Source organism: Pieris napi, chromosome 3 (genome assembly GCF_905475465.1).
Source record: "Pieris napi chromosome 3, ilPieNapi1.2, whole genome shotgun sequence".
In the NCBI taxonomy this organism is placed as follows: Eukaryota; Metazoa; Arthropoda; class Insecta; order Lepidoptera; family Pieridae; genus Pieris; species Pieris napi.
Genome location: NC_062236.1, coordinates 5,012,054 through 5,132,090, shown reverse-complemented (window position 1 = coordinate 5,132,090; position 120,037 = coordinate 5,012,054). Strand labels below are relative to the sequence as shown.

The window sequence follows — 120,037 nt, the reverse complement described above, 5'->3', positions numbered from 1 at the left end:
TACCGCCAATATATCTATCAAATCTCACCGCCGTGACACCGGCTTGAGACGGATGCATTTCAAATATATTTTGCAGGCAAATGTTTATCAAAGGAATATTAAATAGACTATTGTTCCTAACCGTCTTTAACCGTTACAGACAAAAGACACTATTTTATCATGCGTATTCTTTCATATTTAGAAAACGAACATCTTCGATAACAATATTTTTGAATTTTCTAAGATATATTGTTCATATCATCAGTATGTTAAGATAAAATAGGAAATGACTGTTACATTAAAATGTGTGTAGTGCCCTGATATCCTCATGGATATTTTCTCTTATATAGATATATAATCATAATTTCCATTGAAAGCCATTATTGTATCAATAATTTACTGAACAACAAAGCGATCCAAATAATACACAAAGTTATTATTGTTTAAGGTCATTTAGAAATTAATCTGCGATTAACATAGATATTGTAATTTTCATCGTAATAAAAAATTGATACATTAATGTTATTGTGAAATAAATAATCTTTTAAGCCATCCGATTGTTATCGTGGTTTTGTCGTCTATATTCCCCTAATTGTTCTTGCTTTGTTTATTAATACATAACACAAGTAAGAGAAACATCATAAACAACTCGACAACTACTTGCCACCTGATTGAATTCTATTGCTATCCTGTCAATAACCGTCGCCTTAAAAAGATATTGATAATAATTATGAAAAATAATCACACAGACTAAAACTTATGGTACAGTTACTGGACCATCAAAGACATAAATCGAATGCGCGTTTGCACGTTTCGACTTGATGGTCACGATGCAGCTAATATTCAATATCAAAACGGGCCACATAATTTGGACACGTGCTTTGATTGATCTTAGAATATTATTATAGATCTTAGAATATAATTAGGGCTGATCAACTGTCCTCCTATGACAGTTGATCAGCCCTAGTTTTTTTAAAATATTTATTAGTTCAGTTTTTAGTATTCTATACGTTATGGTCTAATTATATTCCAAATATTACGAATATGGTTAGGATACTTTTTATGCCGCTTGTAACGTTATTTTGTTTTAAAAAAACATTGTATGCTGCCAAGTTTTTCTTGAATACAATTCAATAAACGTTACAAAATCATAGAGCATAAATATGAGTTCATAAGAGTGCTATCTACACTTTTGGCACGTTTTTGTGCTCCGTAAACATTTTCACTCAGTTACATCGAAGAAAAATGGTTTTCAGACAACAAGAACCGACCTCGGAAACGAGTTCACTCATACATTTTGCAATCGGCACTGGTATTCCCCTTTTAAAGTGAATAAAATCACTGAGATTTTATTCGTGTTTCCATTTGTTTATCTGAACTATGAATATTTTGATGCTTGTGGTTTTACATAGATATCAAATACAGGCATTTTTTTTTATATTTAAAAATTCGAAGAATGAGAGAAGAAACGTATATTTATGTAAGTGTTCTGAAGAGTTGTTTGAATTGATCCCTCCTGCCTTGTTACATCACCGTACGAGCCGTATTAACTCAAAATTTCATCCGCATCATCTTGATGGATTTAAGTTTTCCACGGTCCACTTTACAAGACATTTTTTTTGCGAACTGTTATATCGACTTCCAGTTGGGGGTCTTCCCTTGGAGATACGACCTCCAACTGTTTAAAAAAAGGCATACTCATCCCTCAAAGGCCGGCAACGCACCTACTAAAATGGGTGTCCATGGGTGCTCTTTTTGGGCGTCGTTAGGCTTGTTTGCCGCCCTGTGTAAAAAAATATAGTAAAATGAAGAAAACGAATTTCAGGATGATTTGGTGTAGCTGTGTGCTGTAATATAGAAGTCAACGGTATTATCATAATAACAACTTATAACCAAACCAATTAAAATCAGTAAAAGAATAAAAAATCCTTCATTCGTACCTACTTGTGAAATTGAGAAGAATCCAAATACATCAAATAAATCGTTTCGTCAAATTAATTATTACTCAAATATAGTAAAGAAGATACCATCACTATTTCGAAAGATAAAGACAAATTAATACGAATAATATTAGGTATATTAAGCAAATAATTTGTCCAAATCGTATGTATCTTATGTAAAGCATTTTAATCCATTTGATTTAGGATTCAATCTGCCTCAGATATTATGCTAAGCCAGTTACGTAGCATAAACACATTGCATTGAGCACACGATACTAGAATATTCATTTACGCTAGGCAAATGCCTAACAGACTATATGTAATTATAGTAATAATTATTTAATTAAAAATATCTCACATACTGTATGTAATAATTTAAAAAACTATGTTTGTCTATAGTTTATTTTATTAAATACAGATAAAAATACAAGTCTACAGAAGCGAAAATATATCATGAAAATCTGAATAGTGGAGACACAGCTGCCAAATTTGAATTTAGAATTTCGTTTTACTTTTGTCGTTACTCTATTTTACGTTTAGTTGTATTTTATGTTATAGTTATTTGTAATGAGAGGTTCAAAAGTTTGCAAATTTAATTAATTAAATGGTTGTTTTAGTTTAGTGTTTAATTTACTCGTAGTTCTAGTTGTAATTGCATTGTCTTGTTGCAGAATAATACTTTATGTTATCTCTATTATCTATGGCTGTGCAGGAGTGTGCCTGAATAGAATAGAGGAACAAGCAAGTTGTTAATCATACATAATTGGAAAATGACAATTAGTAGGCTACATTGGTTTAGATTGTAATAAATAGACATATATATATATATATATAAATATATAGAATATTTTATTTTTATCCTGGTGAAGAACTTCCGATGTACAATGCAATGAAAAACCCTGTAAGATTGACATAGCTGGATTAATATATACTTTTCTTACTTTACGTATAAACACATCGGCTTTAAAAAAATGTGTTTGATAATATCAATATATCAATGAGAAGTCCTGTATCAATTTCAGGAAGATTAAAACTGTTTCGAGTTAGAAGGCACCTTTTTTACCCTGAGGAAATGCTGTTCCGCTTACCCTACACGATTGCAGGTGAAGAGGGTTATGTGGCATTCAATCACTGAAAGCTACTAAAACCTGACGATGCCATCTCGTCGGCGAAGCTTTGTCGCCGCACCCCGTCCAGGGACTGTCGCGTCTCACGCAACTAGGTCTCAATCTTATAAAACAACCTACACTTATAAAAATATTAAATAAAATACAGTACTGTAGTTGTCTTACGTTTCACGACAGTTACGTGTAAATTTACTACCTAGATAAATAAATCTTATTAAATGATTAGGTAAATATATAATAAATTATGTTATTTATGTAGCTTGAGCATGTAATACGTAATACTACTACTGTAATTTATTGAGTTATTAATTATATTAACCGTTCTGTTATTCTTGCCGTGTAGATACCATAGAGTTTCAGTCAACATTTAGTGCAATAATAAAATGTTGTTTGAAGCCCCGTAGTGCTCAATGGAGGCAAGACTTTGTTTTTATTTTCTTATTAAGATGTCATGTGGAACATAGTGTAATAGTTGCAGCTCGTCACAAACTTTGTTTAAAACAAAAAACTTGGCGATTAAAAAGAGTGGCGGAGAGTTTATTACCATTTCTTCTCGTCCGTTCTACGCCCTTGATTTGAGAACTGGCAGTAAATCTAAAATTAGAAGCATTTAATATGTATTTATTTATTGACATTTATAAGTGTACATTGTGTTACCTAAATGAATAAATGATTTTGACTTTGCCTTTGGAACTTTGAGCATACACGTGTTTTTATTTGTTTCATTTATAATATATTTTATAGCATTGTTTTCTGTGCCTATTCTCATTCACCAACGTTTGTAGAACTCATTTTCGAACTGGTTCTAACAACAATTACAAGAATAATATAAATGCTTTTCCCAAAAAACTACATTTTAAAATCCGTGTACTTTTGTAATTTATAGTTATTTCATTCAAGTATAAATTGGATTAATGTTTGTATTACGAAAAATGTACGCGAATATTAACAAAACGGATATTAATGATAAAAGGATTGTTCATTTTCATTTAAAGCTGTTCGCTTTGGTCGCTGCATATATTTATAACGGAATATATAAATAACGTTGGAAAGGCCTGTGGTCAAATTGTGTACTAGAAACAGTTTCGCCGCTTTGATTCCCATTTTACACATTAATAATGAATAAACCGCATTATCATTTACATTAATGACTACATAATTATTCCACTTAGAAACTCTAGTCCAAAATAAAGTCGACACGACTCTGGAGCCAACGGGTGGGCCAATGAGTATGATATGCATACGTAAAGATAAGACAAAAAGCTCTGAGTTGCGAAAACCACACACACAGACACACAAATACAGCATATACAACATTCTCACCAACATAGGTAGCAATCACAAAGTTGTAACTTAAAACTATACGGTCATGACGTCTTAGAAAAGATTCTTCTGCGTCACGGAAGAGTAATTAAAGATCTTCAATTTAGTTAAGGTCAGTTCGACATATATTAATACATAATAAAGTATAACTATTGGAGTAACGAGAACATAATTATAACATTTTATTAACCACATTATTTTAAATACAATTGCAATTTGTCAGTTTCAACTCCCAATACAATAATATATTATAACAACTGTGGGGCCGTTCAAGTAGTACGTAAGCAGATTTACTGCAATTTTTCCCCTCCCCCCCCCCCCCCTCTCTCTCTTGTCAGAAAAGTAAGCAAAAATAATAGTACCTAAACGTTTTCATTTTTTGTAGGAATCCTCGAAAATGCATTTCGTTTTCAAGCATAGACAATGTGTGGGTAATATGTGTAAAAAAGTAAATAATTACTGTTGACGTAATCACCAAATAAGAAAATCAAAGACCCGCCGGCCCCTATAGTGCTTAATAATACGTAATAGTTGAACCGCCCCTGTGTTAACGACTCACCATTTTGCAACAAATTAGCGAATAAAAATGTTATGTATAAAGCTTCCAATTGCTGAGCATTAAAAACAATTTTAAAGGCCTGCCTTTATAAATATGCAAATCGCCGGTCGATTTGACGCGTCACGGCGGCAACCGTAACTACCAGTCAATAAATTAAATTCCTGAAAAAGTTACCTGAATAATGGATTTATGAAAAATGCTTGTGAATTTTTGCTTCAATTATAGGAATTGTTTTAGTTACAAATCCTAACAGATAGGGCACTTGGAAAGAATGCTAGTACAACCAAAAAATGAGCACTGAACCTGATATCCAAGAAATTTAGAACTTTATTATACAAAATAAAAAAGGATATTAAGTTAAAAAGAAAGTGCATTAGCCCCTACACATTCCCTGTGTCGTGGGCAGCTAGTCTCTTCCTTTTGACATGCTGACGTAATAATTTCTACATAACACTTACATTTTATATTTAAAGGTTGACAAGAAGTGTGGCAAGTGGATTTTTTTCCGCTGAAAGAACCATTGACCAAAGACGCAATTTGCAGGCAGACTACATCCACAAAAAATTTAATGGTTGCCTAAATTCTTCTCGCTGTAAATCTCGGCTGTAAAAAAGCTCGGATGTAAAAAAACGGTTAAAGAACTGGCATCAGAATATACCTTACGCAGAGTTGGAGATACTACTAAGACCTAACATGTAGTAGATTCATACACATTACATTCACTCATATGCACCTACACAGTACACACTCACTCATGCACTCACACGAACTACGCGTCGCGTATGCTATTAAAAATTAGGAGAAGGAATTTGTTCTAAACAACTTTAAAAAAAATTTTAATTAATATACGAGATAACTTTTTTGGAAGAGCTGGGAAATTCACAGCATTTATTTTTTATTTAAAAGGGTTCCCAATTCTTCTCTATGTAAAGAATATCTACTTATATTTTATTCATAAACACATTTATATTACTTTATTAAACGGCTCAAGCGGCTACAGGCTTATAGTCGTAAATAAAAATTAATATGCGTTATTACCAAGTTCACTATGATATCGCGGACACCACTACACAATAGCCGCTTAATCCGAGTTGAAGAGACGGCATTGTTCGACTTCAATATTTTTGTATATCAAACAAATATTAATAAATATAAAACTGATCGCAAAAGTATAAGAACAAATCGTTTCAAATCAATCCATGCGACAGGCACTTTTTTCTTAAACACTGGCAATTCGTCGAACAAAAAGGCAGGGTCGAGATCTTGTTAAGAGTTTTACATTGTTTGTAACTTACACAAAGCGTTTATGGATTTGCGAACAGATTTCTCTTTCTTCGATTCTTGAATTAAAAAGAACTTTCCTCCATTATTTAATATTTTTTCTTTGTCAGCTAACTTGAAATAAGAACTGCGTCAAGAATTAATTTTAATTTCATGAACTCACGTCTATGAGAACAGGTGATTTCAATAGTTATTAATTTCGTGTGGTTTTAATTGACGTTTTAGGATATTTGTGTTCCATTGATACAATATTGCTAACATCTAAAGCTATTGTTCTGAATTAGTGACTTTAGGTGTATTAATTACATTTTTTTTAGTTTTTTTACATACAATGAAATCCGGTTATATACAATAAAGTATACTTAAACTTCTATATTTTATATACTAATAAACAGTATACATATAACATTCCATAAGGTATTAAAAATTCCCTCCGACCGCTATCTGGTAGTTTATAATTACAGCTAAACGTAAACAGACGTCATAATAAAACCTTACGATATCAAAGTTTAAAAACTTACATTGCAATGAACTCCATGAAACTCCAGTACAACTTTGCTCTACTTCGTACATAATGATGTTATAAGGATCAGGAATTGCTAGAAGCAATGGAATATATGAGAGACTCAAGAGACAATTATCAAATACCATTAGAGAGTTTATGCAAGCAACGAAACTCTGAACGATAGCTTTCAGCAATTCTCTTCATGTAAATTGTCATAACAGCTGCAGCTCACATACCTAATTGAAAATTTGAGTACGTAGCCAAACATCGTAACTTTGGGTACAAAGTTCATAGATAGTTGAACTTTCTTTGGAACTTTCATACGATGATAATATAAACATTTTCACGTATACATCAGAATATTTAATATTCTGTAAATAGTCAATTTGGTATGTTTGGTAGATCTTATCGGGTATGTATGTCAGCGAAAAGATAATTACATGTATTTAGCTTTTTATAATTGCTCAATTTACGTCTAAACACAATTTATTTTTTAAGTTCGGTATCGTCAGGTGAGACTTTTGTAAAAACAAGCTAATTTAACTGCGTTTCTCATATAAAAAAAGCGAAAAAAAATGCAATCTGAAGCCAGGACACCTACTTTATGGCCACAAGATTTATTAATATATTTAAAAATTACTAAATAAATTCGGCTAGTGAAATAGCAATCGTTTCTAGGTTTGAAATCCATTGAGTTAAGTCCGGCTCCATTTAGCGATCGGCCAGCACAGCTCTCGCTTGATACAAGCGCACCGCACCCTAAATGGAAGCTTAGCCGTTGATTCCAAATGCTTGGTGTATTGCTGGAATTCAACAGTACTCACTCTGAATTTACGGATCGTTAACGAGTGACTTCTAATTCTCCAAACTCGGAAATGAAATTAAAGAGGAATGCGTAGCCATTTCAAATATTGATCTAAAATTGTGTTATATTTCTATTCATCATTGTTTATTTTTATAATGATATTGCTTATTACAACTGTACATTTTTCTATTTGATTTGCTAAATCCATAAATATCGAATGTAATCTATGTGATAGTTAACATACACGTATTTGTATTGTATAAATTGTGAATTACTTCTTTGACATGGCGCAGATTTGTGATTGTAAAACGTCACGTGGCCAGAAATAAATAACCGACTCTAAAACGTACTATGATAGATACATTATTTAACACTTCAATCCACAGATGCAGAGGTAATATATTCCTGTTTTTTTATTCTAACCTAATGAAACAACCTAATGACAAAGTTAAAATTATTCTTTCATGCAAATGGTTAAGTTGATATCAGAAAGCATAACTTAAGTATTCCTTAACTATTCATTTTCCGAGAAGTAACAATAATTGAATTTTAAGTTCCCCTTTAATTCCAAAGCGCAATTCATGAGTAACATAATTTATACAACTGTAGGGTGTATTAAGTATTTTTCCTTATTTTTTGTACTTTAGTGGCAATGTGAGAAAACTATAATAAATAAAAAATATTTTGTCGACATTTTACTTGACATTTTATGGTTTCGTATTTTTAATTAAGTTCAAAGACTATTTAAAATTAAAGTTCTATTCTCGTGAAAGTCGCCCACGATGAAGAAATATTATTTCACGTATGAAATTTTGCAATGTTGTTTCTTAATGAGAAGGCTATTAAATATCTGATACGCATACTAAAATAAACTTTCTGCTGCTTGGGATTATATTTATATGATATATACAGTGATAATGTGTTATCTCTATACTAAATAGATAAAATATGTGGATCAGTTAAATGTATATAAATCTACATTATATTATAATATTTTAAAACGCCTGGTAGGACTCCTTTTAGTAAAACCAAGTAAAAATATTGATTTCGTTTATACAGATAGGATTGAAGGTGATATTAGGCTTTATTTTTGAGATACTAACCATATTCTATTATTTATTGTTTATTGCTTTGTCATGTTGAAAAACCTACCTTGTATATCGTTGTTCCCTATATTTTTATAATAAATAAAACATGGAAAACATTCAATTAAAGAACATTCTATATAACCTTGTCCTTTCAAAACATTTTTCCAACAAGTACCGAGTGTGTAATTATTTATCGAACGTTGCAAATTGCTACCCATTTGCTAACTAAATTAACTATTCCGTTTCTTTCACAAGGAATACGGTTATGTTGCACTCGCAATTTTTCTATGTTTCCATTTTATGGCTCGTGAAATGATTTCGATGCCAAATTCAAATAAAAAATTATACGCTATTTCTTATTGTCATTTGTTTCTATTCTAACTTTCTTCTAGCTAATTTTAACTTTGCGTCCATCATAAAGTTCTGAATGATTTTATTTTTAAAGAGGTTTTACTAAATGTAGGAACTTTATAATCTATTATGCGATAATTGTATATACCCATAATAGCCAGTGCTAGTATTCGATTCCTGGTGAATTTATAGTCGTTTAAAATTTTGCCACACCAAAAGATCTATGTAACGAATGTAATTATATCTGTCCCTAGTTATATTTGAGAGTACAAATAGTAGATACTCAACTGAGCTCTGTTTAAGGCATTTTTGCCGTGCACCACCAGTGTATATTAATTATAGTTATATTTGGTTCGATATCCTTTTTGATAAGCATTTTTGTTAGTTGCGTATTCTTTGGGACATAAACTAAGGATCGTAGAATTTAATTTTATGCTACCTAACCTGGACTGGCAATTATGTTTTTTTTTAGTTTTTTTTAAAGAACAGGCTTTCAGGCAGGAGGCTCATCTGATGTTACGTGACCCTACTTTATTATTATATATCCCTATATCATATATATATATATATATATAGATGGATGAGCCTCCTGCCCGTTTGCCTGTTCTTTAAAAAAAAACTAAAAAAAATCCATAATTAATAATAAGTTCCTGATGAGGTGAAGAGAGCCGGAAGACTAAGAACGACGGGAAGGAGGATTACTGCCATTGTGGGTAAGTGAAAACAGACACAGAAGTATGTCTATCATCTACGCGATTATTATCACACATGACATTATCTTCACTAGCAAATTATAGATTTAGACTTTTGAAGCGAATTTAAACTTCGAACATGCTTGTGATGAGTATAACAGTGACAAGGGTCAACGTGACCCTGATATCAATCTAATTCCCAAACCCCGTACGTCAACCGTCTATTACATATGGGAAAATGTGATATGTTATTACATAGCATTTACAAGTATCATGTATAACATATATATAATGTATATAGAAATATACTTCTTTTTATTTAAATAAAAAATTGGTGATAAGGTAATCAACCTCCACTATTCACAAAATGTAAACCAGTATGATTGTACTGTGTAAATTACTCTTTCTTCTCATTCTGTCGAATAGTGTTTACGCTGTGATATGAGAAGAAACAAATGAGTAATTAGTGAAAACTGTGAGGATAGAATGAAGTCCAGAATGAAGTTGTGTATATGAACGTAATAAACTCTTAAAGTACAGTGCGGACTTTTGAACAGTTTTCACTAATAGATATTGTGATTCTTTGGAAGATTTAAGTATATACGTCATGGAAATTAACTAAAATATAACCATTACTACATGGCATCAAAATACACGAAATCGATGCGCGCGGTGGCAGAGGCTAATCTATGATATTTTATGTACTCATATATACATAACGCTGACAAGCTTTGGCTTTGTATGTTGTTATATTTTATATTTCTTCATTCTTCACTTTAATGACAGTCGATTCGTAACTACCATAATGCTACTAATCAGCTATTGTGCGCAATATTAATTGAAAGAAAGAAAAAAAAGCTTTATTATACACAATATACAAGATATTTAGATAAAGTAAAGTGCACTGACCCCACACACTAGGATTCCCTGTGTTGTGGGCAGCCAGTCTCATCCTTTTGACATGTAAACAGTATTTTAAAAATTATATTAATGATTTCTACACATTTATATTGTAGAATATTTTCAGTGTCAGAATAGGACAGGTTAACAAGATATTGTTTGACATGTTGAGATGATTTTTGAAATGTTAGTGATAATTTTGTTTTTAATGAAGTGGTTAAAGATGAAAGGGCCTCGGAAGGAGAAAAAGCGAGAAAAATTGGAGTCAGTATGTGTGAAGTGAGTTTAATGAGTTAATAAAAGACTTAAAATCTTTATTTACAAATTAAACTTGCATCCCACAATTAAAACATATATTTTTAACTCTTAACCTTTGCGTTTTGTTAATATTGCCGTCGATGACCTATACAATGGATACAATATAGTATTTGGGTGGGGTTACTGGAGCAACAAAAACATTTTATAAGAAGAAACAATATAAATCTCTTCGCCTTACCCGCCATTACAAAAACCGCCCGACAAATAGTTGGGACTTTTCGTTCAATTACCTAAATCGTATTTTATCGACGAGCTCACTCTAACGAATTACCCTTTAAAGTTACCTAATGACGCGAGAATTTGATACAACCTTCGGTTGATATTGAAATATTTATCAGGCTTTTATTTCACACCTTAAACTCATAAATAATCAACAAAAAAAATCAACGTGACAATACGTTCTTTGTTTTATATTTAAACTCTTTGGTCGATTTAAAATTTATCTTATGTATAAAAACGTTCCTTTTTCTCTTTTTTGTTATTTTTTTCCTTACAAATTTTAAATACCTTATAAACTAAAGAATTTAAAATGTGTAACGCCTAAAGCATGCCGGTTTCCTCTCGATCTTTCCTTATCCTTTATCGTAGGAACGAGTATGTGGTAAATAAATAAAATAAAGTCTATTAGTGCACCTACGACCTCGGGGAAGGGAGTCGCAATAGTAACTTGTTTTGAATGTCAGAAATTTATGGATAGACATACATATAAGATGGTTGGCTATTCATCCACTTTCAACAATATTACGTATATATACAAGTCAAACTGATCCTGATGAACCGATTATTTTACTTTCGGCTTAAAAGCGTTTCCGATCTACTCAATTTCTATTTGTTGAAACTAGTGCTAACTTAATGTGCCACAATATAATTTAATTATGTCGGCCGCAATACTAGCTTCGTTAGTTATCAACACGACTTTGTACTTGAAACTTAGAAACAATTCGTCTACAACTGCTCATTTGCTCAGTTCCTGTGTCGCGGCGGTTCTATTACCAGCGAAATGATAAAATGGAAAAGAAAGGCCACTAAAATGGGTGTTCATGGTTTTTTTTTAATTGAATCTCGCTGTTGGCCTTAAGGGCCTTTACAGCTTAGCTCGGGCTGTTTTGGCGAGCGTAGCTCGGCCTGAATGGGAGAATGTCCATGGGTTGCGATGACTTTGTCGGCGTCCCGAACGCTCGTTTCTAACCTATATAAAAAAAATGTCTTCATAGATAGAACGCTGATAAAAAGTCTCACATGTAGAAAATCGATGCACAAAAGTCTTATGCACTATTGGACTTCTTAATTTTAGTGCCACATAATTTATGGTACGAAAACTAATTATTGTGATTACGCGGAAAACCTTATCTTGGCCATAGGCAGCAAGTAGACTCAGCCTTCAGACTGACACACGCCGTCGATTTTTCTGTCTTGGACGAGCTAGTTTCCTTTTCCGCATAAACATATTGTTACGAAGACAATATATTCAATATATTCGTTGCACGCCTGACCTCAAGTCCAGTTACATGCCTAGCCACTAGCGGGGCTAACAAAGCGAGCGTCTTTAGAGATACTTAATTTGATATTTTCATTTCGTAAACACAGGAATAGTACAAATCGTATCTTTTACGGTCCTTAATTTTGATCTATGTTCGAGTATAGACAAACCTGTGGATTAGTCTGTTTGTGTGTTCAATTAACACTGTCTCTTAACAATTCGAAATCGTAGTGTCAAGCAAACAGAATCTACTTTGCACACAAAAATGAAGTTGAAGAAATTTGAGGCTAAGCACCTGTATTGTAAAGTTTGCATCATATTAATATATGAAATAGGAAATCATGCGAAAGAAGTTATGGAAAAACTTGTAGCAAACTATTTAAATAAGATACGGTGATTACCCGCATTTGTTAAAATGTATTCTACTATAAATACTTTAAAAATATTTTTTTAAGCCATTTCTTATAGTTTATTATTAGCGACAATATACTTTATTACTATGTTTACAACATTCTAGAAGAACAAGATGTTAATACATTTTTATATTTATGTCATACATCGTAATAATTTCCAAATAATGTTGACAAGAAATACTGAGGTATGTATAAAAATTAATAAAAAATGTGATGTATTTTAGCATTTATTATTATGTTTACAAACAATAAAAACTATATTTCTACGTATATGTTTTAATTATCTATTACGAACAATCTTATACATTTTAACGATTTTGACTATAAAAAGTTTCTGTAGTCAAACAGCTATATGTCGTTGTTTTGTGACTGCGTAGCTTCTTTGTTTTGTTATTTTCCTTAAACTAAATATCAATTTTAATAGTAGAGATTCCAGTTTTTCTAGTACAGTTCCAGTCAGTCATGACAAATTTAATTAATATTATAATGTTTTTATAATAATAGGAATATTATTTTTTCTTTTATATGTATATAATATATATTACGATATTCGATTTATATTTTTAATATTTTACAAATCAATATTATTATACAAATAACACCTGTCGAATGGTTTATTCGAGCAGAAAATTATGAAATCTTATTGAGTATTATATAAACCATCCTTTTAACGTTTGAACCAAATTAATTTATAAAATACACCGGCAAACGCACCTCCTATAAGTGGACCAACCCAGTACACCCAGTGCGTATTCCAATTGTTAGTCCATACGGAGGGACCTAATGATCTCGCTGGATTCATACTTGCACCTGTCAAAGGTCCTCCAGCAATTGAAAACGCAGCAATGGTCAAGCCAAATTTCAAGGAATTCGCCTCATCTTTATCCACATTTACCGGATCCCATACGGCACAGTTAATGAAACCCAAAGCCGATGATAAAATTATCTCAACGATAAGTGCCTGGTACGGATTCATGTCTACACGAGGCTGAGTGGTACAGATTGCTCCCGGTATTAAATCAAAGGGCGATACTATAATTAATAGCCCGTACCCTACGATCGCACCGACACATTGAGCAATAACGTATCCGATTCCGAGGCCAATAGACGTTTTACCCCAAATCACGGATGTTAGGGTAACCGATGGATTCATATGCGCTCCAGATATGTGGCCGAAAGCAGTGATATTGAATAGAACTATCAGTCCGAATCCAATAGACACATAGAGCGGCGACTGAGTTGCTAATCCGTCTAGGGGGATGCATGTCATACAGCCAAGGAAAACGAGTAAAAACGTTGATACGAACTCGGCAAGAATTGGCTTCCATTGCACGTTCCACCACTTCACTTCTGAGGAATCGTTAAGTTTTTCGTCTGTAATATTGCCAACGGCAGTAATAACATGTGTTCCGTAAGTCATTGTTCGTTGACACTTGTAATTATAATATGAATACGTTTTATCCTTTGTAATTTAATATGTACATAGTTGTTTCATGTTTAAGGCACTTCACGGTAATTAAGTAACAATATTAATAATATTATTTTTCCTCATGCACGCGTCCGCCTCTTAGCGCGAAACGTTAAAATAGACACTACTATAGCCTTTCAAAGTACTAGAAATAAAAAAGATATTATACAGATATAACATCTGTTATCAACACAAACTGTTGGAGGTATGCATTGTTTGACAAAATAATTTATTACCTGTACAATAATTTGTTTGGATATAAATAATTTATCTATAATGAATAAGTATTTAAAATGCTACGAATCATAACAATTACCATTACACACGCGTAACATTAAATAGAGAGAACTCTGATTTATTATTCGATGATATTATATTTATTATTCATAAATATTTACTAATATATACAAGTAAGACATTACACATTTATTTAAATAATTCAATAAAGAAGAAAGAAAAATGTGACACTTCTACATTATATCTAATCCATTTTTGTTTAAAATATTTATTTTTAAAAAGGTATTTCTTATTCTAGAGATTTTTCAGATGAACTTGACTTTTCTGTTATATTATTAACGTGTACAAAGTACTTGGTGTTACGATTTTTTTTATATATTTTAATAACACCAATAAAATTTATCAAATTTAAATAATGTAATAAAAATATTAGCTACGCGATAAAGTTTTATAATGTTTTAAGGAATGTAATCATTTACATTTATACACGCACAAAAGTTTTTCTGATAGACTTAACAAGGATCAAATTTCTTTATATAAATTATTATAACTACTAAATAGGTACTCGTATATGAGATAAAAATGATAAAGTTTGGTGGTATTGATAATGTATATTAGCATTTTATTGTCATGCCCATCACTATTATCAAAGTGATAAGAATTTGTTTTTGTCAAAAAGATTAGGGACATTTAAGTAGTGACGTAAATGTAGAGAATAGTATGCGCTGTGCACCGCTGGGGGATTTTAAAACTTCTTAGATGAATACATAGTGATGTTATTCATGTACATGTAATATTATATAAAAAAGGGTGCGTGCGTTATACTTCTTTGGCATTATTAATAATACATACGGATAGTTAACCTCAATTGTATTGAAGAACTTAGGAAGGTTGATGAGCACAGTTTTTTCACAAATATTTTCTAATATTAATTAGTATTGATTTAAATATTCAATTTAAATCAATTCTGGTTATAATTCAGACGCACATATAAAATTCGCACTTGTAATGAAAACACGTGTTTTAAATGTAGAAACTCAAGGCATGTGGATAAATATTATATATATAAATACACAGTGAACAGAGGCGGCGTACGTGCCAACATGCGCCACTAACTTCATACTGATAATTTTGTGTAACGGTGCGCGCGCATCGTAAAATTTCACTCTCATCAATTTTTCATAACGCGCCTAAAGCAACATCAAAATCAACTTCAAAAAGCAAACATATTGTAAAGAATAAATCTAATTTGTGAAGTGGTTGAAAGGTCCACACCTTAGGTTAAAGAGGGTTAAATCAGTAATGTTTACTCGGTGTCTTCAATCATAGTCATGTCCATGAAAAAACCAAACAACTACATATATTATGTATACATATAAACGTGTACTGCATTTCAAATCTATTTGATTAGTATTCGGAGATATAAAACCCGAATTTGATGGATGAAGATTTCACACTCTCAGGTGATCCGTCACCCGCCTATAGGCAGATAGTTTCGCCTATTTCGTTTTTATTATTTATCAACGCCAAAATCTTTCCGTGCCTTTAAAAATAATAATCATTGGAATCGATCCACAGATACTGATCTCTCGGTATTAATATTTTTTCCTGAAATGTATTAGAACAATAAACGGCGAACGAATTATATGAAAAGTTTTTAATTTAATCTAAGCCTAATTGTATTACTGGTTACCTAGCTAATTAAAGGAAATCTACAAAAACTATTTCACACTAATTGCATTACGAGCGAAGGGATCTAACAAAACTCGCATTATCTATAATCGAAGTCAAGAGAACTTGGTTTGATTAATAGTGAACCGAGGTTCTATGCGGTTTCTCATTTATTCTGCTAGTCAATTTCCTCAGAAAAGCTCTGGAATAATGTGTCTTTTTAAACAAATAGGTAAGGTAAATTTACTTCTAAAAAACAAACAAACTCCACTTTAAAATGCAATGCGGTTAGTTCGGATAGCAAATTTTTCGTTATTCAAAAAATGGAAAAAATCAGCTTCGTGAAGTAAATCTCTTACCCATCGTATTTATTTAAAGTAGAAGTTATTAATTGTAGTAGCCCCATGCTTGGTTATGGGATTTCAGAATCTTACTTCTTTCCATTTTATTTTTATAAGCTTGATGAAGCATAAATCAAGTATAAACGATTTGTTATTTATGGCAGCTAAACCAATAACTCGCGAGTTCTAAGTTAAAATAACTTCCACTAAGTTCTGTTTATTTTGCTTGTGTACGGAAAAACTTTGAAACGTTGTTAGTCTACAACTAGTAGCAACGTTCAGATGCGAAAAAGTGAACAAGTAGTTTACCTAACGAGTGTAAAAATTTAAAATAAATTCTCTCCACGTACGATACGGGCATCCTGAGCACATATTATGCCCAACTTAAAGTCCAAACTATTAAATGAGCCAGGCCTTTGTGTGCCCAAACATTCTGAAATTTTAGCATGTCTCTGAAAAAAGCCTTTGAGTTACAAAGCACCCTCTAATGCTTTGTATGTTTGAAGGATTATAAACCTGAGTTTCTTGTCTTTTGTTAATGGTTTTCAATAGGAAATTTTGTGATTTTCGCATGTGTTATTTATTAAGGATTTGTGTGACTGAAATATGACGATACCAGTTAAAGATGTCGGAAATGTGAACTGGGAGCTTAAGTGGCATACACCGGTTAAGCCAATAGACTATAGAGCTATATGCTTTTACCCGTAAGAAGGATTGTAAATAAAATATGCTGGTGATTGAATCAGAGTAGGTATGACTCCTACGCGTATTTGCCATTCGACGTAAACTATTAAATAAGTCTTCTTGATGTACATGCAGTTATATTACGGTATTGAGAAATGCTAGTAGTAAATACCGTATAAAAAGTATTAGCTTAAAGTTTAAAATTTATTAACCAATAATTAACTTACAATCTTAAAGCTTACAGGCCTTACAGGCTGGATCTAAATCGCATCTACATACTTTAAACGGTAGTGAACCGTCAAAAGATTTATTGTAATCCCACAAGACTGCAACACTGCCTTCAATCGAAGGATCTTCTGTGTCGTTTGTGAACTCCATTACTTCGCAATATACTTTATCCCCAATGAGCACCGCGGGCACAATTTTCTCTTTACCCCTCAAAGTAATTTTGCATTTCCAAGGTGTAAACGCCATATACAGATAAATCTGTGTAATTTTCACAGCTAATATTTCCTTTGTCCCGCTTTTGATAGTGACTGGCTTTGATTCATCAACTCTGGGGCAAAAATCCGGGCCAGACATGAGAGCTGGGACGTCGCTCGGATAAATTACATTGTCGTTGCCACAAGCTTGCTGGGTACATCGACTTTTTGTCACACACCAGGTGCACGATTTCTTTGTGATGCATGTCGCACAAGATAAGTTTACCCTACAGGCGTCTTTGTTGGAATCTAAAATAATATCTCCGGCCAGACATAAACTTGATAAGGAGAAAAATATTACTACAAGGGTATTGGGTGCCATTTTTCCAAGAGAATATGTCTTTAACGAAAATGTTAGGTCACTTTTCTTAGCTTTATACGATACTTTATAACTCAGTTCAGCTGGAGCAGAAGTGGATATTAATGTGCACTGAAAGATTATCGAAGTAATTTATATTATATGTACAATCGTTATAGCTACAGTGTAACGTGGAAACATAGGAAAGTTCCCCGTAACCTTAGATGACCCGTAACTGTTACGCTTGTTATCTGTTTGACCGTATATAAGGTCATTTTATGTCTTTGCCAGGAATAGATATGATTAAACAATGCACTACTAAGTGAACATCCACCAAGATTGTATGACAAACTAGCTGACCCGGCAAACGTTGCCATGTATATTATTTCTAAGAAACATTTTTTTAGTTCAATAAAAATAACTATCTACTATAATAATAAAAAAAGTGAAAATTAAGGATTGTATGTATTTTTGTATGCTGTATTGTATGCTGTATCATAAAAAAATATCAACAAAAAGATTTGTCTAAAAAATAAAATCAAAAATTTTAGTTGGAAATGGTGTGGCATTTAGGGGGATGAAAAATATGTTAAATGAGGATTTATTAAATTCAACTTTGTTACAAGTAGCGAAAACTAAGTAGCAGTAAAATTTGTTAAAATAAGTTGCAACCAGTCGTAAAATAATTCAGAAAATCACATCTTACATTATCATGATAGCCATCATGTTATTGCCACGGGCAATTGTATCTTCGCAATATAGCACAAAGTCAAGATAATAATATGTTATATGTATAATAAATCTCAGATATTTATATAGTTAATTATTCAATACTGTGTATTTGTTAAAACCATGGAATCCTAGGATTTGGTGTAAAATATCTAAATTCTTTGGAGAGATATTCGACTACAAACCATCACATAACTTGATTTTTGGAGAAATAAATTAATTATTTTTATTTATACATATAACTTATTGTCTTTATACAGAACCCGAATAGGTACGTTTGGCCACAATCCCACTTGATGTTCAGTGTGATGCGGCCTATTATTTCTAAAGTAAAATAAATAGAGTGTCGCCACATATAAAAAATCTAAATATATTGCGCTGCCCTTGCTCTTGACCTCTACTGTCTATATTATACAGGTATAAGTAGGTGATTAGCGTTCTGTGCGTGTCACCGTTTGTGTTTTAAATGCGCTGGTTTCCTGACGATGTCTTCCTTCACCGTATGGGCAGGCATTAATTGTGCACCTAGAAAAACTGCCATTTAACTAAGGATTGGGTTGAAAGTTGCACCTAGCTACTAAGCTTCAAAGTGGCTATAAAGCAAGACTGATTTAGTTTTTATAACGATAGAGGTTAGTTTTGTTTATCGATCTAGGAAAATTAAAGTTCAACCACACTATCTCCTCACATATAACTTGGTACTTAAAAGGGTTAAGTTATTGACATTATAAATGGTAGCGTGATTTGATAAGAAATATTAATAGAATTCCATATGAATAAGTGATGCATATAGGATAATTTTTTTTTTAATAAATCAAATATAAGACGCTTTAATGTAATAATAATTTTAGAATAGAAATTAAAAGAAAATGAAAGACATTTAGTTTCTTACAAGAATGTTATCGGATATGGTTTTATAAAACAGGAATATAATGCGAAAAATGACACCGGAATACTAATTTAATAATACGTTATCGAGATTTTAATGTCCCAAATATTTGATTGAAGCTACGTGATAATTATTGTCATAATTTAATTAATAACTGCAATCATGAGCGTTTCTGTTGCTAATAATTATAATTATTGATTCTAATTATCATAATCCACTTAATGAGACTTACAAAAATAGTTAATACAGTTTTATTGTTGCTGTGTTTGGCACTAGTAGCTCTTGCAGCCGACTCTCAACTTGAGGTACGTGCGTTTAAATCCCGGTATACCAATGCATTTGTTTTCTAGACGCGGAATTAATGCTTACTCGTACGGTAAAAGTAATAATCGCATTGCTAGGAAACTGGCATGGCAGATCACCGCAAATCAACGGCATCTGTCAGGCACATATGATTTACTTTTTTATACAAAAAAGCGATCACAGAAAAAGTAACTCCACTAAATTATTACTTTTCTAATATATTCAATACGCTTATTCTCACATTTTACGTCCATTTGTGTATAAATATCTGTGGAGACCGTAAGCTTTTTTGCCATAATTCATTCTAATTTAAAATAGATAATTATTATCAAATACACAATCTTTCTGAGTTTCGTTTATTTATTTACATTTTGTTGCATTAATAGTACATATACAATCAGATATTAATTAGCCAATGGGTAACCTCTTCCAGGCAACTCTAGTAAATAAAAAGAAAAAAGGAATACTAAGGGAATATAAAGTACATAAGTAAATTAACAAGACTTATAACAATTACAAAACTGAAATCTAATTTTTGCAAATGCAATTTCCATCTTTAAGTCAAACAGTTATCTAAAAAATTATAAATATTTTCGTATTTAATACCTTGAGAATCATAACTACGTCCTTGCCTAAATGCAAGGTGGTTATGCTATTTAGTAAATTATAACTAAAACTTTCAGAACTGCGACAATGTATTACGTCACAGTTGGATCTGAACACTAACAGTAATTACTAAGAACCTACATCCGCCGTTAACTATTTCCTTAGCACAAGCTTGTCGGAAACAATTCTACAAACAAGTAAGAACATACAACACAGCTTGCTATTCTAACATCTTAGGAAAGATGTTAGAATGCTATTCTAACTATCTAGCTATTCTAAAGCTTTTTTCATCATAGATTTTTACAGCTTTAAAACCTGCAATAGAATGTTATTTTGGTCTTTTTCATACTTTCCGTTGTTAAATCGTTACATCACAACCACAGATATATGCATATATATTCGTTATATAGTATATATGTATATATATATATATTTACTGTAGGCCAAATACATTTTTGTCTAATTAAACTGTAATGAAATAATATTTAAAAGGATTTCAGCTTAGTGATTAAGCATGCGACCCCCAACGTTATATTTTTTTTTTGTATGTACAATGAAGGAAAAATTGTGTGAGATAACAGGCATGTTTTAGACTGTTAGGCACAGCAGGCCGATAACTAACGTACCTTTAATGAAAACTATTATCAATGAAACGTGTCCCATACTCTATTCGTTCGTATATACATAATAAAACTAATTCTTAAACAAGATAACAATAAACATGTTGGTAGTCGTTTAAGTTAAATGAGAATATGGCAACGGAAAATCTTCCTACGTATAACCCACGCAATAGGACAGAAATAAAGAGAGCAATCTGTAGACAATTATATTGCTATCTTTGAGGAGAAGCAATACTGATAGTACCGAATTACGCTTTAGCCTTGGAATTTTATTACGAGTTCTTAGATTAAATGTTTATATAAAGGGATATAATTACCAGGTGTTTTAGTATGTGGCATCAGATGACAATTTAGTAATCAGTTGTTATTATCTTGATCTTGATTTATGAGTTTAATTTATATGTAAGGGGCCGTTCAAGTATTACGTAAGCCATGTGGAACCAGCTGCCCACTGAAGTATTTCCGAACTAATTCGACTTAGGGTCTTTCAAGAAAAGAGCGTACCAATTCTTGAAAGGCCGGCAACGCACTTGCGAGCCTTCTGGCATTGTGAATGTCGATGGGCGGCGGTATCACTTAACATCAGGTGAGCCTCCTGCCCGTTTGCCTCCTATTAGATTTAAAAAAAAAGCAATATAGGGGTAGGGGGGTCTTTGATTTTCTTATTTGGTGATTACGTCAATAGTAATTATTTACTTTTTACACATATTACCCACAGATTGTCTGTGCTTAAAAAGGAAATGCATTTTCGAGGATTCCTACAAAAATTTAATGTATTTTGAGAGGTTTACTTACTTTTGCTGACAAGAGGAGCGGGGGAGGGGGATAAATAAATCTGCTTACGTAACACTTGAACGGCCCCTAAGCAGATATTTTTTTATGTAGAAATTAATAAAATAATCAGACAGCTAAAGCATGTTAAATCCTAATCAAATATTATGTTTATACCATTATAGTTACTTATCTATAATGGTATATACATAATATTTATACAGTGAAAGGCACGAGACCCCGAGGCGAATCCCGACTGCCTGGACCGACCAAGTTCAGTATCTTACAGGCCTTAATATTACACAGGCGCTAAGGCATGCCGAAGACAGGAAGATATACAATAACAACACGACCTTCAGTAACGAAGAACGCGACTAAAGAAAAAGAAGTCACGTATCTATCTTTCTGGTTGAAGCAAACATTTAACAAAGGGAACTCTTTAAGAAATAAACCACAAAATTATTTCCTATCGGCCCTCAATTATCTAGGAATAAGAACTCTATAATCTAACCAGTCTAAATAAATAATGATTGAAAATTAGCTAACGTCATATGATACGTCCAACGATGCCCCATGGGACTACGGGTAATAGTTTATAACGAAAGCTAAACAAATAGCTCGCAATCCCACGATAGGGAGAAAACATATTTACCGATGCAGTACAGTAAAAGCAAAGGGAAAAGGATTTTTGCTTTTGTAATTATAAAATATTTACTAATGTATACGTTTATGCAAATACTTTTAAGCTTTGAGTTCCCGTTGGTTCTCTTTAGCAACGCTTTTATCATAAAAAAATTATGTAATTTACACAACACATTATTACAAGTATTTGCGTACTTAGCAGTGTACGTGTAGCTTTTTTATTTGTCTTTCATATGTATGACATGTCGTTGTACGTTAAAGTTTCAGTAAAATTAGAAGCCAATTTTTGAATGCTAAGAACGCCGGCATTTTGTCGTAGTTACCGGTAATAACATGTGAAAAAAAGGGTGCGTGTACTTATGTACGCGCGTAAGAAGTTATACTTCTTTGGCATTATTAAAAATAGTTTTTGATTGCATGCAAATATTTAATTACAATTAAATAATCAAAGACTGGAAAAGGAGTCATTATAGTCAATAAAGTTCAGTTTACATTTGAAAAATTAAATAAATAAATATTTATTATTAATTTATTATTCTCTTACATTAAGTGTAACATAAATTCTATTATTATTCGAATGTTGTTTTTAAATTATGTCCAATGCCGTAGCATCTTCCGTGGGCAACTTCATTCTGTTTATTTTGGTCACGGTGCGCGCGCATCGCAAAATTTCACTCTCATCAATTTTTCATAACGCGCCTAAAGAAGTATAACTTCAAAAATTTATGTAATTTATACAAAACATTATTACAAGTATTTGCGTACTTAGCAGTGTCCGTGCAGCCTTTTTTATTTGTATTTCATATGTATGACGTGTCGACAGTGTACGTTAAAGTTCTAGGAAAATTAGAAGGCAATTTTTGAATGCCGGCATTTTATCGTAGTTACCGGTAATAACACGTGGATACCTGGAAAACAATACATTGTCTAAGGGATGACTTTGACTTGGTTGTACTTAACAGCTGTTTATAAATTATAAAGTCTTGTATTTGTAACTCTAATTTTAGTTTGAAGCTCCATATAAGGCGTGCTCCAGACCCATATCAGCTTTTGTTTCATGGGTTATTTTCAAGGCGTTCTAATTTCTAGCATTCTGTATCTGCTAGCTAATTTTTCTCCTGTAAATGAACCAAGGATATCCAGTTATGCGCTGTGTCGGCAACATGGCAACTTCGTGCAGTACAAATATTGCATAAGATTTTTTATAGATATTTTTTTATAATGGTGTAGAAAATCCTATTATTATTACTTAATTAGAAAGGCTTCTCAGTTCCAGTAACAGTGAACTGCAATACCGTGTTCAGTCCAGAATCGAATTAGAAACGTTAAGTCAGACACCGGCCAGCGTCGATTACACATTCCGTAACCAATTCCGTCGAGAACTGTTTTAATAGTATCTATTTCCCTTTTCCATTTTTATTGTTTCCGTTGCCAAAGTTTAAATATAGATTATTTATTTATTTATTGTCATAGGGAAGACATTTAGATATGATATTTTTCTATAGCAGAGAAAAATTTTACGCTTACATTTAAGCTTTACAACGATTTGTTTTTGGTAAATCGAGTTTCTGTGAGGTGAATTTTTTCGAACAGGATGGCTATTAGTAAGTATTTTTTACTTCGATTCCTCGAGTAAAAAATACTCTAAAAATATATTTGAAAAAAGCAGAGAGATTGTTAAACTATTATGTATGTAATTCATAAACATCTTTTTAACCTAGGCGCAACAGTCAGCAGTGCAGAGGCTGTTTCAGCGCAGAGGAATCAGTCACCCACGTAGTCCTGGAATGCGAGGCTGTGGCTAATAAACGTGCAGAAATCCTCGGAACAGTGAGGTCGCTCCGTGAAGCTCCGTGAAGTACCGAGACTTCTGTGCTTCTGGAAGGAGCTGGGCTGGCTAAATTAGCCAGAACTTTACGTACAACGGACCAATTATGAGTGGGGAAAATGAGTCCACCAACCTATAACCTATGTATGTAATTGTAATACACAAAGTATAAAAGTAAATATATTTTCTTAACCTATACCTTTAAAAGATTTCAGTACCTTTTAATCTTTTTAAAAAGTCCATAAAATAGTTGTAAAATAACGTTATACGTACATAAGAAATGGAGATAGTAGCGAACATTTCGAGTCAACGCTTTGTTCAAAGCAATTATTGCGACTTTCTCGGAGATCTCATTTTGACTTGAGTAATCAGACTTATCTTGAGATTTACTCGTCAGGCTTGTGTTTAAGATTCTTTTGACTTTATGTAAGTCGCTTTGAAAGGTATTTGCACGTACGAGTATAATACTAGACAAAGATAATACGAGATATAGATACGCTACTTTTAATTAAGGATTTGTGTTACATCAATGTCAGATATAAATCCAATTACATAGCAATTATAAACCAATGACAACAGATGTAATGGCAGGCAATGAGATGACTTTCTAAAAGTAGTTCAATCTATAAAATCCTATGGTTGTAACGTTTAAAACACACTTTTATTTGCTGCTGTTTAGAAAAATAGAAGAGATTATTTTCAAATTGGCGAAGATAACCAAAGCAAACAGCCATAACATATTCATTGTAGTATTGTTTATACAGTCGACTCTCGATAATTTGAAACTCAAGGGACCATAGATAAATTTCAAATTATCAAGAGTTCAAAATAACAAGTGTTTGAATAAGCACGAGGGGGAGGGGCGACTGAAGGAAATAAGAATTTGATCAAAATTTGTTACTTATTATTTCTATATACTTATTATGTACTAACAATTATTATTACATATAACAATTATTCACAAATTTTTATTTCAAAAAGAAGTCTGTAATCTTTTTTTGAGTGAGTGACTTCAGTTTATCATTGTCCAAAGAATTTTTGATAGTGGTAAGAGCTGCAAAGTAATCGTCACTTGTGTCGGCAACAATTGACAAGTCTGTGCATGTATGTAAACAAACGACAGGTACGTCCATGATAAACGCTTCAAATTATAGAGAGTAGGGAAGACTGGATTTCAAATTATAGAGAGTAGGGAAGACTGGATTTCAAATTATCGCAGCAAGATAATACTTTTTCAACTTCAAATTACCGAAGGGACCAATTACTATTGATTTTATTCAATTTATCGAGTGTTTTTCAAGGGACCGGATTTTTTTTCAAATTATCGAGAGATTCAAATTAACGAGTGTCAAATTATCGAGAGTCGACTGTACATAAATCGATCAAAAAGAATCCAAGCTTCATTTTGTTATATGTTGTAATTATATGAATAAGTATCTAGTAAATATATTAAAAAATATGTTTAAACGTTTACTTTGTTAGTTTTCGTTTTTACGCTACAATGTACCTACGTGACATATTGTTAAACTTTGTATTCTAAAGCGTATCAAAAGTTTTAAACGAATATTTGCAGTTATTTTAACTTTTTACCTATTACAGCCCTCACGGTGTTTGCATTGAAATACTTTTTGGTAATTAACAAAGTTAGTAAATAAACTAACCGAATTTAACACAAACTAAAATTTCATTTCATTTTTTTTAAATGACATATGCCAACGAATACACCACTATATGGGACCAGCTGCCCACTGAAGTATTACAAAACACAAATTCTTAAAAGGCCGCAACGCATTTTAACGCATGGCTCGCTAGCACATTGAGAGTGGCACATGGGTGGCTATCACTGAACATCAGATGAGCCTCCTACTCGTTTGGCGCCTATTCTATTTAAAAAAAAAGTAGTTTATTCATTCCGTGAACTGAATGTCATGAAATGGTTGACCAATGATGCGAAATTACTAATTAAAAATTGTCTTGCAATTGTTAGAAATATTATCAGTTGGTGAATTTAATAGTATAAATATCAATTTAAAAAAAACACGTTTTGAAAGTAAGTTCCGGGCAAACTCCTTCGGTTGTTTAGAAACCGTAATACGCAAAATTTAGTAGTATCATAAAAATAAACTTTTTACCTTATATACGTATATTATGCAGGAGCGCATTAGCGGACACAAAAACCTTTATAATACAAACTCAGGTGTTCTGTAATATACTAAAACGCCTTAAAAATGTCACGAAATTTCGCTTTGTGTAGTGTTTATTCAGGTCCGCTGGCTGAACTTTTGTAACAGCTTTGTCTAATTATTCCGTGTGTTTACGAAACTTTAATTATTTAAAAAAGAGGATTAACAGCGCCCATGTGGACTGAATTTTGTATATAGAAACTCTTTCAAGCACTGAGAACGACGGTATAATATGTGTATTGTAATGTCTCACACGCTTTTCAAGTATGCGCATTATTACAACAACTATATGGTTTACAAATCCTACATATTTGTCATACGATTTGTGCCGAGTAAAGTTATCAAGTTTCAATCGAGCGAGGTCTATTTATCGACTGAGAATTTATTCAAAAGCTTTGTACCTACCATAAAGGATTTAACACTAGTTTTATCTAGATATTTAAATTAAAAATGTTAAAAATTTACGCGGCAGTACCTACCAGAGGTAATTAAAAGTGTGAGCTCTTAACAATTTCACAGTCATATATTTCATATAGCTTTATTGGTCTAGATAACGTAAGAAGATATCCAAGTATCTCTCTTTTCATTTAGGATATTCCAACCCCAAATGTCATAAAGATGCAATTACACATAACATGAAATACTAGAATCCACTTTTTATATAAAGAATTCCAGTTTAATAGATAGGATTTAACAGAGCGTAAAGCGTTCATGTGCCACCCTCGCGTCGAATTTTTCCAAGTACATATTTCTATCCTGGAGATGACACTTCAATGGGTTTATGTAATAATAGGGATAAAGAACAAAGAAATTTATGCGAAAGGATATATTTTTTGGGTAAATCAGGGCTTTTTATACAGTTCCAGAACCTCAGTTCGATTCTCAAAGGAACAGTAATTAGTTATATTTCAAGGCTCATAATAATTCAAGTGTTAAGTGAAACATATTTACGCCCCATTCCTCACGATGATATATGAAATTCATAATATACTAAGCGCTTTTACTAATATTCTATACAGAATGTTGTTTTTTTTTTTATATACAACGGGGGGCAAACGGGCAGGAGGCTCACCTGATGTTAAATGATACCGCCGCCCATGGACACTCTCAATGCCAGAGGGCTCGCGAGTGCGTTGCCGGCCTTTTAAGAAATGGTACGCTCTTTTCTTGAAGGATGTTTGTGACCAATAAACTCAAAACCTACTGGGCTGATATCGAAAAACTCACAATAACAATGCTACATTATCGCTGAGTAATGTATGCTATACTTATTTCCAAAATCTTTAAAAAATTAATGTACAGCGCTACGAGCTAAAATAGCCTTATTATTTATTATCATTAAGTCATACATCAGAGTAGCTCCAGGTAGTGTTTACACTGGACAGAAATGTATTTGTCAATGATCCATAGACCCATACGGAGTTGTATTATTACTTTGGTTATATGTATAAATGATCTTACAGTTGTTAAAACCGAAACCTTTTGATTTGCACACTCTTTCAAAATGACTCATTGACAAACAATTTTATGTTATAGAGGTTGTGGAAACATTTCTTTAAGTTAATGAGGGGCTGAGGGCCAATTCAGAGATTAATTATTTAAGTTACAGGGGTTGCGTATTTTAAGTTATGGAGGTTTTTTGGCTCTGATGGGAAGGGAACGTATTATTTTTTGAAGTTATAAAGGTTTTTAAGTTACCGAGGTTTGAGTTATCGAGGTTCTACTGTCTTACACCATCAGTTATTCAGTAACCTTTAACAGAAGAAAAATATTTCACCTTTTGTTCCGATTCATTTCATTCCACATTTCTCAGCACCTTCAACTCTAGTTTGACGATAACGCGATTTCAAAAGCCAATAAAACCACGTCGACTTTGAAAGGTATTAAAACACGATTGCAGGAAATACTGAAGCCTGATTTCTTGTATCGGAAACACGTTAAAGGAATAACCAAGTATGAATTTTTAAAATCAACTTACAAGTACATTTTTCAAATTAGACATAGATAATATTAATATTAGGTAGAATTGTGTAACATGGACCACATTTACGTGTATTTAGACAACAAGACAACAATTATACCTCAATAACTAAACTGTTCTTATTAAGACATTATGATAATTAATATGACATTTGCATACAACTTTTTATATGGCTGATTGCGCGGTTTTTGTACCACTTTCTTTGAAAATAAAAGATTTCTATATATATTATTATTAATCTAATCTAATTCGATTTATTAGGATCTGACTTAGTTATTTATAAAATGCGAAAACTTTCAGTAATTTGTTTATTCGGAAGTGAACTTTTAAAAAGTACGGAAATGCGTAGTCCCTCGTACGTGATAGATAAATTATATTGAAAAAGCTACAGTAGCGACACAGATAAATGATAGCATGACAGTTACTTCCTATGCTGAACTTGTGTGTAGAAATCAATTCAGTATCTTTTTTCTGCACAAAATTGTAAAATATTTACCTCTAATGAAATAGACCTCCGTTTTAGGTTCTATGTTTATATTGTTTCACATTTATCCGGCAACGAATTTAACTTTAAAGCAGAATTAGCAACGGAGTGAGCTACATTGTGTTATCCATTCTGGTATAATTTTTCATTTTTCATTCTGGGACGTTTTCTAAATTTAACGCAAAAGTTTTATCGTGTATTTTAAGATACGTTATTTATCCGATATCCGGATATTTTACTTATCCGTAAATTTAGTTATTTCAAGTCTCAATACTTTACTTAATACCATTTCTTAAAGATTCTTAAATATTAGGATCCAATGAGAACAATTTGCTTTAAAAAGTTGTCTCATATCCGAAGGTTAGTGTTCTTACAATGTCACTTCGTAATTTTAGTTACCAATGCGACATTAGCGCATATTTCTAAATTAGAGCCTGAATTGAAAAATGTCAATTACATTTATCCATTTTTAAAATAACATGACAGAAATTAAACAGCAATTTGAGCTACATGAATAGAGGTGTTAAAAATGTGTAGCATTGAGCTGTTGCTTTGTTTTGTTTGTTTGTTTGAGGCTTGTGACGAAATTATAATATTCTCATATATTACGACCTGTTATTTTTAACTAACTTCAAAAAAAGGGGCTTGGCATGATGATCCACTTAGGCTTCCAAGGACTCCTCCTTATTTAATAAATGTTTTTATGTTTGTTCGTAATTTTTTTGGAATCTAAAGCGGGCCATAGACGGACCGCATGTTGCAGTCAAGACCGACTGCAATATGTGGTTTTCTGAGGAACTGCTCGAGCTGTCCTTGTATTGCGAATATGAATTTAGTATGGACACTGCAGATCGCCGTGCGGCGACCGCATATTCGTCTGCAATATGCGGTCCGTCTATGGCCCGCTTAAGTCTACTAAGTTGAGATATTGGTACGTATTTCTGTACCTTGGTGTATTAATGTCGACAGGTATTTGAAGTCAATTAAATTTATTATTGATTATGTACCTCAAACTCTTCAAATTTTCATCAAAATTCATTAAATTCCACCGTGAAATATCACCACGACGTCTGTCGTTCCACAACTGAGCGTTTTTTAGCCACTTTTTAAGTCCGTGGAATAATGTGGGAACGCACATGCGAGCCTTCTGGCCGTGTGAGAGTCCATGGGCGGCGATATCGTGTATTCTGCTCTATACAACACTTAAAAAAAAGTACAAGGTGACTTATAATAGACATGAGATTCAACAACTCGTAACTATAACTGATTGTTCTGTTCGAATAACTTTGCAACAAAGAAAACTTTCGGGCCCAAGATTTAGTAGCTCCTTTCATCAAGTATCAACACAGTGAGCTCGCAACCTACTTTGTAATTGTGGCCCAACTTGTTAGCAAGCTTTATACGACTCTATATTATACTAAGCTCAAAGTGCAAGCTTCTTGAAAATGTTCCTGAATTATTTTGAAAATGTATGTCTTAGGCACTTCACAAAGGAAACCCATTTGAGGACCGCGGTCATAAAATATTCTTTTATCTACACTTATAATATACTTAGAGGAGAGATTTTAGTATATAGAGCGGATATTAGGAAATTACGATCTCTGATCCTATTTCCATGTGGCGATAGTATTTTTAGACAGTGAACGAATATAATTTAATTGTTTGAACTAGAATATAACTATTTTATTTAGGCTTTGCTTTATTGGGTATAATTCTATTCTTCATACTATAAAGCTCTCTTTGTTAGGAAAGATTTCAAGAATTACCGATTTTGAAAACTAATTAAATTAAAAAAAACAAAACACGACTCTTAATATATTTTATTTGACACAGAACACAATGTAAAATGTTGTCGCAATTTTTATTAACACTTATAAATTACAAATGAGAAATAACTAGAAGTTGCTAAATTTTAGTAAGATATACGGCATGCGATACTACGAAACGATGATACAACGACAATCCAATACAAAATGGTTTTACAATGTTCCGTCCGCGGCCTGGCTCTATAAGTATATCGCATACAAAAAAGTATAGCAAACTGCTATAAATGAACGAACACGTAAATTACAAACAGAATATATTTTCAGAACATAATTCCATAATACGATGCAAAAAAATATAGAATAGAATAATAGCCTATTTTGTCACTCCCTTTCATTCTTAGTAATCCATTCTAATTGTTATCTTCCAAGTCCTGCAATTCAAATTAATAACTGTCAATACATATATCTTACGACATTTATATTTCTCCTTTTTTTGTGTTTAGACGCCTTCTTACATAATATGTTTTTTGTTTTAAAAACAATTGCTATAATTTATATTAAAAAGAAATATACATATGTAATACTTACAGTGGGATCGCAATCGGCACAGTGCCAAGAGTATCCGCGCTTTTTAGGGTTCTTGTTCAAGGGCGGCTCCAGACAGGTGAAGTGATACCGCTTCTGACACTCATCACACCTGTACACACAGATACAAATTTTTTACCGAGCTTCATTTGTTTTTTCCCATAGTAACTAAAATACTGTATTAAATTGAGATTTGTTACCACATTTTTTTTAAGATGCACCTTCTTAAGCAATGTACTCAATTGAAGACAATTTGACAGTAGAAACGAACGACTATTCTAGTTTTAAAAAAAAACAAAATTTTATTTAAAAAAAATTGTGGTAATAAAACTAATTTAATTCAGTATTTTAGTTAATGTATTCGCGTGCCAACCTAACCAAAGACATTTTTAACATCTACTACGTGATCACAGGTAGTCAATTAAAATGCAATTTAATCCTGTTGTGTTTTAAATGCTTTATAAAATAGACAATTTTCACAAAATATTATTTCCATTAATTTAATTACATTAAATTGCTTGACTTAACCTACATTGCGTAGATACAATATTTAAGTGTTTATTGGTAATTGTTAGTTTTATAATTTAAAACACTATCCGTTTGGATTATTGTATACAAATTAATTATAACAGCCTTATTTTTCCACAGATATATAATTCTTTACGAACACTAGGCATTTGGAAATAGAACCCGGACGTAAAAATAGAACTAGGCAAAATAAAGCTTTTGTTACAAGGATGAATATTCAACGCAATTCGCTGAAAAATCTGTGTGGGACCCGTCGGTCAAATACGTAAAAATTTCGCCTCGAGAAAAAACCCTTTAAAACAGCCTTTTTCTATTACAAATTATAATTTCGCATTGCATAAGCTAAACCAATGCAGTCTGTTAGGGAAAGTTTAGAGCGCCTCTTATGACCCAATATTATGCCCAACATTGATAACAGTTCCTCGGTATGATAACCAGCGATAATTGCTTCAGGTTGATAATATAAAAGCCTATTAACCTATATTGCAACGAAATAGACAAAAAAGTGTTACACATGTTCTATACAAATTTTTCGCATAAGTAGCGCGAGTTCGTCAAAACTTTATTTTTTTTAATAGTTTCCTTCAATGTTCTTTAGGAATTTTAACTAAACAGCCTTGACATAATACAGGCCTACAAAGCAAATACATAAACATTAAAAGATTATAAATAAAAACAAGTGTTAAGATAAGTAGCAAAGTAACGCGGTTAACGCACGTGACTGTTTCAATATACACATAATAGAATGTCAAAGTGCATAGTGTTGACAAAATTTATTTTCAGTGTCAAATAGAGAAGTGAAGAAGCGGAACAACAAAAATAATATTACAGATGGAAGATGACTGAGAATGAACTGGGTAAAGAGATCAAAGAAACAAGGACATACGCGGACATAATATAGAGCGATACGGCGAAGCGATGGCTGGCAAAAATTTGATATTGACAGCTAAAGATATAAATTTAGACGAGACCATCTTTCGGTAGGGTCGCATCTTAGAATAACAAAATTGTCTATTTTTATATCGTATATTGCATTTGGATAAATAAATGCATATTATTATGTTAACCACGTGTTAAATTGTAAATTTGTTCCAACATTTGAGCAATATCACAAACGATACGTAGAATCGATTTGCTATCGTAAAAGGAAAACAATAGATGTATTAATAGAAAATTTCAAAGCGATTTGCGGGCTTATTTGGAACCAAATAACGTATAAAACTATACAAATTATATGAAAAGTCGAACTGTCTAAATCTGAATTGTAACATAATATACAGCACGACTTTAGTAAAATTCTTGCTAAGGCCTCAGTGCGCACATTTTTATGTGTGTAAATTTAATGTAATAAATTTAGACACCAACCTTACGAGATCCGTGTTATCCCCGGCCTGTTGGCATACGTCGCACTGAGTCAGCGGCGTAAGAGCTGCTGCGGGCACGGGCGCGTTACCGCCGCTCCGACGCACGCGGCTTTCACGAGACCGCTGTTGGACAGGGGTCATGGTTAATAGTAACATATTCAGTAATTAAACTGACATTGAATACATCACACTACAAATGGTGTACCATATCTCAAACTACGGAGCCGATTCTTATGAAACCTGGACGGACTGTTTCGTAAGCTTAAATCTTCACTTTTGACTTTTGATTCCGAGATTTTTTCGGACAAAGATACATATATCATAGTCAAATATTATGAAAACAAACAATATCACATGCCGTACGTCAAACTGAGAACCTCAAAAAATAATTTAAAAATAAAAATACACTTAAGCTCTTGTAAAACAGTTTAAAACAAATTAACAATAATAACCATTAAGAACGTTAAATTAAGAAAAATTGTATAGTTAAATGGCAAGTATTACGTTCCATGTGGATTAACATATTTCTTACTGTTTAAGTTTTTTGAGTCTAATTAATATCAAACTTCTTTAACAGATATAAACACAAATTTATTATATTATTTGCAGTGCGAGTGCGTATCGTATGTAGTTGACTACATCCTCCGCAGAATTAATTAATTTTGAATTTAAAATGCTTGATTTTTTTTTTTTTTAATTATTCAAGTAAACCAAGATTCTTAAACTAAAATATTGGAAAAATACTTTACCATCCATAGAATTTGCAAAATACAGCAAATATTTAATTTCTGAATAATTTACAGTTTTCGGTTTATTGAAATCCCTTTACTTTAGCTTGAGATTCTTTCTTAGAATCATTTAAAATTTAATATGTATTTTTTAGCAATCCGACATTTTACCTACTTCTACTGCAATGCAAATCACTTCAGTAAAGCATTACCTTTGGTTTTGTACTGGCAACACTCGTCGCTCCCACTGTTTCCTCCGGTTTGTTTGGCAGCTTGCATATATTTCAAAATTTCAAATACTACATACATCTTTCAACTTTGCATTCCCTAACTAATTTTTCCCCTCGAGAAAACTCCCTGCGACATTATCTCAAGTCGAATGCTAATGTTTGGAAGGTTTTTGCTATTTATTTGATTAGATGAATGTTTTCAATATATGGAAAACATTTATCACAGCCTAGATTACACTCTATAAATAAAAGGGCTATAAATAGTACATTAACTGAATATTAATTTTTACCGCCGTATTTTAAATGGAACCGTTTAAAAAAACTGTATTTTATTCCATCGTCAAAAGCAAATAATTGGTTAACAAACATGATACGAATTTTTTCCCTTAAATGTATTAAAATAAATTTTAAATTGAACAAAAAAATATATTTTTAAAATCATTTATTTCTTAATCAAATACTATCTTCAGATAAAACTCCACCAGATATAGGAAGCCAACAATTAACTTACAGGTGTCGCTAAAGGATCTGGCAAAACGACTGTAGGCGGTATTGGAGCTTCAGGTGTCTCTGGTTCAGCTTGCTGCAATACATTTATTTTGTTAATATGCGCATACGCATACGCAAACGGTTTTTATTTACAATATTTTTTTAATAGAACAGGGGGCTAACGGGCAGAAGGCTCATCTGATATTAAGTGATATGGCCGCCCATGTACATTCTCAATGCCAGAGGGCTTGCGAGTGCGGTGCCGGCCTTTTAGGAAAATTGGCACGCTTTTTTTCTGAAGGACCCTAAGTGGAATTGAAATGGAAATACTTCAGTGGGCAGCTGGTTCCACATACTGATAGTGGGCGGCAAAAACTGCCTCAATTTTACATTGTATATATATAGGTTCCGTTGACCCACTTCAAAATAAAGAATCTCAACAAACTGCCGTACTTTGTATATATAAAACCAGTGTTCCAACCCACTTCAAAATGCAGAATCTAAAAGAGGGTTATTAGCATTGAATATTTTAATTATTGAAATATTAATCATAATACCTTGGAGTGTTTTTTCACAGGTGGTGGCGGCGGACCATCATTGCTGTCCGTGGGGACGTAGAACATTTGAGTGTCCAAGGAACCATCTGGCTTTGGGATCGGCTTAATCTGAAAACAAATTATTATTAATATATTTAACATATACTGTTATATAAACAACAGTTTGAGGCATATTCTATAACAAGATTTTTTGGCCGGAAATAAATGATTAAATATAATACGAGTATGTACGATGATGGTTTTTTGGCTTTAATGTTGAAGTTCGCCTAAAGGTATACCAACCACAACTAAATAAACAAACATATATACACGTATTAGATAATATGTAGTCTAATTTTATGCCCCAAATCTAAGTCATAAAAACTTCAGAATGCAATTTAGAGTAACTTTAAACCTAGTGTTAAAGCTCGTACACACGGCCCTAAAATCAGAGGCAATATCGGGGAAGTGGTGGGAAGCACCCTAGATCGCTCCCTAGATCACCTCGTGTGTATGCAAATCGTATACTAATTTTATTATCAACCCTAACTCTACTGCCCATTCGAACCACGAGCCGATTTCGTCCCCACCACCACTGTCCCGATAACGACAAAACGTCCTTTCTTTAACTTTTATGTTTTAAAAAAAAATGTTTTACCTGCAAAAAGGTAAATCTAAATATTTACTTACTCAAGTAACCTAATACAAAAATAACAAATATTTAAATATCATGGAACAATATATCGAATTAACTTTAATTACTTTATTTTATTCTTTAGCTGGCATCACTACTAATTCGAGGTTAAGAAAACCTTTAAAAAAAATGTTATCTTAACTTGTGCGTTTTTTACTGTGGATCACCGCACTTAATAAATGAATACATTACATACATACATAACAAATAAAATATGCCCGGCCAAAAAGGTTTGCCATCTCTGACATGTCAAAAAATGATAGCTGTCAGAATTCTACGGAATTAAAAATCTGAGTATAGACTTTTAATTCCCTAGAATATACTTTGAACAATACTTTTGAATGGAACGAAATATTTACCTTAATTGTAATCCTCGGATGCGGTTGTTCAGGATTTTCCATATCTTGAGTCTTCTTCTTCCGCTTGTGTTTATGTGACTTAGAAGGAGAGCGTAAGAGATCTGGCGAATATCTCGACCTGTGCTTTTCCTTTCTCCGTTTCCTATTCGCTTTGAAATTAGCTATATCCGACGATAAATTGGCGAGCGTACTCTCAATAGAACTTTCAATGGCCTTAGAGTCTCTCTCTTTCGAATCGTTGAGTAAAGCTGAGAAAGAGAGATTCTGGTACGTGTCGTCTTTTTTTGGTGGCGGCAAATTCGCTGACTCGTTTGATTGCTCATTGTGGGAATCGTACGGGCTGTCCGCTACGAGTGGCGTGATCGACATTAAGGGCGTGTTCGTTAGTATGGGCGATGTGAAACTACGCTTATGAATTTTCTTGATATCTTCGGAATATTCCTTTTTGGAATTTCTCTTCTTTTTGCTTTTCACTTCTTCGTTTCCATCACTACTGAATTCGAAAGGTTTTATGGTAACTTTAATAGGCGATATATTTTCGGTTTTTGGTTTTTCTTTGTGTTTTTCAGATTTTTGTTTGGGTGATGGTGAACTAGGTTTGGAGTTGGGACTGTGTGGTTCCGTTATAATTGCCCCGTCTTTGCTGTACCGAATACGTGATCTACGAGGTACTTTCTTTTCTAATACCTCAGGTTCCGAATCAGATGTTTTGTCGCATTCTGAGCATTGCCTAAAAGGGTAGATGAAGATTATAATCTAAATATTTATGAAGTTATTAATTATTACTATCAAATTATCTATAATAATAATATGTGATAGGTTTATGAATTTGATAGTTAGCCTCTCGTATGTAACATGTAAGGAAAACATAATATATTTTCCTATACAAACTCTTGTCTATATTGTATTTAATATAAACTCTTTTGTAATGTTGTCTTTGCCGTCTGATCGACGATGTTTAATTTATGTCACTTGACATAATATATGTAAGATTTTTTATTTTTTGTTTTACTTTATAAAACCAAGAATATAGGCATTAAATGTTGTTTCTTTTGTATTCACAGAGAAACGCAGTTACGCCTCATTTATTCCCAGTATAAGCGATTGATACTATTAAATACATATATGTTAGCATCCAAATCTTTACTTATATTTAAAGCATTTAAGACTTTTCTTATATGATCAGCCTCATTATGTTCCAAATAAAATAATATGTCGTTAGTAAGAGAGGAAGGACAACAAGTTTCTGGATGGTGGTCATTGGTGATGTATTATTATGCTAACCATCCATAAAGCTTGCTCTTCTTGGGCGGTCGCTGCAGCGGCGGCCTCAAGCAGTGCAAGTGGTAATGGTGATGGCAGGTATCGCAGGCAGCCATCAGGTGTTGCTCGCTGCTGCGCGCGCACACCGCGCACTCGCGGGCCGCCACGCCTGTGTCGGACATGCAGGAAGCTACGCATTACATACATATTTTAATAAAAAATCGTATCTTTCCCTTTATAAATAAAAAGCCTACATTGCTGACCATTTTCATTCATAGATGACTAAATCTTTTATGTTTGCTGATGCTAGCTTTTTTTTTAAACCAGTCACGTGACTGTATACTATAATGTACGCGAAACAGCTCTCAACTTTTATACGTAAATAAATATTTATAAAATTGTTTAAAAACCTAGTAAAACTCAGTGAAATAATAATTCATTTTCAATTATTTTTTTCTTGCTAAATATTTCATAAACATTATCATCATTATCGTATAATCGAAGAGTATTAAACGTAATTATATAATAAAATAACGATAAAAAATCTAAATAATTAGCTGTTTTATAATATAAAAATATAATATAATAAAGCTTTTATGAGTGAAAGCTATACCTTGTAGCGACGTCGAAAGAACTTTCCCATGGCGAGCGTCCGGATTGTCGCTAAGAGGAAAACCAACGCCCATCTTAAGTGCAGCCGCAGTTGGCACAGACATTGACCTGCTACCCAACCTTGTTTACAGTAAGGAGAATGTCTATGGTCACCCCCTCTTATATTAACCATTCATGCGGAACATTTATTTATTTAACATTGTGCGTAATTTTATTTAAAAGTATATTCTACGGTAAGCGATAAGTTTTTTATTTTATTATATCAGAATTTCACTTATTACATTTAGAATAGTACTTCTAAATAGAATTGCTTTTTGAAGTGAAAACTTCTTTAGCGGCGTTGTACACTTTTTTTGTAATGGGTAATAAATGTTAAACTCGCGTCAGAACACGTGACCTAATCGAAAATTCGTAAGACGGATGGAGACAGCTGTCGCGGCGTATTTAATGTAATATAAATTGTCATGTTTGTGTACTATAGCGCAATAAATAAATATTCTACCACATAAATGATAGTACTTTTATACTGATAATTAAAGCAATTCGTGCAAAAATATTCCCTAACCATTCCAAAATATCAAAAATGCACAACGTTAATATTCAAGTTTTCACTTCTGCCGGCACTCCCGGGGTGCAACCCGTCGTTTTTTTATACCATATAGTAACTAGAATTATATACAATATGCAAAAGTAAATACAAATTACTTGGGCTTACGTAACTATATGGTTACGAAATGTCTAACATAACACACGCACGTATTCATTACGTGTGTTATGTTAGACTATGTGTGTGTGTGAGTGTGTCGGGAGTGAAGAGAATCTCCCGTCTAAGCATTCTAAGCTATCCAAAAAATTTTCAGCAAAACATTATTTTTTTAAAGCCAAAGATGGCGCTTGCCACTAACGGAAATTTGCCACTCTTTTCAAAGTAATGTTTAAATATTATCTCTCTCGCAGTAAACAGTCTAACTATCGTTAATTAATGGAATAGTTTAGTGCGCTCACTCGATACCTTCAACAGTATTCGAAATCTTGACTAAGTTTTTGTACCATGTCCAAGCTATTGAAATTTCTAATCCACTTTTATTCTAAATATTGTCACTTTTTTAGAGTGCCTATAGCAAATCGGTTTACAGAGTAACCCTGCTGGCCTTAATAATCATTTGCATAGACATTTTTAAACATATATCATACCGTTTCTGCAACTGTTGTGGTGTGACCTTAGGCGTGGAGCGATGTATTATAGGCGGAATTAACGGCTTATTTTCCAAGAAACTGGTAGTAGATGGCGGTATCTTTATGTTCGGGCAGATTACTGATAACGAGTCGTATAGCCTTTGCAGGCTTTGACGGGTACTGTAGAGGCTTTCGAGGGTTTCCGTGTTCTCATTTGTTGTCTGGAAATTTAGTGAAATATTTAAAATTTATTTGCTACTCTTTTTTGAATTGGCTCGTATCGATGCCATGCCGGTTTCCTCACGATGTTTTCCTTCACCGTACGAGCGTTAAATGCGCATATAGAAAAAATTCATTGATGCCGGGATTTGAACCTACGACCTTTGGAATAAGCTAAAGCTAACACTGCATAATCTTCATAAATGTAGAAACAGACATTTTTAATAAAATAAAATGTATGACAAGAAATAGCAGTGATAATACTGATTTAACAATTATTTAAAAATATGTTAATTTATTAATTATTTAAAAAAAAATACCTCATCATAATCCGTCCGAAGCGTTTCATTATTAGCGAGAAGCGTTTCGTTCTCCTTCGTGAGCCTCTCCAAAGATCGTCTTAGAGATGATACTCTCGTATTCCTTTCTAAATAGTAGCCGACAAACTCCACAGAAAATGCTGGAGGCACATGCCAGCGACGGGACACATCTTTCAGCGCTGCCATCTAGAAAATAGTTTAAATTAATCTCCAATAGCTATTGAATGTTAGGGTTAGGGTGCGTCCACATCTGGCGAATGCGCCGCGAATGTGCAGCTCGCGAGCAGTTTGCGAGCTACGCACCCTTAGGACTGTATTTTTAATTGGTTTTTAATTTTTTTTTGTTTTTTTTTTTTAAATTATTAATTAACTATTAATTACTTAGTGGTCACGTGGTTACAGCTCCTTACAAACATTGTGTAAAACAAAAATCTTGGCGATTAAAAAGAGTGACGGAGAGATTATCGCCAGTTCTTCTCATCCGATCTATGCCCTTGAGAACTGGCAGTAAATGTAAAATTAGAAGCATTTAATACGTACTTTTTTTTAGCGTTAATAAGTGTACATTGTGTTACCTCGTAGATAGAGTATATAACTAGATGAGATTCTAAAATAACAATAATAACTAAAGAGAGAAGGCATTAACGTGAAATACTTAAGTTTTTCTGTCTCTATTTGCGTATCGGGTTATATTTGTTTACCACCGAGCCCTTGGTGGTAAACAAGTTTTCACCGCCTACTGATAAATCTGTGAAACCCAAGTCAAATCCACATTTTAAGACTTTATCCTAATAAGGGGTGTATTTAAAGTGTCAGTCATGGTGAATTGTTGCATAATAGGCTGTAAAAGCTATAGTGAACGTAAAGAACCAAACATAACCTTTCATCGGTAAGTAGCTTATTTTGTCACGACTTACTGAGTCGTGACAAAATAAGCTTTGTTCAAGAATTATTCATTCGAATATGTATTTTGGTCAAAAATAAGTAATCTTCAATGAATTAAAACTGTAAATACGACATATGTCGATCATTCGCTATCTCACACGCTGTACGCTGATCCCTGGTCTATACCATAGTCCGTCTACGTGTTACCTAAATGAATAAATGATTTTGACTTTTGACAATTCAAGAACGTCACACTTAAATCTAATCTTAGGAGCTGTCAAGGCATTATTTCTATATGAAGTTTGACATATTTGACAGCGCTCAAAACGAGATTGTGACATGAGACACTAATTAGAATATGAACCTAAGTCTCGAATATAACCCTTAGAGCGCAGAATAAGAAACCGCGAGCTAATTATGCGGACTAATATACTTCTTATTTGCTACGTGATTTAATTTATTCATCTTCATCAATGGCTGTACAGTGTACAGCCCCATAATGGCCTTAGCCTCTGCAAATATCTCGTGCTTTTGTCCGTCGAACTTCGAACACCAAGATCTTTCTAACGCATCGGTATTGGGTTTTCTCTTTCCACCAGGTTGTATTTCAGTACCTTTGGATTCTGACATCCCCCATTCGGCGCACATGTGTTGCATTTTATGAATTGGGCAATGATGGCGTCGTCCAGGATGTTATTATGTTCCTCATTGAAGCCCAACTCCAAATAATGTAGTCACACTTAATATTGATTAATAATTTTTTTCAAACTAATTATCCTAATTATTATGAAAAAGTTTTGAATAAATCGAACTAACCTGCGCATCTTGGAACTCGAGAGCATGCGTATCAATGCCCATACATTCGGCTTTGCGTTTGAACTTCCTCATGGCGGATGCACTACTGTACAACATACGAGCCATTTTCTGAGTTGGTACTGAAATATAACATGTATATTTTAATCAACGCAATTGTAGTATCTAGAAACTCTATGCGTTCTTGAAAGTTACACTATGGAATAGTTTATTAAAGATAAGGATTATTGGAAAAAAAATCACCTACAATAAATTTAATAAATTAAATTATTAGGGAAATTTGAACAAAATGATATTGACACCCTATGAACACCTGAAACGCCGGGGGCTAGCGGGTGTGCTGTCGACCTTTGCGTATCATTCCCTGAAAGGTACTAAATTTACATTTAATGTCAGTTAAAAATCAGGGGCGTAAAGAACAGGCAATCTACTATACTAATTTAATTAATAATAATAAATTTATATTACACGTGATAAAAATAACGCTAAATTGTGCATGTTTTAGAGTTCAAAACGTTTCACAACGAAATTTAAAACACGATTATGTTTTAGTTCGTTTAACACACGTACATTTATTGCTTTATAGTTCTTACAATGGACAACAATTATATGTCCAATGGAGAAAAATGTCGCTCTATAATTGATGGTATTTAAAGGACATAAACTATAAAAGCCATAATACTAACCCCAGGGTGGATGTCTATTCTCCTTTTGTTGTGCATACTTCCTTCTATACTTAACGAGTTTTCTTTGAATCCTTAATTTAGCCTCAGTACTCAATTTCTGTTGTAACTCCAACCTCCTAAAAACGGGAGAGTTATATTATTTTAGACTTTCGTTAAAAAGTCGAAGAAACAACACAAATACTAATGCACATAGTCAAAAACTTAATAAATTTTAACTCATAAAACTAAACCTTCCGTCTCCTTCTATCAAATTGTGTTAACACTATGATGAAAAGAGACAGATAAGTACTATTAAGATAAAACGGTGGGATTAGATTGATCGATGTATTTTAATAGAGATAACTTAGACACTATATGAAATCAGATCCTTAGACTCACTCTACTCGATATCGATATTAAACAATTTATCAATTGTTACACTATACATTGATATAATATGTGTTTTAATGTTATTTTTGTTCTGTTACATAATGAAAATATTCAAATATTAAATATACCTTTTCTCAGTTCTCAACTGCAAAGCCAGCCAATTGCGCTTTCTCTTCTTGACCAACGTTTTATCGGAATGTAGACGACAATGTGCGTAGAACGGATCTGCTTGTTCCACTTCTTCTGAATGTGCCTCGGCCAGTAAGCCGGCGCGTTGACCGCTAAAAATTTCACAATGTATACTTTATTTACATCCCAAACAAAATCAGGAAATTAGTATAAAGACAAAGGATGAAAATGTGCGGTAATACTAAGAGCAGCGCCCGTTTTCTGTAACTTCCAATAGCGACTCCGACATTTTTGCATGCAAGTTCGATGTAGTTCTCTCAATATCCGGAGCGCTAATGTCGCAAACTTGGAAACGCGCAGAACAAAACCTCATTTTTGGGATAGGGCTATTGCTATTGGAATAAGAATAGAATTGGTTCGTTCCAGAAACCCCAGACAAATAAATATGGTTTAACGTTAGTCAATAATTTATTTGGGGAAAATAATTGACATGACTTCGATGATTTTAACAATTTAATTACAAAAATTATTGTAAATAATTTCCACACAAAAACAAAATCTGTTGTAAATTGAAAAAAATGAGTGAATCGGGCGGCCTTTTGTTTATAAGCGAAGCATCTCTACTAAGCAATCCCGTAATACACGAGAGCTATAACATATTGTTATTACGCAAAAAACATGTTTCTTAAATAAAAAGCCTTCGTAAAAAATATTTTCACTTACCAAGTGACATGAAAGAATGTCTTACAAAGTCCGGCATCACATTCTACGCACACGCCCGTTCTAGCGAGCGTCGAGTCGTCACATAAGGCGCAACTACGTGCACCCCAACGAGAGTATGCCATTTCAAATAACGTCACCCCAGATAATTTTTCCACCTGAAAATAATATTAGAACTTTAAGTGGTCTTGAACTACCAAAATGAGGCAGTAAATACTTAGGTAAGCAGCTTACTCCACTCCCAACATTAATATTATTTTTTACCACACAAAACAAGCGCAGTTATAATAAATTTTGATTTGATTAAAAATAACATCTTATTTACACACAAAATTGTATACATATAAACAGATTAAATAATACCTCCGAAAATGCTACTCCAGGAACATATAAAGCACACACCAGATGGACCCAGGCACCTACTTCAGTTTCTTTGAATATTCCACCTGAAATATTAGTTTGATGTTTATGTCTTATAGACTACAAGCCCATGGAAAAAAATACCTGTGTGTACCAACGTGAATAACGCTTAGAAGGCTGTTACTATATCAGAAAATAACTCTGAGCACTATGCCGTCATTTCTGAGCAGTACATGTGAGTACGTGAATGAATGGAATTTCTCAGGTACAAATGAGGAATTACGACTAATTATTAATGTACGGCTTTTTTATAGTATATAGATGATTAAATATAAATGTCGAAAAACCTAGTGCCGTACTAAAGTGGTGGTGCCGGAAGTCAGAGCAAATTTTTAATTCGACGATAATTGCAGAAGCAATATAGGTCATTTATTATTGTATGGCATTTGTGTAATTCCTTTTGTACACATATACAGATACTTTACCCGTAAACGCCGTACATATCTCTGATTAGAATATAGGTGATGATGATATAGAACAACATAAAATGAAATGATCTTGAGAGTACTTCACAAATAGATAATATTTTCCAGCATGCCGTATGGGCTAGTCTATTAGTCACTTTACTGAGTACATAATTACAGTCCTCATAAATATATTCAAAACTCAGAAAAAACATTATTAAAATGTAGTGACAAAAATAGATAATTACCTTTATTTGGGCATAGTTCACAACTAGGATCGGTCACTCCAGCTTTACATGCCTCACAAAACCAGGGCTCAGTTGATGCTGAACTCACAGTACTTGATTCACTTGTCACATCGGAAACACCATAGCAACCTATCAATTAATAAATAAATGTCTATTTAAAAAAAATATGTCAAGCTTTAAGGATATAAATATTTTGTTTTAGTATATTATTAAGTAATCATTAAAGCTTTTTAAATATAAACGACATGTATAAATGACATGTAAACTTAAATTAACACCGAAAATAAAGAGTCTTTTCTTATTAAATCAAAGATAGATATATCAAGTAGTAGTAACTATGTCTAATTTCATGACAAAAATAGTCCTATCTTTTACAATAGACCACAAAAGAAGTATCAGTCTCTATAGAGACTCTCTTCTCTTCTATAGAAGAGACCTCATTTATTTTAAAATCTTATCACCTTCATGCACAGTAACACCACAGCCATCACATTCAACTATTTCATTGAAATCATCACTTCTTGACCCCAAGCAACCTGCACATATCATCATGCTGGCCAAATCAGGAATCTGAAAATTGTGTACATCATTATTGACAAATAGGTAAAATAGTGATGCAATTTAAAACATTTATACTAGGTAGAATATAGACTCTAACAGCAATAAACTGCTAAGTCTAGATGCCCTAAGCTATATATACTTATATATAGCTTAGCTATATTATACTTATATATACTTACATTAAATTCTTTCTTAGCTTTCTCAAGCAAATCTGTAACAGAGACTTCTTCACCCAACTTAGGTACTGGGTTTTTAAATTCATTTTCAATATCTGATCCCGATTCTTCATCTGAACTACTACTGTTTGCACCATTTTCTAAAAATATAAACGCCTTGTATTTTTTTTCTGTAACTTACTAATAAAAGGAGAAAAAAGATAATTACTTCTTCCATCGTCGTCAGAGTTTATGGAATAATCGTCGCTGTCCTCAGGGTGGTCTTCTATTCGAAAATCAGAATCATCTGAACTTTCACCTTCCCCAAGATCAAAATCTAACAAGGATTGCGGCTCCGCCGGCTTAACCTTACGTTTTGCAAGAACTCTGCCTTCTGTAAAACAATAAGGACCTTTAAAAATTTTAATGATCATAACTTAACTTTGTAAATTACTGTGATAACTTACGATTATTCATAATGACATATTAATTATTCTAAGTTAATATAGATAATGTACTTATAATCTGATGAAATTCATAATAAATCGATTAATTATATTATTTATAAAAAAATATTTTCTATGATGCTTTCAAGTTTCAAGTTTAATTTGACATTTCTGACAATGACTATTGACATTTGAAAGTTGACACCAAGTCATAGAACTAAAAAAAGGTTTTTAATTTATATTTTCAATCCTTTCAATAATATGTGAAAACATAGAATCCAGGCTTTTTATTGAAATAATATATTGACCGGTTTAACAGAATAATTACTTTTCACTTATGCTTCATGTTGTGTATATGTTTGATTTTATCATTACATGACATACAAACGTATAAACTTGTAATTATAGATATAGGGTAAAAAATATGATAGTCGGACTAATATGGATTTATTTATGGATTAGGAAAATAAAAACAAACCATTTTTATTTAATAACTCATTGCCTTTAAACATAAAGCCGCTGTATACTAGCCTGTATATTTTGTTTGTAATCCATTATTTTGACACAGAATTTATATATTCTAACGGTGTAATCTATAAGTAAAAAGTAAATGGATAACTTAGCACTTGAAATATAATATTTGTACAGTGTGACATAAAAGAGTAAAAATTGATTATTTTTTTATTATTTAAATAATTTATTTTCTTGTTAACACTCAAACAAGTAATTTATCTGTCTATTTTTCTTCCCATTTGTGAAATCGCAAGGTTTTGTAACATAATAAACACGTAGTCTATAGTGAAACTAAAATGCCATTGGTTATGTACTTCAACTTATAGAACTTGTTAAGTAACACAAACCTGGCAGATGCCTTAGCAACAAAGATTAATATAAGTACAGGGGAGCTTGCTAAAGAGGAGCTGTACAAGAAGTAGCACAGATATTATGTTTTAAGTAGAGGTAATAATATAAATTAAAGCCATATATCCATAGATTTATATCGTTTAGGCCCTTACCGCAGTGAGACCGCGCCGTGTTGACGCACAGTCGAAGTGAGTGAGCTCACTAACCAGGGATCAGTGCACCCCTAAACACAGTGTTAGCCGGACGTGTTGTAAAGGACGTTTGCGAGCAGTTTAGTGTCACAAAATGCCATCGTGTGCCTTTCTAAAGTGCAACAACAATTCTAGAAACACAAATAAAGCCAGAGGTGTAACATTTCACTCGTCAAATCGCAATAATTTGATTTAAAAACTTTTATTTTTCCTTCCGCACTGTCTAAAATAACAAATTTAAATGGTGAGTGCACGAAAGAGAAAGTAGTGTTTGCAACTAATGTAGGAGAAAAAGAGATGTCACTATTTTCTCAGTAAGTACAATGCCAGAAACACGATTTTTTAACTACTCGTTAGTGAGCGTGTGTCGGCATTTTGTTAACGCACACATTCAAAATTTAAATGGCGAGTGCACGAAAGAGAAAGTAGTGTTTGCAACTAATGTAGGATAAAAAGAGATGTCACTATTTTCTCAGTAAGTACAATGGCAGAAACACGATTTCCTAACTACTCGTTAGTGTGCGTGTGTCGGCATTTTGTTAACGCACACATGCAAAAACAATGCCACAGTTTTTGGTGTCGGGGCCTATCTACCGATATAAATCCATGCATATATCCAGTCAGAACGACGTTCCGTTTAGCGGTATTTTTAGAAGAAAAGCCTATATGTATTAGCCCCCAAGAAGCTAGTCGAGACGATAGTTAACTTCAGGCCATCATACATCGCTTGCTACTCTATAAAGTATAAATTCAGCCCCACATAGAGCACTGTTCACATCTCTGTGTGGTCTCGATATTCATTATTTTCAAACCAAATTTAATTAAAGCTTAATACGAAGTTCTATTTATCATATACATTACTAGATTAGTACTTATAAAAAAAATTATAAAGATAATGATTATTTCTGATTTACTATTTTTCTATTTTAAAATAATGTTTTTTAAATACTTTGTTAATCTATATTGGAACAATTAAATCTTGTAATTCTTTTAATAGATATTTATGATGTTTATGTGTGTGATGTGTGGATGCGTACGATGCATGTGATCGTGTAAGTGCCATTCATGTTTATGAAGTATGAGCTCTATTGTCTTATTTATTTTACCTGAATAAAAGACCTTTTTAAAAAATATTTATTTACTTAGTCCCATGAATTTACGAAAACGGTAATAATTTTGGAGATTATTTTAAAAGTATATCAAGATCACAAATTTGTGTACTTTTGACTCAATAAAAACAAGTAAAAAAATCTATATTTTTTATATAAATCATAAGAAGGTCTGTTAAAGCATGTAGATTTAAACTTTAGTTTGCCCGATGAGTACGCCAGGACAAAAGTTACTATTTATGCCTATATTTAATATTTTCTTTATAAATATACTTTATATTATTCCTGACGTAATGTTTGTTTGTTTATCTCGCATGATAATTTTAATATTGATGTAAACTTCTTTGTTGTAAACTTCTTACATGATACTATTATAAACTGATGACATTGTCAATCTGTTTAGACACTAACTTTTGTCAATGTATCAAAATGTAACCAAAATATTTTACTGTTAATTTAGCTTATTAAAACCTTATATTCTTTAAAGGTTTTGTCTTATTTCAATTTAATAAGCTAAATAAAAAGCAACATGGATAAATATCTTCGCCCTGAAAGATTTGATATCGACCCGTCAAATAGCTCTGGTACGAAAGCTTGGATACACTGGCATAAGACTTTCGAAAGCTTCATTTTCGTGCAGAAACCGACCGCTCCAGAAACAGATGCACAGTCGGTTCCTCCGCCAGAAAAATGGGACAGTATAAAGTTTCAGCTTTTGATAAATCATATATCACCAAATATCTACACATATATAAGCGAAGCCACGAACTACGAAGAAGCGATCACAATACTGCAAAAACTGTATGTAAAACCAAAAAATCTGATTTTTGCTAGACACATGTTAGCAACAAGGAAACAACGACCAGACGAAAGTATCGACATATATTTACAAGCTTTGAAACTACTTTCTAAAGATTGTGACTTTGCGGCTGTTGATGCAGAATCAAACAAAAACGATAGCGTGCGTGATGCTTTCATATCCGGTATATCATCGCATAAAATCAGACAAAGGCTTTTAGAAAACTTAAATCTAACACTTGATCAAGCTTACAACCAAGCACTCTAGAAACTGCAGAGATCAACTCTCAAAGTTTCCATACTGTGTCTTTAAATGCCGTTGAAGAAGAACCTAAATTAGTCTGTCCCAAATCACAAACTGTGCACGACGAGACCTGCTCTTCTGTTAATAATCCTCGACGACGAAAATGTTTCTTTTGTGGGGGACAAATACATCCTCGTAAAAACTGCCCTGCATTTGAAAAGTCTTGTCAGCTCTGCAACAAGAAGGGGCACTTTGCCACTGTTTGCAGAAGCTCTGCTAAACCTACAAATTGTATGGTAGTAGGTACTGAAAATCTTTCTTGTATCACAGCAGCGGCACCTAATTCATTACGCAAAGCAACTGTACCCGCGTATATTCGAGGAATGAGAGCAGAGGCACTTCTCGACACCGGCAGCTCCATCAGTTTTATAAATGACAGTTTTGCAAGACTATGCGGGTTAAAAAGAAAAACCTGCAATCAGATTATTTCTATGGCCTCTCTTAATCATAATTCACAAGTAGAAGGTCAAACTTTGCAAAGCCTGAAAATTGGAAATCATAAATATGATAATGTGAATCTTCTTATCGTGAAAAATCTTTGTGCTGATATAATTATCGGCCATGACGTCCTCAAAGAACATTCATCGCTAGAGTTCTCTTTCGGTGGGCCAAAACATCCACTTCAAGTATGTAGCCGTAGCCGAAGCATCAGTACCAGCTGTACCGCTTTTTGCAAATGTATCTCCCAACTGCAAACCTATTGCTATTAAGTCTCGAAGGCACAGCAAAGAGGATAGTGAATTTATTAAAGAGGAAATCAGAAACCTTACAGAAGAAGGCGTGATTGAAGAAAGTAAATCACCGTGGAGGGCCCAAGTACTAATAACAAAAACCGAAACTCATAGAAAACGTCTTGTGATTGATTACTCTCAAACAATTAACCGTTACACAGAACTCGACGCGTACCCTTTACCAAACATTGAGGATTTAGTTTCGAAAGTGGCAAAGAATATATTTTTCAGCCTAATAGACTTGAAAAGCGCGTACCATCAAGTACCTATACTACCCGAAGAAAGAAAATTTACCGCTTTTGAAGCGCTCGGAAATTTGTACCAGTTCAGGCGTATCCCTTTTGGAGTAACAAATGGTGTTTCGAGTTTCCAACGAACAATCGATTGGATTATAAGGAAAGAAAAGCTTCAAAACACATATGCGTATCTTGATGATATAACTATTTGTGGCCGTACTCTTCAAGAACACGATCATAACTTAGAAAGTTTTATGAATGCCGCAAAGAAATACGGTTTAACACTAAGTATGCTAAAATGCAAATTTTCTCAAGAGTCAATTAATATTCTAGGCTATAATATTCAAAACCACATAATTAAACCTGACAGTGAGCGACTCAAGCCACTGATTAATTTACCTGCACCAAGCGATTTACCGACCTTAAGAAGGACACTCGGCATGTTCGCACATTATTCTAAATGGATTCCAAACTTTTCTGAACGGATCCACTAATTTGCTAATACGACTACTTTTCCACTCACAAGCGAGCAAATTAAATGTTTTGAAGGCCTGAAAAATGATATCGCAAAGTCTTCTAGACATGCAATTGATGTAAATATACCTTTTACAGTCGAAACTGACGTTTCCGATCATTCCATTGCAGCAGTACTTACGCAAAATTCTAGACCAGTGGCGTTTTTCTCAAGAACTTTGAATTCAAGCGAACAAAACCATTCCGCCATTGAAAAAGAAGCTTACGCCATTGTTGAATCATTGAAGAAATGGAGAAATTTCCTTATCGGTAGACACTTTAAGTTGGTAACTGACCAACGCTCGGTTTCTTTTATGTTTAATATGAAACATACAAGTAAGATAAAGAATGAAAAGATTCAAAGATGATAATTAAGAGAAATTTGATATTATATACAGACCGGGGAAAGAGAACTATGCTGCTGATGCACTATCCCGAGTTTGTGCCACTGTAGAAACACGTACTGCAAAAACTTTTCTCGCTGCATGAGGCTCTTTGTCATCCAGGCATAACGAGAATGTTTCACTGGGTTCGCTCTAAAAACCTTCCCTATTCCATTGAAGAAGTCAGAACAATGACAAAATATTGTCAAACCTGCTCTGAAGTAAAACCTAGGTTCTTCCGAAATACTTTTGATGACCAGAGGAAACTTGTTAAAGCGACGGCTGCTTTTGAACGCCTTAGCTTAGATTTTAAAGGACCCGTTCCAACAAACAATAATAACAAATTCATACTTACCGTGATTGACGAATTTTCACGTTTCCCGTTTGCTTTCCCATGCTCGGATGTGAGCTCGAAAACAGTGATTAAACACCTCAACAACTTGTTTATGATATTCGACATGCCTTCTTACGTTCATTCAGATCGCGGAACAGCATTTCTCTCTGCCGAAGTACAGGAATTTTTACATGTTCGAGGTATTGCCACTAGTAGAACTACAGCTTATAACCCTCAAGGTAATGGTCAAATAGAAAATTTGAATTCTACTCTTTGGAGAACGATTCTTTTGGCGCTGAAGACGAAGAATCTTTCGGTAGAAAATTGGGAGCAAGTATTACCACAAGCCTTACATTCAATTCGATCTTTACTTTGTACAGCCATAAATTGCACTCCACATGAAAGAATGTTTAGACACCCAAGACGATCTACTAACGGCACTTCTGTTCTATCGTGGCTTACAAATTCTGGACAAGTCTTGATGAAGAAATTTAATCGTATAAATAAATATCAGCCATTAGTAGAAGAGGTTGAATTGATACACAGCAATCCTGATTATTCATACATTCGGTTCCCAGATGGCCGAGAAACAACGGTGTCAAATCGTCATTTAGCACCATTGGGTTCAGAAGGGGTAGATCTGCGAATAAATAATGACTATCATAACGTCACAGAACCACATACGGAAACAGAAGACCAAAACTTGGAAATTCCTTCATCTAATGAGACGGGACCTGTGGTACTTGATAATAGCAGAGAGCTAGAGACTGATCTACCATCATCACCAACGCCGGAGTCAACACTTCGTAGATCTAGCACGGAGTTACCATCATCATCACCGCCGGAGCCAACACTTCGTCGATCTGGCCGCGTCCGTAAAATACCAGAATTATTAAAAGATTATATTTTAAAATAGTGCGGGAAAATGATGTAAACTTCTTTGTTGTAAACTTCTTACATGATACTATTATAAACTGATGACATTGTCAATCTGTTTAGACACTAACTTTTGTCAATGTATCAAAATGTAACCAAAATATTTTACTGTTAATTTAGCTTATTAAAACCTTATATTCTTTAAAGGTTTTGTCTTATTTCAAATATTTAATTTATTGTTGCCTCTATAAACAAAATATTATTATTTATAAATCAATAAACTGTGTTGTTACAAAAATGAGCTTTGTTTATTTTCTACAGTTTTAATTATTTTGCACTGTATAAACGTTCTTTTTGGTGTAAGTATACGTTGGTATATCTATGGTCTATCATTTTTATCTATCAAGTTTAAGTGTCAACTATCAATAGTTAAAACTGTGGTTTAATAGAAATTAAAAAAAAATACAGTTGATTTGTTGTTGTTTTACTTTTCTTTTTTCTGAGTGATCGTTAGTAATTTTGAGGTTGAAAAAAACTTTAAAACTCATAATAACTATCTTTAACAGCTAAAACCTAGAACCCATATAATTTCACACTAAACAAATTTTGAAATATATCTTAATATAATATATATACATCATCCAAAATGGTTGGGCTCGACGCTGATATGAATAGAGACGAAGACTGTGACAATATTGGTCTAGGATGTGCTTTAGAGCACTTTTCAGAAGTTGAAGAAGTACTCAATATGATAGACAATGTGAAAAATATATATGACACTCCAGCAATATACGAAGGAGAGTACGATAAACTCTACAATATTCTTAAACAGTATTATGAGCAGCGGCATCTTTTGGATCCTCATTTAGACAAGATATTAGCAAAGTTTATGACTATTATTAAGGATAAAAGTTCTTCACCTGAATTAAAGCATGCGACTTTCAATTACATGTATCAAATAATAAGAGTACGGGGGTATAAAGTGGTTGTAAGACATCTTCCTCATGAGGTGTGTAGTGTGTTGTAGTTTTTCTTTATACTTTTAATATGATAGAACACTAATAGGATTAAATGATACAGATTTAATGTTATCTTGATGTAAATACAATTTTCAGGTAACAGATCTGTTGACTATACTTACATTCCTTGAAGCTCAAAATCCCAATGATAAAGAAACATGGAGAAGCAGATTTGTGCTATTACTGTGGCTTTCAATTGTTGTCATTATTCCTTTCCACATGAGCCGCTTAGACGGGTTTGCTCCAGAACAACCTGGTGTGTATTAATGTTTCCTATCTTTTTCTTACTAACTAAAAGGGCTGCAAAATGAAATTTTATAAAAATAATAATTTAGACCAATCACACATATTATTCTACCATTCTGTTTAGTATAATAGTCTTAATATCTGAAAAGGATTTAATTTAACCAATACAGGGGGTGCAACTTCAAAAATATATAGTATTTTTATCTCTACAATATCAACATATATCAATACAGTGCCAATTTTCTAAACACAATGTTCTCAGTAAGATGCATAAATACATGTGGACATTCGTTTTTAATACAATAGGCTAATAAAATGGTTTAATGCTAAATTTTAGGTGCAGCTTCTTCAAAAAAATTAACTGTAATGGAAAGAATATTTAACATCTGCAAAACTTATGCTTTAAGTAAGGATACTTGTGCTGAAGCTAGTGCGTACTTGGCTTCAAAATTCCTGATAAGGTAAAAATGATTTTATTATTTTAATTATCTCCAATAAATGAACTTAAACAAATGATCCTGCCTATTGACATATATAGTGCCCTTTTATATTTACAACTCATTAATGTGTCTTATAAGCTAACCTGTAGTGTACCTGTAATTTTACTTGATGGAATATTCCCAAGAATGTAAATATTACATGATGAATGTTATAAATGTAGTTAGTTGTATGATAAAATTAAATTGTTTTAACTAATTTTATATTATCTGCAATTATTTTATGGGCATAAAAAATGTTTACCAATAAGTACCTTTTCAATTTCCTATTTAAAAATTTATAGTAGAACCTGAATTTTTGTTTTTTATTAGATCTGATGTTAAGGAATTATACATGAGTCCATTTTTCAATTGGGCCTGTGATATACATTCTAATATTCAAGAGGAGGACACAATCCACTATGGTGTTTTAGCTGCTGTAGCGGCTGTGTTAAAACATGGAAAAAGAGATGATTTGCTTCCATTTGCGGCCAAACTCCTTGAATGGGTCACAAAGCAAAACTATAAGAACCATAAGGCTATGCTTGTGCGAAAGTATGGCGTAAAAATAGTACAGAGAATTGGTACATATAATTTATTTTTATTTATGTGATCTATATGTACTGAAGTCTTTTTGATCGATTAAAGCTTTGCACTTGGCTTGGTCCCGATGACGACCTAGGGTTGGTCCGATCAATCAATAATTGTCAAAACAAATTGATAACTTGTCTTGAATAATCTCAATAAAATAGTCGTAGTGTGTCTACCTATTGTCATAGGACTTAGTAGTAACTGGTCCTGTAATGCATCAAAAAGGCTAAAATTTTTTGTATCTATGTACTAATAAAAGTATTAACATAGAGTACATTAGATGTCTGCTTTTATAATTAATTAAAATTAATCATAATAACCCGATACTGTTTTACCAAACAATCAATAAAACTTAATATATTGAAACACCAAAAAAATCGAAAGTAATGTACGACAATATTTACAGGTTTAACTTTTCTCCGTCCTCGTGTCGCTGCGTGGAGGTATACTCGTGGATCCCGTTCACTGGCGATGACCTTAGGTGGTGTTGCAGCTGCTGGAGATACAGAGCCTATCACTTCACCACCCGATGAAGATGATCAGGATATACCTCAAGAGGTTTGTTTTTAATAATTGTTTGGGACATTACATTTCGATAAAAAATTAATAAAGTTAAAAGTTACGGAAATATATACAAATAATAAATAAGAAAAATATTTTTAAAAATATTAGAATATAATACATTTGTCTAAATCTTTTTGGTTAGTGAAGATTCCCTACTTCACCGTTCTATCGATTTCTATTCGTAATGTTGTATCAAGAATTTAAGAAAGTTTTACACTTAAAGATTATTGTGACTTTATCAAACGTAAACTTCAGGTTGAAGATGTTGTGGAACTTCTTCTTTGTTCCCTACGCGATGATGACACAGTAGTGCGGTGGTCAGCCGCGAAGGGCGTAGGCCGTATTGGGGCGCGTCTACCCGCCTTAGCTGCGGCTGACGTCTGTGAAAGCGTGCTTACATTGTTCGCGGAACACGAAAGGGACACCGCATGGCACGGTGGATGTATGGCGCTTGCTGAATTAGGTGAGGATCCTATAAGTAGATCTAGATTTAACTCCAATAAAATTAGATTGAAAACGTTTTTTTATTCATTACTAACGTCCATTGTAATTATAATTTTTTAAGAAAAAAAAATACCATGATCAAATAGAAACATTATAGAATATTTAAATCTTTAATATTGTCTACTAAACACCTCATTAATTTTTTTCTAATTTGTAGACGCTAAACTAATGCCTCAAGACCAGTGATTCCCAACCTTTTTTGTACTATGCCCCACCCTTCTAAAATTCTTAGGCCCCTCGAATCTAACAAAATATTTAATATTTAAAAAATTTAATTGTTCACTTAAGTAACTCAAATGATAGGGTTTAGGAAGAAATTACTAGGAAATTGTTTACGAGTAAGTAAATTTTAAAAATTCCAAATAATTTTAATAAGTTTTCGTGTAGCCCCCCTTAACAATCAAATTGCCCACCTGTGGGGCGTAGGCACGACGTTGGGAAACAATGCTCTAGACTCTTTCATGGTACTTATATTATGGTGATAAGAACGAAGAAAAATCTCAAATCATATAACAAATAATTCTGAACGTTTCAGCACGACGCGGGCTCTTATCCCCGTCCCAACTATGTGAGGGTGTACGTTGTGCAGTGCGTGCTTTGTCACGTGATGAAGTGCGAGCAGTGGGCGCTCGCGCAGCACGTGACTCGGCGTGTCACGCTGCCTGGGCCTTCGCAAGAGCATATGATGCGCAGGCGTTGGCCCCACACGCGGTGGCCTTGGCTAATGCTCTTATTGCCACTGCCTGCTTTGATAGAGAGGTATTTTTTTTTATAGTAAACGATGAGCCTTAGATACAGTTCAAGAAAAAAAAAAATATTACATAGAAATATATTTAATAACCGTATTATATAACGAACGCACACGTATTTGAGACGCAGAAGTGGGTCTTCTGGCACAAGTAATTTGTCTTTACTTAAAAGGTGTCCACACATTTTCTATGTGTGTTTAGTTACTATATGGTATAAAATAAGAAATATTTTGTTATAATTTGAATTCGTAATGTATGTACTGCCTAAAAACTATCTTAAAATAACCTTTTTCATAATAATGAGAATTAAATTAAAATGAAGCCTTTTGATTTGTTTCAACACCCGTAAATGTTGTAAAGCATATTTTCACGAATCTTCTTTCTATCAAAAGTATTTACGGTAAATGGAATAGATAGAGACATATTAATGTTTTAGTTAATCATTGCAATTAGACTAATTCGGATATTTATAAGACGTTAAAAGAGAGTTAAGATTGTGTTACCATGGTTACCCTATTTTATAGATAAACTGCCGTCGCGCAGCCGCAGCTGCCTACCAAGAGAACGTAGGCCGTCACGGCATGTTCCCTCACGGGATATCTGTACTCACTACAGCGGACTTCCACTCAGTTGGTCCAAGGAGTAACGCCTACTTAAACGTGGCTCCACAAATTGCTGCCTTTCCCGAGTATACACAACCCCTAATTGACCACCTTGTAGACCTTAAGGCGGGACATTGGGACTTCGCTGTTAGGGAGTTGGCCGCTAAAGCGCTGAATAAACTTACCGATAAGGTGAGTGTAAAGCATTGATATACAAAAAACCCAAGATGCACAGTCTCGAATAAAAGTAACGCTCGAAAGTGTCCCGAAACACTATTTCTGTCCCTTTCTATAACAGTATGTCTATAACAGTATATGTTACAAGCATATATTATTGCAAAATCAACCTTACGCGAATTGCATAAAGTTGTTATTACAACGCAGTGTATACGTACTTAAAGCAATAAAATTTTACGACCGACCGTGGTCGGTAGGACAAGCTATTGACTGGAGTCGAACATGACTTTTTTATTTACAACTATTTAACATAATTTTAAATTTATCCGACTTTTCGGGTGCTTTACAGCGTGCGTGGTCACGGTGACTAAAGACAAAAAGTGTTGGATGTTAAATAGTTGTAAATTTATAATAATACATAACTTTAATCCGGTTAAAAAGTTTTTTCTTTAAATTAAAAAAAAAATTAAATTGGCCTGACCTCCTGACCTACACTTTATATAGCGTAAATATATTTGTCAAAAACTACACACAAAAAAGTTAAAAGTACATAAATTTATTTATTAAAAAAAAACACAAATAAATAACATCGACTCCACTTATTAGACGCGAGACTATTTGAAATAAGCGCACAATTTAGAATGTTGCGCTCATTTTTTGAGGACGTTTTTTAAACGTTGAGTGTGCATCTTGGGTTTTTGGTATATCAATGGTGTAAAGATTTTTTTATAAATACCCTCAAAATAACTGTTCTTAATTTTAAAATTTAAACTCATTGGCTGTCATTGGGCGATTGTATATATGTCGCAGCCAACATTATTAATATCACTACACTCTATCATTGTACTTGTTGTTTTTCATGAAACTTTGGAAAACACCATCAAAATTGTGTTTTGCCGACGCCATATTGACAGTTTGAAGAGTTTCTCTCGAAATGAGTGACAGAAAGTGGAATTAAATTTAAATTAACAGTCAATAGGCTAGGCAAGTAATGAAGTGTCATTGATTGCCTAGCTGTTTAATCAACTGGCTGAACATCTTTCAGGCCGTTAGTTGAACGGCGCCGTTTAGTTAAAAGGCTAGGTTATTAATTGAACGGCTAATTAAGCTAGGCTGCGACATATACATTTCTTTTAATAAAGTGAAGTTGACTCAGTTTTTGTATGTATTTATAATATTTCTCATTTCTGTTCAAATATATATTTGTCAACCTTTATGCAACCTCAGTAGTGAACGCACATAGCAAATAAGCGCGATCTTCAAGACCCGGCAAAACAATAATCGTTACGAGTATCAAAAATTCTCATTGAATCACACACATTGTATCCACTTGTCATCTCTAGGGATTAAGGGACTTCAAATAACATATAAGGGATATCACGTGAACAACATTCATTTCAAAAAAATTCACGTTAAATTTAAAACCTCCATTTCATTTTCATTTTAAAATGCATAAGACCTTCATACAAAATGATTTTTATTGTTTTAATTTCAGAATAATTTTCTTTGTCACTTTTTGTCACTTGTGACTTTAGATAAGTTAGGCTTACGTAGTTTTTTATATAGGTTTATTTAGTTATAATTTATTTATTAATACGTAATAATTTCCTCGATTGGATAATCAAGAGCCATGTCTGATGTTAGTATTTATAAACATTTACTCCTAAGACAAATCATACCTTCTAATCATACATTGCTCTTAACTTAATAGATTTTTCAGGCACTAACTTTTGGTGTTTCTGTACATATAATGTACAGCTTACAAATTACAGCAAATTACAGCTGTACATTATAAGGAAACTTAGCGCCAAGCCTAATTGTTTTACGTCAAAAAGTGTTGAGTCTTGTTTCTGATCTCACCCTTACTACCTCGGGGAGAATTGCGCAGTTTACTTCTAGGCTAACACTGTTCTGCTATAAACTAACGCTATAATATACCTACTAAGCCAATAACAATAGCAAACATAATATTAACGATAAATTCCTTTGAAAGTTGAGTTCTATCGCTACAAAAACACGTCTCAAACTATTTTTTTTGCGCGTAAATTTTGTTCTTTATGGACTAAAATCAGCCTTTTTGTTCGTCTAACCTCTATTATAAAATATATAATAAGTAAGCTCTTCAAAGCAAATAAATTATAATCGTAAGCATGCTCGTAAAAATAATTCGTCATCTTCCATTGAGTATGCAAGTGACTTAGGACTTTTAATCTTATTTATAAAAAATATTGATTACAGATTCCAGATTACATGGCCACCATAGTTTTACCCAAGCTAGTACAAAAAACAGAGTCGATGGATTTGAACTTACGTCATGGTGCCATACTCGCTATTGGAGAAATTATCAACGCACTCTCCGAAGCTAAGTTACCTAACGGTAAGTTCCTATATAATAAAATATGGTTCAAGTTTAGCGAATTATAATATTTTATTTAATATATTTACAGTCAGACGAGACACAAATAACACGAGAACTAAAAATACACTCAACCACAACAGCGATTTACGAAATACATAAAATACACATAAAAATAGCAAGAATGTACCGATTAACCCCCGAACCCAATAATCAATCCACATTCTCAGATTGAAAACAATCTAAGATCAGACTGTGACAGTCGATCGATCTCCTATCTGCAAACCAATAACCAAACCCTACGAAGACAATCCATTTTTGGCGACGGATAAAATTCTCTTTGTCGTCCCATTTTAACGAGTTTTCACTCATATTTGATAATCAATGTAAGCCAAATAAAGTAAATAAAACCGTACAAATAACATTAATATATACATGTGTATGTTTAAAACATAACAAACAGTTTTTTTTTATTATTTACAAAAACTGGTGTAAGTTAAAATCTCTTAAAATAATTAACTGTTGAAATCTAGCTTTCGTCAACTGTCATTTTCATACAAAGGTCTATACACAGACACCGATACGACCTCCCATGGATAGCATGTATCGACAGATGGCTATTACATTCCGTCGATTGGTTATTGGCACACTTATTACAACATTTGGATTACTATCTCAGATGGTGGATTATGGATTGCATTATGGGTTCGGGCGTTACTATACTAAAACAATATGAGAAAAAAAAAACCAAAATATTTGTAAGAATATAAACTTCCTAAGTGCCTCGACACAGTTTTCATACTAAAGACACTAATGCGTATTTTTCTATATATCGAACATCATTTGTTTAAATAATAATAATTAAAGTGTTTTTTATCCCACTAAATTATACATAGCATTATAAATTATACATGGTATGCTCCTCTCCTGCGCTGCGCTCATCTCTGCGCTGGATATTAATGATTTAAACATTTTTAAATAGTCTAAAAAGAAGAGAAATAAGTATTTATTTTTAAAATGCAGGTTCTAAAGCGGATTCGTTAATTCCCGAGGAGGTGACCACGTGTATTCGGTCCCTGGTTGGGCGTTTGTCTTCTCGACAGCAGTTTCGAGGATTGGGCGGGGAATTGATGCGACAGGCGTGTTGTCATTGCATCTCCAAGCTTTGTCTTGCGCATGCGCCGGTGTACGAGCTTGATACTATCGGTGAGTGTGTATAAATAATAGACCGTTATGGTCCAATACGGTATAAATAAGAGGTTTGGTTGTTCTTTAGAAGTTTTATTACAATTATAGTTGCCTGGTTTTTTTTTTAATTTTAACAGTTAATCTCTTAGCCGCTTTAATTACTAGATGTATGGCTTACAAAATAAATAAGATTAAAAAAACAGTTAATCTCTTGTCTCGATATTTGTGAGGTATTCCTGTTATTTTGTGTTACCGTGTGGTAATAGACGCCTTGTCGTTTATAATGGACTATAACGACTTCTAAATAAGCAGGTTGTAAAATGTCATTGTGTCAATTGTCAAAGTCAAGTAGTCAGTAGTGCGTAGAATGGGTCGTGACTCGTGAAGTACTTGTGTTGCCGATCGGCGCCTGCGCCGGACGTGCGCACTGACTGTGTTTAAATATTACCACCATCACTAACGTCGTTCGACATTATTACTATTAAGTAATAATGTCGAACTTTGTAATTATTATTCGCGTTGAATCTGCGACATAATATGTTTAAAAATCGGAAAAGCTAAAACCGGTGGATAGGAGTTACTATTAAAGAAATTTTAAAGATTCCTGGGGGCACAGCGTATAAGAAATTTGTAAATTTTCAGACGAATGGCTGAACCTCATAGAAGAATGTCTGCCCCACGAAGTACAAGTGATTCGGGAGAAGGCAATCGAAGCTTTGCCTTTAGTATTCGAAGAGTATTTGCAAAACGACGAGTTCGTTTACGATGGCGTCAATGCGAAGGAGAAACGCGCGCAACTGATGAAGAAGTATTGTCAACAACTGTCCAATACTGGGGTTAATGGACTGTTGTTTAGAATGGGGTATGCCAGGGCTGTAGGTAAGTTATCATTAATTATAATTATATTAATAAATATATCTTCATCGTCGTTCTGATGCATTTTGTATTGGAAGAGTTAAATAAAATTATTGGTCTAACATTGTTATTGCATCAAAATAGAAGCCAGAATTTTTACCGCATCTGAAAGTATACGTTCATACTGTTATTTCCATTTAAAAAGTTTGTAATTTTTAATATAAACAAATATAGTTCAATGATTTAGTATTTATTTGTCAGAACCACCAGCACCCTTTTTAGTGGTAGTGTTATATCCGGATATTTAACCAAATTATTTTAATGCTTAAAATAATAATACTAGTGTTTTTTTATGACGTTCCCATTTGTATTTCATATTTAACATTTTCTTTCTTTTCTCTTTTAAATAAAAATAAAAATGTGGTTATTCATTATAAGCACATACGCATTACAATGTGTAAGATTTGGGAATCCTTTTAAGTAAAAAAATACCTGTGTCAGGGTTCCCAAAAAAGCTATACTTTTAACGTCTCGACACCCCTGCAAGTTTATATATCTCCTCTGTTCTGGTCTAACCATATTATCCTATATAACCTTTACTTAAGTTGACCAAGAATTTAAGACGGCATTGAAATAACAACACAATTTTTCCAGGATCTCTCCCAAAATTCGTTTTATCCGAACACCTACCACTAGTAATCCGTTCCCTCATAGAGTGTACTAAAGTTACCGAAAGTACCGCAAAATGGGCAGAAGCCCGCCGTGATGCTGTAGTGGGTCTCACTGATGTGTGTCAGACTCTGGGAATTGTGGGTGTTCAAGAACACGTATCGGATGTGACGAAGGCTTTATTAGATTGCCTCGCAGAATACACGATTGACATGAGGGGAGATATTGGTGCTTGGGTACGCGAGGCTAGTATGACCGGTAGGTATTACGACTTAAGTGTGTTTAATAAATCTTTTTAAGGGATGGTCGCAAAAATATAACCTACTAGCTGGCCTGGCGAACATCGTACCGCCTAACAGTCGATTCTTTATTTTTTTTAATACTTATTCTGCTATTCGGGACACCGGTCTAGCTAGTAAGATAAAAAAAAGAAAGTTGATAATACAACAAATACATTAGGTCAAAAAAATAAAAATTAACCTTCCCGGAACCCCTCCACTAACACTTGAACTTTATGATATGGTATTAAAGTTCAAATTGCCTTTAAATATTATTACGAATATTTTGTATGGGAATATAGAAAAGTGTTGTTTTACGAGTTTTTCACTCATTTTTTTTTTAATTTTTGTCTCCGTAAGAACCATCCTAGTACTTCAAGGAATATTATAAAAAAAGAATCAGACAAATCGGTCAAATTGTTTTCGTGTTATGTCGTGACAACGGAAAACGGGTTTCATTTTATATATATATAGATGTCGTAGGAATTATTTACAACAGCTTGCCTATATTACACTGATTTAATTCGTACTTACAATTGTTTTATCTTTTTTTGTCTTCCACTAGATGGCGGGCTTTCCGTTTAAGTTAATAAAACGCGAAATTATTAGTATATTATATAGTCATTATTATTTTTTGTATAAGTTTTTAGCTATATCGAAACATTATCTAGACCACCGGAACCTTGAAAATTGATTTTCTTCACTATTTACTGATGATTTATATATTAATAATAATAATATATATTATTTTTTTATTTTCATACTATTTATCTTTACAGACAAGTCATAAGTGTACAAAGTGTTACCAATATGATTAAATGATTTATTTTATTTATTTTATTTATTGTTGTTTTCTGGTTTTCAGGTTTATTATCAATTTGCCGTCAAAGCGCATCAGATGCACCCCACCTCAACAGCCCTGAAGTGATAACCGCAGTGATGTGTGGTGTCGCGCAACAAGCTGTAGAAAAGATCGATAGGACGCGTGCGCACGCTGGAAGGATATTTACTGCGTTGATTTATAAGTAATTATTTAAAAAAAAAATTAATATGTATAAAAAAACAACAGTGGCGCTACAACCTTTTTAGGTCTGGGCCTCAGATTTCTGTATCTGTTTCATGATCACTTGTCAGTCTAATAGGCAAGTAGGTGATCAACCTCTTGTGCCTGACACACACCGCCGACTTGTTGGGTCTAAGGCAAACCGGTTTCGTCACGGTTGAATGAGTACATAAACGGAAAGTCTATTGGTACACGCACAGTAGGGGATCGAACCTCAGTTGCACGCTGATGCCACTAGGCCAACACTGCTAGCATATTAAACATCTACCACTAAAAGCACTATGTAGTAAGTATATTGGCTTCGATATGCCAGTTACTATGTCCTTCATAAACCTGAAACAAAAATCGGTAGAGTTCCTTTGTTCTTCATACTAACTTTTGCGTATAAGATGTACGTAAAACAAAACAAAAATGTATATATTAAAAGTAATAATGAAATAATCTATTGTAATTACAGGGATGCGTTCTAAAACATGCCAATTAATTAGTTTCTATGTTACGATCACACAATGTATATGTAACCGAAATAATAGGTTGGGGAAAAAGTTTCTTCGCATTTTTTAAGAAAATTCAAAACATTTTTAAACATACTTTATTTACATTTAACTAAAGTATGTAGGTACCATTTTGTTCGATAACTTTTTGCCATTATTTAGGCAGGGACATGATCCCATTGCTATAGAAATTTTGGGGCTTCTGATCAAAATACCGCGATAATTGGTTTTGGCAGTCCTCTCGTGATGATAACCTGACACTGCCTAAAGAATTCTGAAGAGACTGAAACAGGTGGAAATCTGAAGGTGCAAGGTCAGGACTACACGTTGGATGCATTATCACCTCCCAGCCAAGCTCTCTCAGTTTTTGCTGAGTGGCCAAAGATGTGTGAGGTCTAGCGTTATCATAATGAAAAACCACACCCCTTCTGGTGATTAATTCCGGCCGCTTTCTCTCAACTTCTTGCTTTAATCTCATCAGTTGTTAGCAGTAGAGTTCAGAATCGATGGTCCTGCCTGGTAGTAACAGCTCATAATGAATAATGCCCTTCCAATCCCACCACACACACAGCATCACCTTGTTGCGAGTTATCCCGGGTTTCGCCACAGTCTGTGAAGCCTGACCGGCCTTTGACCACGACCTTTTTCGCACGTTCTTGTCGTACGTGATCCACTTTTCATCATCAGTTATCAGCTTCTTCAAAAATGGATCGGTTTCATTAAGTCGTAATAAAGAATCAAAAACGTGTAAAACTGTGTACTCAAGTTCATTAAGTTTCTTACAGTGAGCTCGTGAGGTACCCAAGTATTGAGCTTTTTTGTGTACCCAGTTTTTTCAAATGCGCCAAAACTGTTTTGTGGTCAATTCCCCGTTCTTCAGCTACGTCGTAACTACTGATATGCCGATCTTGCTCCACTTTTTCAAAAATTGCATCCATTTTATCTGTCACAGGGCGACCAGAGCGACTTGGATCTTTGACATCAAAATTTCCGGATTGAAAACGCTTAAACCAAATTTGTGCTACTCTCACAGACACTGCCCTAGGTCCATAAACATCGCAAAAAAATTTCGCGGCTTGTGTTGCATTTTGACCTTTTTTGTAGTAAAATTTTAAAATGTATCGAATTTCTTCATTCGATTCACTCATCTTGACGGTACGAAAAATAAATAAAAAACAGTCATTATCCTAATTTGATTTTGGAATTATCTTCTTTAAAATCTCAACTTTCCTTGATAACAAAACCAGCCAGATACATATAGTATAGCCAAAGAGATTTTATTACAAGTTCATACATACTATAATGCGAAAAGACTTTTTCCCCAACCTAATATAACAAAATCCGCTAGTTAGTTAAGTATAAACTTTATAAAGGATTCTAAACGAGAGATAAATTGTATTATTTTACGTCCACATTTTCGCAAATTGATAAAGTTACCGAACTCACGCGTAATATAGTAAGTAAGCGATAACCAAACGGCATGTGCGCTCTGATTGGTTGAATAAGTCACTAATCTAGCCTAACCGTTTAGAATCATGAATAGATATTCGTTAGTTTATACATTTAACACGAGACGTCGCAAATTTATTAAAATGTGGGCGTAAAATAATACAATTTATCTCTCGTTTAGAATCCTAGGAAATTGATGAACTTGCGGATTCCGGTGCCATATATATTTTTAAAATAACAACTGATTGATATGTTTAATAAATCTCATAAATGTATGGTTCCACTCATTCTTTATTTTTCTTTCAGCGATCCGCCAGTCGCAAATATCCCTCAGCACGATGCTTTAAAACGCATATTTCCTTCTGAAGAAGTAGAAGTAAAGCCCCAACGTCAAGAGGAAGAACATAATTTAACTAGCGAGAACTCGAATGTCGTACTTTGGCTGTTCCCGGGACATACGATGCCAAGATTCGTCCAACTATTGAACTATCCGGCATACAGGTATCATGTCATCAAGGGCCTGATTGTGAGCGCTGGAGAATTAACTGAGAGCCTGGTAAGTTCTTAACGTATTTCAAGTAACAATCTCGTCCTTGAGCACTGTCATATATAACATATCAATCAAGTATATATATATATATATATCAATCAAGTAAGCTATAGTAATCAATAAAGCTTTTTATATATTTGACGAATACTTAAATCCTAATCCTTGGGATTGATATGCTCCAGTTCAAACAATTTGTATGACTCAATACTTGGCTATTAAAAAGAGTGGCGAAAGTTTTTTGCCAGTTCTTCTTATCTTATCTTATCTAACTGGTAGTAAATGTAAATTTACAATTAATTTAACTTCTTTTTGACGTTCATAAGTTGATTACCTATATGAATAAAAATATTTTGAGTGTGAGTTTGAACTATAAAAATAACCACTGAAACTTGATTTATGTTTGTGGCTTAGAAAAAAATGCCTTTTTTATTTTTTTCAAAACGCAATACATTTTCTAATTAAACACCAGAAATTTGTAGTCTTTAAGGATAATTAATAAACGGAACAACTACTTTGCCGGGAATTCATTCAGAACCTGACCCATTTAATTGAGGGTTACAACACTAATCTTTGTAATTTCAGGTGAAACACACTACACAGTCCCTATTCTCATACTTGAACTCGCTTCACGACGATCTCGATACGTTGAAGAGCATCTGTGATACTATAATACAAGTGTTCGCTGATAATCTTCACGTGAAACGAATCACTGGACCAATTTTCAATTTCCTCGACAGACTCCTGAGTTCAGGTATCTTAATTATGGCTTATCTTATTCCACTTATATTTGAATTATGCCAGCTTACATACATCAACCAATAGCTAACCACTTAGTTGGTTTCATCATCTGCACTGTTCGACTCTCCGTAATCAAGTTGCCATGATTGGAAAGTAGTCTTTTAATCTTAATCGCGACCTTTACAAGCATCATTTACACTACTGAAAATATTGCCGACGGTACTGCAACAATATTGCCAACGCTACTGCAACAATATTGCCGACGCTACTGCAACAATATTACCGACGCTAGTGCAACAATATTGCCGACGCTTAGTGCAACAATATTGCCGACGCTACTGCAACAATATTGCCGACGCTACTGCAACAATATTGCCGACGCTAGTGCAACAATATTGCCGACGCTTAGTGCAACAATATTGCCGCCGCTAGTGCAACAATATTGCCGCCGCTAGTGCAACAATATTGCCGACGCTAGTGTTGTTGTAGTTGGTAATATTATTTTCCAATTATTCTTTGAATATAGAGTGGCGGTACTAATAAATCCTCTAAATTCTTACTAAAATGAACTACAATGAGTGATTAATTATTGTGATTTATACAAAACATACAAATATTTTTACACTTATTACGTAAAATATGATTTGATGTTTATAATTATTAGATGCGTAATTAGATCAAATGGTTTCAGAACTAGTCCTAAGGAATTTCATTTTTCACCTTATTAAATTGTAAAATAAACGTGACAAAATTATAAATCTTAGTGTGTATGAAAAACATTTTGATATATATTTTTCATTTTTTTCTCGAAAGCCTTATGTGCCTGAAAATTTAATAATTTTTGTCGCACGTTTATTGCACCCTTCATCTACAAGTATAAATAACGAATAAAAATGTTGTTTGCAGGTTCCATATCTCCCATACTCGAAGACAAGGAGTCTACGTTCGCTAAAAATGTATTGAAGCATTTGCAATTGGAGCTTCGAGGAGGCAAAAACATCTACAAATTATTGGATTCTATTAATGTGTTGTGCCAACTTATTCAGGTATGTTTTTGGATTATGGACTTGTTGTAAAGGTAGTTGACGAACTTTTCTAAATCTCATATATTAATAATATGGTTTTATGGGTTTATGGGATTCTATCACAAAGAGTTGAAAAATTTTTTTAATAAATATAAAATATATATATGTATCGGCAATATTATTGCAGAGTAGCGTTGGCAATATTGTTGCAGAAGCGTCGGCAATATTGTTGCAGTAGCATTGGCAATATTTTTAATTATATATTTTTTTATTAATGTATCTTTTTCGTCAGGTGGGAGGTGCTGTATGCGCGAGTTCGCTGGGTATGCTCGTGATATATTTGTGTTACGGCGAACGCTATGTTCGTCGATGTGCGGCTGCCCGCCTATATGAGGCGCTCACACTCTATGGGGACGTCTGTGACCTACCCGGGGAGAACCTTGATCAGGTAATACTTTATAAGTAATTTGACAAGTAAACCAACTCATGGGAACGCCTAGAGTATTAATTCTATGAAATATTGTTTTATCTCTTTCTGTCAAAACTGCGTATACGCTGTGTTGGAAAGAGACAAAGTAGGTACTTATGTTATACGCACCGTAGTGCAATTAGAGATATGTCTCTAAAGGTTTTTAAATGACAACTTTTGTTATTTTAGATAGACAAACTTTGACTTCGAAGTCAATTGTGTCATATTACCCAATTGTCTTTGGTAAATGACGTCAAATGATTTAAGAAATTCCATAAATATTGTAAATTATGTTTGATTTAAACCGTTCGCTTAGACTTCTTGAAGTACTAGGCTTGTACGTTTTTTAATATTTCTCGTACTGTGTTGTATTGCAGTAGTATATTGTTCTTTTAAATATTATTTGGTGAGTCGCAAGACAAGTATAACAAAAACACATATTTTCCGATTTTTTTTTTAATTTACACCAAAATTTCACACTTTCAGGTAATGTCAATTTTGGCGGACACAGACTGGGAAAAGGACGTGAACGAATTGAGGCCCATAAGAAATGAGATTTGCGATCTCATGGGAATAAAAAGACCGGTTATAAAAGCTAAGAAGCCTTAAAACCGGTTCTTACTCCTTGATATTAATTTGCTTATGGCAACTTTGCCAGTTGCTACTATTATTACCGTTTTCTTATCGATTAATAAGATTTGGTCAGGTCTATGTTTTAAATTATCATTTTTGTCTTACTAAGACTAACTGGCCGTATTAACAGTGAACACAGTTAACATATGATGTAATAATTTCTAAATTATTAACTTAAACAACTTATCTTCCATACATTTTAAACTAAAAATAGTCTACCATATAATTGGTTTTCCATAAATGTTGTGCTCTCTGTTTCCCTCACATTATGAAATATATAGCCATCCCGTTTCTGGGGAAATCGATAACAAAACGGAATATATATGTAAGCCTTTAAATAACCCCATGCTAAGCGCATGATAGTGCTTATAATAAATTGCTTCGTACGTTATTCACAATTATGTTACGGATCGTAGCAATATTTTTTTTACTTTTGTTAACAAGTGATTGTTTTATTTAAATGCTATGAAATAATATTCTCATCTCATTAAAGTATTTATTATTACATGTGTTTTATTGGTAACCTAAATATACATTTCACAGCTTAATAAGAATACGAACTCTTAATTATGTTTTACCCAATGATTTGCAAGTCGGCAGGGTCTTGAGGTGCATCGGCAATTAGGTTGGACCAAAATGTTCCATAGTTCTTTAGAATTGTTCCCCTGTAATAAATGTATGATTATTCATTTGGTGTAGTTCTGTTATAAAATCTACATAAATTTTCCAGAAACCGACCAAAATAGGATCGAAGTTATTCATAAAAGATCGAAATCACGTTTTCTAACGGCCAAAACCAATATGCAATCTCAATCCAATTTTAGCTGTCATAGACTGACAATTCAATCCATTTCTAAAGAAAAGCATGCCAATATTCAATACATGGACTGAGATACCAATCTAATTATTCAACCAATCGTTCAGAGGGCGGATAAGAGATTGAAGATTGCCCTCTGTATGAAAATGAATGTTTACTCATGCCAACAACCTATCTGTCCATTTTGACAGTGCTTCGATTGGCCAAATCAATCTCGGATTGCTATCGGTGAAACTCGTATGATTTGGGTTTGGGATTGCGACCTAACTTAATATTCATTGGGAAAATTTATTCATCTTCGTCATCTTCCAGTTCTAGTGATAGTGATTTGGAAGTTTAAATGCAATTATCCGATTGGGATAGTAATTCTGAAGCTGGAAGAAGACAACGTACTTCTGTGCGAAGACATAAGAAGACAAGAATTTATTATATCCAGGGCCTGAATGACGCCGAATTCACATTTAACAAAAGAAGCTTTGGAGACACTTTTACACAAAGTGATGTCTATCATATATGACTTCTTGCAGGTTTCATCTTTTCATCAACTTTTGTAAAAAAAATTTAAATATTAGCTACAACCAAAAATATTTGTTACTATAGATACTACCTACTAACTCCACTTCAAAACCTCAAGACTCCAGCAGAACATCTTTATAACGAATCTCAAATACGAAGCAGAAATGTGGTGGAAAGGACATAATATGGTGTTTGGAAAAAATCGGTTTGTCAAAAAAGGTTTTGCTTCAAGTATCTCGTGTACAAGCCGTGATAGTGGCATGTGCAGTGTTGCACAATATTGCTATTGATATGCGAGATGAACATTTTGAACTACTGCAACAAGTAGATGAACAAGCTGATGATATTGATCAAAGCGCAATTGACAACGTGGGAAATGCAAGTGTGCGAAGTAATCTTATAAGTGATTATTTTGCTTTATTACTATAATATTTTATAAATTACAACATTTTTGAGATAAATTAAATAAAAATTCAATGCTTTTATTTAAATAAAAATACAAATTTTTAATACAATACATCCTCGCTCCAGGCACAAAATCTATTATTTTTCTAATTTATTTAACAATATATTTTTTTCTATGGCCCATAATTATCTTTTATGCTCTCTTTCTTCCTCTTCAAATGCCCATTGCTTTCTCTTATTTAGAAGCTTTTCCTTTCAATTGACTTTCATTTCCTTCGACAGACAACAATATCATGTCTTTGACTTTTTCCTCGATAGAGATCGGGGTAAGAGGAGTAGCAGCACTAGGGCCACCTCCTGTACGATATGTTTCAGCATGTATCAAGGCAGACTTTTTTCTTGTAGCCCTCTTTAAGCTTTAGCACTGCGAAAGTTTACCCCACTTGTGCTATTAAACAGCGCCTCCAGCGTCTTCCAGCACTGCTCTTTCTCCTGCCAGGTGACTGAGTCACTCTTTTTATTTTCTAATATATTTTTATGGTCAGCAACAAGCGAAGTTAGAAGGTCAACTTCTTCCCGGCTGAAATTGACGCTTCTTTCACGTTTTTGCGTAGACATTTTTTTAAGTTAAAGAACCAACCTCGAATCACAAAAACAAGATACACAAACTACTCAGAGAAAATTTATATTTGTAATAATATGTACTAAAATACTCAATAACCTAACAAACAAAAATACCATATGAAAATGACAGCCCGTTTCGTTACAAGTAATATTAAATGACCAACAAAAAGGTTGAGGTTCTATGTTTTTCTATAGAATTCTGTAACTTTATTTGTTCGTAACAAAAAAACAAACAAAACGTTGCATAGCTATTTGCTACTTTATCCATACATTGTGAAACAGACCCTATTAGTCTTACTTATTTTATTTCGTTCCAAAAACAGCAAACTTTTGGTATGCTTGACCACAACATATTGCATTGAACGAAACGCGGTCGAGAGGCAAGGATCACGCAAAAGATTGCTGTCAATCTTTTGTCAAATAAACAATCGGATAGCAGAAATGTTTATTGGCATGCAGATTGGAGATCGGTCTTTAAGGTGGCCATTCACGGTCAATCCATATGGCTTTCGCGCCACTGGCTCGATACTCGACGTCGTGCCGAGCCAAATTGATGCCATTCACGAACGCGCCAGCGAGCCGTTCCATTTGATCATTTTGAGTGTAGGCGTCGATAGCACCGGACGTGTTCATAATGAACTTCAATTCAGAAGATGAGTTTTATTTATCGGCCATAGCGATTTGTATAGTTTTAAAAAAAAGGAAGCCAAAAATAAAGTGGTGTAAGGATTGGTTGCTAAAAAGATCGCGACTCAGTCACATAAATTTAATAAAGGAATTGACTTTGGAGCCAACTGACTGGAGAAATTATATGCGAATAGATGAACCTATCTATTTTAAACTTTTGGAACTGAATAGAATATAGAAAAATAACAATAAATCTATTTTCTCACTATTAAAATCATAATTTGGTCAAATAAAACATAAAATTAGTAAAAAGTATGTATCCTGAAGAGTGCTAGTTGATTAAAAAAATACTGTTTTTATTTTCTATGGTACTCAAAATACTTGTCAATTGAATTAAGCCACTATGGTTCTCATGGCCTGAAATAATAAACAGCAAGGTTATAATTATAAGTACTTTCTTTATTAAACTCTTTCCTGAATGAGGCTCTTAGTTCCTGAAGTTTCTTTTTTATTGTGTCAATATTGGCGTTAGGCGATTTGGTTTTATAAATACTTAGCAAAACCTCTAATGCTGCATCGCGTTTTTGTTTGTTGTGGTAATTTATATCTGTCACATCCCACAAACACGTCAGGTCTCTAATCTTATAAATCAATTGAATAACAAAGTCACGGTTTGAACTCATTGCGAAAACGATTTATATTAACAATGCGTCACGTGTTTCTCGTCCAACGGCTAAACGCAAACTAAAATCAAAATGGCGAGTTTGGCTCGCGAGTAACACCATTCACGAGCGAGCAAACCGTACGGCACGATGGCTCAGACCGACCGGACCGTTGGTTTTCCGCATTCACGAGCGCGCCGCCTGCGTATGCGCGCCGCACCAATTGACTCGGCGCGATGGACTTTCGCGCAGTTGGAATTCCATCGCGCCGAGCCAATCCATTTGGACCGACAGTGTTTTCACATTCATGGACGAGTTTTGGAACGACAGCGTGCCAAATGTATCGATGGATCGCCCGTGAATGGCCACCTTTAGATATGAATCAGTCCAAGATTGGTTATAATCATAGATTGAGGATACATTATTAATTTTGGCCGTAAAACACCAGTAGTTATATCGTTAGATCAGAGTTTCTTAACGCATATTTCTGTCTATCATAGCGATCATATATACAGAAATAAATTGTAGAACACAATAGTATACATCTTAGGTATTTCTTTATTGAATAAACTTGATTACACACCAAATCGGTGTTATCCTAATTCCAGTGTCATTTCGAAAATCAAACTATTTGTCTGTTATGAATACAACTAAACCATAAGTTTTAAATTGGAGCGACGTCGATAATTAATATTTGTGATAGCTTGTCACTACTAATCAGTAATGTTGCTACATTATTGATACTCGACCATAAAATTAATTCATAGAAGCGCACATCACATGAGGTCAACATCTTGGATGTGAAAGGCCGTAGCCATATACAGATAATTTAGTTCTAGAAAACCGTAAATGGCATAATCGTAGATTTAAATAGTTACAGAAGATTTTACTGTAAATAAGATTCGTAAATAGTTTGTAACAGTTGAGCAATGAATAATGTGAGACCATGAACCAAGATTAAAGATCAACGCGAATTATAATATCTATTTTCTACGAGCTTCTACGATTGTTATCGTAGGTATAATATAAAACTGAAATTCAATAAATACACATTCAGAACTATATTTGTAGAAATAATACTTATTCGTTATACTCATTATCTCAACACGATAAGTGTATATTTATACGATAAATTTAATATTGGTTATTATATTTACTTGAAAACTTACGTAAAATACACTCTGCCGTGAGTATGCTGCGGCGAACGCCATACAAGTGTAGCCCTAGATTTGTCTCGTGGATCCGCGTGTGTCACGGACGAGCATTCAGGGTGCACAGTCGTGTTGGGTGTCTTCTCCCAAGCCCCAATCCAGTCGTTTGTTTCCACTGAACGTGCTTGAATGAAGAAACCCTTGAAGGTATCTACTCCTTCAATTGATACTGGAAATCATGTTTTTTATTTAGCATAAGTGCTCGCTAATATTTGTTTGCACATGTCAGAAGTGAAACTTCTTTGTAAATTAATTATTGGGTAATTAAGCTGCCCAAATCCCATAATTTAATTTTGCCAGTCTTTCTATATTAATGAATAAGGCTAATTAAAAACAGAACTAAAATTAGCTGTTGTTATGTTTATAGAAATACCACCATAAATATGGTAACAATTACCAAATAATATAACAAATTCATTAGTATCATAATTGATAACTTATATCCACTTTTTCTAAAATAGCCAACTGGGTCTTAGCAAAAAAGGTCTTGGTTCTTTGCCCTTATAAAAATACAAAACCAACAAAAAATTTTTTAATTTAGTTACTTAATAAATAATAATGATATTGATATATATTAAAAACACCATCGGTGTTCAAGCCTCAATCGCTCTCTCCCTTTTCTTCGACAAAAACGCTGCACATCTTCGTGACGTTCCGTAATAATGTTACCCTCATGCGCCCTAAGAAGTTTCACTTCAAAAACATTGTTAACCAGATATTTAATTGGGAGCCGGTGATTCCTGTTTCACCCTAAAGTAATGACAGCTGTTCAGGAGTTCATTTAAACAGCTGTTGCTGATCTGAACATGTTTTAGTCCTTTCCTGTATCATGAAGACTTATGCCAACGCATTCTATGAATTTACTAGCTAAATCGGCAAACGATTTTTTGCCATAAAAAGAGTATTATAATACTAATGTTTATGTTATTTAAATGAAATGTGTGTTTCTAATGGCAAATTATATCAATTTTGCGGTTGATTTACTTAACCTAACGTTATCCCATAGACAGTAAGAAAACAGCTAACGACCTTATCTCAGACCTACCTACCTATAAAAATGGTCAAGTCGTTTCCGGAGAGTGGATAGAATCACTGACACGAGTTAGAAATTTTATTTATTTAGATATGATGTTTTGAAGTTGATAATTATGTCCCGGTATTAATGAATATATTTTATTACATCAAAACTTTATACAGTACGCGAGATATAGATAAATAGTCATTAGCACTAATTAAGAATTTTAAGAGCATAGGTCAGATGAATGATCATACCGTGGCAGAAGCGACATCATTTTCGTTATGATCAACGTAATATAATGACTTGAACGTGTAAGTACCTAAGCAAGTTTGCCATAAGTGTGTGACCTACAATAACAACGTTCTTGCGTAATATTATCGAGTGGGTTACGGACTCGTACGCAGTTTTATCAATGAAATATTTTTAATGTTAGATAAACTGTCAAGCAATTAAAGCGGAAAACTGATTACTGTTAATAAGAATTATTTAAATAGTGTAGAATTCTTGCGCGAGCGAGTCATCCTATCTACGCAAAATTGTTATTGCGCTGTTAATATTATCAATATCAGTAAACATTTTCGACATTATTTTTCACAATTACTTATTATCAATGATTTATGTTATAATATCATAACACAAACTATGCTACTTGAATTTATTTATCATTTTCAGGATTCTGGAATACATATTATTTTCTAGATTCACTAAGTTAAGGTTTATCTGTTTATTTCTTTGCTCAACAGTATTACTATAGCTACTCACTAAACAATATCCAAAAATTAACATTGTACACAAAAGCCAAAAACGGAATACACATTCAAACATAAACAAAGCACAGTTTCACCTATATATACAAAAAATATAGAATAGTATATAATATGTATTTATAATTAATTCTAAGTTCTAAGATTCATTCATCATTAATATATATTTAATATAAAGGAAGAATAACAAAGCCATTATTAATAAAAGATACCAGAGTTTTTTAAATTATTTTTAAAATTTTTTTAGTGACATTAAATATATCTATTTGCTGGTAATTTGTGTTATAATCTGAAGGTAAATGCAATAATAAAAGAAACGGAATATTAATTACCAGTGATGCGCATTCCAGGACGATAAATAGCTGAAGATGCCACAAATCTGTAGGGTATCGTTGACAATGGCTGTGTCCTATGCTGGCCGTGATTAGGTTGATTTGCACGATCCTTGACGCATGCGTCTATCGGCGCCCCATCAGGGAATCCCCCTACCCTCCAATATAACAAAAATAAAACCACTAGTCTCGATATCATATCGAAATCTTAATTTTTGGTAGCCGCCAAAAGGTCCGACGTTCGACTGTGCACGCGCAGCATTTTGCGTTCACTTTTGTAACTTTGAAAGGATCTAGATTTTGAACAAGTTAAATGATTTGCTTTTACATATGTGACATGACGTGTATCCGCCCCGTTTATGTGTTGGGCAACTTATATCGATTATCTAGTTGCTTTACTTAACGTGTTTCGTATTGCTATAGTTGCAGCAGTCTGTATACTACCTATTAATTCTTTGTATGAACATTTTTTTATAAAATATTTAATAGTGAAAATATATAGAGGAACGAATGAATGAAGAAAAGGAATCTGTAATGCTGCTATAATTCTACTATGCTCTACTAAAACTTCTAATATGAATTCAGTAATGTCGAAATTGGTAGCCGCAAAAACAACAGTGCTGATATTCTATAGAATCGGCAATAGAGTATTAAATCCAGATAAAATAATCTATAATAGTCATTACATATAGTATGGCCAGCTAAAGAATAAAACAAGATGCAAATTAAATACAATACAACAGATGTTAATTAAATAAAAAATAGTCTTCAACATTTTATTATGAGGAAAATATAAATTCTTAATTAGCTCGAATAATGAAATAACAATTAATCATATTCTACAATAACAATTTTTTCGTTTTCTTTCCTATTAGGTGAAAGTAGTTCTGATTTCAGGACGAGGTTGTCGTTAGTTTCCATGTATTGTATTATTTCTTCTAACATATCACTATTTTCGTATTCCTTCAAGTTATCGTTGTCTTCCCCAACATTCTGATATGTACTTTGTTTTGGCTCTTTCTCTACTTTTGCTTTTGTATCATTTTCCATATCTTTAGCTGCCTTAGTTAGATCTTTCACTGAATTGTTGTAAATGCTACTATCAGGTGACGTGCATTTCAACCAATCCGGGCAATTAATGGATACACTTGATGCGTTAGTGAAGTTATAGTCGTTATCCAAATCGGGTCTATCTAGATAATCATATCCACCGTTCACCAGACCATTATCACCAATTGTTTCATAGACTGGGTCCAGAATTTCTGCCAATCGTTCTGTAGCTTGTATTGATATGATTTCGGCGACATGTAGTCTTTGTCTCATGTATGTGTAGGGGTCTTTTTCTTCCATATTAGATGGTAGAGCAGTACTGTAAGTGAATCGGCGTTCGGAGTTAGCATCTATACTTGTGTGGTAGTTCGAACCTCTTACACGCGATACTACAGCACTTTCTGTTTTCTTGTATGTCGCTCTTATAAGTCCGTGAACCTAAAAAAGTAATGTGTTAATAATCAGAATTGCGACGAGAGCAGTGTTAGCTTATTTATTTGCGGTCGTACGTTTGTGCCGTCAAATTTTATTTCTAGGTGCGCAAAACATTCTTGTACGATGAAGGTGTCTTTAGAAGACAATGCAAAGATACAGGCACATCTTAGATAGAAAAATCGAGGAGACAAAACTGGCTCAGACATAGAAGGCTACTATACAAGTAAAATCAGAAAAGAAGCTAAATTAATTTTCATTTACATTTACTACTAGTTCGCAAGGCAAGGGCGTAGAGCAGGCAAGAAGAACTAGCAAGAAACTTTCCGCCACTCTTTTTAATCGCTAAGTTTTGAATCGTACAAATTGATCTGCAGAAAATCAATCCTAAGGATTAGGATCATTCAAATATTTGTCAAATTTATAAAAACCTTTATTGGTTAATTCACGTTTAACGAAAGCTTTGAATTTATTTAGTGATAATTATCTAATTTCGTTTGAGAGTTTGTTATAAAAACGACTACAATTTGGGGAGTGGTTTGTCTTCTGGAGCCTGGCTGGTCGTACGCTTAAATTAGTTCTGTTTCAAGGATTATACTGGTGAAAGTCACCATTTGTTTTTTTGCTTTGCAGTCAAAGAAGCGGATGCTGTAATCCGAGGCCAAGACCTATAAGATTGTTACTCTACTGGATTTAATACCTAAGTAAGATAAACTGAAAATTTGGAAGAATTTACATGACGACATTTTAATTATCACACAGTAATTAATGAATGAGAATAAGTAGAAGAATTTTACCTCTTTGTTAACATAGCAATAGAGTAAAGCCACGATGAATCCTTGCAAGCCTTCTATCGTGTAGGCAATGAAATAGTAAGTTTGTTCCCATACACAGTCATCAGTGCTTGGTCTGACTGCGGTAAATATGAACTGAGTACCAAATAGCGGCATCAGAAAAAGTGTCGCCTTTGCTGTGCTCCTATAATATTATTGAAATAAGCCTTTATTTCGCTTCATAACATAGGATTATGTATCATAAACTGATTAATATTTAGCAATATCGCGATAGAGACTAAGATTGTCGTTTAGGTTTGGATGTTTTTGAATAAATTAAATGTTTTAAAATTTACGAAATATCTCCATGGCTCCATTATCACTCGGCACTCACTAATAATAATAATAATTAGTTTAATAGAGTAATAATAATAATTATTATTAGTTTAACTTGGAGGTTCTTGGTTTTCATCCAAAGAACAGGCTTTGAGTTGAAGGTTACAAACGCTTATTCCATTAGGCGATGTACAAAATGATTCGTTAAACTTCTATACTCCACGTTTTATAAAATATTAATGCAATAATTACTTAAAAAATTAAAAAAAATTAAAAATAATAACTTAAAAAATTTGTGCAATATATTTGACTCACAACTGATTTGCATTTTCCGAATTCCGTATCTTAGTTAGCAATACCCTCAAGACGTCAATAAATAGTACTGTATTCAGAAAAAGGATTAAAATTCTGGGAGCATCAATGATCCACTGGATATGATCGACAGTGTAGACAATCCAACAAGAGTGGTCATTTTGCAGTGCCATTACCACTGACCATGCAGCTACTGGTATTATTGCGATCACTGAAAAAGTAGTTATAATTAAACAAGTTATACGTTTTTAAGAAAGCAACCCTACACTAAAGGCCGGCAACGCATCCTTTAATATGGTATCCGTGGGCTGCGGTAGTCACCTTTATGACCGATATGTGAACTTAGTTTACGTAAATTTAATTTAATTTGATTTTAATTGTACAGAAATAAAATATCCACATAATATGAATTTTTATATTACACTTTCACTTATCAAGTAACTTTTAGTTAAAAAATTGTGAAAATAGATAAGGATACTTACGTAAAAGTATTTAAAAAAGTTTCAGAATACATAATTTAAATATATATTTTACTAAAATTAAAATTATTTATTCTCACCGAAAACCCAACGCCTTTTAAATGTTTTGTCTCTATTTAGTGATAACTAAAAACAATTTCACGCTTATGGCATAAGACTACATATTATTATAATAAAAATATAATGTTTTATATTACATACTAAAGACTTACCTGCTCCGATCCCATATAACCATGCAATTTGCAATTTTCTCCTAAACACGGCAACTATAAGCCGATGCAGATATATGCCCTCCACTAACATACATATAAACACAGCGTTACCCGCTACACGTTCCGCTACAGCCAACGCTCTACACGCTACGCCATTCAGGGACAAAACAGTGTCTCCAGCGGTTGTTAGCTCATCTACATAGACCTTACACCGAAAAAATATTTATAAGCGTTAAGAATGGAGTCACATTAAAGATATTTATATAAAATAACTAGCTGACCCGGCAAACGTTGTATTGCCATGTATATTATTTCTAGGAAATATTTTCTTAGATCAATAAAAATAACTATACCTAATAAAAAATGGGGTTCATCTTAGAGGGGTGAAAATTAAGTGTTGTAAGTATATTTTTATATGCTGTATCATACAAAAATAAAAACAAAAAAAATTGTCTAAAAAGTAAAAAATTTTTTTAGGGGAATGAAAAATACGCAGACCTAACCGATATGCGCACAAAATTAAACGAAAATCGGTCGAGCCATTTCGGAGGTGTTCAATTACAATCACTTGACACGAGAATTTTATATATTAGAAGATAAGATGAACTTGGATATATTTGTATTTCACTTTAGAAAGAAAATACATTTTATAAAACCCACATAATAACTGTTTGTTCGAATGGGTGTCGTTGTTCTACAAAATATTTGATATTGTGGATTTGAAGGCATTAAATCTTGCGTGGTTTTCGTAGTGGCTTCAGTATTAATAAAGAAAACGCACTATTGAGTTTTTCAGATTTATGGACGGCATCACCTTGTATGTATGAATCTTCATGTCCGTTAACTCCTCTTATAAAACAGTAGATATAAGTAAAAAGCAGTGTTGGCCTAGTGGCTTGAGCGTGGGCCTCACCCTGAGGTCATGCGTTTGAATCACAGTCGTGATTATATTGCTATGTGCGCAGTTAACACTCGTTCGTAAGGTGAAATAAAAAAAAAATATCATAAGAACTTATTTTATATGTACTTACCTCACTCCTGCTGACTATGACCAGAACGTTCCGCAACACAATGGCTATCAAAAGATTCCTATGCAACGCCACTCTTGTTATTCTAAGTCTCTTGTAGAAGAAGAAAATAAATATGGCCGGTATACAGCAGGCAATCGAAAACGATAGCATAGCGATATAAAAACGATATCTTCGCAAAAGGCGCGGTGTTATGCTACACGTTGTGTAGTCCGTTTGAAGCTCCCATGTTCCATTTTCAAAGCATCTCTTACTGCTGAAGTCTATAAAATACCAATTGTCTTATTATGAAACGTGAATTAGTGTGTTACCATGGTTACGGTAGCATTAGTCCAACTTTTATTATAGGATTGTGAAAAGTTCGTTGCTGTTGGAAAAGTAAATCATATTAAATGGAAATACAATAAAAAAAATCTATTTGCAGAATCTTAAAAGATATTGTTTTACTTATGTATTAAGCTTATTATATTAAATTGCGGCCCTTGAGGGCCGGGAAACATTTTATAAGGACAATACATACTGAATTATATTGTAGCACAAAATTACATGTAATGTGAAGTTTATAGTATCTTATTAGAATAAACATTAAACACGCGCCATGGCTACTGAACTAATTGTGAAGAACGTTTATATGAAAAATGGAAATACCAAGGCTGCTTTATAGCTCACAGTTCACAATTTAAAAAAAAAAGGTTAAAGCCTAAAGGACTGGCTTCTGAACACCTCTTACGCAGAGTTAGAGATGCTACTAAGATCGAACATGTAGTTGATTCATACACATTACACTCCCTCATTCACTCACGAGTGTTACGCGTCGCATAATTTAAATAGCTTATATTAAATTATGTTCCCAAATCTTACACACTGTAATGCATATTATGACGTCTTGATAAATAAACAATTTTTATTTTATTTCTATGCAATGTCAGCCAGTGTGTTAACTTACGGTTGCAAGATGGACCCGAACTGGAGTAAGCAAATTCAGAGCAAACAGCACTTGCCACTGTACCATTTTGAGCTGAGTCCCAACACGTCCACCCGTCAAAGGTCGTTTCGCAAACATTGTTTTCTGTTTGGATAGGATTAAAATTATTTTTCGGCTTAATTATCTGCACACGAAAATTTAAACAATTAAATAAATAAAATAAATAATAAAAAAAATAAAAAAATAAAGGCGTTCTTACATATAATATTATAGTGATTTATACATACAAGTGAAAACATACGATTTTAAATAGAAATAAATCAGTTTTTACGTATATAGTCGTTACGGATGAAAAGCACTTCAAACGTTGCATTATAAAATTAATGTTTCATAAAGTCTTGATTAGACCGAAATTTAAAAATAAGACTTTTTGTATATGTTTTGACCCTATAAATCTTCTTATATAAAAGTAAATTCAAATTTCATTATAAATGAGATTTTATTTAAATGTATAGTATACCAAAGATAAATTACGAGATAAATAGATAAGCTTATTATTTCTATGCAGTTAGATTAAGTTTTAGAAACACATTTAGAGCGAACTGTCTCTTCGATTTTCGAAATCTAATACTTTTATATTGGAAAGTTAGTTCGCACTAATGCGATACTAAATTTCAGATTCTATACTAATTGAGCAAAGTTTGACCGCGTTAATATTTTTAAATCAAATTAATAGATTCAACTTGCGATGTACTTAAAAAAATTACATGGCAAGAACAGAAATTCGGCGATACTACAGTGCCTTAGCTTCAACGTGCCTGATGGGTACGTCAGAATGCAACATCGTCCGCTATCGTACCTTCTAAAATGGGCACATATGATTCGCTGTATTACAATAGTCAACGAATTACATTGTTCAACGGACCTTTTTATTGTCCATTGAGTGATCACAGAAGTTCTAGTATTTGTTAGTGCATATATAATAATTGGTAATGTTTGACGTGACAACGTCTTATAATTCGATGGAGCCGGCTGGTTACCTCGCTCTGAGGCGATCCTTAAGGCTTGAAGTGCAAGCGAGAGCGCGGAACGAGCGACAAAGAGGCACAATCGGCGTCCGCGTTCGGCAGCGTTCGTTCGTTAAAAAATTTACATAATTGTATTAATTATGCGTACAAATAAATGTAATTTGATCAATTCAATTGTAATTTCCATTTTCCTCCTTCTCTATATCCATACAAAATATCTATCAAACAAATAAAATTTTCTTTTGAAAAATGCAACCAGTATCAGTATTTCCTTATGACGTTGGCACGTTCAACTATCGTCAGTAAACCGACTTTACAGACAACCGATTTTTTAATTATGTTATTCTTTAGCTGGTTTTTCTACTTAATTTCTTGTGTTTGTTTTATATTTTGAGTGTGATGTTTTATTGGTTATGCATTCTTGTTGATTTAGGGTCACTTGTTAGGACAGAATTTTTGTAAATAAATAAATAGAAATAATCTTTATAACAGATAACTAAAATTAAAAATTATAATCTTTAACGCCTATGCCAAAAGAATTGCACGTCCGTGGAGTGGCTAAAAGTGATAGTATCAAATATGTACTATAGAAATCATAGATTTATAATCAATATTAGATCTTTATATTGAAATCTATCATTTTAAAATTTATAAATATTTCGTTTATATTCTCAAGGTATAAAATTTATTAACAAACCAGTTCGTTCTCCCATGAAATTGCTACAACAATCCATAGCTTGATGAAAACATCTCTCCCACCGACCGTGAACTGATGGTATCAAGGCATCTCGTACTGCTATTGCTACCTCTTCGAGGGCAGGATCAAATGGATAGCAGCCACACGAGCCGTCCTCCTTAACCTTAGAGTGAAGGACAGGAAGAGAAACGTTTACTTCGGTTTCACTGAATTTTTGTACTCTATTTGATAAAATTTGTATTAAAGTTTATTTGACTTTCATTATTAAAATCAACATATTGAGCTATAAACCAAGCAAAAGGTTTAAAATAATTAAGTTACGTGGAATTTTAGAGTCCTTTCTGTGCCTAAAAAGATTTTATCTAAGACACGGCAGTTTCCTCACGATGTTTACCTTTATCGTACGAATGTTAAAAGAAAGAAAAATCTATTGTCACACAGCCAATAACACGCTTAAACTACGAGGCCAACACTATTAAGTATATTAAAAGGAAACAAAGACTTACTACTTCTAAGCACGGAGCGAAGAGGTTACCATAAACACACCCAGCATTGAGGTTCAAAGGATTAGAACCATTGACATATAGGAAATCTGGGGTGAACAGTAGGCACCCTCGTCCGGCAACCCATCGGTACACTTGTTCGTGGTATCTGACATTACGGAAATTACACGTCTTACCAGCCTCTGAGGGAACTGTGTCGGGGGGTTCCTGGAAATTCAATGACAATGGACATTTAAAAGAACAATATATTTATTCCTAAGCTAAATTATACGTCTTACGTTCGCTAATTTTTACACAAATCTCAATTATTTATAAAGAAATTCTTTGCATTGGATCGAATTCGAGGGTATTGGTAAGTATGGCGTCTACCTTCTCGTTGCTTGATGTTAGTATTTTTTTTTAATTTGGTATACCTTTATTACAGAACATAAATATTTAATCAGCAAATAATAAAAATGTGGACTGGAAAAAACTCGTGCAATGTAAATCAAAGCAGTAAAAACCGTATTATTTACCCCCCGAGTATGCATACATACACTACATAATCTAAAAATAGTGAATGAAGTTTTACCTCACATATATAAATATTGGGCTTTTCACAAGCGAGCTGTGCATTAGTGCGCAGTGCCACTCGAGGGCTACGTTGGTGCCAAACACTTAAGTCCACACTCACGGGGTTGAGGCCGTCGTAAGCGTCACCCTAGAGAGCAAGAATAAACTTATATTTTTAGAAAACAAAACACATTTCATATACCTGTTGTAGCTTCATTGCGTGCTTTGCAAGAAACATGAGATTCTGTAAACATTTTTAAATTCCGAGACAGTACACCACAACATAACAAAGACGAATTTGATAAAATATACAAACAGACCTACCAACGGCATATCCGAGTTCTCAATTGTTGGAATTTGATTCGAAAGAATACACATTTTATACTCTTGAATTTTTGTCCAGCGCGATCATGTTCGAAATGTCAAACAACGTTTAAATATCTATATATATAGTCTATAAATGAATCAATAGATTCTACAAGATAACTATATAATTAACAGGAAATACGTTAGAGCAGGATTTTTTGATTGAACTCAAATCAAGCACCATAAGTTGTATAAAGCAGGTGCTCTTACTATATATTAACTGCTACCCTAAATATATATTTCTAATTAAAATTTGTTAGTTTTTCTAAATACATTACCATACCTGTTGAATAAGCCACAATAAAATGAATATCCCAGATTTATAAGATCCGAACATTATGTATCACGAAATTCTTACACAGAAAATCCATAATGACGTAGAAACACTTTTTGTTCACAAATAATTAGTAAATCACTGCTTATGTAGCTAAGGCGAGTAATACACATAGCACGAGACAAAATCATAACAGCCTTTGTTGATTGTGGACTGAAAATTATTTTCTCTTCGACCACGTCAATTGTGCTAAACAGTGTTTACAAATTATCTAGAGGACAATCAATTGTTATCAGAAATTAATCACTAAATATGCTGTGATTCAAATAGCGACTAAAAAGTCTTATCATTTGAATGTCAACTTTTAATAATCTAATTAGTGAAATATTCATACATTAATTTGAAATTTAAAGTGTTCATACAGTTTCGTTATGTACATTTACTTATGATACATATATACCTCGTATGTTTTTAATTGTTGATTTTTTACTAATAGTTTAGTAGAAAATCGTATTTCACTCAATCATATGAATTGTTGAAAAGGCTTAATTTTAGCGAAACTAATTGGGTCCTTTTGTAAAAATAATATACATTAATCATAAATTAATATATTATCTTAACCTAAACTGTAATTAATAATAATTAATTGTAATTACTATTTTTCTATTTAACCATAATGGTGTAGTCTTCTAGTAAATTACAACGTTATTTAGAAATTCATACTTATAATTCAAAAGCCAAATGGGTTTAATTAAATAAAAAAAGTGGCTACACAAAAAACTAATATAGTTTTGAAATTCTACACACATTTTCCGTCTATGCGCACTCATATCAGATTTAGTTTCGGATGATTAAGTTACAAAATGGGACAGCAGAATATGTAATAATCTGAACAGGAAGTGTTGTTTGGAGTAATCATTACTTGTTATAACATAATAAAATCGGAATATCGACATTTTGAAATCAGAAATAAAAACATTTGCAACACGTGTTGAGCGAGTGTCGCGACTCCATAGCACAAATCAGTAATAATCATTAGTAAGATAAAGTCATTTTCCTTTATCACTCATGCATAATATTTACAATACTAGACCACTATCTAAGGGAAAGTATGCACGTTTTAATGACATCTATCACGAGAATAATATAATAAAGAGGATCTAACATAAAATGATAAGTGGATATTTCTAGATTAAATTTGATTTTTGACCTCATCGTCTTCAAGGTTTGAATGATTTAATGTTTCTATAACATTTTTAACATTGGATTTGTATTCATTAAAATTGATGTATTAAATATATATAGGTACTCTTACTTAAAAACAATTAGTATCTACCATAGAAAGACTCTGTATTCTATAGTACACCATTTACCTTATTATTATTACCGTTATCAATTTTTAGCGCCATTTTTATTACCTACCGAATTTTTTAAATATTTATCGTAAATATTCGTAATATTTGCTAAATAACTAATTTATTTAAAAAAATTCTACTCCACGTACCGAAAGCGAAAATGTGTCATCTGAATAAAATTTTGTTTAAATAGTACAACTATTGTTAAAACTTTTATAATACACTCTTTATAAATTCGATTCGTCGATTTTGATGATCCTAATTGGATATTCATATAATAAGGCAAGTTTTTATAAAAAGGAATTTAATTATTTGATACCTAATTTTTTACACTCATAATCATCCTATACTAGTTTATCATACATAATAAAATAAACTAGCCTCGGAAAGGATGAACCAAACTATATAAAAAATACATGTAACTCAGTAGTTTCCTTGGAAAAAATGCACGCGCCATTAATTAACGTGCGTGCGCAAACGTTGCCACAGGTGAGCAAGAAAAAACAAAAATGCCATTCATATGACAGAACTCATACAAATAAGGGGCTGTCTATTAATCACGTGATGTTTTTTTAATTAAGGACCATGATAAAAATATCTAGACAGAAAGGTTGCAGGTTGTTTTTGACTGGCATAAAAATAATATTAAAGGAATGGTGTAATCATGCGTAATCATCAAAAACATATATTGTATTAGTACATGAACATATTTAATGTACATTGTTCTCAGACCTTCTTCAACAATAACAACTGGATAAGCATCTTGCAAGTTGTTGGCACTGTACTTTGTTAAAGATCAACGTCGGTTTCATCAAGTCACTCGGCGTCATCGACGAAAAAATAAGTACCCGTGATATATTATTATACCCCCCCCCCCGTGATATTTCGTATTTTTGCCGACCCCCCCCCCTTTCGAACCTCACGTGATTCATGGACAGCCCCTAAGTAGTCATCTGTGAACTCGTCTATTGCTCTCAATAATTGTTGGAACATACATTCTAATTTCTTACCCTGCGACATACTGAAATAGAATTATAGCATCGGGATAGTATGTAATTGTTTTTTTTTAAAAGAATTTGTTAGAAACTGAAAATGTCAACATATTACGCAATCTATATAAAAAATTTGGTCATTGATTATTTTCTTAAATGGCTTTGTTTTTTCTTAATTTTTGATTAAATAAATTATCAGTATTATTGTTTTATGATTGCCTTTTTAATCTGAGGTCACGGCCTGGATACTGGTATATTATCTATTTTTCCTGATATTATTGCAGTTTCATAACATAAACAATTTTTTTTCGTTTATAAGATATATGGAGCCTTTTCAAATACACATGTATAAATTGAGGATCAAATAGATATAAAGAAAGTAAAAAGAAAAAGCTCTATTATTCACAACAAGGCTATTATATAGGTAAAATAAAGTGCACTAGCCCCCACACTAGGATTCCCCGTGTTTTGTAGTTTATTGTTTATCAGAATGCCAAATCATAAAATGACTGCTTCACGACTGATTTGAGAGCAACCGCCGATGCGAAAACCGCTGTGTGAGTTCGAAAAGTGAGTTACAGAATCGCAAGGCTGAGAGCCTACCATGAACTCTTATTGTGAGCCTATCGACAACCTACAACTGAGATGCATCGCTAGTCGCTACTTCGTACCATAAAAACGAGACCGTTTATGTTCCCACGTGACCTTAGCGGTTATCAGATTTCGTTCGTTCAATTTGCATGATAATTGCTCGGCTGAACCGAAAAAAAATACTTTTTGTTCAACTTTTTTGTGTCGAACGTGTCCAAATAATACATAGTTTAGATCATACAAAATTCAATATGTATCTACATAGTAGATGCCTAATATAGGAAAATAAAATGTAATTTTTATATTTCGGATATTTTGAGTTTAGAAAGTGTGATTGTAAATAAATTATTAAAATATCGACGGAGATGATAAATAAGACGGCAATGCCCTTTTACCTACTTCGTAGATATCGAGTTTATAATTTGCTATAGATTAACGACTTTGAATCATCGAATATTTTAGTGCACCTACAAATAATTGCACTAACTGTTCAAAAATATTCAATTAATTATTTAGCCATGTCTAACATAAACATAATTCCCCAATATATCATATTTTATAATAAATAAGAATGCCATATCACTAGTTAATATTTATTATAATTAAATTTTTCCTTATTATGTTCATGAATTGTATTATTCTCCTCCGCTTTTTGTTGTATAAAAAAAAACATAGACATTTTTCAAATTTATAATGTGTAAATTAATTGTAATTAATAAAGCCATTTGAAAATATTATAATAACAGTTTTTATTTAGTTAGGATGACTCCATCAAGATAGAAAAAGATGTCTTCAGGCAAAGTTCAATTGGATATAAACATAATATTCGTATATTTCAATCTCTCAATTCAGCGAGTTTTAGCTGTAAAAAAAAAAAAATATTTTATATGAATTATTTAACGTATTAAAACTGAATTTGTACAATTTGAAGGAATTAATTTTTATTATGATTTTCGAGTAATAAGTAGATTTGTAATATCTTTTGCAAAGGGTTATATCAGGAATTCACTTAGATATAGGTATTTATTTTTAATAAACAAATTTGTGTACAATACTTACCCCATCATATTATTTTATAAGTTAAACAATTTGTAAAATGTTATGTGTATATTTATAAAACTGAAATTTTGTAAACACCAAACAAAATATTGAAAGCTCCTATGAAAATGTGACGGAAACGTTTAAAAAGAGCAAGGACGGCTTCGCAGTCTATTTTAGAATTATTGAGCCGGCTAACACTTGTGAAGTCCACTGGGAGTGTTGAAAGGGGTGTCTCAGCATGATGCTGAGCCAGGGCCAATTACAGCCGCAGCAGAAACGAACCGAATGGGAAAAGGAAAAAAAAATATTTTTATATATCTCTCATTAGATCTTTTATTTAATTTATTCTCTTTGATTATTGTTATTTTGTGTGTTTATGTGTGTGTGTTTTTGTTTGTAATAAATGATATGTCTATGTCTATATAGAATAGAAATATATTATATGTGTACTTGTGTAGGGTATGTACATTGTACACTGTACTGTACTGTTTTGAAATCGTCAAGTAACTTAAAAATCATCCACAAACTTTGCAAACCGTAAGCAATCTAAAGGTTTTATTGCTAATTAATATTAAATATTTTAAGATACTGGCCTGAGTTATGTAACCTAACATTAGTTAAGTTACAAATATATATTTTAGTTAATAATTATTAGCGTAAAATGTTAGCAATCATCGCATACTTGAAGCCAAAATGAGCCCTTTAGTTTTTCCACTCATAAATTGTAATATAACATTCTCGTTTCCGATAATGTCCAATAGGTTTAAAAACACTTATACGTATTGAAGTGTCAATTAGATTTAAGAACCCTTTACTAAACCAAGTTAGTTTTTTGTTAATTCAGCGTCGCAACCCCACTAACCCCTAACTTTATGTTAGTTATAAGCTCATGTTTTAAAAGATTAAAGCTGCTGACACCGAGCTTCAAACAAAGAGTTTCATTCCCTCCAACTACAACCGAACTTAACTCCGGGCAAAACATTTGATCAAATAGCAATTCAGCCACAAGAATCTCCATACAATGTGAAAATAATAAGTTGAATTTTGGAATAAAACATACATTACTTATTTTACAAAAATATAATAATGCCTAAAAACCTACGAAAACAGAATTTCAATTAGTTTCAATTTCCTGTAACATAGATACATAATAATTATACATGAGGTGTCTGCGTAATACGTCAGACAATAACAAATTTATTATTTTAAAAAAATAATTTAAATTAAAAAATTCCTATAGAGACGACTCTTGCTATCTTTTCAGTAGTGCCTATTTTACCAAAATAATAATTCTAAAGACTATTTTTAAAGGTTTATTTAAACCACGTATTCAGTCACGCATAATCCTTTATATATCAGACAAAATATCTTATGCAACCATTTCGTCATGTTAGACAAGGTCATTATAATGTTAAAGTTTATCAATAAAGTTTCGACTACAAATTGTAACATGATATTGTGTTAAGAAAATGTGTCTTAAACATGCTTTCCTCACGATAATTTCCCTAACAAAAATCCATGCTCAACCGTGATATGAACCCACCTACCAACCAGGGCCGCGCCGACCCCCGGCAGCGCCTGTGTGCGAAACCCATGAAGCGCCTCCTTTTTTTTATAGGGGGCAAACGAGCCTGAGCGACGGACAAAAATGGCAGTCATCGCAGCCCATAGACATTTTCAGCGGGTGTGTTGCAGGCCTTTGAGGGAACTATTTATATTTTTCGGCCTATTTTTTACGAATCTTCAAGTTTCAATATATTTTTTATTATTTTTTTTAAATTACCGAAAGAAAAAATTTTTTTAGTTTAATATCCCTACTTAAATATAATTTTTTTAAATAGGTAAAACGTCCGCTTGCCAATTGCCGTGAAAAATAAAACGCGAATTAAATTGTTACATAGTTTATTTACGATGTTATATCTAACCGTTTTTAAGGTCAGATTTATGATATATCTTTGTAATAAATCCCATCTTTTAGTAGAGGACGAAAAATATTTATATAATTGCACAATATTAAAAAATCCATTCGTGTATGAGATTGGCGTCGTTTACTATTAAATTTAAACTATGGCTAGCGCACGGTACATAAAAAGCGCGGAGATTTAGATCCCGCAATATTCTTACCGCGGATATTTGAGCCATTATCATAGCCTTGTCCCCTTAAGTTGTTTATGTCCAAATTAATGTCGTTTAGTTTTTCTATTATAAATGACCTTACTCCAGCGCCAGTTGTATCTATGATTGACAGAAAGCTAGGAAATGCTCTCTTATTTCCAACTTTCTAGTTTCCATGTTAAAGTTGACAAATATTATTATCATACTAATTTGCTCTTCGTGTGAAACGTCAGGAGTACAATCCAGTATTATTGAAAAATATTTATTAATTAGACATAAATTTAAAATAAAATGTTGAATTTCGTTACCGAGTATAAAAATTAGTTCAATTTGGATTCTATCAAGGTATGTCGGCATATTATTGAAATCATTAGACATAAACACACTCAATCACGGCGCAGCGGCCTTTCTTTTGATTCGCTAAGCTCTGAGTAATTAATGTAAACTAAAACCCAAAGCGTAAAATGAAACTTCAATTGTACGTAAGAATATTGTAGTATAAATAATTTCGGTGGCGGCGCCCTTATTGTCTTAGCGCCTGTGTGCATCGCACACTTCGCACACATGGGCGGCGCGGCCCTGCTACCAACTGGGATAACAATTATCTTATATTAGCTCAACTTTCTATTATATAGTATTCAGAAATGTGACTTAAAACTTTCCTTCCTGACACTAAAATATAACATGTATAATTTATAAAAATAACTGATTTTCCTGACTAAATTAACTGTATGATGAATATTGAATTGAATTTGAAATGGTAGCATGACCGTGTACTTTGTTATTTTCAATAAACAAGTTAAATAAGCCTCACATATGTAACTAATTGATTGATTGATTATGATACAGTTTCAATAAAAAGCGTACGTAAGCATGAAATATTTTAATAAATAATTGGAGTAAGCATGATAGGTAAGTCACAAGCAAATGACTCATCGTATCATCAAGGTCAATCCTGAAGGTTTACTCGTGAAAATGAAAATAATACGCGTTAATTACACACTGCGTGGTATTTAAAAAAAAAAGAGAAATTATCTTATTTATCTTATCTTTTATGCCAATTTCGACGAATAAATATCATAGTAAAAGTAAACCAACATAAAAGTAAACAACACAAAAAAATAAGTAAAACATATAGGTAGGAATAAAAAAATATTTTTAGTGCTTCTGCTGTCTATCCTATTAAGTAACGTGTTTTTCATATTTAACTCTTTAAAGCGATATGAACTTTAAATTTTTCAATACTTCTGGCTTGTTTTCAAGCAAATAATCGCGTACGTAATATCAACAAATTCTATAAAGTTATCGATGAACTCTCACACCGAAATTACGTCATTAGTTCATCTGCTAACGGTTTAAGAGATAAGTTGAATATCTATTTAGTTTTTTTTAATTTTGCGATGATTGACGACAAAAGCGAATATTTAAACTTTCGTTTAAACCGTCATTTTGTGTTTGGAGATCTATGATTTTATTCCCAAAGTTTGTCGTGATGTCAGGTTGGAATCCTGCGTAGGTACCTAATACGTCACCGCAGCCTCACACTTGATTAAATGACACAAATATCTTAGAAAAATACTTTTTGTTTGGCAGGTATAAAAACAGAAAAATAAATTAATACGTATAATTAAAACTGTGGATAATTCCCACCTAACAATAGGTATACTAGGTAATTACTTATTGTTCAATATGCAAGTACCTATTAACATTTTTTTGGGTTATTTAATATAATTAAATGAAAACAGTACTTTCTTATTAAATTCGTTTTTTTATATAAAATAATTTAGTAAATTTTTTATATATAATTCCCCTGTTTCCATTTCGAAAGTTGAAATTTACTGTTTCTAAATTTATAATATAATATAACCTATATTTATAGGTTATAGGTTATAAAATTATAACTTATATATAATACGTGTATAACGTATATCGTTTTCGGAAATAAAAATCTCAACACACATCTTTTTCTGAAATTCAACTTACAGTGATTCACCAAATATAAATTTCGATATTCAAGCGGCAGCTCTTCGACTAAAATGAATAAATACATATTTAACTCTTTGTGTGAACTAATCTTTAAGTTTATGGACTTGCGAGTTTTGGAGTCAGTTTGCGTATGTCTCCAGTCGGGAAACGTTCTTACTAGTGAGTGTTCAGTGATTATCTAACTACTTGTGTCCACCTTGTGTTTTTAGCAAATATGATACCTTTATGATATCATTTAGTAAAATTTGTCAAAGTTTATTAAATATGTAGTTAAAATTATTTTCAGCTATACTTATTTCAGCTAATTTATTATTTTTCTTATCTTAATTAATTTAGTATAATTATATATTTTAATATTTCTTTAACAATAAAAATTAGTAGGTATTCAATATTTCATTTAAATGGTTTAACTACTGGAAAGCAACCTCTAATAACACAACCATGCAGTCTGATACGAAAAATAAAACAGCTACAGTTTTTATATGTATAAAGTGTTAAATAATTTCACCACCGAGATCTTTTTTAAACTTTATAATTATGGATATCTTGGTTGCTTAGGAGTTATGATAATTGCTAATAACATAAACTTTATTTTTACTAGAATACGCGCCAGTTTTCATATCATCACAGATTACACATGGGATCTTTTTTTTAGGTTATACCGAATGAAAACAAAATAAAACTGCCAATAGCAGCCCAGATTTTGACGAGCAGTGTCAAATACGACGATTGTGATTGGCTTATATTTTGAATACTATAGCGCCACCCCAACGTTATAAATATCAGTGTGAGCGCGCGCCGGGCCTCTTTTCCACAGTATTATTACGAGAGGTTTTATCGTGTTATTTTAGTGAGCTAACTCTAAATTCAGAATGCCGGAAACCTCGAAAATGAATGGCTTTGCAAAAACAAATGGCCACAGTTATGATATGGAAGATGGATCATTGTTTCTATTTACTTCAGAATCAGTGGGCGAGGGTCATCCAGGTTAGTTCTTCAGAATAATATGGGAATAACGAAAATATTAAAAAAATGGCCGACTTAATACATGTGCGCAGATATTACATTTATGTACGACCACTTTGTTTTGTTTTTGTATGATAATGTACTTGTACACTTCACCGATTTTAATGTGGTGTAAAATGTAAATTCAATTACATCACATTTTCTGGGTCATGTTATGCTTTGCAATAATCAAAACACGTGGTTGGACCAATCGCGAACAATTAAATTATTTTTATGTATTAACTGTGAAATATCAATATTTTATTTCAGACAAGATGTGTGATCAAATAAGTGATGCAATATTAGATGCTCATTTAGCTCAAGACCCGGACGCAAAAGTAGCATGTGGTAAGTTCTCGCGCAATCTTCCCATGTATTGATATTTGATACCAATAAATGTTCGCTATTAGTAATTATATTGTGTTTATTTATAGAAACAGTCACAAAGACGGGCATGGTACTGCTGTGTGGTGAAATAACATCAAAGGCTTTTGTTGACTATCAAAAGGTTGTGAGAGAAACTGTTAAACATATCGGCTATGATGATTCTTCCAAAGGTTTGTGGAAAGTTTAATAATATTAGTAAACAAACATAATTATTATCCATTGGCAACAGTCCAGACAGTGATATTGAACACGGATCAAAATTGTCTCTTGACCTCCAATTAAAAGTAGTCTAAATTGTGTTTCATGCACTAGGTTTTGATTGGAGAACACTAAATTTGTTAGTGGCAATTGAAGAACAAAGTCCCAACATTGCCGAAGGGGTATATCAGGACAGAGATGAATCTGAATTTGGGGCTGGAGATCAGGTATACTTCTCGGCTCTGCACGAATTGGGATATCATGGTCAATATAGGGAAATGCATGCTTTCTAGGACTTAAGTCATTTGTCACTGTATCATACTTAAATGGTGTAAACAACAATCTTAAGTGAAACAATTCAAAGGAGATAGATTTTGGATATATTGTAACATCATAAATAAACATTTAATTGATAATGCATGTTGGGTCAGGGTTTGATTACAAGACATGCAGTGTGATGCTGGCACTGGACCAGCAGTCACCAAACATTGCTGCAGGGGTGCATGAGAACAGAAATGATGAAGAAGTTGGGGCGGGTGATCAGGTATGTCACTAGTTAGGTATTTTTAAAAACAGGAGATAAAATAATTCCAGAAACATGATACATACATTACAAAGGACTACAAATCAGATTGTATCTGTTTTGTGTGGTCATTTATATTTTCTAATAGGCAAGTAGGTGATCAGCCTTCTACCTAAAATATAAAGATTTAGTAAATCAGATAAATATAAAAAACAAGTTAAGAGAACTTGATAGGAAAAACAATATTTATATTGATTACTATTGAATATTACAACTTCTACTAATCAGATTAAGTACATATTACATTAGACACAATAACAGCAGTTTCTATTAAAGCATAAAATAGTATTTAAACTAAATTTTTATGTAAATGATGAAGGTGCCTGCAGGTGACCTTTTTTGTATTTGGATTTTGTTGCTAATTAAATTGTATGAGTTTTGTCATTTATATATGCACATAACAATTATTGTTACTTTTACCGAGCGTCATTGTAAAACTAAAACTAAGTTAACGTAAATCTGGGGTACAAATATGAACTAGTTTTACATAAAAGGTATAGGTTTCTATAGAGCTTGAATAATATCATTAGAATGTTTAATTCATTTTATCTTGAATTTCTGACCATTAATAACATCAAAGCAATCAATTCTCATTGTGCACATTTTCTGGGCTTTCAAAAATCATTAGCCATTCGGGTGATATTCAGAGTCAAGACTTAGTGCTAAGTGTGACTCTTATGAGTGAGACACATTAGGTTTACTCTCTTCAGTCTCGACTATGAGTCTACCCTTAGTGACTTGTATATAACACTTACTCAATTTGTTAGATGATTATTAATAATAATACATTTTTCAACTGAATCTATGTATAATTTCAAATATACCCAAAATATTTATTGTAATTGTTGCATTCTGTAGATCTTTATTACTGTATTTGACTGAAATTCTCTAATATATATACATAATATTTTAATAAAATATTGTGTTTAAAAAATTATCATTGAGAAGGCTCAAGAATTCTAACCTTTTATTTTAAAAAATGATTATCTGTATGTTCTATTTTTCTGTACTTTGGTTTCCATATTGAAATTATTACCATGATTACTGTTCAACAGGGATTAATGTTTGGATATGCTACTGATGAAACTGAAGAATGTATGCCCTTAACTGTGGTGCTGGCTCACAGACTTAACCAGAAAATTGCTGAGCTCCGGCGAAATGGAGAGTTTTGGTGGGCGCGACCTGACTCCAAGACACAAGTAATAATCTTTATTCAAATAACTCAAGCTTTCAATATTTAAATTTAGAATTAAAATTTAATTACATGTTAGTGAATATCTCAGCACAGAAATATCCATATCAGCCCCAGATATTTTTTAAGACAAGTAGCTCTTAGGAGTAATGCTACATAATATGTACATGTAATAATTACTAACACCAAGTATTGATTCGCCGGGAATCAAAACCGGGTTCTTCAGGTTATAAGGCCATTAGCTAAGTAAGGAAATCACCGAAACGGCAACTTAAAATTGAATGTTTAAATTACATTAAAGTGAACTAGTTTCTAATATAACAATCTTCATTGTTATGTTAATTGTATAATAACAATAATATCAAAAGTTTGGGGTTACATTTTATCAGTGAAGGTTCTTAAAATATGTTTTTAAAAACACGAATCTGTTGAGAACAAACAACACGTCATTCTCAAAACTACTGGAAGGAATTGTTTATAAATTTTTATTATTACGTCCTTCATCAATGTTTGTAGAATATGAATAGTATTATCTAGTAATAAGATAATGCATATCTGTCAAAGAATTTATCAAATTTGTTAGGTTTAAATTTCTCTAATGAAATTTTCTAAACTAATTCAGAATGTAGAAAGAAGCTCAGGACAGTTTAGAATGGTCAAAAGTAGGGGTATGTCAGTTGACAACTGGACCATACACGGTCATGATAAGAAAAGCCTTATTAGGATATAATGGTTGCCTGAAGGAGGAGTTCCTTGAAGGCAATATGGCTGCAAGGAAGTGTATAAATAAATATTGTTTCAGGTTACATGCGAGTACATATTTGCTGGTGGTGCAACTGTTCCCCAAAGAGTTCATACTGTTGTTGTTTCTCTGCAACATTCGGAGAAGGTAAATTTCCTTATACTTTGAAAGTTTTTCCTTGCATTTGCCTAAACTTTGCAGCATAAATTCCCAGGAAAACACTATTTTGTTTTGAAGGTTTAGAATTACTTGTACTTCTGCACAAGGACAAATTCCTATTTTCTATTAATATTCAAACAGAAGGATGAGCCAGAAAAATATGTAATTTTGTGAATAATATAAAATTGCCGTGTCTGAAAAAGAATCATACAATTATATATTACCTGAATATATTAACTTTAATTACCTGTTTAATCTATATATTAACATTTTAATTGTTTTCACATATGATTGATTAATTATTAAAAACATACAAGAAGGTTACGTCATACAAACGATGTAACGAAAAGCGTTAAAACGTTTAGTGATAAGTGATAACATTTGACAGATGATGGCAATTTGCCTTCTTGTTCATATCAAATATTTTATCAGTAGGGTTACCAAAAATATGTTTGGTTTAACAGACACGAATTTGATAATTTTAAGTGTCTCGATTCCATAAGTAGGTTATCTATTTATCAGTCAAGGCTATTGGAATTATAACTGAAATTTTTAAATCACTTTGTAATAATTGGCTGTTAAAAGATAAATCTTATTAAATGTATAGAATGTTTGTAGTGAAACCTTTCAACAATTTGTGTATTTTAGTGTAATTAGACGTCTTTGAAATAGATTTTAATTATTAAACCTTCAAAGCTAAAATGACTAGTCTGTTATATGTAAAAGTTGTTCCATGGATACAATTCTTTCTATTAAACTTTTTTATTGCAAATAGGTGATTGGTCTTCTGTGAATATCAACTTGGATTACTGTTTCACCCAGACTTGCGTGAATTCTGAACAGATTTTTTATTACACTATTTATGTTGATATCAATTTTAACTAGTTCAAGAAGATAGGAATGTTTTTGTCCGCTTCACCATGTTTAAAGAACTTTCATAGCTATCTTTAACTTATGGCTTTATATATTAATTCTAGATAAGCCTGGAAACTCTACGTGAAGAAATAAAAGATAAGGTGATCAATGAGGTGATTCCATCTCAGTACCTGGATGAAAGAACTGTTATACACATCAATCCGTGTGGCCTGTTCATCATTGGGGGACCTCAGGTGAGGCAAAAAGCCTTAATATATTTATTTTTCATATAACACTAATTGAATAAATAATAGTTTAAAAAAACTGAAAAACACGCTTTTAAAGCACATCAAACTAAAAAGTGAAAAATAATTCCTAATTTAGGCTGAAAATGGTAATGAACAAAAAATACTGGTATAATTGTGAAAAAGCGTGGGTTGCTCGATATTTTTTAGTTAATTTTTTTTTCTGATTATTGCATTGTCATCGCATCGATCTTTGACAGGTGCGCAAAATTTGAATTAAATCTGTCCGTTAAAAGTGGGTCAAAATCGAGTCGGAAGGAGTCGGTTACATACATACATACAGGTGAAGCTAATATAAAGCGTGTAAAAATAAAATTTAACATATGACCGTATCTTGTATATTTTTGTTTGCACAATGTATAATTTTCAAATCCAAATAAATTTTGTGATAAATAAACTTAAAATGAATAATTAATTTTTCAGTCTGATGCTGGTCTTACCGGTCGCAAGATAATAGTGGACACATATGGCGGTTGGGGTGCCCATGGCGGAGGTGCTTTCTCCGGCAAAGACTTTACTAAAGTGGACAGATCTGCTGCTTACGCTGCCCGCTGGGTCGCCAAATCTCTAGTTAAGGCCGGCCTTTGCAGGCGATGCATGGTTCAGGTGAGTCACCCATTATAAATAGCAAAAGGCCCAAAACGAGTAGTTATTTACATTTTAAATTAAAAGTTTAGGTTAGTAACAAAGCAAATCAAATTTGATAAGAATTAATGTCAAAATTTCTAGCAGGAAATTATCACAATACTATTTAATAAAATGATAATTTCTTGGCTTTCAACAATTATTGAATAATTCTTACAAATAAAACGTACTTCAGCGTAATTTCAGTTATAACTGTAATTTTCAATCAAATTATGTTTATTTTGAGATGAAAAGAGGTATATCTCTATATTATATTGCCTCTTCGCGGTATTTTGTCATAAACCTTTTCTTAGTGCTATCAAAAATTTTGTTTTAAAATTATGGTTTGTGTAAGTTCTACACATTACCTTCGTACCGAAACCTAACCAAAGGGCAGTTAAATACATTATTCAGATCACTTAACGTCTATGGATCTTCAAATAAAGTGAGTCTTCTGAAAAACTACTTATCACTTAAAGTCAAAGCTTATGTTGCGTGGGTTTCCAATGAAAATATTGCCACATTTAGTATTAAAAAAATCTTATAATATTCGCAGGTCGCTTATGCCATCGGAGTAGCGAAGCCGCTGTCGATCACAGTGTTTGACTATGGCACCTCGCACAAGACACAGCAAGAGCTGCTCTCCATCATTCTTAAGAACTTTGACCTGAGACCGGGCAAGATTGTCAAGTAAGTAGTTTTAATAATGAATGAATATTATTAATTATACCTTATACATATGTATTTCAAATATAGGGAGCGTTCAAGTATTACGTAACGCAATTTTTGGAGATTATTGACCCTCCCCCCCATGTTACTCGCCGTAACGTTTTTCAGTACCCAAGTATAGTAAAAGTTTTCGTGACCACCTAGTGACTCTTTAGTTACTATTATGTGGAGTAAGTTGAAAAAAATATTAACAATAACGCGTAATTTAATATAAAAAAGGTTTTTTCAAAGACATTTAATGAATGTTGAATGACCATCATGATTTGTTTTCTTAGGGTATCTCATATATCTATGAGATATTTATTTTGTTGTATTTTAAAATAGTTTTAATTTAGTTATGGTACTTTAACCTGTTCGTTGCTTACTTCACGATCTCAACCAATTGACTTTTGCAGGGACCTGAACCTCAAGGCGCCGATATATCAAAGAACCTCGACGTACGGCCACTTCGGTCGGGAGGGCTTCCCCTGGGAGACGCCGAAGCCCCTCATCGTAGATTGACTTGCGACGAAATCCTAGATTATTGTAAATATTTCAGTATATTTGAACACTTGTGTGTTTCGTAGCGAGAGCGAACACTAACTTCTCTCTATAGTTTATTTGTAACGGAGCTAACGCTCGCACCTATTCGATAAGTATTCGTTAGTAGTGTAGTAGGCGTAACGTCATTTCTGAATTTGAGTTAGTTCGGGGACGCTCGCAGTTCTACCATTTGAGCTAATTTTAAGCACCGCAGGCCGCGTTTATGCTTGAATTCAGTGTTATTTTTCAATTATGTTATTTAAGCCCTAAAATGGTGAACTGCCAATCTCGAATTTGAGCTTTGTTATTTTAAGCGCTACTAATCGGTAACACCGGTTACTTCCTTGAGCGAGTCACAGCGCCTACTCCGGCCCGACTCTCCCAATTACCTGAGCCATAAGTGATATTATATTTAAATTGACATTTAAAATTAAAGCATTACATACCCCCGTCTATCGGCCGGAAGTGATGGCGCTGCAAAACAGTAGTGCGCGCGATGTGCCACATTATCACAGTTGTATATTATTTCCCCGACTCTCGCGCACTGCGATTTGTGTTGTGTTTCCGAAAAGGATCGAAAATGGAAAAGAGCCATTTCGAAAGCACACCGACTCGTTCAGGGCAGTAGCGTCCCGTGCATTTACGATGCTGCCGATATTTAGATGAAGTTATTTGAATTTTATGAAATTAGTGTAATTAGAACTTTGATCGTCGGTAGTCGGGTAGTGACTAATGTATTTTTCGATCTGTTTCCCCCGTTAAAACTTTTGATTATTGTGGAAATTTGTCACGTTTGTGAATTTGAAATAAATTGTATTCTTGACACGATCGGGAATTCGAATATATATTTTTTTTATTTCGCCTTACCTTTTTTCACTGTTAATGGATTTAATGTATTTTTATTCAAAATTAAAATAAGCTAGAATGGTTATAGAGTTATTTTATTACTAATACCTAAGTTATCCTTGAATTTAATATACATATTTCACAATGAACTTAAAAAAGAAGAAAAGGCATAGGAATTACAAAACCCGGTATTTTTATCGAAGCCAACTGGCGATAAGTCTTCGCGCTGCTTGTTGCGCGTTAGTCATACGTATGGTGTCTGTTACAAGCCAGCTTTGCAAGTCGAAGCAGTGAGAGGCTCTGAAAATAACGATTTGATTTGGTTTATTACGTTTAAAATAATGAATATGGGCTTATTGGTAAAGTGCAAATTCTTTACAGTCTCGTTTTTTCTCTATTTTGGATTAATTTTCTACATTCATTAACTCAGGCCCTTATAGCCTTCTTAAATGTTATAAATTTACAAATATAATATCAGATACGGTATATTGTTGAAGTGGTTTCCTATGAATCCGATGTACAATGAAATAAAATTATACTAAAAGCGAATTTTAGCAGTCATGACAGTTTTTGTTTAATATAATACCTATTTAAAAATAACCTGCGATTATGGCCAAAATGCTCAATGGTTCTTAACAGGTTACACTAGAAAATTGTAAAGAGCGCCCTCTATGGGTATGATTAAGACATTAAAATTACCTCGTTACGGTGTAGGTAGGCGATGTTTCCGACAAATCGCGATCATAAACTCCAAGGTCGTGCCAGGGATCAATAACACCATGGATGTTTATTGTGTTGTTCACTTGAGGATTTAAACCACCAAAGACTCTGTTGCTGCGGTCTGCTGCTGCATTTACGAAGGCTTCATCAAATCTGTAATATTCGAGTATAAATTAGAATAAAAGTTACTTATAGAAATGAGTAATTTCGTTGTTTGCTGAGTACGCATTTTAATGAAAATGGACGAAAAAATTGTATACAAATTAAGGTAGTAAATTAAAGAAAAAAAGAGATTTTTTATTATGTATGGGCAAGTTGTTTTTTCCTCACAAGGTGCCCTTGCAATACCTTAGAAGAATAATTATTAGTTTTAAAAGAAGACATACGAGGTACTTTTATAAATAGTGATAATGCTATATGTTATCATATTGCTTAAGTACTTATAATTTCGAAAATATTCTATAGCGTATGTTCATCAGGGATAAAAAAAATGTTTATTATGTAACATAAGATACAGGTATGACTTATTCCACGTCATTAAATTTGAAACGGTAGACATCCCTACTCATCGGCAAAGAAGACAGTGTAGGCCGAGAGAAAAAGCCGACGTAAAAACTCTCGGTACTCTTTTAAAATAGCAAATCATCAAACAACACTTATTTTAAAACAAATATCACAAATTAATTAGAAGTAGTAATTAACATGTCTAGTCTAGCACTAGTCACAGGCCCTTTTATGAACTAGATAATAACATAGGGTGAAATACACATACAGGTGAAAGAATTTTACATCAGTACTGTAGTTTTGGAGCCTATTCAATGTAAACAAACAATGAAATCTTTCCTCTTTATGGTCTAAGATCCCGCTGCAGGATTGGTGCGCTCATCGACTATTTGTTTAAAACCAAATTTTTATGTTTATTTATAATTAAGAGAATATATATTTACTAGGGTGCCTATCAAAATTTGGCCGCCATTATTTTTAATTAAATTATTTTTAATTGATTTTTGGTAAAAAATTTCGTTCATTTATTATTTAAATAAAATAACGTCTACATCACGGTAATTAATATGAAGATTCTAAAAAATCACGGGTGCCGTTGCGCACCTGGCCGCACCTCTCTGCAGCCAGGTGTAAACAGGTATGATTTCGATAAATTTATACGTTTATAACCTATTTTTATTAATTATATGTCAAATTGAAGCTAATTTTTTTCTATTAATTATCATATAAAGTTGCTTAGTTAAATCTGGCCGCAAATAAGGGCTACTGGCTGTTAAACATAATAAATATTTAAGGTAGAGTGAAAGAGAGTTAGCGCGTAGCATCATTTGTCAGACGAGGACAGCGATTGTCGGCTGTGCGACGCTTTTAAGCCATTGCGCATCCGTCGAACGTTAGTGTTCTCAAACACCGGGGACTAATAGAGACGACTTATAACAAATACTCCAAAAAATATGTAATTTTTTTCAAAATGACAAATTTAAAAATTGCAACAAAAAATTGATTTGATATATCGACGGTCTAGTTAGCAATTTGTCTAACTCCTTATTTTTTAGATGGTGATTTTTTTTACATTTTGATGAAGCAATAATCCAATTACAAATTATTTGAATGATTCAAACTTAAATATTATATCTCTATTAGATATTAATGATATTCAATGGTTTTTTAAAATGATAATACATTTTGAAGTCATTGTTTTTTTCGTACAAATAAAAGATTCTCTAAAATGGAGTTAGATAATTTGCTAATTAGAACGTCGATATTTAATATTAATTTAAAAAATAAAAAAATAAAACCAAGGTGAAGGAAAAGAAAATTTTATTGCGAAAGTATTATTGAAAAATTTTATTAGATTATATTCAAGTAATTAATTGTCTATTACATATTAATTAAACATTTAAGCAAATAAAAAAATAAATCTTATAGCACACTATTAACTTGCGTTGGAGTTAAGTCTCCCAGGAACCATGTTGGTTTTAAAAAACCATCTAGTACCAGCCAGTCATTATTTTCTGGGCTGAATTTGTTGCAATTTTTAAATTTGTCATTTTGAAAAAAATTACATATTTTTTGGAGTATTTATTATAAGTCGTCTCTATTACTCCTCGGTGGTTGAGAACACTAACGTTCGACGCATGCACAATGGCTTAAAAGCGCCGCACAGCCGACAATCGCTGTCCTCGTCTGACAAATGATGTTACGCGCTAACTCTCTTTCACTCTACCTTAAATATTTATTATGTTTAACAACCAGTAGCCCTTATTTGCGGCCAGATTTAACTAAGCAACTTTATATGATAATTAATAGAAAAAAATTAGCTTCAATTTGACATATAATTAATAAAAATAGGTTATAAACGTATAAATTTATCGAAATCATACCTGTTTACACCTGGCTGCAGAGAGGTGCGGCCAGGTGCGCAACGGTACCCGTGATTTTTTAGAATCTTCATATTAATTACCGTGATGTAGACGTTATTTTATTTAAATAATAAATGAACGAAATTTTTTACCAAAAATCAATTAAAAATAATTTAATTAAAAATAATGGCGGCCAAATTTTGATAGGCACCCTAGTAAATATATATTCTCTTAATTATAAATAAACATAAAAATTTGGTTTTAAACAAATAGTCGATGAGCGCACCAATCCTGCAGCGGGATCTCGTACTATTATAATATTAGTTCAGTGATAAAACTAACAATCCATTCTCTTGTAGTTTCTAAAAAATAACTCTTATTTTTTGCTTCGAGACGGAACGTGTTCTTAAAAATGGATAAATTTGAAGTTTGAAGCGCCAACTAGTAGTAAAATATCCGCTTTACTATGGAGCTGGTAAATCAAAATAGGAGGGGTGCATGCTCCTCCATATTCTATAATTGCTCGTTGATGCGCTGAGTTCAAGCGAGGAAGAACTTCGATTAACGAGGAGCCCCGCCCGAGACGCCCTTCATCGTGAGTCCTGATCTGATGCGACTGATCAAATTATTAAAAACTGTATTACTGTCTTATAGTAGAAGAATTGATGAGTCCATAATATTATACACACAACCATATAAGTATGAAAAAGTGTAAGCGTGCTAGGTGACGAGAATGCTTACCGACTCGTGGAAATAAACGAGACTGAGAATTTCACAAAGCTGTTTTGGATTGTTACAAATAGATCTTAACTGATTTTTGGCTCGATTCATGTCTATGGACGAAACATAGCTTCAACATTATGAACCGAAAACAAAAAAACAGTCCATGAGAGTTTTGGATTTGGAGTTTTAAGGGTAAAAAACGGTTTTACTACTTACTTACCTACCTACTTTTCTAATGGGTTTCATCCTACTGTAATTTTTTTTGGTTTCAGAAATTATCGACCCTGGTCTAAATAGAAAAAAAATGTTTAAAGTGTGTATACCTAAAAACTTTTTATTACTGACCTTTGATCGAATGCCTGTTTACATAAATCAACGTAGAATGGTACTGAGAGCCATCGCAATTGGTCGAAAACTGTGCCGCTTCGTGGGGCTGTTTGGTAATAACCATATTCGGTACATGTCTGGTAATACCATGCTCGACCTAAAAAATAAAACTTGATGGAATGTGTCACTAAACGTCGAAAATATGTGACATCGAGTGTGTTCTTGAACTGTATTAATGCTAACGAAAACTGCCACTTCGTGGAGCTGTTTGGTAATTTAACCATATTCCGGTACATTTCTGGTAATACCATGGTAATAACTTTTGCACACATGCTTTTAAGCCTAAATATCAGTTTTTATTATTCAATTTAAACAATATCAAATGCAGATGATAATATAATAATAGTCAATACCCTAATTTCTCTGAACACCGAAAAAACTGCATAAAAAGGTCAATACTTACCATTATCATTTGTATACCTGTAGCGGTTCACATAGCTTTCATAAGAAATATTAGTACAATTTACGATTCCACGCATGGCTGCAATATAACCACCGATCTTTTCCATTGGTGTCGTTCCTGAAATTATATTTTTTCAAGTTAGAATTTAGGAATTTAATCCAGAAGAACGCACCCCATTTTAATTTAATCTTTTATCAACTCCTTCGTGCTAAGACTAATAGTTTGTCTAATTTACCTAAATAAAATTGGTAAAGAAATATTATCTATGGCTGGTTCTAGAAAAGCAATATCCCGTTAATTTTCTAAATGCATATTTCGCACTTCTACTTTATTGGATTAAAAAGACTACTAACTTGATATTAGTTTCACCTTACAGTTCTACTAAATAGATTCTCAAATTTTGCAGTCAGGTGATATTATTAATATGTTTAAATAAGCTTTTGCAATAACTAAATTACCTACTACATTTTAAATAGATTCATAGTCTATTAAAAAAAATTCTGTTGTCGTACCAAAAGTACCTAATAGAAATCAGACTTCGTTTGACAAGTTCAATATTTATGGGTACGAGTATGTATTTGGCTTGGTCGCAACTTGGTTTAGCCCTGAAAACAGACTCTGAGGTAATGTCTTAGCGGTAAGTTTTGTTTCCGAATATCACCAGTTACCCACCTTAAAGTGTATAGATGAAAACATGTTTTACGATAGAAGAAACTTTAAAGAGGGTCAAATTGTGTTATTTGTTCCTAATTCTTGGATCAAAATCACTTATGAATTCTGATTTTCAGATTTACTGCCTGTTTTAAAATCAAGGGCGTAGAACCATCGCTAACAAACTACCGCTACAGTAGGTAAATAACATTTTTGTTATTACTACTTAAAATAATAATACTAATAAAAATGTTGAATAGTGTGATCAGAAACGTGGTCGTTTCATGCGAGGAGATCATCATTATTGGCACAAAGGCAATTATTTAAATAATTAACTGACTGCCTTGAGTATTTACAATAACATAAAATATCATACCGTAAGAATCAAAATTATTGCAAATTGACCGAAGAGTTCCCGGGCGCGCTTGTTGTACGGATCCGGAAAATGTCCAACTTATAAACCCTGAAAAATATCCCAGCTCGAATTCATTGTCATAGTTTAGCGGTCTGCACAATCTGTAAAAAAGATAATTTAAATATAACAGCTAAACTAAACAAATGTTAGAACAGTCAGGGTAAGGGTACAGATGCGAAGAGTATATAAAATGTAATAGACACAGTAGGCTGTAGTTGCAATCTGATGCCAAAACCTATATTGTAGCATCACTGTATTATTATTTTTTAATAGTTAACGAAGTAGAATAAAATTTTTGAATTGAAGTAAGCTGTGCGCAGTACTAAACAAAACCGAATCATAAACATACATTATATTATATATAATTTATAATGAATACAAATTGTATGAAAAATCCTTAAGGAGAAACGAAACCGTATGACGTATATTCTTGACAAAATTATCGTAAATAAGGTTAACATACATTATACAACTATGTTACTTATTATTTATTTATTTATTTATGCTTTATTTCCTTATTCACAAATATACACAGAACAAAAAAAAAAACATGTTACAAAAGTTATAAGGCAACGGGCGTTAGAATCAATATGTTAGAGTAGTGGGGAGCCGATCTATGCTGTGAAATATCTCTATCTACTTTTAACCACATAATAAAATAATTCACCGAAGACGCAAAATGAAATTTAAATAAATTTCACCTGTATGCCCTTTCCAAATTTCGTCTACCTTCCTCAGTGGACATGGAAGCCACAGTGTCAATTATACCCTGTCTGATTGTCGCTATCATTTGATCACCGCATTCCGATTGAAACGCTCGATGAACCACCTCTAAATATCCTGGAAAAATAAAGGAAATATATATCTGTGAAATAACTTTTGCTCAAAAACTGAAATGGCATTGGGCTGGCCATGTAGCAAGAATGTCTAGCAGAAAGTGGACCAAACGAGTTACCCTAATGGTAAGGACCACCAGGCAAGAGGCGGAAGGGGAGACCCTTAGGCCGCTGGGAAAATGATCTGAAAAGATCAGCTGGCAAAAACTGGCACTCCATAGCACAGGACCGACAAAAATGGGCATCTTTAGAGGAGGCCTTTACCCAAACCGGGGTTCCTGTTAATTCATAAGTAAATAATATATATATATATATATATATATTACTATCATAATCTAAGCTAATAAATAAAATCAATATTTTTGGTGACTGTAATATAATAATAATAAAGCTATTAATCAGATAGAAAATATGTAATTACATAATTTTTAACTTAAACTAATAACACTAGTGAGTCGGTGACACCGACAACCCATCTGTTTGCCCAACTTTGGCAAAGGCCTCCTCCATTTCTCTCCCCTCTGCTCTGTTCTGAGCTTTTCTGGTCTGTAATATAGCAACTACTAACTATTGTAAAACAGGAAATAAAAAGGCTTATTATTATTATTATATCTGTGAAACAGGCTTGGCTAGGAGCACCGAATAAAATTACGCAAACCTCGAATATTAGTTTTACAATACACAATACACATATTAAAATTTGTATCAATTTGAAAAAAAACTGTTACCTGTAAAATCTACTTTGGCTAAAATTGGACCACTTGATCCGACACCGCCTTCGACCAAATGTGGATACCTCTGTTTGAACCAAATAACCATGTTAGCTGCGTATGACCCACCGAATAAAATCACTTTACTTTCAGCGAACCGTGGATGACTTTTCATTTCACGAATAAAATATGCCAAGTCAGCCAATGCTTGGTCTACATTTAGAAAGCGTAAGTTCTCAATTGTGAAATTTCTGAAAAACCCAAATAATTACAATTAACTATTCTACTGGTGGGTTTACAATTTTTTTTTAAAGTTCAGAGATATGAACCAGACGCTTGGAAGATCGCTATCTTTATTTATCAAAATCCTAAACCGAATCTAGGTACTTTCGATTAATTTTAATTGCCCCAGCGACATCAAATTAACTTTCTGAGGGGCGTCCTGCCATTTAAGAACATATATGTTCACTATGTTCATAACAAAGCACAGAGGGCTGAGATTTGTTTCGTTGGTAATATGTCTTCGTAGACAAGCACATGATCAGCTTCCATTGCCATAGATTAAATCCACCAAGTGAGTTGGCAATCGGCGCACGTCATAGTCTAAGAAATGCCGGTTGTCTGTTGTTTGTAACCAACGAACTTAGGTCAGATTTTTAGGGCACGACCTTAGGACCAATTAGCTCACACCACCCTTACACGACGAGATACAACACCCTGTACAATAACTTCAAACAGATACATACTGGTATGGAAGCGACTCTCCATAATATCTATGTTCTGTATAGAACATGTAACCTTTGTTTTCCTGCGCTGTAAGATACATGTTCCCAGCTCGTAACCAGCCTTCAACGATGTCCCATTCCCCTCCCACAAGAATGAAAAGCGGTGAGCCATCGCCGCCAAAAAATTCATCATTGAACATAAAGCGCTAAAATAAAAAAATATATACACATGAGAGAAAACTCAAAGCTCGCCAGTAGATTAGAATAAATTTTGGTAGAGCAATTTCTGACATCACTTTCCTACTGGTGAACTAGTTTAAAAATTAGAGTAATGAGCAAAGTATTATATAAACCGTACCATTCTATAAGTGTCAGTATTCTGTGGATCAAAGTGGTCTATAGGCATGTCGATCCATTCAGTCTTCACGTTCGATGGTGTTAAGAACTGAACATCTGCAGGAGATGAAAGATCTACCCGGAGTGGTGGGTCTAGTATCATTTCCTCGGCCCATGTGGACGATATTACGCATAATATGGGTATAAAGAGAATCTGAAACTAGAAAATTTTTGTGCGCCATCAAAAATTTGGATTTTGTTACTTTATTTACCCCGTATTGCAATTTAATATTAAAAAAACTTTAATGTTTGAACCAACCTCAGCCTATATATATTCATATCTATTTAAATTCGTTTCTTACGTTAGAAATATAAATAGGATCACTAGAAAACCTCATTGGAATATCACTTAAGTTTACAGTCTGATCAACTATATTTAATTGCAAAGTAAAACACAAAATTAAACTTACCATTTCAATTATTGTCAAAGAACTATAAAGCCTAAATAATTATGACACGTTATCTGATATTGATATCGTATAATTGAGATTATGATAATACGATTAACGTCATGATAAAGTACATTCGAAATACACGTATACCTAAATCTTGTAAAAACTAAATATTTAACGCGTTTTTGTCCATCTTGCAAAATAAACTTGGAAATTATAAAATTCCTTAAAACCTTCCTTGATTTATATACTTAACTTAAATATGATAAAATGTGACGGTAGATATCAAATGAAAGAAAGTAATTAAGCCTTGATTTTGATATATCTACCATTAGTTTGACAACGTAGTTTTGTTAAAAGATTGTCATAAGAATATTCAACAAAGGTACGAAGTTGAATACTTCCTCCTTTACTTATACAATTTTATTTTACACTATAAATCTTAACGCAGAATTATATCGCATACGGAATAATTAAAAAAATATAGAATTAGGAATAAATATAATTGAAACCAATAGCATACATTAAATTAAAATAGATTGCTACACTTGTACCCGTAGAATCTACTGCAATCGTTGGCACATACGAGCTGGCCACTCGGCCTTCCGGCGGGATAGGGGGTCCAACCCATGTTATTTCCACTGTAAACAAAACAATTACAAACAGGTGTATTTAATTTATGCTAAGTGAGAAAATTAGATTGTAAAAACTACCTTATATTAGTGACAAAACTAATTTGCTATTTTTAGAAATTTTTGATTAACGAAAATAAATGTAGACTAAACCAGAAACAAAAAATTAAATAAAACCTCTTCAGCCGATATAAACGTAAATTTAAGACATTAAAAAACTCGTTATTCGGCGATCGCAAAAGACTGCAACGTCAATTTATACTCCAGTCAGTCAAGACAATTAATTCATTATAATTCCAAAAGTTTTCAAATTTTGATGTAAGGTCGGGAGTGGTATTAAAACAAACTATAAAATTTTGCAACCTGCTCTGCGGTCCGGAACATTGTTAAAAATAAGTTTTGGTCGTGAAAAAAATTCCAAAAGTTCTGCAAACTTGGGGAAGTTTTCGATATAATATTTCATATCAAGTATAAAATTTGCAACCAACCTAAGTGTACGGAACATTTTTTGTTATTAAAAATTAAAGTTTTTCTTTATTAAACTGAAGGAAAACGTTCCAAAAGTTCTGCAAATTTGACAGATATATCGAAAATAAAATTAATTTAATTGCAATTTTAACAATGTTCCGGACTGCGGACAAGGTTGCAAAATGAGATTTATTGTCGTCCCAATGTACCATTCACTTGACCGAAGTTTGAAAACTTTTGGAATTATTATCAAATTTTCGATTTCGAATGTCTATAATGACTGGTCTATTAACAGAATACCATAGTTGCCATATTAACGCGGTCAAGTTAACTTCTGCAAAATTTTGTTGGATGCAAAGATCCATATCCTCTTGTTTTTTATCTGTCTTATGAAGTTATGAAATGCCGCGTCAGTCAAAGAGAAGTCAAAAATATTAACTTGTAAATAATATCGATTTCACACACATGTTAATTACACTCCCGAAAATCATTTGAACGCGCGAGTATATTCTAGTTATTTAAAATATAATATAAAATCTGTACTGTCTACGCTTTAAATATACAGCATATAAATATAAGATCGTAGTTATAAATGTAATACAAAAATTAGCTCCGTGGCTTAGTGTTTAATGCACATGACATATCAACCGGAGTTGTTGGGTCATTATGAACTCACAACTCAACATAATGTATTCATTGGTTTTGGCGAGTCCAACACAATTATATAAAGCTTTATTAACGGATTCAATCGCGAATTAACTATCTTAGTTACTCAGCTGTCAGTTCAGTCACCACTTTATCGCCAAACGCTATATTCGGGGCGTCGAATTAGGTTAAATTCGTGTTTATATCATATCATTTAGTTTTTAGTATTTTTAGTTTTTATCGTATCATTTAAATCAGTTTAAAAGGGTTTAAACATTTTTTTGGCTACTTACGTCGGTCCATAGTTGCATACAACGGTGTAAGAAACCCATCCATTTCTATATGCTTTAGAGACCCCACAGCCTAAATAAATTGAGTCGGACCATGCCACCTGAAATAAAAATAAAATTGAGTGCATTTTAGTGCATAAATAAAAATAAAATTAATTATGCACTAACATACAATTCAATCTCGTACGCGATGTGGTTATTACTTATTATTACTAACCGACTTAAAAAGTTGAGATTATGAGTTTGATCTGTAGGTATTGAAATTGAATAAAAAATTCAAAATTTCGTATTAGTGTATATACTTTGTATTGTTTGTTCACTTTTATGAAACTTAGTCATATTGATAATTTTAACTTTATCTAACAGGATCAAGTTTCATTAAAAGAAGAGATTTATGTATTTCGAGGGTGCCATGTATAGGTAAATATTGGAGACAGTTATTGGGTATAATTTTTCATATTAATTATCACTATAGCACCAAAACCATTCCAAAAGGAAGAAATGATTATCCAATCTTCACTCACCTGTGTGTAATGACCAATCTTCTTAGCAAAAGGGTGAAATTGCCAAGATTGCAAAGGTCCATAGTTGAAGTCTTTGTGTTCACTGAACCAGGAATCCACTGCACTTCTCGGTTCAAATTTGTATGACTGATCCGTGGTTTCTGGCGAGAATATATTTTCACCGGTAGTAAAGCGATATGAACCTAGAACATTAAATTATACCTATGGTGAGAAATTGTCGAAGGTTTAAATCAACAGTCTTTATTTAAATGTGTTACTTAATACATAATGAAAAAAACATATTTTAGATATATTGCTTTGGTATAGACGTAACATCTTCAATATTAATTCATTTTAAAAATCCTATTAAAATCTCTGTGGGCAACAAATACTGCATATTTATCTATCTCTCTTCATACGCATATCTAAGGAATTTATACAAACATATAAGTTTCGTTATTCCTAAACAAAACTTATATGTTACGTAAGACAAAGTCTTGACTGTATCTTAGATCCAAAAATCGCCTTCTTTCCAGGCTAACGTTTATAAAGAAAAGTTATCAAGGAAACAGATACAGTAGTCCAATGTATTAATATATTAGGTATTTAAATACATTAGTCTGTGAAATTAAATGCATTGCTCTAACATTACATCAGTATATATCTTAATACAATTTAAAAGAACATCTTGGGAACTATCCCAAAATTAAAAACGGGAAAAATACGCTTATTAAAGCGGCGCATTTGGCTTGATTGCAATTTACTATTATGTATTAAGTACATGAAAAACTACCGTCTCATTATTTTATTTTAGGTCTTTTGCCTTCAGATTTATGTATATGCTTCGTGATCATTTGTTTTTTATAATTAAAAAATAGGTAACCAGCCTTCTGTGCCAGACATACACCGTCGACTTTTTTGGGTCTAAGGCATGCCTGTTTCCTATCGATGTTTTCTTTTACCGGGGTTTGAACCTACGATGTGAGGCATGAAAGTCACATGTTGAAACCACTATGCCTACACACAGTTATTATATTATCCAAAAGCTATGTAGGCCTTGCACATAAAATAACTCACCGACAGTTCTATCCGGGTTATGGGTATATTGATTATTGGAGGCCCATTCATCTGCTTTTGCTGCCAACTCCTCGTCCCAAATCTAGAAAAAATATTGACTGTTACATATTTATTTTCACTGTTATTATGATTACGTTTACTTAAGATAAAACTTACAATATACTTCATTTCCGATGCCGCCGGTTGATTAGGTATTTCACCCTTCGCCAATTTCAACCTCCAATAATTATGTCTATCCACGAATTCGCGAATATGTCTACATGACAGCTCAGCTAAAACAGAACAAGTGTTTAGAATTCAAAATTTGAATATCGCCCAAAAAACATCATTTTAGTACATTCCATATGGACAGTACTATTTTTTTATTCAAAGTTTGATACTAACACTTCGACGCTGCGTAGGAAAACAAACTTAAGAAAAGCACAAACCGATACATTTTTAACGACTAATGTTCTGCCGCTAATGCAACAAGACTGAGGTTTGTTGACTGAGGTCTCACTTAACATTACTTATATATATAGTTTCTAAACGCTGATAGTAATGTAGGTACAACGAGGAACAGTCGAAACAGCTTACGTAAAAGTGACTAAAACTGTTTTTGGGAAAATTTAATTCATTTAAGGTAACGTATTTCCCATAATTTTTCCTTCCTTTTCAATTGTATTATTTTACGTATTTAGTGAAAATTGTACCTACCAAAATCGGGTTGGTAATTCTTGAATTAATCTGGTTCATACAGACAGATAGATACGAGTGAGGAACTTCATTTTATTTCATGTAAAGTAAATAACCTTTATGATATAGTTTCTTAGAGTAAATTACTGTAGTAAGTAACAATATTGAAACTTTCCTTTTTGCACGGGGCCCGTTGAAAATAATCTACCTTTATATCAGACGAGGATAAATAATGCCAATACATTGTGTTTTACGCGAGTGCCACACATCTAAACAAACCTTAATCACCCGTTAGATATCACAGCAAAACAATTATGAGCATTATAAAGATGCCAAATACTTAGAGCGACATGTGCGAGAAATAATTTGGTTAATGACAAATAGTTCAGTCTTACAAATATACCAGTTATATTTCAAAGTGTGTCTATCAAAAGTGTGAAACGTATTTGTAACCGACTTGAAGAAGAATGCTATCAGTTCGACGAGAATATTTTAGATACTGCCTCAATTAAAAAACCCCCTTTTTGAAACCGAATAAAATAAATTTACTAATCACTCAAGTACTTTTTTTTGGACACCCCTGATATCTTGACCAGAGTAAACATTTCTGTTCCTAAAAAGCTGCAACGATTTGCAAAGCCTCCATTCAGAATTAAGTTTGCAAAATCACATCTGGGTCAGAATGCTCCATTAAATAGATCTTTAAGGAGTTATAATTTAATTCATAGCGTTGAAATTGATGGTATTGGATCGCAATGGGGGGGTCGTGAATTCCCCCAAATAGATATGTTTTCAAACTCCCCATCAATTTTCAAAAAGTTAGCAGCTCAGCTGATTACTCATTAAGATTTTATCGGGGTTATTCAATTAATTCAATTAATTTTGTAATTTTGGTTTATCTTAACTTAATTTTTTCTGCTTTTATTGTACTTATAAAAATTTAGAATGTGGTATGCGCCTATAATTGGGGTAGCATTTTGGCTTGTGTTAGTGTTTGTGTTACATTACTTGTATTAGTGACTACTTTGTTGGTGCATAAAATAAATAAATACTCATCAAATTCCTGGACATGGGAAATTAAATTAAATTTATTATCCTTAGGTGGAGCGTTGTGAATCGTAACATGCTGACGACCTCTGGCACTCTTTGTAAAATTATTTTGCTAGCAGATAAGAACACTGAGATATGTCATTTGTTTACATTATTCAAAGAATATGACGGTGTTAGGTGTACTTTAAATTACATTCAGTATAGTTGTAAAATGGTTGAAAAGGCTGCAAATTTGGTAAATAATTATCTAAAAGATCAAAGTCACTCAGATAAAATTTAAATTATTTTATATACTTTATTAACTTAAAATTTGCACAAAGATTGGCTAATGTGTAAATGTGAAGAACATTACGCAGTAAATATTGAAACAATTATAAAAGTACATTGTTATATGTTTAAAAAGATTTTGTAAAATAAAAAAATATAAATTTATGGAAGAAGCGTCCACAAAATCATGGAAGTGTTTGTATAAATATATTGAAAAACATTTAATATTAAGGTGTGATGATGTATGTAAAAGTGTAAATCGATAAATATTTAATCATTTCATTAAATTGTAAAAAATGTATTAATTTTATTGCAACTTAATATATAAATATACTTATTAACAAATAAATACTTTGTTAATAAGAATATACAATAAGACTTTTTGTTTTTAATTATTGTATTTCAATATAAATGTTACCCATGTACCCTCCTTGTTTTATTTCTCTGCATGAAATTATTTCTTAAAATTCTCCTTAAAATTTTAAATTCTCGCGCCATACGATAGTACTATGAAGTTGTTGTTCTTCTTCGCTAGAAGTAATAGTGTTCTGTGATCCTTGTCAGTTTTCGTGCGTGAACAGACGTATCGCGAGTCGCGACGTAAACATTACGAATATTTTTTCCTATTAATTTTTTTGAGAGAAGGTCAAACAGTGAAAACAGTGTTTACTAAACTTTATCAAGCCATGTTGTGGTAATCAACTCAATTTTTGGACAGCAGACACAAAGGTGCCATCTAAACGTAAGCTATTTTAACAATTGGTGCTGTGTATAATTTAATTCGAACAAAAAAGGTTTTACTGTAATAAGAATTGCGCCGCATCCACGTTCGATAGGCTATTCAAAAAAAGAAATTATTTTTTTACAAGAAGATATGAAGTAAAATTAAAACAGTTTCGGAACGTACTTAGGCCCTTTCTCCACTGCTCCAGTCCGGCAAACGTTAATTACCGATCCGATTTAGAAACTCACAACAGTCCTTACGTACTTCTCCACTACTCCGGCATCCGGTTTTTAACGATCCGATAATTTGCTAGATCGGAACGCAGTGTTTTATCGATCCAAGTATCCAAGAGGTTATAAATGATTATTCACAGGTTTATTTATAGTTTCTTTAATTTGAAAGAATCTGGATAACCTGGACCAAATCAAATTATATTGCTATTTATTTATATTTTTATACCATAGTATTAGTGAACTATTTATTAAGTAGATTATCATATTTTAAGATAAAAAAGCGTAATAAATTTGCCAGGGAAATAAAATATTCAGAAATTAGAACGTTTTATTAATAAATATACAGTATATGGGTTTTAGTTAATATACGTGTTGCATGATAAATATACAAGTATCTAGGTAGATTTGTTGTTTTCATATATCTACAACAATTACTTGTTACAAGAACATAATTTATACTAAAGGACTCAGTAAAAATACTATTTTTTTCCTGGACTAGTTATGACGTATAGTATAAATAAAATAGACTTTTAAAAATTCTTTAATAATTATAAACAATAATGATTTACAGTTAATTGACATAAAACACAGTTACAGATAACATTACAATGTTGAAAACTAAAGTTACATTATAATACAGTATAAATACGTATATTATAATATTTATAATTAATTTTAATAAGTTGATTTTATCACAGAAATTATTAGCAAGTAGCTTTTTAGTGTAAAATATTTAGTTTTACAACACTGGAAAACAATTTTGGCACTCATGAATACTAATGTTTCCAGTTACTATTCTCCTAGATATAATAGTACATTCTTTTACTTGGACATACTTCCATATAGCTAAAAGTTGTTGGCGATAAAAGGCAGGACTCATTGTGAATCGTAAAGCCAAGAAATTTTACTTTTCCTCATCGATTATTGTCGGATAAAGTGGAGAAGCGCAATCCGGCCTTCCGATATTTTTCTCATGACTGATTCCCGGACCGGAGTAGTGGAGAAAGGGCCTTAGTGTACCAAATTTTTTTGTATGATAACCAAGTCTGGAAAAAAAAGGGCGGGGAGTGTTGAAATAGGCGGGCTCCTTTTTTTTGGCTAAGCTTTTGAAAATTTAATATAAAAGGATCAGTTGTAAAGTGTATATAAGTATATTAGTAGTTATTGTTGATTATTTATATTTTTAGTTTGTTTTCTTCGCCTGGTAAGTAATTTCATTGGATTATATGTAGATAGGACTTTTCTCTTGGCGTCCATGTTGGAGCCCGAAGACCCTGGAGGGACATCCCTTCGTTGTCTCATGTAGTCACAATCGATGCGTCGGGAACGGAAACGGAAGGTTGCATTATAGATACAGACTGTTCGGAAAGCACGAAATCCGTTAAAAGAAAGAGAATTTCAGTTAAAAACCAAATAATTGCCAAATTTCCCCTAATAATTTAAAAGACAATGTTATTCCTAAAGTGCTTGAGTCTGATGATAAAGGCACTGAAATCCAACTTAACGAGACTGCTCACTCTAATAATATTTCAAGTACCCTCGCGCTGCTAGGTCGCCTTATGTTGTGCATGTCCAAATTTTTTTACAAACGGATCAAACCGGATCTATTCACCCAGTACAATTTGAATTTTTCATTAAAAAAAGTATTGTAGACGGAAGCATCAAAAAACTTGGAAGGAACATGTTGTCCCTACAATTTGAAACATTTCAGGATGCCAACACATTTTTAACCACGAAACCAGTCTCTGGTGATTTAATGGAATTGCCGGAGCATTAATAGTAAAAAAGTGACCTAATTTTTTTATTGAATAATTACAAACCATTTGTCGTCTCTCTTCAAGAGTCCCGGATTCAATTTTAGAATTCCAGGACATAGACATAGAGAAGACATAACAGATGGGTATGGTGGAGTTGCACTAATTCTTAGAGGTGTGCCCTTTGTTCACATACCCATCAATAATCACAGTGATAAATTTTCCATTATTGCTGCTAGTGTAAATAATATTTGCATTGTAATTTTATGTATATACCTCACGATGAGTGTCACCGTAACGTCAAATAGCGGTGCTGTCATTTGCATGACGGCCGTCATAGCGGTGATAAATTCGATTAATTTAACGATTTATTTTCAGATGAGTAAACAGAAAGAGTTTAAGTTTCATGTGATTGAGTTATTGGAACCTCCATACAAGGATCCTGAAAAATATGTTTGCGTGCCGAATTCTTGGATAAGGTTACGTGAAACATCAGATGGTCCAACTCTTGTTAAATTTCCCGTTGAAGTACTATCAGAAGTAAAAAAACGTGTTAAGAAACAAGAATTCTCAGAAAACTGGACAGATTTTTTGGCTAACATAAAATACAGTACAAGTAAGTAAGTTGTAACGATTATCGTTTTACGTGTTCACTGTAAGGCCTCTTTTTTGGGTAGGGAGCAGATAGTATCTGATAAAATTTTGCAAACAGTTTAACCTCCGCTAACTTTGCAAAAAACTATTTGCTGCGATTGACTTTAAGGCTAAGTTCAGATGACCGCGCGGTACCGCGCGGAACTACGAACCGCGCGGTACAAGTTCAATATAAACGGTAATTATCGTCTACATTCACGCGCGGTACCGCGCGTCAACGCGCGGCGCGCTCCGACCCGCGCGCAAGATCTTGAACCGCGCGCTTCCGCGCGGCCGCGCGCGTCACAAGTTTTGCAAACCTGTATCGACCTGTTCAGTAGATCCGCGCGGCTTGAGACGGAACGACACATAGATCGATGCAAAATTAGTACCGAAGATATGGTATTAAGTATTTGGTGATATGCAATATCTTATAGCATCTTCACTGGATTTTAAATCATTTTCAATAGAATCGTATAAAAAATCAAAGGATGCAACTGACATCCGGAAATAGTTAAAAAATTATCTTCGTGTAACCTCAAGTCGGGATACAAAGTGACAAACAGGCTGGATGAAAGTCTGTCACTTAAAATTTGATGCACCCAGTATCGTCTTTGTCTTCTTCTACGACGTCTCAGTCTTCTATATAAAATCCATAAGCAAATTGCCTCCTCCACGTCCATTGTCAATCAATGTTGAAGCCACGCTGCCGCGCGTACATTTACCATCATGTGAATGCTCCAACCGCGCGGCGACGCGCGGTCATCTGAACTTAGCCTAAGTCTCTATTCTAATTCTGAACTGGTGATACTTCTCTGTCAATAATACCAGTCTAAAAGGGTAATTCGACGTGGCTTCGGTGCTTGAAATTATTAATCAACTTCCCGCTAAGAAAATTAAAAATTTTGAAAATCGAGAAGTTATTGTTTTTGCCCCGTTTTTCGAAAATCGACTTTTGAAAAATTTTGCTATGTTCCGACTGAACTTGGCGAGCTGAGTCAGAAAAAACATATTGTTCAAAAAACATATTGTTTATATATGCATGCATGTATATTTACATAATATATAGTTTTATTTTTAGAAGATTTTATAGTTTTTTTTTTGTACAATCCTAGTACTTATGTTTTTATTAATTCTGAAATTTACTTCCATTTCGGCTGCCAAATTGTCTTTTCTTTTTATAGAGTCCTATAAAGACGCAAGAAACTACATCAAGATACTGAATAAAATATGCGATCAAGAGCAGAGCAGCACGAAAATAGTCGAAGGTATATAGTATTCTGTTGACATTAAAAAGGATTTCTTTAATAATGATAATTAAAAATTGCATTCCAGATGTACCATCAACATCGGACAAGAAAGAACTCGAATCACAATCAAACTCAAAAACAAACAAAGTCCGTACAACTTCAACTCTAAACAGTGATGCAGAACCAGTGAGTAAAGAAATACCAAAGCAACTTGACTTGACTAAT

The 120,037-nt window shown here is 32.9% G+C and overlaps 10 protein-coding genes, 1 long non-coding RNA gene and 1 pseudogene across 25 annotated transcripts in view; 4 read left to right on the top strand and 8 right to left on the bottom strand.

The window, feature by feature from the left end:
• Positions 1 to 12,975: 12,975 nt before the first annotated feature.
• On the bottom strand, positions 12,976 to 14,470 carry LOC125063588 (aquaporin AQPAe.a-like). The gene has a single exon (XM_047670094.1). It carries the CDS (start codon positions 14,179 to 14,181, stop codon positions 13,429 to 13,431), a length of 753 nt encoding a protein of 250 aa, XP_047526050.1. The 5' UTR covers positions 14,182 to 14,470; the 3' UTR covers positions 12,976 to 13,428.
• A 2,882-nt stretch (positions 14,471 to 17,352) lies between these two features.
• Positions 17,353 to 18,081, bottom strand: LOC125063756. The gene has a single exon (XM_047670359.1). It carries the CDS (start codon positions 17,964 to 17,966, stop codon positions 17,394 to 17,396), a length of 573 nt encoding a protein of 190 aa, XP_047526315.1. The 5' UTR covers positions 17,967 to 18,081; the 3' UTR covers positions 17,353 to 17,393.
• Positions 18,082 to 30,783: 12,702 nt separating this feature from the next.
• LOC125063615 (PHD finger protein 14) lies at positions 30,784 to 45,850 on the bottom strand. Of its 11 annotated transcripts, none has more exons than XM_047670143.1 (21): positions 45,705 to 45,850; positions 45,467 to 45,649; positions 45,262 to 45,398; positions 44,983 to 45,091; positions 44,522 to 44,650; positions 43,813 to 43,895; positions 43,453 to 43,607; positions 42,729 to 42,881; positions 42,232 to 42,347; positions 41,549 to 41,667; positions 39,848 to 40,033; positions 39,327 to 39,529; positions 38,134 to 38,252; positions 37,542 to 37,710; positions 36,258 to 36,987; positions 35,226 to 35,333; positions 34,691 to 34,762; positions 34,162 to 34,221; positions 33,223 to 33,344; positions 31,333 to 31,441; positions 30,784 to 31,175 (listed from the first exon to the last, which is right to left on the bottom strand). In XM_047670143.1, the coding sequence occupies exons 1-21, from the start codon at positions 45,712 to 45,714 to the stop codon at positions 31,155 to 31,157; spliced, it is 3,093 nt and encodes a 1,030-aa protein (XP_047526099.1). In that variant the 5' UTR covers positions 45,715 to 45,850; the 3' UTR covers positions 30,784 to 31,154. The 11 variants fall into 11 exon arrangements, with proteins under 11 accessions (XP_047526099.1, XP_047526103.1, XP_047526100.1 ...); XM_047670147.1 differs by having other exon boundaries at positions 37,542 to 37,689; XM_047670144.1 differs by having other exon boundaries at positions 38,134 to 38,243.
• Positions 45,851 to 48,182: 2,332 nt separating this feature from the next.
• On the top strand, positions 48,183 to 49,232 carry LOC125063423 (annotated as a pseudogene).
• Positions 49,233 to 52,473: 3,241 nt separating this feature from the next.
• On the top strand, positions 52,474 to 69,222 carry LOC125063392 (tubulin-specific chaperone D). The gene is made up of 18 exons (XM_047669811.1): positions 52,474 to 53,031; positions 53,138 to 53,297; positions 53,625 to 53,748; positions 54,097 to 54,347; positions 54,761 to 54,912; positions 55,174 to 55,381; positions 55,958 to 56,181; positions 56,696 to 56,965; positions 59,189 to 59,327; positions 60,330 to 60,512; positions 61,137 to 61,373; positions 62,004 to 62,276; positions 63,162 to 63,321; positions 65,609 to 65,858; positions 66,435 to 66,603; positions 67,497 to 67,636; positions 67,908 to 68,063; positions 68,571 to 69,222. The coding sequence occupies exons 1-18, from the start codon at positions 52,669 to 52,671 to the stop codon at positions 68,691 to 68,693; spliced, it is 3,582 nt and encodes a 1,193-aa protein (XP_047525767.1). The 5' UTR covers positions 52,474 to 52,668; the 3' UTR covers positions 68,694 to 69,222.
• On the bottom strand, positions 69,200 to 75,968 carry LOC125063393 (putative defense protein 3). Its single transcript, XM_047669812.1, has 3 exons — positions 75,694 to 75,968; positions 73,538 to 73,748; positions 69,200 to 69,382 (listed from the first exon to the last, which is right to left on the bottom strand). The coding sequence occupies exons 1-3, from the start codon at positions 75,890 to 75,892 to the stop codon at positions 69,292 to 69,294; spliced, it is 501 nt and encodes a 166-aa protein (XP_047525768.1). The 5' UTR covers positions 75,893 to 75,968; the 3' UTR covers positions 69,200 to 69,291.
• Positions 71,513 to 72,820, bottom strand: LOC125063394. Its single transcript, XR_007119511.1, has 2 exons — positions 72,738 to 72,820; positions 71,513 to 71,551 (listed from the first exon to the last, which is right to left on the bottom strand). It is a non-coding gene; the product is annotated as an uncharacterized LOC125063394 (long non-coding RNA).
• Positions 75,969 to 76,455: 487 nt separating the features above from the next.
• Positions 76,456 to 84,946, bottom strand: LOC125063806 (gastric inhibitory polypeptide receptor-like). Its single transcript, XM_047670448.1, has 10 exons — positions 84,670 to 84,946; positions 84,040 to 84,168; positions 83,472 to 83,675; positions 82,966 to 83,128; positions 81,262 to 81,384; positions 80,319 to 80,578; positions 79,288 to 79,492; positions 78,600 to 78,807; positions 77,973 to 78,153; positions 76,456 to 77,181 (listed from the first exon to the last, which is right to left on the bottom strand). Exons 1-10 carry the CDS (start codon positions 84,721 to 84,723, stop codon positions 76,522 to 76,524), a joined length of 2,187 nt encoding a protein of 728 aa, XP_047526404.1. The 5' UTR covers positions 84,724 to 84,946; the 3' UTR covers positions 76,456 to 76,521.
• A 7,839-nt stretch (positions 84,947 to 92,785) lies between these two features.
• LOC125063278 (S-adenosylmethionine synthase) lies at positions 92,786 to 100,884 on the top strand. 2 transcript variants are annotated; one of them, XM_047669646.1, is made up of 11 exons: positions 92,786 to 92,899; positions 93,396 to 93,727; positions 94,016 to 94,093; positions 94,180 to 94,302; positions 94,762 to 94,874; positions 95,969 to 96,112; positions 96,908 to 96,994; positions 97,984 to 98,115; positions 98,590 to 98,772; positions 99,347 to 99,480; positions 99,915 to 100,884. In XM_047669646.1, exons 2-11 carry the CDS (start codon positions 93,613 to 93,615, stop codon positions 100,018 to 100,020), a joined length of 1,215 nt encoding a protein of 404 aa, XP_047525602.1. In that variant the 5' UTR covers positions 92,786 to 92,899; positions 93,396 to 93,612; the 3' UTR covers positions 100,021 to 100,884. The 2 variants fall into 2 exon arrangements, with proteins under 2 accessions (XP_047525602.1, XP_047525603.1); XM_047669647.1 differs by lacking the exon at positions 94,762 to 94,874 and adding an exon at positions 94,445 to 94,557.
• LOC125063277 (putative serine protease K12H4.7) lies at positions 100,297 to 109,754 on the bottom strand. Of its 2 annotated transcripts, none has more exons than XM_047669644.1 (10): positions 109,630 to 109,754; positions 109,182 to 109,379; positions 108,845 to 109,029; positions 108,117 to 108,349; positions 107,254 to 107,392; positions 106,514 to 106,653; positions 105,487 to 105,603; positions 105,042 to 105,180; positions 101,587 to 101,760; positions 100,297 to 101,187 (listed from the first exon to the last, which is right to left on the bottom strand). In XM_047669644.1, the coding sequence occupies exons 1-10, from the start codon at positions 109,630 to 109,632 to the stop codon at positions 101,082 to 101,084; spliced, it is 1,434 nt and encodes a 477-aa protein (XP_047525600.1). In that variant the 5' UTR covers positions 109,633 to 109,754; the 3' UTR covers positions 100,297 to 101,081. The 2 variants fall into 2 exon arrangements, with proteins under 2 accessions (XP_047525600.1, XP_047525601.1); XM_047669645.1 differs by having other exon boundaries at positions 109,182 to 109,373; positions 109,630 to 109,691.
• Positions 109,755 to 110,097: 343 nt separating this feature from the next.
• LOC125063279 (venom allergen 5-like) lies at positions 110,098 to 113,790 on the bottom strand. The gene is made up of 6 exons (XM_047669648.1): positions 113,611 to 113,790; positions 113,383 to 113,498; positions 113,227 to 113,308; positions 112,171 to 112,352; positions 111,650 to 111,747; positions 110,098 to 110,252 (listed from the first exon to the last, which is right to left on the bottom strand). Exons 1-6 carry the CDS (start codon positions 113,660 to 113,662, stop codon positions 110,141 to 110,143), a joined length of 642 nt encoding a protein of 213 aa, XP_047525604.1. The 5' UTR covers positions 113,663 to 113,790; the 3' UTR covers positions 110,098 to 110,140.
• A 1,978-nt stretch (positions 113,791 to 115,768) lies between these two features.
• The window catches only part of LOC125063275, a 22,738-nt gene continuing 18,469 nt past the window's right edge, over positions 115,769 to 120,037 (top strand). The window contains exons 1-4 of one of the 3 annotated variants that reach the window (XM_047669638.1): positions 115,769 to 115,960; positions 118,308 to 118,545; positions 119,747 to 119,830; positions 119,898 to 120,037. The exon at positions 119,898 to 120,037 is cut by the window's right edge and continues 1,480 nt beyond it. In XM_047669638.1, the coding sequence (XP_047525594.1) occupies positions 118,308 to 118,545; positions 119,747 to 119,830; positions 119,898 to 120,037 (462 nt within the window). In that variant the 5' untranslated portion in view covers positions 115,769 to 115,960. Of the gene's footprint in view, positions 115,961 to 118,307; positions 118,550 to 119,746 lie in introns of those variants that run through there. The other 2 variants (XM_047669640.1, XM_047669639.1) reach the window with 2 other exon arrangements.

Bases quoted from the DNA above. Each gene is read 5' to 3' on its own strand.
- LOC125063588 (XM_047670094.1), bottom strand. From the start codon at position 14,181: ATGACTTACGGAACACATGTTATTACTGCCGTTGGCAATATTACAGAC.
- LOC125063756 (XM_047670359.1), bottom strand. From the start codon at position 17,966: ATGGCACCCAATACCCTTGTAGTAATATTTTTCTCCTTATCAAGTTTA.
- LOC125063615 (XM_047670143.1), bottom strand. The intron at 45,092-45,261 runs GTAAGTATATAT...CACAATTTTCAG, and splicing joins AAGCTAAGAAAGAATTTAAT to ATTCCTGATTTGGCCAGCAT. The intron at 34,763-35,225 runs GTATTATGATTA...AATGTATTGCAG, and splicing joins CTGTGAAAAAACACTCCAAG to CAAGCTGAACCAGAGACACC.
- LOC125063392 (XM_047669811.1), top strand. From the start codon at position 52,669: ATGGTTGGGCTCGACGCTGATATGAATAGAGACGAAGACTGTGACAAT. The intron at 59,328-60,329 runs GTAAGTTCCTAT...TTTAAAATGCAG, and splicing joins CGAAGCTAAGTTACCTAACG to GTTCTAAAGCGGATTCGTTA. The intron at 61,374-62,003 runs GTAAGTTATCAT...CAATTTTTCCAG, and splicing joins GGGGTATGCCAGGGCTGTAG to GATCTCTCCCAAAATTCGTT.
- LOC125063393 (XM_047669812.1), bottom strand. From the start codon at position 75,892: ATGATATCGAGACTAGTGGTTTTATTTTTGTTATATTGGAGGGTAGGG. The intron at 73,749-75,693 runs GTAATTAATATT...CATGATTTCCAG, and splicing joins TCCTGGAATGCGCATCACTG to TATCAATTGAAGGAGTAGAT. The intron at 69,383-73,537 runs GTAAGTTTTCAA...CATTTATTACAG, and splicing joins CACGGCAGAGTGTATTTTAC to GGGAACAATTCTAAAGAACT.
- LOC125063806 (XM_047670448.1), bottom strand. From the start codon at position 84,723: ATGTTCGGATCTTATAAATCTGGGATATTCATTTTATTGTGGCTTATT. The intron at 84,169-84,669 runs GTATGGTAATGT...CTTGCTCTCTAG, and splicing joins TATTGTGGCTTATTCAACAG to GGTGACGCTTACGACGGCCT. The intron at 83,129-83,471 runs GTAAGTCTTTGT...CTTCACTCTAAG, and splicing joins TCGCTCCGTGCTTAGAAGTA to GTTAAGGAGGACGGCTCGTG.
- LOC125063278 (XM_047669646.1), top strand. From the start codon at position 93,613: ATGCCGGAAACCTCGAAAATGAATGGCTTTGCAAAAACAAATGGCCAC. The intron at 94,094-94,179 runs GTAAGTTCTCGC...GTTTATTTATAG, and splicing joins GGACGCAAAAGTAGCATGTG to AAACAGTCACAAAGACGGGC. The intron at 96,995-97,983 runs GTAAATTTCCTT...TATTAATTCTAG, and splicing joins CTCTGCAACATTCGGAGAAG to ATAAGCCTGGAAACTCTACG.
- LOC125063277 (XM_047669644.1), bottom strand. The intron at 109,030-109,181 runs GTACGGTTTATA...TTTTTATTTTAG, and splicing joins ATACTGACACTTATAGAATG to CGCTTTATGTTCAATGATGA. The intron at 105,604-106,513 runs GTATGATATTTT...ATATAATTTCAG, and splicing joins CAATAATTTTGATTCTTACG to GAACGACACCAATGGAAAAG.
- LOC125063279 (XM_047669648.1), bottom strand. From the start codon at position 113,662: ATGTATCGGTTTGTGCTTTTCTTAAGTTTGTTTTCCTACGCAGCGTCG. The intron at 113,309-113,382 runs GTAAGTTTTATC...TATTTTTTCTAG, and splicing joins CATCGGAAATGAAGTATATT to ATTTGGGACGAGGAGTTGGC. The intron at 112,353-113,226 runs GTGAGTTATTTT...TTAATGTTCTAG, and splicing joins TAACCCGGATAGAACTGTCG to GTTCATATCGCTTTACTACC.